This window comes from Megascapheus bottae, chromosome 9, assembly GCF_031878675.1.
Source record: "Megascapheus bottae isolate mThoBot1 chromosome 9, mThoBot2.hap1, whole genome shotgun sequence".
Classification (NCBI taxonomy): Eukaryota; Metazoa; Chordata; class Mammalia; order Rodentia; family Geomyidae; genus Megascapheus; species Megascapheus bottae.
In genome coordinates this window covers 18,096,698-18,240,876 of record NC_143517.1, presented here as the reverse complement: position 1 = coordinate 18,240,876, position 144,179 = coordinate 18,096,698, and the positions used below count along the sequence as shown (strand labels likewise).

The 144,179-nt window shown below is 35.8% G+C and overlaps 1 protein-coding gene across 1 annotated transcript; it reads right to left on the bottom strand.

Annotated features, from left to right (window-relative positions):
- Window positions 1–54,678: 54,678 nt before the first annotated feature.
- Window positions 54,679–137,949, bottom strand: LOC150058851 (uncharacterized protein C8orf34 homolog). Its single transcript, XM_090338762.1, has 6 exons — window positions 137,870–137,949; window positions 136,452–136,528; window positions 95,445–95,492; window positions 79,925–80,018; window positions 56,877–56,936; window positions 54,679–54,686 (listed from the first exon to the last, which is right to left on the bottom strand). Exons 2-6 carry the CDS (start codon window positions 136,497–136,499, stop codon window positions 54,679–54,681), a joined length of 258 nt encoding a protein of 85 aa, XP_090194888.1. The 5' UTR covers window positions 136,500–136,528; window positions 137,870–137,949.
- Between the last annotated feature and the right edge of the window lie 6,230 nt (window positions 137,950–144,179).

Genomic DNA, 144,179 nt, shown 5'->3' with positions numbered 1-144,179 from the left:
CTTAAAGTAATGTCACAATTGAGCAAAAGCAGCCCAGTGAGGATGCTGGTTTCTGTTTCCAACACTTCAACCTAATACGCAGAACAAAGTCTGTGTTCCACATGTAGAAGGAGTGCTCTATTACACCACATTGACATCTAATATACACTAAGTAAACACAGAACCATTTAACGCAATTTTTACATTCTAAATCTCCTTGGGACTGTAGATAATTCTCTTCAAGTTAACTGTCAAATGATTTCTTTTTATGAGAAAGACCAGTAAGAGATAACTGGGATCTTATTTAGATTCCACAACTGATAAAAGTACATTTGGCTTTTATTTCTAGAGATATTGGAAAATTCAGAAAGCTAAAACTAGAGAAGACTATACAACCCATTATTTTATTATAGCAATTAGCATCCTAATGGAAAGAAATACTTATAACCATTGACAAAGCTGAACATCATGCATGCACAATAGTTCAAATGCTGTGCATAGAATAAATCTCTAAGATAAAAATAAAATATATAAAAATTCAATTAAATAACCATTTATAACTTTTTTACAATCCATTAAAGACTTATAGGGTTTTACTTCATTGCAGAGTTTTATTGTTGGGGAAAGCTCTGATGACATGAGAAAGTATGAATGCAAGGACAACTTGAATGTTTGTGGGTCACTCTCTGTGGTTTCTAATGTAACAATAGATGTAGTATAATACTAGCCTGAATTCTCGGATGCTTAATTGAAATCTCCAATAGTTGGTATAGCCTAGGCTTTTAGTGATAGCACATAAAATTAAGATATTTAAATATTAAATAAAAACTATAGCTGGAATTGAAGCTATGGCTTACATACTTGAGTACTGTCCTTGAGTGAAAAAATATATATAAGAGAGCACATTTCTTATAGACCTCAAAATGTAAAGCAAGAAATCTTTGGTCATCAGCACTTGCTTTTACCCCAAGAAGTTATGGAAAAGACTTTCTGTTGAGAGGCATCTTACCCATATCATCACAAGAGTTCTGGTCCCAACTTCAGCTTTCATCATATAGCAGTGTCTGGAGAAAAGATAATGTTTGAGAACAGTAGATTATCCTCCTCCATTCTCTCGTATCTGTTCACTCATTAGCTTGGAAGTGGAATTTTAAAAAATATTTATTTTTCAGAAAAACAAGCTGGAACATCTTTGAAGTTTCTGCTGCACAAAGTTTGTGAAAATCAGCTTTCAGAAACTGCAGCTGTCTCATACTCCTGCAGCTATAGGATACATGATACATTATTCACATTTCTTTCACAACTAAATAAGAAATTCAGTCAGTACAATTTTTAACCATTTTCTCCTTCTGTTACTCTCTCTCAGTCTTTTCCTGCTTTTTCCACCCATAAGATATCCAGGTCATTTTCTACATAGTATATGGGGAATATCACTGCTGTATTTGTTCCAACCTTTATGTGCCTTTCCTCACAATCCCCAAAACAAGGTACCAAACAGTACAAAGGACAAAAGAATGAAAACAGCAACAGCAGCAACTAAAGAGTATCTTGTTTCCTTTGGCGGGGGGGGGGGGGGGGGGGGGGTTCTTTTCACAGAATTTACTTTGTATTGTCATCTGACCATATGTATTGAGCCTTGGCCCACTACTCATGCTTAGCCTCCTTTGGCCCCCATATGTTAATGATTCTGGTCCTATATAATTTATTATGTCCCAGTTTTATTTATTTATTTTTTTGCTCATTGAGTTTACTTGTTGACTTATAGGCACATTTTAGTTATCACCAATGCAGGAAATCATGCAGCTTATGTTTTTTTTGATCTGAATTATTTTGCTTAATATAGTATTTTCCAAATTTTTCCATTTCTTTACAAATGGTACAATATCATTCTTTCTGATGGATGAGTTGAATTCCATTTTATATGTATATCACATTTCTTGATCCATTCATTCTTGATTCATTCATCTAAGCAGATTCCGTATCTTGAACAGGTAAACAATACTGCAATGGACATGGTTATGCTGGTGGCTCTAGTGTGGCCTAGTTTGTGGTCCATTGGATAAATGCCAGGAGTGGAATTGCTGGGTCAAATGGGAGCTCTATATTGCTTTCCAGAGTGACTGGACAAGTTTACATTCCCACCAATAGTGCAACAGCGTTCCCTTTTGGCCACATACCTGCCAGCATTTATTATTGTTAGTTTTCTTGATCAAGGCCATTCCAACTGGTATAAGATGGAATTTCAATGTTGTTTTGATTTACATTCTCTTTGATGGTCAGAGATGTTGAACACTTCTTCATGTGTCTATTAGCCATTCCTTTTTCTTCTGAAAAGTCTATCTTTAGGTCTTTAGCCCATTTATTGATTGGGTTGTGTTTTTGAAGGTTTAGTTTTGGGACTTACTTTTTTAGCTCTAAGTATATTCTGGATATGGTATCCTTGCCTGGTGTTTAGTTAGTGAAGATTTTCTCCTGGGGGATTTCTACTTACCTTGCTAGCTTTGTCCTTTTCTAAGCCTTCCATTTGATATAATCACATGCATCCACCCTGTTTTTGATTTGTTGTGATTCTGAATCTTTGTTTATGAGGATTTACCCATGCCCAGAAGGTGTAGGTTTCCCCTACCTATTTCTGTAGTGTTTTTAGAGTATCTGGCCTTACACTGAGATCTTTGATATAATTAGAGTTGATTCTGGTACAAGGTGATATATAGGTATCTGACTTCAGTTTTCTGCATGTAGATAGCCAATTCTGCCAGCACCATTTGTGGAACAGTCTTTCTTCCAATTGGTATTTTTGGCTCCCTTATCAAATTGTTTTTGCTATTCTGGGTATTTTGTTATTCCATATGAATTTTTGATTGATTTCTCTATTTCTTTAAAGAAAGCTGTTGGGCTTTTATGGGTATTGAATTGAATTTGTCTATTGCTGTGGGCAGAATTACCATTTTTACTATGTTAATCTTCACAACCAAGAGCATGGGATGTTTTTCCATTTCCTTAGGCCTGCTTCAATTTCTTTTTTCAGAGTTAAAGTTTTCACCCTAGAAGCTCTTTACATCTTTAAGTTAATTCCTAGGGTTTTTTTTTTTAGACTATTACAAACGGAGAAAATGGAGGTATTTTCCTGATTTTCATTATCACTTTTTTCATTGTTGGTACATAGGAAGACAATTGATTCTTGTGGGTTGATATAAATGGCTTCACATTTTATGAACAGTTTCACCAGTTCCTTTGCTCTCTCCAGTTGTTCTCTCCTTTCCCCACTCACAAACTATATAGTTCATTTTGAACATAGTGTCTAGTAAGTATCACTGTTGTGTTTGTTCATCATTTCACCTACACATTCTGTGCCCCCTGCTTACCCTCCTAAGACAGATAAACTTACAAACAATACAAAATGTACAGAAAAGAAGAACTGCAATAAAGAAAAAAACCCTCTTGTTTCCATTTCTTGGAGTTTATATATATATATAAATACATACATATATATATGTACATGTATGTGTGCATATATATGTACATATACATAGAGAGAGTAGATATAGTATTACTTTCACGAAAGAGTAAAATTATACGAGCTTTCTTCTTTATTAATTTTTTTTTGTTTATTGCACATACAAGCACAATTTTGAAGTATGAAATTTCAGGGAAGGGGTATACTAGAGTTTAAACTTAGGGTTCTGTACTAGTTAGACAGGCATTCTGCCACCTAAAACCTGCCCCAGTTAGTTTAGCTTTAGTTAATTTTTTAATAGGGTCTTACATTTATGATTGGTCCAGCCAGGGCAGTTCTCTTGTTCACATTCCTGTATAACTAGGATGATTCATGTTTCTACACTTAACTTCTTCATTCCTCTATCACTAGGATGATCCATGTTTCTACACTTAGCTTCTCTCAGCTTTGCAAGATGGGATCTTGAAAACTGGACAAGCTGGCCTTAAACTGTGATTCTCGAAACCTGTCCCCTCCTGAGTAACTAGGATGCCATATTTTAAGTTACAATAGAATAGTTCTGCTATTCTACAAGAATATTCATATATACATAAAATTTAAGATTATAAGATGGTATTGTGAGATATAATTTGCATATATGCACATCTGTGTTCATATATATGTAAATATATAAATAAATATGTTATGCATTTATATATCATATACATGTAAACTATATGTATAATATTACACATAGAACATATGTATTATATATTCTATATATATGTAAGCATTTATATATATAAACATTATTGTTGAGTCCATGGTAGCACTCACAGAAATATTGAATACATTTATACTTACCTTTTTATGCAAAGAAATACATGTAACATTGTGTGTGTGTGTGTGTGCGTGTGTGTGTGTGTGTGTCTGTGTGCTTGTGCCTGTGTGTGCGTTTTAATTTGCAGGAAGTTTACATTTAACTTTTGTATATAACTGTATTAGTTTAGATGATTTAATTTGTTTAACAGACAAAAGTAGCTAATTTAGAATTTGCTATTTTATTTTTCTGTAGTTTATTATATCTGTGAATTTAGAATAAACTGTTAGGATCACTTTTGAATGGCAAAAATGCATAAATCAGTTAGTATATACAAATCAATTGATAAATATGCACTTCACCCACCTATATAAGTGAAATAAGAGCTAATCACCAATACATTATTCACTAGCTTCCTCCATTTATTTCTTCTGATAGTGATTATATACACAGCTGAAACCAACACCATGTTTAGGTTTCTCAATATACCTTTCAAATAAATTGCCTGAGTTATAGGACAGTTGGAGAACAGAATAGAATGAATGATTATAAGAGTCTATGAGTGACTAGAATTATGAATACAGAATCTTCTCTTCATTTTCAAATGGATATCATGAAAGCAATAGATTAGGGCTCTGTGAAATTTTGAGTATTGAGGTGAATTGTAGGATGCAAAGAATTAGAGTTTGCATTGCATTTTCTCTTTTTTTATTTTTTTATTGTAATTACTAAAAGGGTTACATGATATTTGCCAGATAGAAGGTGCATTAATTCACATACATTGATACCCTTTCACATGTCTTGGTACCCATTTCCCTCCCCCCCCCACACCCCTCACCCGTCTTGGTTTTCCCCCCTTCCCTATCAAATTTCAAATATCCAAATACAAATAAATTCAATATATCAGATAACAAAGTGAGATACTATACCAATATGAGATAACCAAGGGACAGCAAAGGAGATGAGAGACAACATAGTACATTAAGGACAACAATCATTCGTTATATGGCTTTTGTTTCCATATCCTGGAGGTCCTTTCAATTAGCTTCACATTATGTGGCCTTATGTATCAAGATTTTGCTCTATTGCAGATCTCTGCTAGTAGAGCCCAAGGTTTCTACTGATTATGACGAATGAGGGAAACCATTGAGCCTAAGTTCCTTTGAGTCTGGCTTACTTCACTTAATATGATCTTTTCTAAGTCTTTCCATTTCCTAACAAATGGGGCGATGTCATTCTTTCTGACAGCAGCATAGAATTCCATTGTGTACAAATACCACATCTTGTTGATCCACTCATCAACTGAGGGACATCTAGGCTGGTTCCATATCTTTGCTAGGGTGAATAGTGCTGCAATGAACATTGTTGTGCTAGTGGATTTAGTATGTCCTTGTTTCTGGATGGTTGGGTAAATGCCAAGTAGTGGAATTGCTGGGTCATAGGGGAGTTCTATGTTTAGCCTTTGAGGAACTGCCACACTGCTTTCCATAGTGGTTGATCGAGTTTGCACTCCCACCAACAGTGTAGTAGTGATCCCTTCTGGCCACATCCCCTCCAGCATCTGTTGTCATTCGTTTTCCTGATCCTGACCATTCTAACTGGAGTGAGGTGTAATCTTAGAGTTGTTTTGATTTGCAAAGCAGAGCTCACACCAATACTCCTCAAGCTCTTCAACGAAATTGAAAATGAAGGTTCCTTACCAAACTCATTCTATGAAACCACTATAACCCTCATCCCCAAACCAGACAGAGATTCATCAAAGAAAGAGAACTATAGACCTATATCTTTGATGAACATCGATGCAAAACTTCTCAACAAAATACTGGCCAACCGTCTACAACAACTCATCAAAAAAATTATACACTATGATCAAACTGGATTCATCACAGGGAGGCAAAGCTGGTTCAACATACGCAAATCAATTAATATAATTCAACACATCAACAGGAGCAAGGACAAAAATCACATGATTGTCTCAATAGACGCGGAAAAGGCATTTGACAAGATCCAACACCCCTTTATGTTAAAAGCTCTGGAGAAACTAGGAATCCATGCAACATTCCTCAATGTAATAAAGGCTGTGTATGAGAAACCTACTGCTAGTATTACACTTAATGGTGAAAATCTAAAGCCATTCCCTCTAAAATCAGGAACGAGACAAGGATGCCCACTCTCTCCACTCCTCTTTAGCATTTTCTCTTAAAAATAAAAAAGAAGTATGGATTAGATTATTTACAGACATTTCTGAAGTTATTATAAATGTTTTAGCCTGGAATTAAATAACTTGAAAAACGTGAAACTTTCAGTAAAGAATGTTGGGATATCAATGGGTATTACATTGAAATTTTAGATAGCTTTTTAGCAATATTGTCATTTTCACAAGGTAATCCTTCCAATCCAGGATTATAGGAGTTTTCTTCACTTTCTTAAATCTACTTTAATTTCTTTTTACAGGTTTTTAAAGTTTTCATCATAGAGGTCCTTCACAGCTTTGGTTAAAGTTAACTCGTAGGCATTTAAATGATGTAAGCCCAACCCAAAGAAGATCCATGGTTTCCCTCATTTGTAATCATTAATATATACCAAGGATAGTACTAGCAGTGGTTCACAATAGCCCAATAGCTATGTACATATGACCACATAAAATGATACTAATTGAAATAATTTCCATGATATGGAAACAAGAGAATATTTGTTTGTGGTTGTTGTTTGCAATTCTTTCTTTTTTTTCTATTTTCGTTCATTTGTTGGGCCACTCTTTCTGATTTAGTACCTTCTGTCTTGTATATATCTGATTTGGGGAAGTGAAGGGGAATCGTTGAAATGGCGGGATAAAGGGTGAATCAATTCAACAGCAATCCACATTAGACACTGTGTTGGAAAAAGTTTACAACTGGAGGGGAAGAGAAGGAGGGGCAGGGAAGGAAAATAGGGGAGAATGAGGGAGAGGTTAACAGTGCTTGAAAAGAAATGTACTTATTGACTTAGTATGTAACCCCTCTGCACATCACTCTTACAATTTAAAAACAAAGGGATTAAGAAGGCAACAATTTTTTTTAAATGACAAAATTTGAAACTGCAAACTTCCAAGTCTTTAAGTCAAGCACCAGTGGCTCATCTCTGTAACCACAGCTACTCATAAGTCTGAGATGCAAAGGATCATGGTTTGAAAACAGCACTAGTAGCAAAGTTCAGGAGACTCCATTTCCAAAATAACCAGCACCTCCCCACCAAAAAAAACCCTAGTCTGGCGCTGTGGCTCAAATGCTAGAATGCTAGCTGAATAAGAAAGCTGCATAAGTGTAAAGCTCTGAGTTCAAACAATACTGATAAAGTACAATATAAACTTCCAAACCCTAAAGAATTTATATCCCAGGTATTTTACAATTAAAGCCATTTAGTAGGTATGCTTCTCTTGGGTGACTTGCATGTACTTCAGACTTAGAGACATGATTGTCTATGAAATGCCAGGTTACAAAACATACCATTGTCGTGAAGTAAGCCAGACGCAAAGGAACATAGGCTAAATGGTTACCCTCATTAGTCATAATCAGTAGAAACCTTGGGCTCTCCTAGCAGAGATTTACAATAGAACAAAATCCAGATACATAAGGCCATATAGTATGACGCTAAATGAAAGACCTCCAGGATATAGAAACAAAAGCCATATAATGAGTGATTGTTGTCCTTAATGTACTATATTATCTCTCATCTCTTTTGTTGTCCATTGGCTATCTCATATTGTTACAATATTTCATGTTGTTATCTGATATATTGTAGATATGTGTTTTTGGTTATTTGAAATAGGATAGGGAAGGAGGGAAAACAAGATTGGGGGTGGGGGGGAGGGAAATGGGGACCAAGGTATGAGAAAGGGTATCAATGTTTGTGAAGTAATGCACCTTCTATCTGGTGAATATAATGTAACCCTTCTATCAATTACAATAAAATATATGGAAAAAACATACCATTGTCCTCCAAGAAAAAATTTTGTCCAAGTTATTCTATTGTACCTCAGATGAATACCAAGATGCTAATTCAAAATATGATAATGATAGAAAACAGACTCAGAAGTGCTGGAAGTCATTACAAAATAAGTAGGTATTATTACATACCAAAGAAAATAAGGACACATTAACAAGAATCCCAAATATTGCTATATTTTTATGAAGAAATAATAACCTATGCATTTTCTCTTCAGCTATGTTTTATGAGCAGCTGCCAAGGGCTAACATTACTTTTAAGAAATAATTTTTACTATAGAAACCTATGTCCAAGTATTTGTACTTGCTTAGATAATGGAAAGCAGAATACAAGTGCACATCTCAGATTTTTGCAACATTGACTATTTGTAGAAGCAGCCAAGGTGTCCTTGTTTGTTTTGTTCAATATCACTTATCCAAATTTACAAATCTGTCAATTTGTCTTCCCTACCATCAATTTGTTTTGTCTTGTAACACCTTTTTTTTCCTGATGAAAGATTACTCTGTTGCCTATACTTTTAATTTAATGCTCACAACATGATTTAAATTAGTATTGGTAAAATATGTCTAATAATTGTGATTTACTGGGGAAAATAGGAAGAAAAATAGCTTAACTGAGCATTTTTCTATTAGAGCTGGTTTAAAAAAATGTTCTTCAATAAATGAATAGGTGCAGTTTTGACGTGGTTAGGGACTTATGCTTTTTTACCCTGACAAGAGGCAGAATTGCACAAGACGTTGAAATCTGAAGACTCAAGTGTAGCATTTGGTATCTTGTTACCAAAAGGGAAGTGGCTGTTGATAAGTCAGCCCATTTGATTCCCACTAAGGCAGTATCTGTAATGTAGAAATTAAATGTGTTTATGCTTTCTGTCTTTGAAGCAATTACAAATGGCTTCAGCATTGCCCGCCCCGTGTCTCCTTTCAGCAGATAAAATATCAGAAGCATTTTTATACAGCAGCACATTTGAAAAATCAAGCAATTATATGTAGTCTTTAGATTTCAATGAAAATGTCCAGACTTTAAAATACTTCTTTATTTCCCCTTGAGTAAGCAGCAAATACAGAATCATTTTACCTGTTTGCCAATCAGTTAGTTGAATAATGTCTTAACCTGTGTTTACTGCAAAAAAAAAATCTTTTCATGGCCTGAAAGATTAGTTAAAAGGCTCTCTGGATTGTTTCCAGATATTTGGAAAATCACAACCAGTTTTTAATACAACTTGAAATAGTACTCCTATGAAAAATTCTACATGCTGGCAAATGTCTTGTAAGCTTTGTTTTTGGGGGTCTTGAAAATATAAATGTCATTAGAGAAATTCTTTAAGAGTTCCTGTGATAATAATGGTGGGAATTTTTAGAACATACTAATCATATTCCCATCTATGTATGTATGTTGCTCTAGCTATTAAATTATTATTATATATTATATACAATTAAATATGAAATTATATAGATTGCACCATCCTTCTTCCCTGGATTGAATTCTACATGATCATGATTTTTTTAATGTATGGTTGAATGTGGCTGGCAGTTAATGAAAATTTTTAATTTATGCTTATGGGTATGGATTAATAATTGTTTTGCATCACAGTCTAGTTTGGTAGTAGGGCAATGCTGGCCTTATAAAAAAATTTGGGAGAGTTCATTTCCATTTGATTATTTTTTTTGGCATAGCTGAAGTTGAATTGGAATTAGTTTTTCCTTATATATTCCAGCAATAAAAAGTCTGGGCCTATGAGTAGCGGAGGAGGAGGGTCTTGAGTTTAAAAACAGCTTGGACTATATAGAAGAACTTGCCCCCGAAAAAGAAAGTAAACAGCAATAAAGCTGTCAGGTCTTAGAAAATTACTGCTTCAATTTAGTGTGTCCTTGCTTATTTATTTATTATTTATAAATTTTTCCTGTGTGCATGTGTGTGCGTGCGTGTGTGCGTGCGCCTGCGCCTGCGTCCACACACATGAGAACTTGGAATCAGGACCTGACACTGTCACTGTGCTTTTTTGCTCAAAGTTAATGCTCTACTAGTTGAACCATAAATCCACTTCCAACTTTTGTCTGGGTAACTGGAGATAAGAGAAAGTCTTATGGACTTTTCTGCCAGGATAATTTCAAACCACAATCCTCATATCTCAACCTTTTGAGGATGTCGGATTATAGGCATGAGCCACAGGCATCCAGCTCTGTCTCTTCATTCAATATCAGTAGGTTGCATGCATTCACAGAAATGTGTTTTTTATTTTCCACTTTTTGTAACTTTTTTATAAACCACTTAATTGTTTACAGTTATTTATTATGATCTTTATGTTTCTCTGAAATGAGTTACAATATCTTCTTTTTCATCTCTGGTTTTATTTTGGTTTTCACAATTTTTATAGGTTAGATTATATAGATATAGATTATATTAATATAATTACTACATTATATTAATAAATATAAATAATATTATATAAAATGATAGAATATATATAATATAGAGAGATTTTATAGATTATAGGACAGACTTTGGTCTTTTCTTTTATATTTTTTATTTTTTTCATATTTTTATTGTAATTAATAGAAGGGTTACATGATATTTGCCAGATAGATGGTGCATTAATTCCCATACATTGATACCCTTTCACATGTCTTGGTCCCCATTTCCCTCCCCCGCACCCCTACCCCTCATCTTGTTTTCCCCCGCTCCCTATCCAATTTCAAATAACTAAATACAAATATGTCTGGTATATCACGTAACAAAGTGAGATACTGTAACAATATGAGATAACCAAGGGACAGCAAAAGAGATGAGAGATAACATAGTACCTTAAGAACAACAATCATTCATTTTAGGGCTTATGTTTCTATATCCTCAAGATCCTTTTTTTTTTTTTTTTTTTTTTTTTTTTTTTGCCAGTCCTGGGCTTGAGCTCAGGGCCTGAGCACTGTCTTTGGACTTTCTCAAGGCTAGAGCTTTACCACTTGAGCCTCAGCACCACTTCCAGCTTTTGTCTATGTATGTGGTACCGAGGAATCGAACCCGGGTCTTTGTGCATGCAGGGCAAGCACTCTACCATGAGGCCAAACTCCCGGCATCCTTGAGATCCTTTCATTCAGCGTCCTACTATACGGCCTTTTGTATCAAGGTTTTGCTCTATTGCAAATCTCTGCTAGGAGAGCCCAAGGTCTCTACTGATTATGACAAATGAGGGAAACCATTGAGTCTAAGTTCCTTTGAGTCTGGCTTACTTCACTTCATATGATCTTTTCTAAGTCTTTCCATTTCCTAACAAATGGGAATGTCATTCTTTCTGACAGCAGCATAGAATTCCATTGTGTACAAATACCACATCTTGTTGATCAACTCATCAACTGAGGGACATCTAGGTTGGTTCCATACCTTTGCTATGGTAAATAGTGCGGCAATGAACATTGTTGTGCTGGTGGATTTAGTATGTCCTTGTTTCTGGATGATTGGGTAAATGCCAAGTAGTGGAATTGCTGGGTCATAAGGGAGTTCTATGTTTAGTCTTTTGAGGAACTGCCATACTGCAGTTGATGGGAGTTTGCACTCCCATCAACAGTGTAGTAGTGATTCCTTCTGGCCACATCCCTTACAGCATCTGTTGTTATTAGTTTTCTTGATCTTGGCCATTCTAACTGGAGTGAGGTGTAATCTTAGAGTTGTTTTGATTTGCATTTCTTTTATGACCAGAGATGTTGAGCATTTCTTCATGTGTCTATAGGCCATTTTTGTTTCTTCTTCAGAGAAGACTCTCTTTAAGTCTTTGGTCTTAAAGATGGGACATTCCCATCTTTTAATGGGATAGTTGCTACTTTGGAGTTTAGTTTTGGATTGATTCAATTTTTTGAGCTGTTGATATATTTTAGATATGAGGCCTTTGTCTGTTGTATGGTTGGTGAAGATCTTCTCCCACTCTGTAGGCTTCCTAATTAGTTTACTAGCTATGTCCTTTGCCATACAAAAGCTCTGCAGTTTAATGCAGTCCCACTTATCCAGCCTTTCTCTGATTTGTTGTGATTCTTGGTCCTTATTAAGAAAGTTTCAACCTGTGCTAAGGAGGCCTAGTGGATCTCCTATTCCTTCTTGTAAAGTTTTCATTGTCGGCTTTTACCTCCAGGTCTTTGATCCATTTGTAGTTAATTCTAGTACAGGGTGACAAAGAAGGATCCAACTTTAGTTTTCTGCATGTACTTAACCAGTTCTGCCAGCACCACTGGTTGAAGAGACTATCTTTCTTCCATTCAGTTGTTTTGGCTCCCTTGTCAAAGATATGGTGGCCACAGGTTTGTGGTTTAATATCTGGATCCTCAGTTCTATTCCATTGGTCTTCAGGCCTGTTCTTGTGCCAGTACCAAGCTATTTTGATAATTATAGCTCTGCAATAGAGTCTAAAGTTTGGAATTGAAATTCCTCCTGTGCTGTTCTTTCTGCTAAGAAATGTTTTTGCTATATGGGGTCTTTTATTATTCCATATAAAATTTTGGATTGCCTCTTCTATTTCTTTAAAGAATGACATTGGGATATTGATGGGTATTGGGTTGAATTTGTAGAGGTTTTTCCATTTCCTCAGTTCTGCTTTAATTGTCTTTTCTTTTAATCCTCAAAAAATCAATTATTTCGTTGCTTGTATTTTTCCCTTTCAATTTATTTATTTCTGTTCTGAACTTTAATATTTCTTTTCTGCTAGTAATTTTGGGAATTCTTTAGGTACATAATTGGGTTGTATTATGATTTTTATTGATTATTGTACTTATTCTCATTACCTTCTCTCTTAATAATGGTTTTAATGTATTCCAAAGACTTTATTATGTTGTTCTTTTATTTTTATTTCCTCTAAAAAATGCTTTAACTTCTTTATTTAGTTACCAGATGATCATTTAGTAGAATTTATCCAATTTTCATGTCATGGAATTTATGTAGTTATCTTTCTTCATGGGAAGTTTTAATCTGTTGTGGTATGAGATGATAAATAAAATATCATGTCTTAGGCCAGGAGTTTTGCCTAGTGGTAATGTGCTTGACCGCAAGCATGAAGGCCCGGGTTCAATTCCTCTGTACCCCATACATAGGAAAAAAAGCCAGAAGTGGTGCTGAGGTTCAAATGGTAGAACTCTAGCCTTGGGCAAGTCCAAGGACAGTGCTCAGGCCCTGAGCTCAAGCCCAGGACTAGCAAAAAAAAATCATGTCTTAAAATTTATTAAGACTTAGGTTTTATCCTAACATGGCTTATCCTGAAATAGGTTCCATGCATTGATACAAAGAATATATATTCTGATATTGTCTGTTATACCCTTTGTGGTATACTATGGCTTAATTTTGATGTTTCCATTTTAATTTTTTTTAATAAGGTGTTTGTCTATTCAAAGAAAATGGTGTAGATAAGTCCTTACCTACTTTTGTATTGTTTGAGTATGAGATGACACCACAGACTCATGTAGTGAAAATTTGATACTCGAACACTGATGAGGTGCTAGAAACTTTACTTGGGCCTACCTGGAGGAAATTATTCAATGGAAGTGTGTCTTAAGGTCTTATTCTTTGTCCCTTGCCCCTTCCTGTCTCCCCCTATGCTTCTTGGTTATAGTGGAATGGAGAGATTTTTCTCTACCATGTGTCATCTTTTTTTTTTTTTTTAATGTCTCTGCTTCATCACGGGCTCAGAGAAAATGACCAATTTCACCATAGGATCTATGCACCCAGATAAAGCTTTCCTAATCTTGTTTCTCTCAGTCAATTGTTGCAGCAATGTAGAACTACCTAGGACTTTGCAGTGATAGGATGTAGAGGAAACTTTCCCTAGAAACTTCAGTTAGAGCAGAAGTAACATTTTGTGGTTTGTGGTTTGAGGATCTATGGTTCTGGAGCTGAGGGACATGGATGGGAATTTCTAAAAGTCAGGACAGTACCGGTGAGGCCCAGGCTATCTTTAGTCACAGTTCTGGAACCTTCCTGGTGTTCTCAGGGACGAGCTTCAATGATACCAGGATTTTGTACACCAGCAATTGTAGTCCCAAAAGCAAGTGCTGGAGAGAAGTCTTTTAGCAGTGGCTGCAAGGCAAATGTGGATAGGATGTGGCTCACAACCGCAGCTGTGATAGCCACCAGTTAAGACACCAAAGGATGCTGAGAATACTGTCCTTCTCTCATTGGAACAGCACATTTAAGGCTTCAGGAAGCATCTGTGGGCCCGTGGCCATCTAACAGTGGCTGTTGTAGCAGCTGGGGTTTGGTTGATGAGGGAAGTCTAAATTGAATTCTGCTTTTGAAGAAGAGGTGGGACTCTAAATCAGTCATCTTAGCAAACTGGATTTACAGCCTGCAAGGACTTTGGAATTGTACTATACTTCCGACTGTGGCTGACTGCTGTCATGGAGGATGCTGGCATTTCCCTTCTTATGCTCAGAAAATACCCATTTGAAATCGATATGCTAGTTTTGGACAATGAGCTCATAATCTGGAACTTAACAGCCTGACCAATGTTTATTCCATGGTAGAAACTGAATAAGGAGATGGTTACACAGAGGTGCTAGGTATTGTCAAAAGGAAACTCTAGTTTGTCCAGTAGTGCATCACTCCCAAGCCCAGGAGCTCACTTTGAACTTGAAATTTGATTTATCTCTCTAGATTGTCTCTCCATGATACTTAAGGTTGCTGCCACTTCCTTACTGATTTCCAGAATCACTCCACCTCGCTCCCTCTCCTCAAAATGGAATTTTTCTTTCTTCCCCTAGTTCATGTTTTTGATAATACCTACCACCTCTATGTAGCCAGCATGAATGCTTCATCTCCTTACTCACTTTCTGACATGTAATAATCACTTTCCAAGCTGTTCTCAAGTTTCAGGTTATGTGTTTTTTTTCCAAAACTAGTATATTAATTTCAAATGGGTATTTTTCTGAGCATAAAAAAACATCTAGGCTAGCAATATTACTAAGTCTTCCAGTTTGGGTTTCTGAATTCCGTATACACATGTTGACAATATCCATTCTATCTCACCTCCAGATTAGCATGCATTTGTGAAAAAAATAATAGATTATGTCTCCCTTTTTGATCTAATAGGTGTAGGTAGCTTGTGATTGTTCATGATTATCCTAACTTATGCTTCCCCTCTCTAATATGTGACTGTTGGTGACTATGATTAGATACTGATTGGAGTGGCTAAGTATAGCCTGATTAGAGAAGCAGCTCTAAATCTAGATAAGAAGTGTTTGTAACTTGCAGATTCAAGAAGTCCATTAAGGGGATTAAGAGAGTTCATAAACTTGAATTCAAACAATAAATTACAGCGCCATTGGCAAAGGTTTGTTATTATATTGTTGTTGTTTAAGCTTTGCTGATCTGTGGCAAGTGGAAATGATTTAGCCTGTCACTAGTTTTGTTATTTAATATGATAATGAAAACATAAATTACCATAATACAGAAAGTGTATTTTTAACACCTTAAAAACTATGTTTCTGTGTTCCTGGTTTATTTTAAGATCCTGAGTATTTAGAAATTTATTCTGAGAAGAATTTTATACAGTTAGTACTTGCCAAGTCTGTTCTTATTGTAATTTTATAAAACTTTCTGAGTTATACAGTACCTAAAAGAAAAATTGGGGAGACAGAGACCTTTGGATTTCTATTTGCTGGTGAAGGTACATGCAATTCAACAAATGTCAAATGAGCAGAGCACTGCACTTGACATTATGGAAATATAAAATGTTCTTAAGGAGCATTATTCCTGATTTCTGGCATCAGATATTCCTAAGGGCAGCTGATTCACTGTGGAGATTACATCAAGATACATAGATCCACATCAAGATCCAAGATCATGTACCCATCTAGAGAGACTTGTGCATAGCTGAAGATGTTAACAGAATACAGATGGAAGGGATGCTTAATCCCCACAGACTGATAGAAAATGGGTCCCTCTGCAAGATTATCTAAGGAATTCTAGCCTTTGAGATCCACACAACTCCGGTGATGTCTGAGGGGCATTATCCTTGTTTTAGGGAAATGCAATCATGTCTCAGAAGAGGGAAGTAAGCTACATCATGTCATGCATTCATTCAGTAAGTGGCATTAAGGGGGCATCTGATGAGAGAAGCTTAATGGGTTCTCTGCTCGTGGTCTTCTAGGCTCACTGTGTGTATTCTTCTCTCAAGGTATTGGGAAAGGACTTTCATCCAGGCTCACTGTGCGATAGCTCCATTTCTTTTCTTTCTCTCTTCCTTCCTTCCTTCCTTCCTTCCTTCCTTCCTTCCTTCCTTCCTTCCTTTTTCTCTCTCTCTTTTTTTGTGCTGGTCCTGGGGCTTGAAATCAGAGTGGATACTGTCCCTGAGCATTCTTGCTCAAAGCTAGTGTTTTAGTGAGCTAATGCTCACAGCTTCATTCTGTCTTTTTTGCTACTTGGTTGGAGATAAGTCTCATAATTTCCCTGCCCAGGCTGATTTTGGACTACAATCCTCTTATCTCTTGGCTAGAATTGTATGTGTGAGACACCAATGCTTGGCTAACATTAATTTATTTTAAGGATCATAGGGCCACTGTTCTTGATGTCTTTCAAGCAGTCATCCAGATAACATTCTCTGGTTCTAGAAGCCCCCTCAAGTCCTTGACAGCAACAGATGTCTCCCATTCCACCTTCCATTCCACTTAGGCTTCAAATTTCTCTCTTTTTTTGATTGGCAGGAGAAAGTTTCTACTTTTAGAGGAATCATGTGATTAGATCATATGCTTAATCTGTTTCTTTAGGTCACCTGTTCGGAACTTTGATGGAACTGCAATGAGATATGCAAAATCCTTTTGTAGCAGAAACTTGGTTAGCATATGATTTGATAGCTGGATGATGGAAACCTGGGGGGTTCTAGAATTCTATCTACCATAAGGTTCGGTATAATAAGTCTCTGCCTCCTCTGTGTGTGAGTGTGTGTGTGTGTGTATGTGTGTGTGTGCACGCGTGCGTGCATCTGTGTGTGTGTGTGTGTGTGTGTGTGTGTGTGTGTGTGTGTGTGTGACAGAAGAAGCAACTCCAATCTGATGGGTTTTCTTTGGGGGATAAGCTTTCCACATTTCACTACTGTACCCAGGGGAGACTAAACGCCTTTAGCTTGATTCTGATACTTGCTCATGTCTTTATAGCTTTGTCTGTCACTGTTTATTACTCTTAGGAATAGTTCTCAAAGTTTATCAAGTCATTCAAAATGTATTCCCAACAGATCTTTCAAACCTCTTTTGGAATTACTTTCCTTCTTGTTCTCTATTTTTCAGTTTCAAAAATGGTCCATTGTTTCCTGTCCCAAGGCCCTTGTATGCACTATTCTGTTGGCTCAGATACTTCACCCATGTGTAGTCATGAATTAAATTATATCAAATAGCATATAGGCTCTGAGAGTTTGCTGTCATGCCTTCTTCCATCAGTTTTACTTGCTTCAGACACCATTCCTTTTTAGGGTGAACTCAAGCAGAAAATTGAGATGGAAGTAGACAACTAACTTCAGTGTTTTCACCCATTACCACCCCTGATGATCACGGAGCAGGAAAGGCTGGGAAAGACTTGTGACCACTCTCAGTGGGACAAAGGTAAAGAAAGCATGGTTGAGCAAGGCTGTCCAAACCAGTAAGAGGGCAGAGATCAGAACACTAGACTTCCTTTGAAAATCACACTGTGACTTCCCCTTTTCAGGAAAAGTCTTGGACTCATTTTTCACTCTGTGGATATTATTATGGAATGCTGTTTGACATCTGAGCTGAGCTTATGAAATCCAGATAGCCAATTCTAACACTTACCTATAATTAAGGTTGTGTCAAAGGACAAAAGGCCATATGGTCAAGGTGGGAAGAATCTTCTATTCCAGTGTGAAAACCATCAGCATTTGTTTGGGTAGGAACTTTTTTCCTATGAGGTGGCTGGATAAGCGAAACAAATGCTTTATTATGCCTACATCCCAAATGCTAAAAGCCTCTTAGTTTTCTTCTCCAAGTCTCCATATTTTTATGCTCAATATTCTTCAGATATAAATCACTGTGTATTTCCATTCGCCTGTAAGACTGAAATTAAAAGAACAGCATGCTTTCATCAGTGACACAGAAGCAGGTGAAAAATGCTGATGTTGTCTCTCTCATTTCTAGCCATTCACTCAGCCTTCAGATCTGAGCTCAAATGTCCTTTCCTCACGGAACCCTGCTGTTATGATGTGAATCTATTTTATAGTCTCCTTGTGATATGCACCTTCTCTTCATCTTAAATTCATTTATTTGGCTATTTATTCAGCCAGTGTCTTTCATTACTTGGTAGGAAGTAAACACCATGTAGAGGGCGGTATAATGCTTTTATTTACAATTCAGACCCCATAGGAAGTAAAGTATATGACACAGCCTGATATATGTGTGTCTATGTATATATATATATCAAATATATATCAAAAAGATACCTTGCCCACAATATTCAATTAAAAATAATATTGGGGTTGGAACTCAATGCCTTGCATTTTACTAAGAAGACATTTGAGCCTTACCATCATCCTCTTACGCTTTTGTTAGTTTTTGAAAAGGTCAGCCAATACTGAGACTCTCCTATTTATGCTTCCCATATAACTAGGATGTCAGGCACATACTAACGTGGCCAGCTTTTTATTGTTTGAGATGGGGTCTCCCAAGTAGCTAGGATTACACACTTGATCCTTCAAGGCAGGTCTCACTATATGGCACAAGCTGACTTCAAACTCACAATCTTCCTGCCTCAGCTGCTTCATAGGTATGCATCCCTATTTGCAACTACAAATTACAATCAAGATCTTTTCCTTTAGTGATTTCTCTCACATGCATTACACTGAAATTATATAGTTTTCCTCATACAAAGCAATCAACTTTTTATTGGACTTGAACAACCAGAAAGTATTGGAAATTAAAGTATCAGAAAACCATTTGCTACAGAGTGAGCCAAAGATTCTACCTGTGAAAGAAAGAAGTGAAGAAAGTTAAGGGGAAAAGGACTTGGAAGAAATAAAGACTTTTCAAAAAGAGGTTCCAATATCCTCAAAGTTTCTCTCAAAGAGAGAATACCTAACTAAGATTTTGCTGTGGAGAAGTTACAGTCCAGTGTGGCAAGGAAAGTTGATTAAAGTGATGAAAAAGAGGATGAGGACTGGAGGCCCTGGATAGGTCATCCAGTAAAGACTAAAGTCACTCACCATGACCAAAACACTTGGCTGAGACAAAGGGAGGGGGGTCAAGGCATGGTTATGAAGAAGCGATGTCTTCAGAAGACAGAAAAATGAAGATCTTATTGTTTAAGAAACTACCTTCTGTTCAGAAAACTCAGAGAATGTAGATTTTGAAGGGAAGTGGAGAAGCATTGCTATTTTAAAAAGTTTTTAAATGTTTTAAAGGCCTAAGAAAGGCCAGACCAGGAAGATTTTTTTAATAAGCTGGGCTACCTGGATTCTGAAAGGACAGAGAGACAGCGAGTATGAGCAGTGCATAAAATGCTCTAACTTCTGGACAGACCAAACATATTAGAGTTACAAATGACAGTGTTTCTGCAGGGTAAAAACAAGAACAAAAACAGAGAAAAGTTTCTCATGTTGGGGCTGTGAGTTTGGCCTAATGGTAGGGTGCTTGCCTAGCACGCACTAAGACTCAGGTTCCACTCCTCAGTACTACATACATAGAAAAAAGCTGGAAGTAGTGCTGCGGCTCAAGTTGTAGAGCTCTAGCCTTGAGAAAGCCCAAGGACAATGTTCAGGCCCTGAGTTCCAGCCCCAGGACTGGCACCTAAATAAATAAATAAATAAATAAATAACAAAAAGTTTCTCATGTTTCCAAATCACGAGTGTTCAAGACACAATCACAGGATAACATTATGGCAAAGATATTTTTTTAAATTATCAGAAAAGTCATCCAAATTTAAAATTCCAGGTGTATCAGGAGGCAAAATTTAGAAGCTTTATCTATAATCCACTAAATATTGTATTTCCTGAGAGATCATCTTCATATAATATCCATGAAGGCAACAATCTTTCGAATGTTCTTTTCCTGAGTTGAAGGAACATGGTAGGTAATACATTTCACCACTAGCCATAAGGCACTTATGACATTCTTTGTCTTTTTTTGACATTCTTTGCCTTAAGAGGAAGTAATGAAGTAAATTTATGGCCCATATCTCTAGTTTAATCAGAGTGTTTGTATTCTTCACCTAAGAACTACTAAATGTGTGCAGCCTTCCTTCATTCTTCAGCCTAAAACACACTCTGGACACTCAACACCTTTGAAGGACCTTATGCTTTTAACAAACTTAAGGGAGTTGTATATTATTCCAATCACAAAAGATAATTCATAGCAAGAACCCTATCATGTCACTCTTTTGTAATTCCCTTGGCATGTAATTCAGTGCTAGAAACATACTCAGAACTCACTAACTAGTTAAAAGTTCCAAATCCTCAGGTTAGCAAAGCAGTACTCATACTTGCTTTATGCAGCCAGGATTCCCAGGCTTGCTCAGGGTACATTGGAGCTCCTGTTCTCTTGCAAGGACTGCCTATCAAAGCTATCCAAATGCACACAGTCACCCCATTATTTCCAGCAAGGTTTTCCATTGCCTAATTAATTCAACCCCAGTCTTTCAAGATTGCCCAGTGACTAGCACTATTGAGCTCAAATGACTTAAGAGGTTGGCTCTCTCTCACAGCAAGTCATTTTATGAACTGAGTGTGAACTAGAAACAGTGATAAAATATTACCTGTCCCTATTGCTCTATTTGTACTAAAGTTGTTATTGGGAAATTGGCAATCCCTGTCTGAATAGGCTTTAAATCAGGCAGATTTCCCATGAAGTCAGCAGACCTGTTTAGATTAGAAAAGGGTAGTGAAAAGATAAAACAGATGGTAGCTTTAAACTACCTACAATCTGTCTCTAAAATACACATGTACACACACACACACACACACACACACACACTCGCACACATTAAAATATAAGAGCTATTTCTTTTAGCTGTTTTGAGTTTAACTCTCCAAAGCAAACCAGTGAACTTTCCCATAACAAGTGTGTGAACGGGACTTCTCTCATGTGTAGATTGTGTTTGAGTCATTTCTAGGACCCAAAGCCCTAGAATACATGCTATCAGATTATTCATCCACCCCCGGAGAATAGCTAATAGTCATCATTGAAATGATAGAAATATCTTGATCCTCACTGTCTTCTCTATCTTATATGATAACTATTTTTCTTCTCCTTCTCAAATATGTAGATAATTATTTGTCCTTCCTTGTGGTATCTCTGTGCTAATATTGAAAAGAGGAAGACTAAGGTGACAGTTACTTACAGATCTGGATCTATCTGCTACTTTGTCAGGAAAAGGCACTTATGTAGAAAAGAAGTCAATGAGCAAAATAGAATAAATAGCCTCATTTTTTTCTTCATTAGGTGAAGGAGCAGGGACTGTGGCATATAGTTACACAGAAAGATATTTCAGAGGTAATGAAAAATCCTGTCTTAATTTAGAAGTTAAGTAAGATTTCTTATAGCTCCAGACTAAATCCTCTTCAATGAGCTTCAACAAGCTCTTTCATTTCTAAATTAGAGTCACTACATGTTCTGCCTTTGTAAGAAAGCAATTGTGGCATTTTCCTCTCTTAGTGCACCTATCAGGCATTTCGAAATCAATGTTATTGAAGGATACTTTTCCTATAGTAAAATAATCATCTTTTAAAGTTAATAATTTTTTTATTGATAAGATCACTGAAATGAAAACACAAATATTTCTAGCAATATACACAAGAAGGTTTTTTTCATGTCATTCCTACCTTTTTGCTACTTCTGGTCCTAGGTATCTTCTGATTTGCTTTTTTTAAAAATTCAAACCTAATTTTCCTTTGCAATGTTTTATATTAATGAAATTGTATAGAACACACATATTGATTACTGACTTCTTCCACCCCACTTAATCATGCAAAACTGACTTATGTTTGTATGTGTTTGCATTATATATAATGTGTTTATTTGCTATTTTTTATTATTTATTCATTCATTTATTTATTTCTGCCACTATGGGGCTTGAATTCAGAGCCTGAGTGTTGTCCTTGGACTTTCTCAAGGCTAGAACTCTACCACTTGAGCCACAGCACCACTTCCAGTTTTTTCTATGTATGTGGTACCAAGAATCAATCCCAAGTCTTTGTGCATTAAGCACTCTACCACTAGGCCAATCTCTCAGCCCTGTTTGCTCTTTTATGTCTGAGTAATATTTCCTGGCAAGGAAATATCACATCTTGCTTGTCCAGGGATTTGTTGATGCACACTGGGGTCATTTCCAGCTTCAAGGTTTGTATAGACATGGTTTTATTTTTCTTTGTTAAATTCTCAAAAGTTGGATTTCTGGCTCATAGATATGAGCACATTATTTACTTTTTGAAAATCTGCCAATGAGGTTTTCAATGTGGCTTTATAATTTTACGTACTCATCAGCGAAATGTGAGTTCCAGTTGTTTCAAATCTTCATCCTTTCTTGATATGTTTTCAATCTTCTAAATTTTTGTTATTCTAATAGGTGCAAAGAGACATTTTATGTGGCTTTAATTTGTATTGCCCGTTGAAGTACTGTGTGTCAGACATCTTTGCGTATGCTTATTTTCTGTTGATCTTTTGAGTTACACTTGTTCAAGTCTCTTATGCACGTTTCCATTGTGATGTTAGCCTTCTTATGAGTGAGTCATGAGTTCTTGTTTGTTTGCAGTATCAGTATTTTGTTAGAAATGTGTACTGAGAATATCATTAAAGTGGCTAACTTTTTAATTTCTTAATTGTGCTTCTGCAAGAACAAATTTGTTTATTTTCATAGTCTGATTATTATTGTTTTATGATTCTTATGTTCTGTCAAAGCATTCTTGGCTTTCTCCAGGGACATAAGGTTTTTCTGTTCTGTGCATGTACGCTTTTCTCTAAGTCTTATTCAAAGTAATCCCTTTGCAGAGTGATCTGCTTTTGATCATCCAAGAGTCCATTTATTCAATTTATAGATTTTGATGTGTGCATCTGCTAATGTCAAGGGTCCTCAGAATTCCCAAGGCCAATAAATGATCTGTAAAGAAATGCTGAGCAGAAAACTAGGCTTTGATACAATGTTATTTGTCTTTATCTCTGGACATTTTGGAAGCAAGCTAAGATTCACCCATAGAACAAAAGAACAAATATTCAGAGAGCGTCTATTCTAATACCCGTCATTTGGCTGGATAGGAAAGGAAGATTTCGAAAGATTGATTATTTGTTCTTTGTACAAATGTTTCTTCCTTCTCTGAACAATATGTATGTATGTATGTATGTATGTATGCATAATTTTGATGTTGCTGAGGTTTCAACTCAGAGTCTCCATTTGAGCTACATCTGCAGCGCTGTGACATTTTAGTTTGCTTTTCAGACAGAGTCTAGTTCTCTATGTGGGCCATCATGGATTACAACCTTCTATAGCCACCTCCAGAATAGCTTGAATTTCAGGCTTCTTAGTAATAACCTGAATTTTCATAAACACTTAGGATGTATTTCAAGTAATCCTTATTATGTCACTGAAAATGTGCCTTAGAGCTCCTTAAGTCTCTAATTGGAACTCGGTTTGAACAAAGGAAGAAAGGGATTATATCAATCAAGGTGCACTTCATTCATAACTTGACTTATGGAATTGAAACCTCCTTGTATAACTACTTAACAATTTTTTTAAACAAGGCAGTAAGAAATGATTAGAAGTGCCGGGTTGTGGTGTAATAGTAAACTGCTTGCCTTTCATTTGTGAGGTCCAATATTTGGTCTTTAGCATTGAGGGAAAAAAAGACTGCATAAAAATAAACTAGAACAATATCAATAAAATAAAAGAATTCAATTTGGTCAACTTTTCCATATTTTCCACAAATGATAGGATCTCAAAAAAAAATCAAAACAACAACAAAAAACTTCCCTTCTCCAAATATTTCCTTTAACCTGCTAGGTCAGTTTTCTAATGATATATTCCCAAATCATACTAGTAATGCCTATTTGTTATTTTGTAATCCCTGAAACAAGGAATCCAGACATGCCTTATCTGATTCTTCACAAAGCTGCAGACAAGGTTGTGGCCAAGACAATGAGTGATCTCAAGGCTTCTGGAACTCAACTGGCAGGCTATTTTGTGAGGCTCCTGGTTCCTTCTTGGCTGGTGAGTGGAGGCATCCCTCTTTGTCTGTGGTTCTATCTAGGAAAGCCACATCCCCAGGTAATTAATACTATAATTATTGTTGTTGTTGTTGGTGGTGGTGGTGGTGATTGTGGGGCTTGAACTCTAGACCTGGCCACCGTCCCTGAGCTCTCAAGCTCAAGGCTGGTGCATGATCACTGAGCAACAGTGCCACTTCTGGTTTTCCGGTGGTTAACTGGAGATAAGTGTCTCATAGTCTCTTGTACTTGGGCTGGCTTTGAACTGTGATCCTCAAATCCGAGCCTTCTGAGTAGTGAGGATTACAGGCATGAGCCACAAGTGCTCTTCGAGAATATCAAGATTTTATGAATTGATCTCAAACCCATTTCTCCTATCATTGTTATATTCTGTCTTGGTCCAAATTTTACACAAGAGGAAAAAAGATTGTATAATGAAGACTCCCCTATGTGGGTGCCCATCAAGAGGCATTTCAGCGGTTTCCTACCCATCCCTTAACTGTATCTTCATTTTCTTATGTTAAGCCCTAGGGTATTAAGAATTGACATTTCAAAACTGCTTTGATATCCAAAGGGACTCTGACATAGAAATAATATCTTATTTAATCATCTCTCATCCCTTCAACAGTGACTACTTTGTTAGATGATTAGCAATTTTGGATCAGATTCTGGTACATAGAGTGCTATAGATGTTGGCTCATTAGAAAGGAATAAAATCCCAGATCACTATTCCTAACTAGTAAGAAATCAAATGGCCAGGCAGCTTTATGGCATCTTGAAAAGTTAAGGGTATGCCTGTTACGTTGGGTGGAAAGACATAGTGAGATCACCATTTTATGGGAGATATTCAGAAATCCTTGTTTGTAAAATAAAAAAGGAATATATTTGTTCTCCTTAGTCCAGGCTGATAAACTTATGGAGCAAAGTTATCAAATTTTGTTATTTGCTTAATAACCACTCTCAGGTTCGATATGTAATTTCAAGAGTACTAATGCTAGTCTATTCTACAGTTCCTTTGATTGGAAAAGAAAGTGTAGTCTTTTGGAGAAACAGCTGGCTCTGGGCATACAGTTCTTGTGGCAGATGGCACATCTTGAGAAAAAAGTCATCTTTCCTTCCTTTTTCCTCTCTGTAGAGACAGTTTTTCTTGTAATACAAAACAGATTCATTTTTATCCATGAAAATGGGAACCAGGAAATAAGGGGGACTTTTAAATATCCAGCTTTGGGACCAACTGCCACGGAAGCTTTGCTCTGTTTTTCTTCAACATAAGTCACTTTACCAGACTCCGTAATGAGTTGTTCAGACAAGTTTCCCTGATTCTGTGCCCCCTAATCTCTTCTACCCCTTTTGACATTCCAAATAAGCTATGCTTCTTCTCTGTCTAGCCAGGAATTCCCCTGCAAACTTCAAGTGATGTCCACCCCTCCCTTTAAAAGCCGGGTAAATTCAGATCTCATAGGCTCTTGGTTACCACGTTTTTCATCTCCAGAGAAAACGAGCTGTTGTGGTACTTTTCCAGGTTGTCTTTGTCAGCACTCTTATGATCTAGGAAGGCAGATGATCCCCTTATATATTCTTAGATATTTTAGGGACCACTTTGCTTGCAACTTTGTCACTTCAACTAAATCTTCAAAGAACTTGAGGAAATTTGGCCTTCCTGTAGATTTTACAGGAAGTAATGTGCCATGAACAAATAAATATCATAAATACGTATATTGTAAGAGGCTGCTTCATTAATAGCAGCTATATTCTTTTCATAAATGGCATCCAGAAACTCATCATTCATCTTTTTGAATTCTAGCTGCAGACAAGTGCTATAATGAAAGGCCAATTGTCTAAATAGGTCCTTCAGCTCTACGTTATTTTTATTTGGTATTTATAATTCGTATGTTGTTGGAGTTGTAGAATTCATCTCAAAATAAACAACTTGAAAATAACCATTAAATAATAAAATAAAATTAGGCTTAAATATGCCTAGTGTTCAACTTTATCACAAGTACATATTTGGTATATAATATTTATCAAGTTGTTAGTATTATGAACATAATGTACTTAATACCTACAGCGTGCTAGAGAATTTCTATATTCTTAAATAAATGAAGAGCACAGGTTTTATATTATACTTTGTACCAGAATGTAGCCAAGCATATATTCTATGTCTCCATTTATATGTGATTTATTCGTTGGTTCCTCTCGCTTCCTTTTCTCCCTGAATTTTGTGATTAAAAAGTATATTTCTGAAAATGATATCTGAGCCTCTGTCTTAAGGAAGGCTGAGGGTTATCATTTTCAGACCTCTCTGAAAGATATCCATCTCTTAGATTTGTTTCTTGGAAGGTAATAATCACAAAAATAAATCATATAGAAATTTCGTATAAAATATAAGCAACTTGTTCAAAATGCACAGATATTGTGACCACTATTTTTCTTTGTTCTTTCATTTCCTCAAGTGATTTATCATCTTTACTTTTTTTATCCTTTGTAGTCATAGTTCTTTTTAGGTAGATCTCATTTCTGTGCTGTGGATTTTTTTATTCTCTTTTTGTTTCTCTTTCTTTCCTTCCTTCCCCCTCCCTTTCCTTCCTTCCCTCTCTCTCCTTTCTTTTTCCCTTCTTTCTGTTTTCCCTCTCTCCCTCCCTCCCTCCCTCCCTCCCTTTCTTTCTTCCTTTCTTCCTTCCTTCCTTTCTTCCTCCCTTCGTTCTTTCCTACTATTACCCAGGCTTGATTTAGGACTTTTTTCTACATATGGCTTGAGCTCTACCACCTGAGTCACACCTCAATCCATGATTGAGTGGTTGATTGTAGATGGAGTTTTACAGTCTTTTTTTTTTTTTTTTCTGGATTGGCTTCCAATTAACTTCCAGGTCTCAATCTCTTAAGTAGTTATTACTAGTAGCTATTAGTGCCCAGCTTGCTATGGATTCTTATGATGGCTTTGTCATAATTTAAGTTTTTTTCTGTTTTTAAAAGTATAGGAAGTAAAAAAGAAGAGTAGCTTGCATGATTTCCATCATTTGTAAAAACTAGAATATGTTCTAAGTATTATTAACAAGACATTATTAACCCAATTGTTCAGGGCATAGGACTATGTATACTGAAGTGTATCAAGACATAGGATGAACCAATGCAATATTGATATTCACTTGACTCTGTGTTGGATATGAACTGTACAGCTTGCAGGGGAGGGGATTGGGGAGGGGTTAGCGGGAGAAAATGAGAGATGGGCTTACAATGAACCATTATCTCAACTATGTAACTATAAACCCCCTGCTCACTACTTTTTCAAAAAATTAAATTTAAAAAGAAGTGCTTGTAACTCACTCTGCAGTTATAATTTTATCAAACTTAGTTTTTTATATGTATATCATCAACTGTTCTTCCACTACAAAGATATGAGAAATTAATACATCATTTTAGCTCTTTTCTTTATTCTTACTGCTGCCAATATGACAGTTTATCATACCATTTGTCTAGCCTTTTGTAGCTTTATGAAAGCAAACTTTATCTCTTATCTACTTTTAAACGTATGTAATAACTTAGCTGTATAGTGAGAAATCAATTTTATTTTTATTTAAAATTATTTTATGTCTGTGATAAATATAGATTGATCTATGTATATCTATATATCACCTATGTCTCTTGATAGTATGAATAATCTTTAAAAGATATAACAAAAATTTCTACCAGCTCAAAGCTAAAACTCTCTGTATTTCATATCCTTAAAATTGGAAATCCAATAAAATTTTATGTCTCTCTAGAAACAAATACATTTTAAGGACTAAAAATATTTTCTCATACTAAAGATAGAGTTTAAGAAGCTATTCAGACATATAAAAGCCTGTACAACATAGGAAATATAAATCCAGTGGTAGAAGAATAGTTCATAATTCAACCATTCTTGTAGTATAGAGTGAGGACATAAATTTAAACTATGTTATTGCAAGGGGCTATATATGCAATAACACTGCAGGAAAATATTCCAAGACAAAGACAATATTTGTGAAATGATATTAGCAGTCATTGCCTTCACTTGACCTGTCTAGCACCTTGTATAAACACATCTTGATTTGCTCACTACAAAGAATTAGTTAATCACACATTCTAAGGATAGTTTGATATGGAGTTCGGAGGTATAAATTGAATTACTGTCTAACCGGGCAAACTTTCCACTTCCACTGGGTTTGGTTTCCACCTGAGATTTTCTTCACATCTCACGCAACCTCAGATTTTTCAAACTGAAATTAGGAACATCACAATATAATTTGAGTTTTTATTGTTGTGCAGGGAAACCCTCAGCATCTATTGGGAACTTAGTTATCTCTGAAGCCCTTCCATCTCACTTACAAAAGAGGTTACATATGGATTAGTCTGGGATGGGTGGCCCAGGATGGGCTTTTGAAACTCTCATACAGTCGTTATATTGCCCCCTGGACTACATACAGCTCCTCAATATTAGTTGTGTTCTTTTTGAGTGTTCCAGCCACAGCTGTATCTTTATTTTTTTTTGCTAAATCATTCTTACATACATTTCCACAAGTAAAATTGCTACATGACTTATTTTGAAAGTTGGTCAGAAATAATTCTAGATATCTTAAAAATATTCTATTACACCAGGATACCTATAGCCTATAATTTACCCAGCACTTCACAAGCCTTATCTACCTCTGGTGAACTGTTATCAAGACTAATAATACATAGCCAATAACTCATCTAAGCCTCCATCCAACCTGTTGGAATTGAACTCATTGCTTCCAACGTAGAGATGGTTTTTAAGCAATATATCCATAGTGTTAGTGTAAATGCAGCTTGGCTCTCAGCCACTGCTGCACCTGAGACATCAGTCCTCTGTTCCCTGACTGAATTCAGCCTTTATTATGGGGTTCACGTGTTTAGTCATTTCATATCCACACAGTATCACCATGAGCCCGAGGAAACATTACCACACTGCTGTTTGTATTCTGTCACTCACTCCCAGCACTGGTTTGTTTTTAGAGCCCTTAGCCTTAAGGCTGTTTCCTTCACATGTGTTATACAGAAGTACATAGGAATTTTGCCAAGAGGCAATTTAATGAGTGCTGCAAACAGGACATGTTTTAGGGTCAGATAGACTTCTATTTGAGACCTGGCTCTATCACTCATTTGTTAAGAAGTTAGGAAGGTTTGCTTCTCAAGATGTAGATTTTTTTATATGCAACTGTACATAGTCTACTTGTAAAATTATTGTGAAATTTAAAAATAAGACTATCTATACAGTTAAAAAGTAAGTAGCTTTTTGTTTATTCACATATGTTTTAAGATAAAGGTTTTGCAGAAAAATATAACACATAATCTGTACTTCTAAAAGTCAAAAATGGATGATTGTAACTATAAGAAAATAAAACACCCCTACATATTTTTAGATTTAACATTCCAGCTTAATTTTTCCAATCAACATCTTCCACAAATTTTGAATTGCATCTGACTCAACCCAACCGTTACCATCCAGTAGCTGTGAGGACTGTTCTGAGAGTAAGAAGGCGCTGGTGGCTCATGCTTGTTATCCTAGCTACTGAGGAGGCTGAGATCTGGGGATCAAGGTTCAAAGCCAGCCCGAGCACAAAAGGACCTGAGACTCTTATCCCCAATTAACCTTTAGAAAATGGGAAGTGGGGCTTGGCTCAAGTGTAGGGTGAGAGCCTTGAGCTGAAGAGCTCAAGCCCCATGACCTGACCCACCAAAGAAAAAAAAAAGTCTCTCAGATTTGTCTATCTGGGCTGGCTTCAAACACCAGTCCTCAGATCTCAAATCTCCTGAACAGCTGAGCAGCTTGGATTACAAGTGTGAACCACTAACTTAAATATGGGAATCAGAATAGGTCAAGGATAAATTAAAGAGAAACAATTATCATTATACTGTTATGCAAGACTAGCAGAGGTTTATACCTTCTGAACTAATTTGAAAATATAAAATCTAAGAATTTTTGCTTATTAAATAAACTACTGGATTATTTTCTATCAAAATTGGGATATAGTCAAAGTTGGCTACTGAGTGATAAAGGATTTTGATTGATAACTGGTGCTTAGTTTCTAGAAGGAAGATTTGGCATTTCCCAAGAAATGTTTATAACTCATGGGGCTCTTGGTATCACACCTGAGATTATGCTAAGAGATGAAATGGCTTAAAACAAAGGTTGATCACCAAAATTATTTATGATTAGGGAATGTGTTCTATTATATGGCTAATGGTTCATAATGAAAGACCAATAAAAGCACTGAATAGTAAATTAGTAGCTCAGTGGGGGTTTCTGGTGGATGCGCTCATTGCTGTGGCAGGAGGGTGAAAACCCCTGATTCCATAAAAAGAGAGCACAAAAATTTTTGCACTTGGAATCCTTCTATCTTAGACTCTATGTGCTCTTTTATTTTGGTTAATCCTGATTCCACATCATTGATAATAAAAATATGATTGATGTGAGGAAAACTCTTTGAGTTCTCTCAACTACTCTAACAAATGAAACGAAATGATCTGTGGGGAACCCTAAACTTCTGACTAGTTGGAAAAAATGTGTATGGTCTGGAAATCCTTCAGTATGTCTTATGTTTTAAGTAGGATAGCCTTGTTGACATCCATGCCTATGAACCCCATTCCTTGGTATCTGCAAGGATTTGGCTCCTGTGCTCTCAGTGAATATCCTAAGCCATGGATGTGCAAGTATCTTATACAAAATGCCATAGTGTTTGCACAGAACCTACACACAGCTTCCTCCGTATGTTCAATCATCTCAAGACTGCTTAGAGTGTCTAATACAACATTAATACCACAGGAATAGACTGTATTCTTTATGGAATATTGACAAAGAAAAATGTCCAATAACATTCAGTAAATGTATTTTTTATTTTTCTAAGAAACATTTTCAATATGCAGTTAATTGAATCTGAGAATGTACAACACAGAGATACAGAGGACTGACTATATAAAGTTTCATTGGGTAAAAATAGGTGAAACATCAGTGATGAGATTCTGTGCTATAGGAATTTCACTCCTTGAAGTCCCAGAAATGTGCATACATGTACACATACACACACATACATGCACACATGCACCTTCTCTGACTGTCTGTCTGTCTGTCTGTCTGTTTGTGTCTCTCTCTGAATTTCTAGAATTAGAACTAGTGACCCTGCTTTTGGAAAGTTAGGTTCCAGTTCCATTCATTCCAGACAGCTGGCCTTGTTTAAAGGGCATATGAGGAGAATTATAATTTCTTTAACACCATCTGGTCCTAACTTTCCCACAAGTCTGATCATGGAGAGATTTCCCAAAGAGTTCTGCTCTAAGTATTTATATCCATCTGACTTCTAGGAAAATGCCAAAAGGTAGACAGAGAAATAGAATGCCCCGAAGACACTGAAGGATGTGTTGAACTGCACTATTGCACATATCTCATGACAACGTAATATATCAGAATAGAGAGTGGGCTTTCTTGGATAAGAGTCAGAAATGAGGGGAAATAATAGCTCTGTTAGCAGAGTCAACCTTTATCCTACCAAGAAGACTTGTTTTTCTTAGCACACGATGGATTTAGGTTATGGACTGAGTGGATATTCCCAGGTCGGTTGATTTCTCATGAGCCATATATATTCACATGCCCCAGACAAGATCATTTCCAGTTTTCAGCACTGTGGTTCTGGGAAGGGAAAGCTAAATTATGTGAGAGCACTCCCAGTGGGGGGACACATAGAGATAGTTGTTCTAGAAGCAATAAAACTAGGGCAATAAAGGGAATTGAAGGGTAGATGATTTGGAGGCCTCAGCCATTGTATTCAATTAATTATAACTGAAGGGCCTTAGCATCGATTCCAGCTGAAGCTCTAAGTATAGAATAGCAGCTTCGCTGTGGAGAGAACAATTATTTCTGGAGCTAATGAAGATGAACTCCAAAAAAGGAGTTCTTATTTTCTCTGAAAATATTTTTGTATCACTTCAACAGAGAATTTAATGAATACTTTGGACACTGGAAATACAAAAGTATATACAGAGATACTTCCATTAAAAAAAAATCCCAATCTTAATCCTAGCTCTCTCTCTATATATAATTTTTAAATTATATATATAATAAATATATATAACATCATACTGTATTGGTTTTAGTATGGTTTTTATAGCTGATTCTTTTATTTGTATTTTATATATTTTTATTATTTATACATATATATATATATATTTATATTTTCCAGTCCCAGGCTTAAACTCAGGGCAAGGACTCTATCACTTGGCCAAACTCCTGGCCTGCTGATTCTTTTAAAGAGCACTAAATAAGGATCTATGGAAATGGAGGTGTGGTCCACGTGGTAGTGTCAGCTTTGGGCAAAAAAGTCATGTGAAAGCTTGAGTTGAGGCCCTGAGTTCAAACCCCAGTACTGGAATACACACAAAAAGAAGAATCTATCTATCTATCTATCTATCTATCTATCTATCTATCTATCTATCTATCTATCTATCTATCATAATACATACATTTTCAGCTTTTCTGCTGTACTTTTCATTAATGCAAATCCTGATTTCTATCTGGAGTCTTTAGCCTTCTGCTAAGAACTCCTTTTAGCCAGGCACCAATGGCTCATGCCTGTAATCCTAGCTACTCAGGTAGCTGAGATCTGAGGACTGTTGTTCAAAGCCAACATGGCCAAAAAAGTTAGGGAGACTTACCGGAAAACCAGAAGTAATGTTGTGGCTCAAGTGGTAGAATGCTAGCCTTGAGCTGAGTTGCTCAGGAACAGGGAGCAGGTCCAGAGTTCAAGCCCCATGACTGACAAATTTTTTTTTAAAACAACTCCTTTTAATACTCTAGGGTAAGTTTGTTTGAATTGAATTCTTTCAGCTTTTGATGAGTGTGAAAAAATTTTCTTTGTGTTCATTTTATAGAGCAAGTTTTGCTGGCTTTATAATGACAGACTAACAGAGTGGTATAGAGATCTTTGTTTTGTTCTGTTTTTCAGTAAGGTATTGCTACAGTTTTCTGGCTTGCATTATTTCTGCTTGCCCCTCTTCTATGTATGTGTTTTGCCCCCTGTGGTTTCTTTTATTGAAATTTTCTTTTTGTCACTTTTCAGCATTTGGGATATAACATGCCTTGGTGTGATTTTTCTTGTATAGTACATGAGTTCATTGAACTTCTTAGAGCTATGGATTTGTAGTTTTCATCCAACTTATAAATTTTCAATCAATGTTAATAAAATACCTTTCTTTCAATGTCTTTCTCTCTCTCTTTAGGACTCCAATCACACATATGTTAAGCTACTAAAGGATATCACAATTCAAAGATTCTTCTTTTATTTCCTTTTCTCCTCTCTCTCTCTTTTGTTGATCTTTCTATTTTATGATCTAATCTGAATTGTTCCTGTTGTTTTGTCCTCAGTTTTTACTAATCATCTCAATAATTTCTAAGTTGTTATTAATAATATCTAATGTGTCTTAAATTTTAGGACAGTATTGTTTTTTCATCCAGAAATGTGATTTGTTGAATTTTATAACTTCTGAGCCTTTATTTAATATTGTCTATCTGTTGCCTAACAAGATACAGAATACCAGTAACTGTTTCATGTCCTTCTCTACTAGTTTGATGAGTCCTTAAGTCAGTTTCTATTGATTGATTTCACTTTATAATGTGAGTGCCACATTTTCCAGCTTCTCTGAAATTCTGATAATTGTATGATAAGTACAATGATTATTATATTACTGTAATCCTGATATTTTTTGTATCCTATGTCCTGGGAAATAGGTAAGTTAAAAATAATTCAATCCTCTTAAAACTTGATGTTAAATATAAGCGAGGAAGACCATGAAAGTAGTTAGTTTCGCAACTATTTTCCCCACTATAAAGGCAATGTCCTTCTGACTTCTATGCCTATGACAGTGAATTATGAGGTTTGTCACTCTGACTAGAAGTAACAGGAAATATTCTGAGCCCTGCTAGAGTTTCAAATAGTGTTGTTCCAATGATCTTAAAGCATTCTTTCCTTGGTCTTAGGTTATTTTTTTGCTTTTTTTTGGTGCCATGCCTGGGGCTTGAGCTTGGTGCTGATTCTGTGTTCAAGGTTGGTGTTTTTACCTATGAGCCACAGTTTTCATTCCGATTTTTTGGAAGTGTTTTAAAATTAGAGACAAAAGTCTCATGGGCTTTCTTGCTTGGGTTGATTTTGAGCTGTGATCCTCAGATCTTGGCCTTCTGAGTAGCTAGGATAACAGGTGTGAGACACCAGCATTCAGCCTGAACTTTAGTATTTCTTCACATGCATATTTTGGTAAATACTAAGATGAAGACTTGATAATATTTTTTAACTCTGTAGTTCTATTTTTTCCTGTTGCTCTTGACTCCTTTGCTATGTAGTCTTGATATTATTGCCTTATCTAGAGAAAAGAGCAAACTCTGCCAGAATTTTTCCACCCTATCTTCTGTTTGAAAGCTAGAATTTTCTTTTCTTTCTTAATGAAGTAAGAGAATTATAGGGGTCCTTTTTGTTTCTGCCTCAATGATCATTACATTTCTGTGCCCAGAAGTGGGCACAGTGATTGGTTGTAGTTCTGTTTCCATTGTTTGTTCAAAAGTAATTTATAGACTAACACAATAGTAACCATGGGTTCCCAGCAGTTTTCACACACTTGAGCATCCTATCCTATGCTTTGAAGTACATTTCTCCTCAAGTGAACAGGTGATGAAGGTAGGTTACCATATGTTGAAATCGATCATTCTGCTTCTCTTCTGCTAGGTTACTGAATTTATTTAATTGATGCATGATTAGGATTAGCTTTGAATAGGACCTAGTATTTTTTTTTCCTGTTCCGGTTAGATTAGAGTTAGGGTTTGGGTTACATTTCTTATTACCTTTAGGGTTTGTGTTAGGATTAGGGTTATGTTTACCGTTTGGTTTCAAGTTCCATTTGGGTTCGGATTGGGGATCTGGTTAGGGTTAGGGTTAGGGTTTGGGTTCTGGTTAGAGCTAGAGTTAGGGTTCCAGTTAAGGTTAAGATTAGGTTTAGGGTTAGGGTTAGGGTTCGTTTGGGGTTAATATTATGATTAGGTTTAGGGTTAGAGTTAGGATTAGGGATATGATTAGGGTTCATGCTCATGTTAGGTTATGGGTTTAGGGTTTAGACTTAGGGTTAGCGTTAGGGTTTTGGGTTAGGATTTAGGGTTCAGGTTAGGGTCAGGGGTTAGGTTAGGTTTAGAGTTAGGGTCTAGGATTAGGTTTTAGAGTTAGGCTTCGACTTCGGCTTCGAGTCATGTTCCGGTTAGGTTAAAGTTACAGTTTGGGTTCCATTTCGGGTTACGGTTAGGGTGGTTAGGGTGAGAGTTTGAGTTTGGGTTAGGGTTATGTTTACCGTTAGGTTTCGAGTTCGAGTTGGATTCGGGTTGGGGATTGGGTTAAGGTTTGGTTTAGGATTTGGGTTCTGGTTAGGGTTAGGGTTCGAGTTAGGGGTAGGTTTGGGGTTAGGGTTTTGGATTTTGGGATTAGGGTTAGGGATTAGGGTTTAGGGCGAGGGTTAGGGTTTAGGGTTTAGGGTTAGGGTTAGGGTTTAGGGTTTAGGGTTAGGGTTAGGGTTCTGGTTAGGGTTAGGGTTCGGTTATGGTTAGTGTTAGTGTTAGGCCTAGGGATAGGGCTAGGATTAGGGCTGGGGTAAGACTAGTGTTAGGGCTAGGGCTAGGGCAGGGATTGGGTTAGGCTTAGGGTTATGGCTAAGTTTATGGCTAAGGCTAGTTCAAGGGCTGTGGTTAGGGCTAGGTTTTGGGCTAGGGGTAGGGCCAAGGTTAGGGTTAGGGTTAGGGCTAGGGCTATGGCTAGGGCAAGGGCTAGGGTTAGAGTTAGAGCTAGGGCTAGGGCTAGTACTAGTCTTAGACTTAAGCCTAGGGTTCGGGTTAGGGTTAGGGCTATGGTTATGTTTAGGGTTAGAGTTAGGGTTAGCATTAGGGTTTAGGGTTAGTTAGGGTTTGGGGTTAGGGTTTAGGGTTAGGTTTAGGGTTAGGGTTTATGGTTAGGGTTAGTATCAGGGTTTAGGGTTAAGTTTTAGGGTTATGGTTAGTGTTAGCATATAGGGTTAGGCTTCGAGTTCAGGTTCCTGTTCCTGTTAGGTTAGCATTTATGTTTAGGTTTCATTTCGGGTTTTGGTTAGGGTGAGCGTTTGGGTTATGTTTACGGTTTGGTTTAGGTTTTGGTTTAGGGTTAGGATTAAGGTTAGTCTTAGGGAGGACCTAGTATTTTTTTTTCTTTCTTCTTAGCTTTACGTTCAGATGAGTGTTCCCATTTAAGATCCTTGATTTAAAAGAAACCAACATCCCATGGGGACATTTATTGACTATCTCCACTCCCACTCACTTTAGTTTGAAAGAACGGTATACCTTACTCGACATGTAAATTCTGGCTTTCAGCACTCTCCCTCTGTTCATCTCAGTTTCAGAGTGTGTAACAAATATTCATAAATGATCATTTGTTTTGAAGAGATGTAATCCAATAATGAAAGTGTTGACATTGATTAAGATGAATTATATTCACTGACACATTAAACTGAAGGATAATAAAAATAATGGAATTAATAAAAAATTAAAATAACTGATAATTTAGAAAAGAAGCTGTCCCTCTTCTTCACAGAAACTAGAAATTTTCTTGTGTTTATTTTTGTTGTTGTTGTGTATGGTTCTTTAGGGCTGATTTCAACAAGTGCCTTGGATAGCACCAGTAAACTTATAATACTTACCTGCTAATGAAGCTACAAGTTGCTTATTTATACCACTTTTCTTGAATAAAATGAGCAGAGAGGAAAAATGATTCATGTAAATGTCAATTAATTTCAACTATTTTTCTTACATTAGTCTATCCTTATTGTCAGTCTAGTCTGGGCCTTTATCACTGCATGCTTTCTTCCTTTTATGCATTATGTACTAGTTTCTTCTTTTTAAAGAAGTGTTCATATTGATTTGCAATATGAGATACAGGTCCAAAGCTTGGATATCCTTTTTTTCTGTTAGACCTGCACTGACCAACATATTTAAAATTATAATCTAGTCTTCATTGCACTATATAAATCTTAATATTTGCTCTAAATTTTATTTTTTAATATAGAATTTATGGAAAAACTCCAGTAAAACCTAGAAGAAGATAATAGTTGCATGGTTTATAATTCAGATATACATGATATACAACTCTAGAATATACTTCTGATGTATGATATGGCCTCCTTCCTATTAGTTTATTTCCCATCTTTTAAAACCATCAACATATAAGCTCATGGAAGCAGAAAAACTTTCTTTGTTCTGCTATTATCCAAGAACAACTTTGACAGTTACTAGGGTTTAATATATATTTGTTCAATTAATTAGTAGTACTATTAAAAAGGGGGAAATGAAACTAATTGCTCCATTTGCTGAGACAAAATGTATCGAGTCATAAAGCTCACTTTTTCTATGAATTACAAATGATCTTTAACTTAGCCTCAAATTAAAAGAATTTAAATGCTGGTATCAAATCCACCTATCTTACTTTTATAGAAATGTTCTTATTAAAGTTCTGGTTTACTGCTGAACATTTCATTCCCTGTTTAAAAGCTTGAGATGGTATTCATATTTGCTACAGAATGAAGAACTATCTATTGGTAGCAAGTCATTTCCGACCTCTGATTTTTTTCTCTATTCTTGTCACTTTGATTTTCTAAACGTTCAACTCCTAATGCAATACACTTCAATACAATAGGGAGAGACAAACTTATCAAAAGAGTTTTGGTGAAATGCAATTTAATCTGCAATGTCTTTCAAGTAATTTCTCACTCTTTTTGAAAAAAATGGCACTAGTATATAAATGTAAGACATTACACTTGCAAGGCAGGTACTCTACCACTTGACTATGCTTTAGTTATTTTTTCTAATGGAGTTCCTAACATTTTTTTTGACCAGGTCCAGCCTTGTACCAAGATCCTCTTACCTATTCTTCCCATTATATAAAGGCATGTTTCAGCATTCTCAGCATTCTTCTTTTCAAAAACATGACTCATAATTAATTTTGTATTCCTCTAAATTCCTATGGGAATTGCCAGGGACATTCATTTAATTATAGCCTGCTGCCTGACATTTTAAATATTTATCATTATGTTGTTTAACATTTAAAGTATTTGTACTCTTTTGTTGTAACTAAATTACAGCACTTGATTACAGCAGCATACCTATCCAAACACTTAATATACATTTATTAAATCATGTTAATTTGCTTATCTTTCAAAGCTCTCAACAATTTTTAAAGTATTTGCATGTGTAATGACTAAATGTCATTAGATTAGCTTCCTGGTTAATATGGATCCCATTTTAAAGATGAAATGAAAACTCAGACAAGCTATGTATCTCCTCCTAAATAACACATCAGCACTAGCTGTTAATCTAAGCTCTGAAGTTGATTCCTTGTTTCCAAAAGGATTTCTTCAGTGTGTTTAGTGGAATGATTTTCCTTATCTGATTCTCCAGTGATACAGTCACAAAAATAATCTCTTCTTCCTACCCCAGGTGAACTGACCTCTCATAAATGTCAATCAAGCCAGTCAGTGATATAGCAGAAGTCATAGTCACCTTCCTTTACAGTATTAATGTCATCGAGTCATCACTCAGTATAACCTTAATACTCAATGTATTGCTCAATGTGTGCTCAAGTAGAGCCACAATCACTCCCAGAGCCTGAACCCTTCCCCTAGGGAGGATGACTGTACAGTAAGGGGTCAGTCACTGACACTGAGACCTGAACTTCCTTCTAACACAGAGCCTGCTTCTGGGTTGATTATGTCGCATCCTTGCATCACACATTGTGACAGCCTAAACCACAAAGAATGATCAATTTCAGGTGCTGACTTCTAGAAGTTGGGGAGAGGAAGAGGCCAAGGGAGAGGGGGCGGCAGAGGGAAGGGGAGAGATGGATGGAGAAAAAGAGGGAGAAGGAGGGGGGGACTTTCTTTTTTTTTGTCAGTCCTAGGGCTTGAACTCCGGGCCTAAGCATTGTCCTTGAACTTTCTCAAGGCTAGAGCTCTACCACTTGAGCCTCAGCACCACTTCCAGCTTTTTTCTATGTATGTGGTACCAAGGAATTGAACCTGGCTCTTCATCCATGCTAGGCAAGCATTCTACCACTAGGCTAAACTCTTGGCCCTGGAGGGGGGACTTTTGAGAGTTACTGGACTAGAACCCTTTGAGTTCTCCTCTAGATTTGGGAAGCTTCCAGAACCAAAGACCTTGTCATTTTTATTCCTGTCCCAGAATGTAGACTAAAGGAGCACTCTAGATGAGTAAATACATTAGCTTGAAACTTTTATGATTGCAAAGGCTTTTAACAGCCATTTGTGAACATGGTCCTATTCTGAGTAGTAGTGCAAACTTTGAAACTTATTTTTCTGGGTTCAGTTATATTTTATTTTATTTTTTTCTTTTTCATATATTTTTTGTTGTAATTAATAGAAGGGTTACATGATATTTGCCAGATAGATGGTGCATTAATTCCCATACATTGATACCCTTTCACATGTCTTGGTCCCCATTTCCCTCCTCCCCACCCCCATCCCTCATCTTGTTTTCCCCCATTCTCTATCCAATTTCAAATAACCAAATACAAATATATCTGATTACCTAGGAATTACCTTAACTAAGAATGTAAAGGACCTTTTTGATGAAAACTTCAAAACCCTGAAAAAGGAAATTAAAGCAGAACTGAGGAAATGGAAAAACCTCCCATACTCCTGGATTGGAAGAATCAACATTGTGAAAATGACAATCTTGCCAAGGGCTATCTACAAATTCAATGCAATACCCATCAACATCCTAATGTCATTCTTTAAAGAAATAGAAGAGGCAATCCAAAATTTCATAAGGAATAACAAAAGACCCCGTATAGCTAAAACACTTCTTAGCAGAAAGAACAGTGCAGGAGGAATTTCAATATCAAACTTTAGACTCTATTACAGAGCTATAATCATCAAAACAGCTTGGTACTGGCACGAAAACAGGCCTGAAGACCAATGGAATAGAACTGAGGACCCAGATATTAAACCACAGACCTTTGGCCACCTAATCTTTGACAAGGGAGCCAAAACAATAGAATGGAAGAAAGACAGCCTCTTCAACCAGTGGTGCTGGCAGAACTGGTTAAGCACATGCAGAAAACTAAAGCTGGATCCTTCTTTGTCACCTTGCACTAGAATTAACTCCAAATGGATCAAAGACCTGGAGGTAAAAAGTGACACACTGAAAACTTTTCAAGAAGGAATAGGAGATCCACTAGGCCTCCTTGGCACAGGTCGAAACTTTCTTAATAAGGACCAAGAATCACAACAAATCAGAGAAAGTCTGGATAAGTGGGACTGCATTAAACTGCAGAGCTTTTGTATGGCAAAGGACATAGCTAGGAAACTAATTAGGAAGCCTACAGAGTGGGAGAAGATCTTCACCAACCATACAACGGACAAAGGCCTCATATCTAAAATATATCAACAACTCAAAAAAATGAATCACTCCAAAACTAACCTCCAAAGTAACAACCATCCCATTAAAAGATGGGCCAAAGCCTCAGTTATATTTTAAAATGTGACAATCTTCACAATAAATTGTTGAAATATTTTTAGACATAAGATAGTACAATATTGCCCTAAAGAGAAGTATTTCCAAACCATTACTATGAAATTTATTGAAATTCTCCCTTTTACCATGAACAATTTCAGATGGTAGTATTACAGGCTTCTAGATAATAGGACTGAAATATCCTGTGAGACCTCAACATGTTTATCTTATGTTAATGATAAATGCTAATCAGACATACTTCCACCAAAATCCATGCATATAGCCCATTTGCAGGCATATGATTTTTTAAATCTCACCATCTAAAGATTAAAATTCCTCCCACCTTCGGGATCCCATTTTAACTTCAGTCTGCTTCCATTGCCGTAAACCAGATAATTTTACTACATTGTAAGTAATTCTCTGAAGAGAGAAGTAAACAGTTATCCTGACTGCTTTTAATTTTCCCAACACAGAATGAAACTTTACATGTGTACCCCGATGATTAAAATGTGAGTTACATGGAGTCACATGAGTTACATGGGAGTTACATGGGAGTCTTCCCATTCCTGGTTTCTCTCTAAATGCAGCTAGTAGGATGGATAAGGAACCTTCATAACTCTGCATCCACCATTCTAGACGGGATGTAAAATGAGTTAAGTTCTAAGAGCACTTTTCAGTACTGGGTAAGAACCCATTATGCACCTCACTTCTCATCTGGGCGTCCAGGATGATCTCTTGAATCAGGCACCCTGAGATCAGGTATACCACAGGAATGAGAATGTATCACCAGTTCTTACACTTGATACCTGTATTCCTACTCCTTTTAAACTAGCATCCTAAAAGAGTTTGACCAATACAGAATCTCAAATATGCATTGTGACTGAACTCTGATAATCATCTACAGAGGAAAGAACTTCTGTATTATTTCACACCTTCCACTGCTGTATCTTTTTGGTTGATTAGAAGTGTATTCATGCTGAAACATAGGCTAATCCAAAAAGTGAATGCCCCTGACAGATGTGTGAAATAAAGAGTACAAATTTGCAAAGGGTAATAATCAGGTGGTTCATGCATTATTCCAAATCGACATGGTCTGGCTATCAGGTTGGAAATGTCACAAACGTGGGTTATAACAAGGAGTTCAAATGTGTCTTGGGTTCGGCTCAGCCACAAGCTGAAGTTACTTTCTTCTGTGGTATTGCTTTTCTTCCGAATCCATGAGAACTATGCAGTGAAAAGATCAGACAAACAAAACAGAGCACATGGAAAAGGAAAACAGGAAGAAAATGTGACCAATGCCTTCACCGGTAGTGTGGATCTGGTTTGGTTTTCATGGCAAGTACTCTCGAGGAGTTTAGATCAACTCAAGCTTACCCAGTTCTTCTCATCTCTTCACATTCCACTCTGCAAGGTTTCAGCACAGAGATGAAGAGCTGGTGCCATGAATTTATTATTTCGGCTTATGGCAGCTCCCATGAGGAATGCTGGCAAGAGGCCATGAACCTGCATTTGGCACCAGTCAACTTAGCAGAGAAAGACCTTTATGCTGTAGAGAAAGTAAAGTTGATATGTTTCCATGCACATGTGATCAGAGCGTACAAGGCACTTTATTTGCTCCCTGAATATGTAACTGTTCTGTTGAAATGCAATTTGAAAACAAGTCAAAGGGCAGTCTGGTGAGCTCATTCTGTCTTTGCAGATGTCCATTGTGAAACAGGAGGTGCATACAACCAGGCAGAATGGCAGGAGCTGATGCAAACACAGGAAGTCACTTCTGTTCCTTCACTAACTAGCAAAGGTCCTTTCTAACACTCATGGAAAGAGAAACCCATGAGTATTTTACCACAATATTTGTTTTTAATCACGAGAAGTGTAACTGGATAGGGATGTCTAGGAATGTTAGGGAATGAGGTACCATGTTGGGAGATGTGCCAAGATTAGCTATAGTCTCCTTCTTCAGATCCATCAGTGCTCCAAGATGCTGAGTTGTGACACTACATGGGGACCCCTTTACTTTCATCTCACAGTCTCCAGGGGTATCTGTTTCAACTTTTATTCCCAGATTGTTTTTGAATATCTGTTATGTGTTCAACTTTGACCTGCTTGGATCTCTCTCCCTCCTCCCTTTCTCTCTCTCTCTCTCTCTCTCTCTCTCTCTCTCTCTCTCTCTCTCTCTCTCTCTCTCTCTCTCTCTCTCTCTCTGCATTCTGTATAATTAAATATGCTTTATATAATTATATAGATAGCATATGTAAATCTATATCTATGTCTAAAACATAGATATTCAAAGCTTGTTAAAAATTTGAATTAAAGAATTGGAGAGGACCTGTAAGTCTCTCTTTAAAGAAGAGTCGTAAATATTTACTTTGAATCCTATATTTTTCAGACTCCATCAAATGAGTGGGAGAAGTGATTTAATGGGCTCTTTAAGAGAGAAAGAGGGGAATGTGGGGTCACATCTTGGTTTGCTCATTTAATCTTTGTAGACCAGTGCATGGACATATATACTAAGGAAGAGACCATTCTATCGGTCACATCAGGGCTATACATGTCACACAGTTGTGCCTCCCTGGACTTCTTGGTCTGGGCAGTGACTTAGAGGGTGGGGGCCTATTCTGCTCACCCAACGAGGAGAGTAATAATGCACTGATTCACTGAGAGTGAGTCATCAGTGCACATGAGACACTCAAGAAATGTCTATTTCACAGTAAGCACTTTTACCTACCTCTGTTATCACTAAATAGCTCCAATGAGACCTTTCCCAATATAGTGTATAAGATAAAATGCCTCTAGGTTATAATGTTTACTGTTAACGGGAAGCCCTTGGCTTAGTGCCCAGGTAAAATTCTTAACATCACATTCTGCTTCTTCCTTGGCGCCCCATACTACTTCTCTCCACTGATAAACTGCAGTATCCTTTGGCATCGCCAGCAGTTCTGACCCTTTGGTTTAATGCTACTTGTTTGTAATTAGTACTCAGCATTCATAGTGCCATTAATATCATTTTATTTATTCCAGCTGCTCCTGGTTCTTCCAACAGTGATCAAGGTTGCTGGGTTTTCCAGGTGGGAGAATGTAGCAACTTCTCTTCTGGGAAAAAGAAATATTGGTTTGCTTCACAGGAAAGAGGCAAGCTTATGGGAATTCCCCTTGGGGATCACTGGGGCTGTTTACTGTACATTTGTGAAATTTCTTTGAGTCTTCCCTGGACCTAGGCCTAGGTTTCTCAGGACCAGATGGCAGAGACTCAGCTCATCACCATACACAATATAAGGAAAAGGGAGTCAGAGCTTAGAGTATTGCTGGCCAAAAGGACACACAGCACACTCTCTGGAATCATTGTTCTGAATCTCCATGTTTTCAGGACCAAACTTCATGATATTGTTACTCAGGTTAGATTGGCCTAGAAACCTTGCTAATCCATCAGGTGGAAACACAGGACAGAGTCCTGACCTCTCAGGACTCTTGGTTTATCTTGGCAACTTAATCCACATAAATTCACTCATGTTTCTCTTTTAGTCACTGAGTTACCTCTTAGGGCCACTGTAAAAATTACATGAGGTAGCATCTATATATATATATAATCCTAACTACTCAAAAGGCTGAGGTCTGAGGATCTCAGTTTCAAATCAGCCTTGGAAGGCAAATCTGGGAGATTCTTACCTCCAATTAACCTGAAAGGAAAAAAAAAGAAGCAGCAGAAATGAGAGGTAGCCCAAGTGGCATAGTGACAACTGTTAGCAGAAGAAGCTAAGTGAGAGGGCAAAGCCATGAGTTTAAGCCCACTGTACAAGCACACACACAAAAATAGAAGATATAATGAATACACAGAACCCCAAAGAGAGACCTGATATGAGAGAAGCCCTTGGTGATACATATTACTGAAAAATAGTAATTTTACAAAAGGTCTGAAACATACATAGCTCACATGGTAGAACACTTAAGCAGCAAGTCCAGAACCTTGTCTTCAAAACACCAATACCATGCACACACACACACACACACACACACACACACACACACACACACACACACAGAGTCTTGACTGTGTACACTAATCATTCATGCTTGCTATCCCAGATACTGAGGAGATAGATTATTGTTTCAGGCCAGTCTAGGAAAGAAATCTAGCGAGAGATCTATCTCAAAAATAAGCCATGTATAGTGGCACAAAGTTGTGGTCCTAGGTATGTAGGAGACCATAGGTCAATCACTGGCCAATTCTGGACAAAACTATAAGATTCTGTAAAAATTAAATAAACAAACAATAAGTAAGCTAAAAGAAAAACAGGCCAGAAGCATAGCTACAGTATTAGACTAAGTCCCTGAGTTCAACTCCCAGGACCACCAATAAAACACTTATATTTACAGGTCCATTTATTCAAATAAAATGATTAGACCTAGTCATCTTGTGCCTTAAAGTCAGATGGACCCTTCACATTTCTGTGATATGCTACTTCATTCATAGTATTTCAGGTTTTGTTTTTCATGTTAGCTACGTGCAAGGATCTGCTGAGGTAACTTATAAGTACCCAGGCCTGGGCTTTACCTCTCGATCTTCTGATCAATTACTTTGGAATTGGAAATAATCATAGCTATTTCTGAGAATCTCTCCCTATGCTGAGATAGTACCGTTAGTTTTGAGAACATTATGACATGATCAAATCAATCTTTGTTGAGATGTATTGGGCTCAGTTGCCTCAGCGTTCTGCTATATCTGATAGTTTAGTTGCTGTGGATGATATGGAATGTCACAGTCAAGTAGGTCTTTGGCAAAATGTGGTATTGAAACCAAATTCCTATTTTCTGGTGTAGGCATGTTACAAGGGTCAGGTAGAATTGCTCCACTCTCAGAGAGTACAAAACACCCAAGTTTCCAGAGAAGGTTTCTACATATTCATATTCAAATCTTAGGAAGGTAAATACTAATACCAACACCATCACAAAGGTAATGGCTAACTTACTTGGCACTACTATATGTTATACACTACAAGACTGTTACATAATGATTTCTTGCAACTCCCCAGAGATATATTGAGGCATTGATTCCCAATGTGACAGTGGTTGAGGTAGCACCCCTAATCAGACAGGGTGATAAAGCCCAGATTTAGTGCTTTTAGAAAATGAGAGAGGCCATTGGTAGCCCCAAAAAAAAGTGGTCTCCCCAGAAACTGATCATAGTGGTACCTTGATCGTAGACCTCTAGCATCCCCAATTATGAGAAATAATCATCTTTTTAGGCCACTCAATATACGGTATATTGTGATGAAGGTCCAAAGACTTATCTAAACTTACTCAAAACATTAGCTCATTTAATTCATTAACCTTTTATAAGTACCTCTTTTTTTTTTTTTTTGTGGGTCATGGGGCTTGAAGGTTTGAACTCAGCCTGGGCACTGTTTCTGAGCTTTTAGCTCAAGGCTACTGCCCTCCCCTGGAGCCAAGCCCCACTTCCCATTTTCTAGAGGTTATTTGGAGATAAGAGTCTCAGGTCCTTTTGTGCCCAGGCTGGCTTTGACCTTGATCCTCAGATTTCAGCCTGCTAAATAGTGTGAGCCATCAGGCCCGGCTTATCAGCACCTCTTTTAAATGTGGATGTGGCAAAGTAATTAGTAGCAATGTATTAAAACATATTGGGCTTGTACTTGTGTCTATTCTGTGTGCGAGAACTGGAAGCATTGTCTACCAGGCACAGGGAAATCCCAACTGAGCAGATGCTTTAGCAACAATAACAACAACTACAACATTATCTGGCTGAGACTGAGAGGGTTAGTTACATTACCTAAATTTACCTATCTATGTGGAACAAATCACAAGGTGTTATTATAATAAAATACTATCTCTTTCTTCCCTTTAAGAGAGCACTGTTTGGCCAATAGTATGGCTTCTAAAGGGGCTATCTGTTGAAAACTGGCTATCATAGGCAAAGATCATCTATGTAGAATTTTTTTCTCCATGACTTTCAGAACTTAAGAGTCTCCCGAGGCATGCATTTCTGGCTTTAGAACATGATAAACTAACAGTATTTCTCTGACATATTGCATATATGTAATTTGGTTATTTGAAATTGGATAGGAAAGGGGGAAAACAAGATGAGGGGCGGGGATGGGAGGAGGGAAATGGGGACCAAGACATGAGAAAGGGTATCAATGTTTGTGAAGTAATACACCTTTTATCTGGTGAATATACTGTAACCCTTCTAATAATTATAATAAAAAAGAACATGATAAACTAAAGACAGAAAATAATATGTGAAAATATGTCAATGCACCTACAAAATAATCTGAAATATAACTAATTTCATGAGCCCCTTGCTCTGCAGCTTGGGCCTGTCTACAGACACATGCCCTTTATTATACTTGGCAAGTCTTATTGCGATATGCCACCTCTTCACATTTTCCATCTGAAATCTCATTTCCTAAATCCAATCACTGAAAGGCTAATGTGATATATTTCTAAATGGAACACTATGGTCACCATTCCTAGCAGATAAATACACGTGCTAATTTCTTTAAGATTATCAATAAAATACCTGGACTCTGTGAAGGTAAGATTGATTTAAAACAGACATTCTATTGCAATTGATCTTTCTCAATACACAGATGATCCGTTTCTTGAAAAAAATCATCATAAATGGTACTTTCTCAAAATGTGTGGCTGGTTTTTATTGGTGCTATCAATTTTAGCAAAAGTAGAATCTGATCACAATGTTTCTTAAAAAAAGCCAGATTGTGTCTCAAAAACAAATAAGCTCTAAACTCAGTGGATGAACAGATTTATGATTCATATTTTTCTTCTTCCATTCCAACCAAGGGAACTTTCTTTCATGCATCTATAAATGTAACATTATTTTATGTATCTGCCTGTACCAGAGCTTGAACTCAGAGTTTCATGTTCTTACTCAGATTGCTTGTTCATGGTTGGTACTTTATCACTTGAATCAAGCTGAAGATGGAATCTCACAGACCTTTCTGCTTTGGCTGGCTTCAGAAACTCAAGTCTTCCAGGTCTCAGCTTCCTGAGTAACTAACTAGAATTATAGGTATGATCATTGGTAGTTCTAAACATCTTTATTGATTGCCATCTTTAGGTAGAGTATCCAGACCTCTGTAGTTATATGTCACTGACAAATGCTGGCTGCTTTGAAATCTTTCGTATGTGATCTAAAGAGGACAACATGACAGGAAGAAACAATAGCACTACCATAGACCCAAAAATATTTCTCAGTGAATTCAAATAATTTGTATATAAGAAATGTTCAAAATCCTTGACTTATACCTTATTAATATAGATATGTTTGTTTGTCATATTGAAATACAAATTATCAGCTCTAATCCCTGATAAGGAGGAGGTAAAAAAAAATAGGAAGACTATGGTTCAAGGCTAATTTGGGCTAAAAAATGTAGTTAGACCTCAACAAACTGGGTGTGGAGGTTGACGCTTGTAATCCTAGACATTCTAGAGGCATGGTCAGAAGACTACAGTCCAAGTCCAGTCTACACAAAAAATTGTGAGACCTTACCTGAAAAATAAAGTTAATAAAGAAGGGCTGAGATGTGACTCACTAGAGTAATTTACTAGCAAGTCAGTTAGTTCAAACTCCAGTACCACTAAAACAGTAATACAACCCATTGGTAATGTGATTCTGATCATGCTCTAAGAACATTTGCCTATGTACATACTTTTGCATTTAAAAAATTGTAAGATCTGGTAGTTAAAAAATGCCACCAGCAGCATAACTCCCCTTTCACAAAGAGTCCATGCAATGAGGTAACCATAAGCATCCAATCAACCATTCAATCCCACATCTGCTATCAGACCCAGCTGGCATGCTTGTGTTGCAAAATGCAAACATACCAGGTTAGTTGCAAGTGCTTTCAAAGCCTCTATTTTGAAAGCACAGACATTGGCCCTTGTCCCTAAGAAGCCATCTGCCTTGTAAACAACTTCAAGGGTGCATATCCCATTCTGCCTTGTGCTAGGTTATTTCTGGGAGAAAATTGCTTGTGTGGCTCCTGGATGGTTCAGATACTGGTTCATACTCCTGCAGAGTTTCAGGTAGCGCTCAGGATTCTCACCACGGAGAGAACAGAAGCCAAAGCACGGGTCTCCAATTCACCTCTGTTGGCTTTCTTGAGTAGGGTTCTGTAAATATATATGACAGAATGGGCAAGAAACCTTCATAGAAATGAAAGAAGAAGAACAACAGCAAAAACCAGGACAATGAAATCCAAACTGAAAAGTTAACAAATATTTACAGTATGACAAGCTGCAGTCAGCATACAGGAAAACATCCAAGCATGGAGAATGGTGGTAAATGCTCCTGCCTCCTCTTCAAAGACTCACCTCAGCAGCTAATAAGGGTTACTTTCCTTATAACTGATAGAACTTTTATGCTTAAAGTTGTAAAGTTAAAGATGGATAGAAATATTCAAATAAAAAAGACTACACTAAGCCTTCTGAAGGCTATTAACCAAAGTAATAACACTTTTAAACTAGATGTCACCATACATTGAAAGGACCTCAGATTTGTAGTTCCTTATTTACAAAATAAAGAAGGGCCCTTCTAAGTTCCTTGTTGCCCCACCTATTCCCATGTAGTTGTGTTTATTACATCCAACCACAGGAAATTTCTACTGAAGATTGTTCAGCAAATGAGCTCATCCTTGTCTCCCCTGAAGTCCAGCTGTGCAGTGTCCAGGGACCTTGGACTACAAGGGTTTTGACTTTCTGCTTCCTTGAAACTCTGTGGGCCACCCACATGGTCAAGTATTCATAAACTCTTAGAAACAGGTTTTCAGACTCTTATGCTCTGAGACTTCTTTCCTTGCTCCACAGCTCCCATTCTCCTTGGAAAGTGTCATCTATTGCTTTGATTTCCATTAGGCTCTGTTTGATCATCTGTACATTCATGCTGTTCAGGACCGTGGCTGTGTCCCCAAGTGAACTGAACATCTGTACATCATCTTACACAGATTTTTCCCAACCAAGTGTCCTGGCAAGAAATCTGACCATTCCTTGCTAACCCCTCCCTTCCATCTTTAATAAATTAGCTGTCTGAATTCCTCCCCTACCTATTCTGTTCTCTGTCTCCAGTGTTAATGATTGCACATGTATCTTGATCGCTCTCCCAGCCTCTTGTCTTGTCCCTCTAAATTCATTCTACCAAAAATTGCCTTCCTTAAATGAAAATCTCACTATGTACTCAGAACCTTCCAGTGTTTGTCCCACCCTCTGGATATAACAGAGCTCACACCTACCTTAATGGTATGGCTGCTACTAACTTCTTGTCTGCATTGCTCAGCAAAGCTGCACATCCTGTGTTTCAGCTACACACATATCCCTGGCAGCTGGCAAGTCACACCTGGCCTGGCCTCTGCATCTTCACACACACTAGGCTCACAAAAACAATCCCCAGTTACCATTTTCAATAATGTCCATAACTCCCCTCAACCTGTTCCTATTTTACCTAACTCGAGATTTCTTAAGGCTGGTCCTCAGGCATGGTGCTGTATGCAGTTCTAATTTGTCCTAGGACCCACTTTAAGTAACTGCTTGTGAATATTAAACACTCCCTAGTCGCCTGGCTCCATGAATACAAGGCCCGTGTATGTCCTTCTACTTCTGGGTCCCCCGGAGACAAATGTGTTAGACACACAAGCAATGCTCAATAAATAGTTGTGAAAGGAAGTAGGAAGTATATTGTTCTCAGAGTTCAGTGGAAGATATAACCACTTTTTCTTTTTCTTTTATAATTTCAAGGTTCTGTAATTTCTATGTGGGTGTTCTGTCATTTAAGCCATGTTCCCGGACAAATCTTCCCACCATTTTTTTTCTGCTTTGATTATTTTCCAGATAAGTTCATGACTTTTGGTTGAGAATCAGACTTTTCCTACCTGTGCCTCCCACATAGCTGGGCTCATGCTCCACATCACCACATCTACTTAATCAATGAAGTCTTTCTTACTTTCTGATCAGGTTGACACTGAATCCCTGAATAGCTGGGATTACAGGATAAAACCACTTTTTCTTCTACAGTCATAACATCTCTTCAGTGTCCATCTCTTTTATGTCTAGGAACAAGCCCTCGCTTCTTCCGGTGTCCAATCTGTAATCCTGGGCCCAAGCTGTAGACCTGGGAGTTCTTCGGTTTGCCTGGGAGAATAGCCCCTTCCTGTCACCCTCTTCATGAAGGACAGCCTATTGCCTTACCAGAAATCACCTGCCTGAAACCAGTAATCACCTGATTTTCAATCCGCTGATTGTGTGTGAGCAAAAGGCCCCCAGCCTCTGAGGTTACCCCCTTATCCTCTGAGGTCATTTCTGTACCTGCTGTGGCCACATCTTCTATATGATCTCTATATAATCTCTCTCTACCATCAACTCTCTGCTTTGCACACAGACATCTGGTCCAGGCTGGCAGTTTGGTTCTCCCAGTAAACTCTCATCTGTCTGATCTGTGTGTTAGCTTGCTTTTGGCAACTCTTACAGGAGGCATAGTACATCATGAAGTTACTCTCACCTTGGGTGTGTGAACATCCCACAAGAGCACACAAGTGTTGTTTCTATCCATTCCCCAGCTCTGTCATATTTCAATTATGCATATACCTTCATCCTCTTTTGCTTAAATAAACTTACATAGAACCTTGCCATTTTATTTCAGTTTCTGATATAGCCTTCTAATTGTTTTCCTTATTTTCACACCTATACCAACTTGCTTTTTCTCTGTGCCTACCAATTCCACATAGAACTTAGACTGACCTAATCTGCTGAAAATGATAAGTGGCTTTCTTCAGCAAGGACTGCCATCCTTAGCTGTTCATTAGAACCAAGTCAGAAACATCCCCCATGTTAAAAAATTTGAGCTAAGGGCTGGGGGCATAGCCTAGTGGTAGAGTGCTTGCCTGGTATGCATGAAGCCCTGGGCTTGATTCCTCAGTACCATATATAATGAAAAGAAAGCCAGAAGTGGAACTGTGGCTCAAGTGGTAGAATGCTAGCTCTTGAGGAAATGCCTAAGGACAGTGCTCAGGCCCTGAGTCTAAGCCCCAGGACTGGCAAAGAAAAATAAAATTTGAGCTAATATGTAGGTTCAGCATACAGCTCTATAGATTTGAATTGAATTCTAATATGTCCCAAAGAGAGGGTACATGTCTGACCAACGAACACTCTGAGTTTCGGATCACAGGGAAGTGTGTAGTTTTCCCCAGTCCAATCCCTGTCCACTTGTGCATCCCACCAACAATCACAGCATCTCATACTCTCTATCTGCTCCAGTGATAAACATCTCCATGACCTTGCTGAACTCATTCCCACACACACTGTCCACTCAGACTTCACTCAGGGTTCATTCTGTGCTCCAACTTAAACCATCACTCCTACCATCAACACACACTGGGGTTCACCTCATCATTAGAGAACTAGCTGAAGCACCACCTGTTCCAAGGAACCTTATTTCACTTCCCACCTACTTCCCAACTCACTCTCTTGAAGGCCAGAACCCACATGTAGTCACATATGTAGGCACATTTGTGGATGTTTAGACTGCCAATCACTGCACATGAATACGTTTGAATCTAAAATCCTTTGTTGAAAGGTAATCTCCTCTAGATTGTAATGCCCTTGAGAATAAGGGTCTGCTCTGCAAGTCCAGAGGGTCAGAGACTACAGCCCACAGAAGCTATGGCATGAGCATGACATAGGGCCCAAAGGTATTTATCTTCACTAGTGCTTTAGGAGGGGCATCTGAGGAACTTCTCAAGAAGCTGTTGGTGTTGTGTTTTCAAGCTTTTTCACTGCAATAATTTAAGATGGCATCCCAAAAGAGGCCAAAGGAGCAATGGAAGTGAAGATGCATGCAAAGAGACTCGGTTTTTCTGTGTGGCATTCAGGATCCTATGAGCCCTCTTCTTAAGCTAAGCTTCAGCCCCCAAAATTTTCATCACAAACCACTTCCCTTTCCCCCATGAAAAGGCACTTCAACCAATACTTAGTTTCTAACAGCACACAGCTGTATACACTGGACAACAATTCCAAGTTTCTGCATGGGAAAGCAGGACGCTGCCAAAAGAATTTATTTTGGTAATTGGAAATAAAAAGTCTCATGGGATTTAAATTGTGTTTCTCAGATCTAAGTTTCCAGAGTATATATGATTACAGGTGTGAGCCACCAGCAGAAGGCCTAAAATAAGGAATATTCAGATCCCATAAATTTATTCTCTTGCTGTTTCATCAAGCTACTCAAGAACTGGCTGTTTTCTAAACTGTTGTGCATGGATGTGAATTCCCCTCCCCCTCCACACTGGAGACTGTCTCCAATGCCATGTTGGGACTTGGTGGGACAACATTGACCTGCTCGTGGATGAACTCACTGCTGGATACATAACTGAATGGATTATGCAGAGTTGGTGGAAGGTGGGGTATGATTGGATGAGGTAGATTCATTGAGGGTGTGCCTTCGAATGGTTTATCCTGACCAGAACCTTTTTTCTTATTTCCTGATGCCAAACCACCATGAAGTAAATAAACCATCTCCTTTGTCACCTGATCCTTCACTCATGACATTTGCCACAGACCCATTACAAAGAAGCCAGGGAACCAGAGGGAAAACCTCTGAAATTGCCAGCCAAAATAAATCATTCCTCCTTACATTTATTTGCTCAGGTATTTTGTCACAGAGATGGAAGGTGACAAGTCTTTAATTTATTTCAGACCATGAAAAAACAATAACTTACATAAGTCTCATGAGTTTTTGTTCACAAGAAAATGGCACTGTAAGAGATTTTTATCGTATTATTTGTAACATATATATATATTTGGAAATATGACAATTTGTAAAATAGAATTTGCTTATTCTTTATCCATGGTTTGACCTTTAATGTTTGTTTCATTCATAGCTATACAGGTAATTTTTCTAGTTTAATGTTAATACCTTAAGGGTCCAAAAAGACCTAAGATTTAGATTAAGACAAATAAAATGAGACAGTAGATACAGTTAACTGATGTACTTAGATCCATTCACTTAACATATGCATAGCACATTTCAAAAGCTAGTACATATCACATTTAAAATGGATACTCTTAATTGGGTTTGATAGTTGCACAAGTAGTCAAACAATTTTTATTAAATGTATCTGGGGCATGCATTTCATTCCCTATTGCTTGGCTTTATTGAGTTAACATATCAGTCCGTTTTTCTAATAGAAAAGGGGCTACGGTCAAGGAGGGAAATACACTTTTCACAGCTGCACACTGCATGGATGGTGGGTGAAGACCGCATACAGCTCAGTCCCTCTGAGCTCTAAATGGCACATGTTGGCATATATGGGTAAGTATGTTCCATAAGCTAAAAAATGAGAAAATATTATAAAAAATAGAAGTAGAAAACCCTAGACAAGTTAAAATACTGAAAATTTTTCAGCAAAGTTATTTGAATCAGGCAATATTTAATGTATCAAATGTTAATAACTCTGTACAAAGTAACATCAACCGAGGGCATTAACTCTGACAAAAGGCAGCAGGCATCATTATCACCCCGACTCCTTCATCAATGCCAGTGTCCTCTGGTTATACATGGGGGAATATCCCTGGTTATTAAAGTACTTGCTTATTACTAACATTATAAAAATAACCATCTACATAATCTAATGAGTATATATACTAATAGATAAGGATTATATATGAGGATTTGATTAACTGCAATTACTTTAAGGACCACTTGGAACTTCTTCTGTATGTTTCAAAGACCTGTGGAGGAGAAACAGAAAAAGAGAAAATGTATTCAAAAATAAGTCTACAGAGCAGTATATCAAAGTATATATATTTTATAAGAGATTTTAAAGTACTACTTGTAGTACCCATATTTTTCTTACAATGTATCAGTTTCTGATATCTACAAAAATGTTTATTAAGATTGGGATCACAAGGGAAACCATTTATGTTTCTAAAATACTTTGTGTGTTTTTTTTCCTCTTACTTTGAACCATCATCACATTTAATACTTCTGAAGCACAAGTTAGATCACAACCATTTTGGAAGAATACTGCCAATCTCTTTTCAACATGTGGTTATTTGCTTAGTAAATATTTATTTGATATAAGAGGAATAAAGGATGAAGGGGAAGGAGAATATGAAGAAAGAAATCCCACTGATTTGCAGGTAATTTCTCCTTATTTGGATTCTCTACTCCCAACCAACTCCAGCTAACTGTTTTATCTGATGAATTCCTCAACCTTAGGTTATAGACTTAAATATTATTTTCTGGATCCCTAATTACCAGGAAAGTTAGTATTTTCTGTTGCATCTATTTATCTCCTTTCTAATAACTTCTAGCATTAACCATCAGTGTTTTAACTAAATGCTTTTTTTTTTTACTATATAACCTCTTCATTTAATGAGTTCCATCAAGAAAAGAGCCACTGTAGTTACTGGGTTATGTTAGTGATGTAATAGTGACAGGTTTTTCTCCACCAAATTTCCAAACCCACTGTAGGCTTTTACTAAATATAAATCACATGAACAATGGGTGTAGTTAAAGCTCTTGGCCTGAAGAACAGCATGCCCCTGTGTCATACAAAAAACATTTAGAAAACTACAACAGAGAAATATTTGATAGTTGTCTACCTCTGCTGGTAGAGTTATCAGGCAGGTATAAGACAGATAAAATCTATGGCCTTAAGAGATCATGGATTTCTGTGACAAAGAGAATCCATGTTTTCACATTTTGGAGAAAAATAAGGGAGTAAATATATCAAAACCATTTTAAGTATAGTAATGGGTTTTTGCATGTTTCACTATGGATGTATTATAGATAATAAAACACTATTAGCACAACGTAGTGAGACAGCAATGCCATTTTTCTTTGTAACCAGAGTATTTTGTAAGTGTAAATGTATGACTGTTTCTGTCTATTCACTATGTAACAAAATTATATTTAGTATTCATCTTGATAATTACTGTTTTGTAAATATGAGGAGGTTTATACCAATTAGTATCAGAATATAGATGTGGTTTACTATATCTCTTACATCTTCATTCTTCCGTGGATACGCACCGTTTTGCCATATAGATTACTATAGTGTTTAATCCTCTTTTGTTTAGTTATTAGATTCTTTTATTGTAGATACTTTCTATAGTTTATTGGAAAAAATGTTCATGTTATTTTAATAAAACATTTACCATGTTTCATGAAAAAATGCATAGCAATGCACATACCATTTTAATAGGTACATAGTGGTGCATTAAAGAAAGTATTTCTTTAGGTGTCATCCTGAGATAGAATTATTAGGTAAATGAGTGTCTAGAGTAGAACAGAACTGAATGAGCAGACATGGAAGAAAGTGAACTCTCAAATACTCAAGGAGCTTACATGAGTCTGGATGACTGTTTGATAGGGGTACTGAGAGAAAAGAGGAATAGATGGTTCCGAAGAATTTTCTCAGTGTATTACTCTGATTCTGGTAGTGCTAATGACAAAGTCAACATGCTTGCTTTTCTCTGTGATATATGGAGAGAATATTGTGCTGAATTCTCATGAGTTTCTATAATTCCAAGAAATCATAAGATATGAGATTGAAGCTGGGGTGTATACCTATGGGGAGCATGGCAGGCAATGCTGGAAGACTTGGTTACAGTGTTAAAATACACCCCCAAGGGAAAGCCATGGAGGCAGCCTGGTCCTACACAGTAGAGACTTCATAATTATTGAAAAGTCCTTTGTCCTGCTGAGGAAAAGGGGTCTCACCAACCTAACATGTCATCATGGGGACATGCCACCCAGAGAATATATTAAAAGAAATGTAACTCAGGGTACTTGGCTCAAAATGTTTTTTCATTTGGTTATGAATAATGCATACTTTAAAATGTTTAACCTTGAGTAGTTGGAAATGGTACCCATAATTACCTGATATTGATATTAATTGCCCTGAGCCAACCTACCAGAGTGGACCAAGGCAGGACAAGAAGGGCACGGAACACAAAGAAGAAAATCAGCAGAACCTGTGCAATGAAAGAAAAAGAGGTAACATGATGGACAGGACAGGATACCTAGTAAATGTAACTCCTTCTTGGTTGAATCCATTTCTGAGAGACTAATTGGAATTAGTACCCAACTGCATTTGTAGTTGATGAATTGCCATTGAGTCTGAGATACTTAACTCAGTGAGTGTTCTCTCATTTCATACCTCAGTTGCTTTCAATGTAAACTTCTGTTGTTTTCTTTTCAAATAGGATAGGATAGAATAGAATAGAATAGAATAGAATAGAATAGAAAGTGTGCAGATGCGTCTGTAGGAAGCCCCTGGCCTACATTGCAGTTGGGATTCTTATTTTCAGCATGGAATAAGCAAGAAAGTCAGGCGCCCTATCCCAGGTCATTCAGCATCACCAGGAGGCGATGAGATTTACATTAGGTAGATCATATAAAAACAAATTATATGCATATGCCAGGCATGTAAAATTACTTGTTAAATGTAGTTCTTCTAAGCATAACTCTGAGGTAAAAGAAAATGTGAGACTATCTCAGACGACTGAGAAAATAGCATTTGGTAGGATAATGAGCTGTGCACATTCAGGTTCAAAAACAGTAGCAAAGAGATAAAGGTAGAGGAAATAAAAAGAAACCTAAGAGATGTCAGCAGTTTCAGATGTCTTAAAGAGAAAGAAAATAAGCCCCACTTTCAACAAACAGCTCTAGAAATACTATTCCTACAAGGTATGAATAAGACAGACACGCATAAGCAAATAATTCACTAGTGAGTAAATTTGAAGCAGTACCATTCCTTATCTATGCTTTTTTCTAGGAGTAGGGGCATTCAGTCAAACTACATGACATGCTTCAAAAGCTCATAGAAGTCCTATAATAAATAAAGTTAACATGATACTAGAATATTTGTTAATAGATTTTCATGCAATTCATTTGGTCATATTTTTGGTTAAGTACCTACTTATTACTGTGCCTAGGCATATTGACTTATGTGTTATTCTACATGATTCATCAGCAAATTAGGAAAAGCATGGGTTCAATAGTCAGCTAGACTTCAAACCTTGTCCTGTGTGAGAGTTAACATCTTTCTACCTCTTTCACAGAGGATGGTGATAATCAGGATGTCTTTGGAAACATATTAGTGATTTTACAGTATCCAAATTTCATGACAAAGAACTATAAACACATTTGGATTGGTGGTGGTGTGCATACCTATGTAGTGTATGACAGGTAAAGCTGAAAGACTTAGTTATAGTGTTAAAATATCCTACAAAGGAAAGCCAAAATAACATTATGGCCATAGTTGACTATTTATCACCATCCAAAGGTATTAAAAGTGCGGGAGAATGGCTTAGTGATAAAGTGCTTGCTAGCATGCAAGAAACTCTAGGTTCAATTCCTTGGTACCACATACACAGAAAAAGTCAGAAGTGGTGCTGTGGCTCAAACGGTAGAGCTCTAGCCTTGAGAAGACTCAAGGACAGTGCCCTGGCCCTGAGTTCAAACCCCAGGACTGTCCAAAAAATTCAAGGAAGGGAGCAGTTGAATTATCTTCTATATTAGTATCTCTTGAATTTTAGAGTACATTAGAATCACCTAGCTGGACTGTGAAGATAGTTTTCTGGCCTATATCATCAGCTTCTAATTCCAAATGATCTAAGGTACAGTCCAAGGAAATTACATTTCTTACAAATTCCAAGGGCTGCTGATATTGACTTAGGGGCCATACTTAAAATATCACTGTTTTATATAGTATGGATTTCAGTATGAAATATGACACCAGCTATGATCTGAGAAATACAGAGACAAATGTTAGAAGTTATTTGGTAACAAAATAAGATAAAATGTAAGCTTACTAGGAATAGAGAATATTAAGGCAATTTAGGACAAAAAGTATATTTCACATAGTAATATAAAATAGTCTTGAAAGAGTACTTAAAATGTGAGAGCCAAAGAATTATGAAGGGGAAGTCATTCAAGAGGGGGATAAAATTTCTTGGTGAACTAGGGGAAAAGAGTGAGGCAGATGTGAACATTTCTGACAAGGAAAGGAAGTGCTTGCAAAGAGCAAGAAACAAGGCAGCATGACACAATGACACATTCCTATAAAAGATGAATTACAGGTGGCATGCCAGGCTTGGCCTGGTGGCTATTGTCAAGTGGCAATTGGAGAAGAGCTTCTTCCCCTGCAGAGGCTATAGGATGCAGTATCCTCTAGGAAGAGCTATATGAATCAATAGGAAAAGGTCTGCAGAGTATTTTTTGGAATATCAATGAAAGACAATCCATTAAAAATCAAATTTCAGTCTCAGAGGGCACAGTGAAAAGGTTCAAGAAACATATCAGCATGGTGAGGAATAGTGCAAATATAGGAAATAATTTTCGTTCATAGGGGTAGTTGGACAGGGACAGAGCAGCCACGGGTAACAAGGAGTAAAAAAAAGAAAAGCAGAAATAACCTGTATCACATATCACATTTCTGAACTAAACTTTGGTGTAATGTTCTTGTCCATAAAATGACTCGGGCTCCAGTTTTTTATCTTGTTCATTTGTTTTGAAGTAGGACAATGAGAATAAGTCATTATTGCAATGTTCATGGGAATATAAAAAGTGATGCTGATTGGAGAGGAGAAACAACAAAGTAAGTGTAGCTGTCAAGTTTAGAAATAAAGGTGGATAGATGATGGATAGACAGATACATAGATGATAGATATATAGATGTATAATATGTAGATATACATATACATTATTAAGTATGTAATAGGTTCGGATGCTATGTATTATAGCATTATGTATGGTTGTAATTTGTATGGATATTAACACTTGGATATGCAACTAATGCATATATGTTGAAATATATGTGTCTATACAGACATACATGTGTATTTATGTGTACATATTCAATATAGAACACTCATTTTTCTTGAGTATAATGTTAATGGGATTGGTTTCAGCCGGTTTTCAGTAAAATAACAGCAACACAAATCACCAGACACAATGCATTACAAATGCATGCATAGGGACAGAAGGAAATTTTCATTAATGCACCATGTTCATTGTAACACTCATGACTACAGAAAAACAGCACATTGAACATATGGCATGTCATTGAATATATCCTGTTTGGTACCATATGCCAGTAAACCACTTACATGCATGTTTGTGTCTCCTTAAATAATCAGAGGACTGAGACGGAACTTCAAGCTTGACAATTTCTAGAACTGTCTTTAAAAGTGGATAAACTAATTTGTACTAAATTTACTCACTCCTCCACTAGCTAAAGTCAATTATTAAATATTTATTTAAAATACTCCATACATGCATATCTATTAAATTAATACCTACCAAACATTTAAAATGTAAAATAGGACTATCAAGGCTAAATTTTTTCTATAGGTTAAGCTTTCAAATAAATAGATGGAAGCAATGTATCAACTTATATAAGTGGGAGAAACTTTTTAAAAGTCATTTTAAATGTAAACAAATGTATAATTCTCTGTGTCCTAATGTGAAGAGTTATATATAATTTACATTTCAGAACACAACAAAACTGCCTTTGGTTTGAAGAATGTTTAATTATACTAAAGATGATATACAGCTTGAAGATATTTAGTCAATATTTCAAAACAAGTCATTTGGAAGGAATTTGGCAGCCTACTTTGAACAGTTGTTCTACTTTTAATAGCTTACAACAGGACCGAAAACAAACTTAATGTAATTACTAAATGCTATTTATTTTATTCTGTCAAAATTTTAATTTTTATGTTTATCATATATGTCTCCCTTAATTTTCTGGATGACTTTGCTTGTAGATAATAATTTGGAACAGGGTAAATTTAGCTAAATCAAGATGAAGTTTCTATTAAAAGCAGATTTCCTACCCAAATGTATTACTACTTCAGTTTCTTTATACAGTGCTTTGCCTTATTTTCTTGTTTCAGAAGTTTCTTTATAATACAAACCTTTTCAGGGCTCAGTGAAACAAACCGTGTCTTGTTACTATCTGTACACATAACTTTTCCACCCATCATTTCCAGTGAAATTTCTTAAGTAGAACATATGGCATTAGATTATGTGAAGATATACATTTAACTTATTGATTGTGTGTTCTTGGAAAAAGAATATCACAAAACTTGGTTTTTAAAATCAGAGCCAGAATATACACACATTAAATTGTCACAGAAAACAGACCTTGCACAGCATAGAAAACAAAGGCCTAATGTGTGTCAATTTTGTTCCAAGTTTTCTCCTTTGATGATGTATATGCTTCTCTGTAAGCCTTAAAATGGCTCATCATGGGCTTTTACAATAAATGGACTGCTATACTTCTAAATGCATCTTCCAAATATATTTTGTGGTTTTGACAATTCTTTTAAATATCAGTGTAGAGATCCCTCACAGCATATACTAATTCTTTTACTGAGAAATATGCATACACCATACTTTTAGTATTTTGTGATTTTAACTCTTATTCTACCTTCACATACCCTTTCTGTTACAACTACACAGGCAGTTTCATTCACCACAATGTCTACTTAAAGTCACAATCTCTTATAAGACCTTAGAGCAAATATTCTCCCACTTCTTCTGACACAATGACAGAGCTTTTTACTAGCTCAATAATGGAAATATGGCATTTCCAGAGGATAATAGTTTATTCTTTGATTTTTTAATTTAGTCTGAGAAAAGTTATACATAAGTCTAGATCAAAGGGAAAAAGAATAAGTTATTTTGGGATTAATGACAATTGGAGTGTAGGTGTGCCAGCTGAAAGTTCACATGACGAAACACTTGAGATCTTCCATCCTAGAGCTTAGCTAAGTGCATTTCATAAAGATGAACAAAACACTAATGAGAAAAATGAAAAGCAATATTAGTAGTGAATGGACGAGAAACTAAAAATAAGCCAATAAACATGTCAAAATAAAAAGAAATACAATATTTTACATTCTTAAATTTGAATATTAATTAGCACTTTGATAGGATTAAAAAAGAAACGAGCCAGGTACCAGTGGCAGAAGTCTGTAATCTAGCTACTTAAGATGCTGAGCCAGCCTGAGCAGGAAAGTCTGTGATGCTCTTATATCCAATTAACCACTAAGCGCTGGAAGTGTGATGTGATAGAGCAGTAGTTTTGACTAATAAAGATCAGCCCAGGCTGTGAGTTCAAGTCCTAGGACCAACACCCAAAAAGAAAGAAAGAAAGAAAGAGTGAACGAACTAGAGAGAAAGATGAATAAATAATAAATGATTTAAATCACAATGAACTAATTATGATGCTTAGAATGAATGGATGAAAAATTTGAAGTGGGGGCAAAAAACTTAGTAACTATTTTGAATACAATCAACATATATTTATCTGTAGGACATGAGTATTAAAACGTAACTCAACAATTTTTCCTCTTTTTTATGTTGTACACTTTGTCCATTGATCTGTGATTCTGTGATGAACAGAAATGGCAGAGATGCAAATACGATTTTCTGGAAAATGGATATTTACTACTTCCTATCTTTGGAGACAAACATTCTTGTAATCCAACTCCAATAAATGAGAAAACCCTAACCTTCCATGAGGAAATGGGTGAAGAATAGTTTGCATACGCAGAAATCATATACTGGCTTCCAGCCCCAAGTGAACCTTCAGCCAATAGTGATGACCAGCTTGCTAGTTGTGTGAACTGTCTCCCACTACAGCTAATAATGCATAGGAAAATGTATACACCTTCCTTGATCCTGACTCAACTGCAAATTTGGGACAGATGAATGATTTTTACATTAAACTTCTAAATTTTGGGTGCCATGCTATGCAGCATTAGCTAAATGGAAGCAAAGCCACAGAAAGAGGAAGAAGGAAGTAGAGAGGAAGAGAAGGAAATAACTCTGAGATTCCACCTCACTCCAGTTAGATTGGCCACGATCAAGAAATCTAATGACAACAGATGCTGGAGGGGATGTGGCCAGGAGGGATCACTACTACACTGTTGTTGGGAGTGCAAACTCATTCAACCACTCTGGAAAGCAGTATGGCAGTTCCTCAAAAGACTAAACATAGAGCTCCCCTATGACCCAGCAATTCCACTACTTGGCATTTACCCAATTGTCCAGAAATAAGGACATACTAAATCCACTAGCACAACGATGTTCATTTCAGCACTATTTACCATAGCAAAGATATGGAGCAAACCCAGATGCCCCTCAAGAGATGACTGAATTAAGAAGATGTGGTACTTATACATAATGGAATTCTATATTTCCATCAAAAGAATGTCATTGCCCCATTTGTAAAGAAATAGAAAGACTTGTAAAGAATCATATTAAGTGATGTAAGCCAGACCCAAAGAAACACAGGCTCAGTGGTTGCCCTCATTTGTAATAATTAGTACACATCTAGGACTCTCCTAGCAGAGATTTACAATAGAACAAAACCTAGATACATAAGGACATATAGTATGATGCTAAATGAAAGGATCTCCAGGATATGGAAACAAGAACTATATCTTGAGTGATTGTTGTTCTTTTTTTTTTTTTTTTGCCAGTCCTGGGCTTGAGCTCAGGGCCTGAGCACTGTCCTTGGACTTTCTCAAGGCTTGAGCTCTACCCCTGGAGCCTCAGCACCACTTCTGGCTTTTTTCTATGTATGTGGTACCAAGGAATTGAACCCAGGTCTTCATGCATGCTAGGCAAGCACTTTAACCACTAGGCCAAACTCCCAGCCCTGATTTGTTGTTCTTAATACACTATTTCTCTCCTCTTTTTTTGCCCTTTGGTTAATCTCATATTGTTACCATATCTGACTTTGTTACCTGGTATATATATATATATATATATATATATATATATATATATATGTGTGTGTGTGTGTGTGTGTGTGTGTGTATGTGTGTGTGTGTGTGTGTGTGTGTGTGTATTTGTATAGTTGAAATAGGAAAGGGAAGGGGGAGAAACAAGATGATTGGAAGGGGGTATGAGGAGGAAAATGGAGACAAAAACATGAGACGTGGTATCAATGTGTGAGAAGTAATACACCTACTACCTGGTGAATGTAACTGTAAGCCCTCTATACATTACCCCAATAATAAAAAAATAAAGTAAAATAAAAATTCCAGTTCAAAAAATGTATGCATTACCTTATTTATGTAACTATTAACCCTCGGTACAATACCTTTACAATAAAATTTTTAAAGAAGTCCCAATTCAGACCTAATGCCTCTAGTCTTAGGTACTCAGGAAACTAAGATCCGGGGAATCATAGCCTGAGGTCATGTAGCATAAGCAGAAAAGTTCACTAAACTCCATCTCCAAAATAACCAGCAAAAGAAGAGGTAGAGATGGGACTGAAGTGGTAGAATACCTGCTTAAACAACATGAAACCCTAAGTTTAAACCCCAGTACCATTTCCTCAAAATTAAAAAGTTTCAATTCACCTGGAAGATATACTTCTAACTTCGCATAAACTGAACAACATCAACATAAATGATATTAAATATCTGGACAAAACTCAACTCTACAATCACCCCCACACAGAATATATTTATTATTTTGTTGGTATTATTATTATTAACCATATATTGGTAATTTTAAACATTTTTCTAAAATTGGTTAGACACTGGGTCAATTGGTCAGACAGTGGATCAACAAGTAAGAAATCTTAAATCATTTCATATGACTTAACTTTCCAGATAGAGACTATTCTCTGAAAAAAAAACTTAATATAAGCTGAAAATAAAGCTAGACTCAGAAGAAACATTCAAACTTTGAATCCACATTTCTGAAATGAAGGAAGGCTGAAAATCAGGGAGGCCACTTCCCTCTTTTGTCAAATGTGACCTGTTTTTCTGCCAGATGGACTCTGACTTCAGAACCCAGCTTTCTGTCACAGGAGGATAAGATGATGGTCCATTTATCAAAATAGCTCTCAAACTCTCTGCTTATATGTAGGTTTTGCTGATAAGGAGTCTTGTCCAAGATTGAAAGAAGGAAAGATGATACATTTATTTATTCTAGGAGGCATATTCTCTCATCTTAATTTGAGTTGTATCTCATTTGAAGGTGACTGTTGAAAGTTTGTTGAACAAATCGCCTGTATTCCACAGTACTGTTTTTCCTTAAATCTATGTGCAAGTAATGAAAGGGGAAACTTAGTTTGAATATATTGGCTGATGAAATACTAGTATACTTTTCAAAAATAGTTCACAAATGCTTATATCTGATTTGACCCTAAGATTATATTATATAATACTTAGGTATTGAATTTCTAGCTATGATAGTGCGTATAAAAATACACACTAAGTAAGATCTGATATCAGTCTTCAAGAATATATTATTTTAATTGAAGAGACCACTGGAAAGGTTTAAAGAGGAAAAGTTTCATTCTTATGTATGAAATTTCACTACATATGGTTTTAAGTGAGAAAAGGATGTGCTAAAGCTGGGGAAAATTGATTTGCAATGGAAAATGTTTTGGTTAGATTGCAATTGTTTCTAAAACTAGATTCAGATACACTGAAGATGTTATCAGTGATTTTCAAGAAAACAATTGTAAGTTGACAGCATGAACCTTTTGTGAACTATCAAGCAAAACTTTCTGCATAGAAATGTTTTAATCTACACTTAGAAGCAATGCAAAAAAAAACCTATTGTTAAACCATTGGGAAATCAAGAACATTTCATCACTGTTTTTATTAAATTGTGAAGTGTAATGTATGTGGAGAAAAGTATAAAAAAATGTCGACAGCAATGATACAGTAAACACCCATTATTAACCACCATCCAGGTTGAAGACAGAACTTTGCCAGCCCCAATGGTTTCTCCCAGATACTCATCCCTACACAACACGACCACCATGGAACAGAAAACATTTCCTGCTCTTCTTAAAATCAGCACAAGGCTTACTATACATTGTAATTTAGATTCACCTGGTAATAGTAGAAACTTTAGTCTCATTCCCGATCTTAAAGGGGAAATTTCAATATTACATCCAGTATGACATTTGCAGAATTGTTTTGCAAATTAACATTTTTTAGATTAAGAGACCGTACAAACCCAATACATTTCTAATCCATTGACGCTTTTATAAAAATAATAGTCTTAATGATCAAAATTTGTATACATTGTTGGCATTATTATTTTTCATATTTATTATGTTACAGTGGTTAGTTCCACAGATTGATTTTTCAAAAGTTAATCTGCTTTTGCACTTTTGTGAGGAAAAAAAGTCAGTTTTAGAGAACCATCACATACATATGGTAGGTTTTGGACTGGTACCAATTTGCTTAGGGCTTTTGTTTAAATCTGTGCTTCAAAGAGGTTTCTATTTTTTGAACACCTCTTTTACGTTTTGTCATCAAGATTAGTTACTTAATTAAATTGTTAAGAAAATTTCCTCTTTGATTCTCAGAAAAAAAAGCTTTGTAATTTTGGAGTTTGGGAGAATTCAATGGTGTTTGGCCTGAACATTTTTCCATGTGGAGATATTTTACAGAGTTTAATTTTTTAAATAGTCTAGTACTCAAATTTTCTATTTCTTTTTTTGTCATCTTTGGTAAAACTATTCTTTCTAGAGATTTCTATATTTCATTTAATTTTTCAATTTACTTAAGCTTAAAAATTAATAATTAAAAGTTATAACTCACAAAGACTTTGCTGCAATCATTTAAAATAACTTTATATATTAGATATGAACCACAGAAATCTGATGACAAATCTATAAAATATATATCTATAAAATATCTATAGATATCATATATGTCTATATGTCTATAAAATACATCTATGTTTATAAAATATATCTATATCTATAAGAGTAAAATACAATACACTCATTTTTAAGTAAACCTATAAGTGAATACTGACAATATAGAAAATATTTAAGATATGAAGTTATTATGTAATTATAAGTAACATTATAAAACTGACATATATCATATGTAATTTTACAGATGATTTTATAGGTATGTACATGTGTGCACATACATATGAAAGCATATGGGACTTTTTAACATCTGGGGGGAAAACAGAATAATCACAGAAAATATTTTGGAATGGTAAGATTATAGATCATTTTTGTCTTAGTTATTATTCTTCTAATTCTTATAACATGTATTGTCAAAACAAAAATATTATATATCTTTTCCCCTTAGATTGTGTTTGTATATTAAGCAAATACTATCAGAAGATTAATTAACGCTGAGTTCTAACTGTGAATTATATACATTATATGTCTAATATATAGTGTAGAACATATATATGAGATTGCATATCAGCAAAAAAACATTCAGAAATTGGCAACATTTTTCTTTCAGGCAGTATGACAATGTGAATTGAAAAAAATTGGTTAGCAAGAATAAGGTAATTTTGGCCAACAAAAGAGACCTAGAGTCTATGACTTTGATCAGAAAACAAACAAACAAAAAAAGGAGATAGAGACCTTAAATCCCTGTCAGGCCACAAAAAAGATGGAAATGAGTGAAGTAATGAGTAGAAGACATTAATAAATGACAGTTGCTATGACAACCTGGGTAGAGTGTTATCATCTGATGTTCTTCCTCCAAACAAGTGTTACTGTGAGGAAATTACTGCTTTACCTTGTCTTATTTCTGCTTCTCATCTAGAAAAATATCTCATTTTTTTCCATTGGATCTCCTAAATCTTGCATGTGAAAGTTATTTTTGTCTAAAATATTTATCTGACCGAAGCAAGAATAGGTATAGAAGACTCCAGCCAGTAGATTGCAAATTCAAATTGCCTCTTGCCTTTGATTATTAATATATATGCAGTTCCCAAGTGTTCCTCAAAAATGCAGCCTTAGTTATGGAGGTAAACATATATAAGGGCTTTGAGAAAAGTAGAAAGCAATTCTAAAATTGCAGAGTTGCTTTTCCCCACTAAAGAATTATATCTAAATTCAGAAAGAAATCTAAACAAGGAGAATGTGTAAACATTGTCCTATATCTAAGAATTTTCTTATTTTCTCCTCTGTGTACATGTTTATTTTTCAGCAAATGAAGCTCAATTTGAATTCTTTCTCTGGATGCAGAATAAATATGAAGACTACACCAAAAGCAAAAATCAATCCGAGTAAAAAGTAGTGTGTGTGTGTGTGTGTGTGTGTGTGTGTGTGTGTGTGTGTGCGCGCGCGAACTTCTACAGAGCACATTCTAAACTCTGATCCACCAACTAGCTGAAGAATTGTGATGGGTCACTGGCATTCCACTGGCCTTCAGTCTTCTCACTTATACAATGAAGAAGTTACCATTCTGGAAATTTTATGAATCTATGGGATTCCCTATATATGGAGAGACAAGTTACACATAATTTTAACCCCTTCATGGGAAATAGTTCTGTGGCAGCAGGGAGAGAGGGAGACTTTAGGTAAGAGTTCCTTCAAAAATTGTGTATGTTTTATAGAGTGAAAGATACAAAAGCATGTGCATATGCATACTAATATTGGTAATGGATTAACTACTCAATAACAAAAGTTTTAGAAAGCACTCCACCCTCATTTATTTGAAACTTTCTGTGTGAGGCAGGCTACAGCACTGGCTGACATTTACTCTCTTCGTCTTGTAAAGAAGAAAATAGTTATTTGGATATTATAGCACTGTATTAGAGAAACAATTTCTGTCTTAGATAACACTACTGCTGTGAATTAATGGCACTTCCAAAATTAATTTTGAAAGTTAGTTGCTACGGGGACCCTTTAATTGCTGGGATGGTTAGATGAGAGGGGCTGTTGTTATGAGTGGAAAAGTGCTGTTCTTACAGAAAGTGTTTGGTATCTGGAAATACTTTTGCCATAAAAGTGAGCTCTACATTTCACTCTCGCTCATTTGTTCATCTGCCAAGGTGGACAGCCTGGAGACTCTCACCAAAAGATAACATTATGAATATCATAGGTCCCAGAATTAGGAGACATGAGCTTCTTATTTTGTAACTTACTTCTGTCATCCTGAAATAGCAGGGGATAAAAAAGACAAAGAAAACTAGTACAGATAGAATTTGAACATATTTTTTATCTCATTAATTAAAGACACATACAAATGGCCAAATACTCTTTTTGAATCCTTACTTTATAAAGCCAAAGTTTCAGATAAAAGTGCTCTTACCAGAGTTCCTTCTTATGCAAAATTCTTCACTATCTAATTATCAGCTTATGTTTTATATTCTTATAACCTGGACCCTCTCTGGTCTTACAATTTATCCTCCAGATTTATTTCACTTTAATCAGTATCAGCTCCATATAATTGCTACATTTCATGGGTTGTCACTTTGATATTCACAATAGCCAAACTGTGGGATCAGACAAGGTGCTCAAAAGCAGATAAACTGATAAAGAAAATACGGTGCAAATATATCACAGAATGATACACAGCCATAAAGAAAAATGAAACCACGTCATTTGTAGAAAAAGAGTAGAACTGGAGCACATCACGTTGATCAAGATAATTGATGACATAAAGCTAAATAGCAACCGCATTGTTTTTGCTCATGTATGAAACTTAGACCTAAAGAAAATGCATATTCATGTACATAATGAATATACCTACATTTATTATATACATGCATACATGCATGTATATATGCATGTATGCATACATAGAATATGACTATTTAAGAAGATGAAGATGAGGGGAGCAAGGAAAGAAAGAGAGTGAATAATTTCAAAACAGATTGAAACTATTTATAAAGATGGATAGGGAATCTCAATGAGAACTGTTGATTAAATGGGGGCTACAGCAGCCCCAAAGGAAAGAGCATTAAAAACTATTATTCTTAAAATATAATATATGCCTGTCTAAAATAACGTTGGAAAGCCCCAATTAATGCATCCAAGAAAAGAATGACAGGGGCTGGGAGTTTGGCCTAGTGGTAGAGTGCTTGCCTAGCATGCATGACCCAGGTTTGATTCCTTGGTACCACATGCATAGGAAAAAGCTGGAACTGGTGCTAAGGCTCAAGTGGTAGAGCGCTATCCTTGAGAAAGTCCAAGGACAATGCTCAAGCCCTGAGCTCAAGCTCAGGACAGGAAAAAAAAAAAGAATGCCAGGAAAGCACACCAAGCTCTATTAAGGAGCAGGGGTAGGTATCAATCAGAAGGAGGAGGGTAAACAGACAGTGAATGAAGGTGACTGAATTTGGTTGAAGTAGTTTATTTACATATAGTAAAACAGAACAATGAAACTTGTTGACTTAATATTGGAATGGGGAAGGTGTTATGGGAAAGTGAAGGGATGGTGAGATCAATCTGAATATTTTATGCATGTATGAATATGTTGCCATGAATCTTCCCCTTGTGCTTAATGTATAATAAAAATTCATATAATTCATACTTATTAGTAAAAGGAAAAAGAACAAGAATCTTCACTTCCTGCCTTGGAGCCCTTGCTCGTGCTATTATTCTTGCTGGTGTGACCTTTGTGCTCAGTTTTTACCCATTTACCAATGAAAATACCATCTGTCTTGTGATGGTGTCAACTGTGATGTTCTACTGGTGGCTCCCAATGATATTTCCCTCATTTGCTGTCCCTAGCAGGTTATTTATCTCCTAAGAAATACTGAAGTTAATGCTACTAATGCCTATATAGTTCCTTGAAATGTAGTAGAAAACTGACCTAATAAATATCCTATTTATCTACGCATCACCCAGGCCGTACAGTCCAACGCATCAACCATAAATGTGTTGCCTTTCCACAGACATGGTTGTCCTAAGAAAATCTGGTCTTTTGAGCAAGGGAATTTGTGTCAGAGAATCTTAAGTAAATTTATGATTTGTGACCAAGGAATGTCAGACTCTGTTTAAACTGTGAAAGTGAAGCAGGTTACTGGTGGAAAAAAAAGAGCCAAGGAAAATCATAACACAGTTCAGCTGTTGTGAACATGCTCAAGATTGTGCCGTTATTGAAAATACACCAAAAATTCCATAGAGATAAAAAAGACAAGGCTGTTCTTGAAGACACCAATCTCTGCATTTATATAAGATATATTCCATCTAATACATAGCTGACCCAAACCTGTGTTCATCAAGATTAACGAATGTTCTTAACTTTCTTATTTTCTTTTCACTATTTTGTATTGCTGCTCCAGGCCACACATAGAACAAATGTAAAAATTGTTCCAAGACACAAAAAAATGGCAGAAAGAGTTTAGTGAAAGGTTTCAAACAATGTGATACTCATTTACAATTTGGATTTCTTAAAACACACTCTCTCTCTCTCTCTCTCTCTCTCTCTCTCTCTCTCTCTCTCTCTCTCTCTCGCTCACACACACACACACACACACACAAACACACACACAGAAAATTAGACCATGTATCTCTTAGTTATTAAAGATTTCAAGTCCATTTAATAACTGGTCCAAAGAATTTGGCACTGCAAAATAACATTTCATTTGTCTTGTTTGAATATTGCCTTTCTGGATACTTGCTACGAAATTTTCTGAGGACTAGTTGCATGAGACAGCCAAGTTTTAGTGCCGAAGTGGGAAGTCTGAAGCATGTATGTTGCTGAGCTATTTAACTCTTTCCCAATATACTTACTAATTATTTGGTGAAATTAAGTTTTATGTTATTAAAGGGTACCCTTTACATCCTTTTTCTAGGGCTGTAGGAATCAATTAGGCCTTACATAATACCAGAGATTCACCACAGATGGAGGAAATATTTCAACATAAGAATACCACACAAAGGATTCACAATTATTCATTGTCTGCAAACCAATTATAGCCAAAATAATTTCAAGCAATTGATATCATAATAGAAAACTGCAACTTAGCATTAAAATAACCTACTCTTAACAGATAACTGGCACCAATTATTTTGCCTCACTTTTGTATTTATTGTATTAAAGATCAAGTCTAAAATATTTACAACTATTGATATCACACAAATGTCTTATATGTCAAATTAAAAGATGGATTTTTATATGCTTTAAATACTCTAAATTATTAGAAGCAGTGGGAATTTTGTAAAGATAATAGAAAATTAAAATGTAGAATATTAAAATGTTAGCAAAATTTTGACCTGGTAACATAGTAGTTCTCACCCATAATCCCAGCACTTCAGAGAATGAGGAAGGAGGTAAGTGAATTTTGAGGCTAGCCTGGAGTACTTAATAAGACACTGCATCAGAAAGAAGCTAAAGAAATATATGTGTGTGTGTGAATTTCTTTAGTAAATATGTAAGTATATGCACGCATGTAGGTATTTCTTTAATGTATATCTGTCTGTCTATCTATCTATCTATCTATCTATATCTTTTTATCTTCAAAAAGCACCTACTACAGTCCATTATAAGGTTGTCTTTTTCACTTTGAAAGCTCATCCATCTTCCTGAGCATGTCCATGCTATTTTTATTATGCTATTATTCTTCTCTTGTTAGTTATTTCCAGTGTAATAGTCTTCTCATTACAAATATTCTTGTTCTGAGGATAACCCAGCTGACCCTGTAATAATTACAAAGCACCACTTCCCTACTTCATTTAGCTCCTGAGGCATATATAGCCTAGTTCCTAGTCTCTATGCTTGCTGCCACAATCCCAATATTATTAAAAATCCTGACAGCTCCAAAGCTAAAGAAATTCTTACACCCATCTAACCGAATTATTCACTAACCCATTTTTGTTTTCGGATTCTGTGCAGTCTACTGCTTCTCTACCTCTGCTTTAATTTTAGATCAGTGCATTAGTGCCTTGTGTTGGACAGTGATGTAAGCAGATAAATTCATATACAACTATCTCACTTTTTTTTGTAGGTTGTGGGGCCTGAAGTCAGGGCCTAGGCCCTGTCTCTGGGCCTCGTTGTGCTCAAAGTTAATGCTCTACCAATTGAGCCACAGCTCCACTTCCAGATTTTTGGGTGTCTTATTGAAGATAAGAGTCTCAGGGGGATTTTTCTGCCCCAGTTGGCTTTATAACTCTGATTCTCAGATCTCAGCCTCCTGAGTGGTAGCTAGGATTACAGGTGTGAGCCACTGGTGCCCAGACTCACTGATTTTTAAATATAAATCTTGAGAAACTACTTATAAAGATGTAAGTTGGGGGTATTTAAAGAAAAGAAAGGTTCTCCTTCAGAGTGGAAAGCCCAACTATATTTTAGGTGGACTGTGGAAATATGAGTCCCACTTGATTATAACATAGCTGGGTATGATGGTACATGTCTATAATCATAGCTACTTGGAAGGCAGAGATAGAAGGACCACAACTCAAGGCCAGCCTAGACAAAAAGTTGGCATGGCCCTACCTCCAAAAAAAATCAGCGTAGTTGGGCACACTTGAAATCCTGGTCACTTGGGACGCAGAAGTTGATGGATCTCAGTCAAAGGGCAGCCTAGGAAAAATAAGACTCTATCTGAAAAAAGAATTCAAGAATGGCTTGAGGTACTCAGCTCAATACAGCTAGTACAGGCAGACCATGAGTAAAAGCTGGTATGTCAGAAAGAAGGGAAAAAGATATAGCCTAAACTGGGCATTACTCTTACACTAGGAATGAGGGAGGCCATGAGGTCTAATCAGAAGGCTTTGGTTCTACTCCTTGCTCTAACAGGAACTAGGTGATATCAACAAGATAATCATTTGGAACTTTAATTTTCCCATCACTTAAAAATTGAAAGAATTCAGAATGAATGGAGTCCGTTAATGGCCTAGTCAAAAACCAGACGATTTGGTCTTCTAGAGCAATGCACATTCTGAATTTATAGGGATTCTGTAATAGAATTTGACAGGTATTCTCCCCCAAACAACTTAAATATATATATGCAAAACCACTGTTTAATTTAAAAAATAAAACAAACACTTCTAAATACTATAAATAGATCTCATTACTATTTGACTACTACGAACTATTCAACTACTGCTATTCAATTTTGTTCTGGAAATATTTTAGAAGACTCTCAGCAACATTTCCTTAAGCCTAAGAGTAGACAATATTTTTCCCTCATTTTAGCCATCATGGTAATAAGACTTGATCAGTTTAATTAAACTTATGTTGTCTGGTTCTTATTGACAATCTGTTATTATATCTAAAATAATATAACTGAAAGTCTCAAATCCAATATTTGCATATATGCAATATTTGCATAATTAACCAAAACGTGTTTTATCTCAGATTGTTTTTAATAGTTTCTCATCAAACTAGAGTCCAGAAAAGTAGATATTATCTGGTTCTACATTGCCATGTGAAACTTTTTACCCTTCATTCTCAACCAAAGGGAAAACTAGACTAATAAAAAAGGAAAATGGAACAGAAGAAACACTTTGAGGATCATAGTCCAAGAACCAACTTGTGCATAAAGGCAAATAGAATAGTGTATAAAAATCATCAAAATTATTTTTCCACAGTGCTAAAAAATAATCAAAGTCTTGTTTCAAGCCATAAAATATAAAGTCAAGAAAAGCAGTTAGATCTCAAGAAAAGCACTAAATCAGTGGGGTTTTTACCTTGCTCTAGGTAGATAGACTTCCCTCCAGTTCTTCTATGTCTTTGGGCTTTCATTCATTTAATTAATGCTAACTGAATAAGAAAATCTACTTTTCAAAAAAAAACAATTATGGAGGCCAGGAGTTTGGTCTAGTGGTAGAGTGCTTGCCTCGCATGCACAAAGACCCAGGTCAATTCCTTGGTACCACATACGTAGAAAAAAAGCCAGAAGTGGTGCAGCCCAGGATTGGCAAAACAAACAAACAAACAACCAGACCTATGTGAAGTAGTTTTTCAGAGGAAATGCCTGATAGCAATAATGCTATTTGAAGCAAATAAAAGGCTTACAAAACAAAAAATTAGAAGTAAATCTGGTGAATAAAATGGCCCTTGGAAGTACCACAGCTATGCATCTGCTAGGCAAGACCTGCTAAGACTCTCTCTCTCACCTCTGCTTGACCTTCAGAGAGCAGAATTGAAAACTGAAGGCAGGCTCATGGCATGTCTCAGCAACTTGTTCACTAATGCTGACTGCTAGCCACTTCAAATATAGCAAATAACACATTAACAACTAGCAAGTGACATACCAAGAGACAAGCAGTTACAGCCAATCAACAGGAGAAAGTAGCGAATAGACCATTGCACATGAGGTTGCCTAATGATAGGCTGGCTAGACTTTTAATCCACCATCATAAAAATATCCAAATAATAAAGGGAAACCATGTCACACAAAAAAAGCTAAAGGAATCTTTGATATTGCTTTTTACCAAATGGAAATTATCAAGAAAGAGATTTTTTATGACAATAAAACAAAATGAAAGTTCTAGAATAGGAAGAGTGTAACAGCTGATCTACACTTCAATAAGAAAAAAATTTAAAATTAAAGATAATGTCATTTAGTTGAAGTGATCAACTCTGAGCAATGGAAAGAAGAAAGAATATCAGTGAGCTGGGGAACTTGTGGGAACATTCAAGTACCTCTCTCCCCTCTCTCTCTCTCTCTCTCTCTCTCTCTCTCTCTATATATATATATATATATATATATATATATATGTGTGTGTGTGTGTGTGTGTGTGTGTGTGTGTGTGTGTGTGTGAGCATCCCATAAGGAGGCATATAAGAGGGAAAATGGCAGAATTAATATTTAAAGAAATAATAGCTGAAAATGTTTGAAAAAAATAGCTATATATCCAAGAAATTCAAGAATGCCAAATAGGTGTTTTCATGTACATTTTACTCTAGAAGGACAAGGAAAAAATTGAAGCCAATGAAAGAAAAACTGCTTATTATAAACAAAAGTCCTGCAGATGATCAATACCTGACTTCTAATTAGAAACCTCAAGGGTCAGAAAGAAAAGGAATTTCTTTCATGCAGGCTAGAATTTTTGACTTAGAACCAGGGGGTAGATTATAGAAACATAGTTAATAAGAATAAGAAACTATGACAGAGGAATTAGTGCTTAAAGATAGGAAGATGAATGGAGAAAAGACCGGTGGATTGTTGTAATCATGTTGGGATAGGTTAGTGTGGGAGAGAATGATAAAATGGGTGCCATTTATCAAAATGCATTGTACTCATGACTTGAGCTGAACAGCTCAGGGACACTGCCGAGGCCCAGAGTTCAAGCCCCACAACTGATGAAAAAAGAAAAAAATATATATGCATATATAATTATAAACAATAAAACATAGTAAGGAAAAGATATTGAGATGATGTTTTCTAGAAAACAGAATAATCTAACTCAGAATAATCTGCTAACTCTAATGTGGCTGTCACTTTTCAGATAGCAAAACTTGGCTAAGTGTTCATTTTATTTTCCAGTCCTGAGGCTTGAACTCAGGGCCTCTGCACTGTCCTTGAGCCACAGCACAGCTTTCAGCTTTTTGTATGTGTATGTGATACCAAGGAATGAACCCCAGAGCTTTGCGCATGCTAGGAGGGCACTCTATCATGCTCTTGGCCCCAGATGTGTTCATTTATAACAAGGATTGATTTTCAAAGTTTTACAAGTTGTAAGTGCCCCCATTTTTGTACTTAGTAAAAATACCATATTAGTTTTAATGTTATTGTTACTAAATGTTATTACTTGTTATTAAAATTTATAGCTCCTAACAATTTAAGAAGCTAACATTTAAATCCACCCATAAAGTAGAAGCCTGACTGTATTATCTAGCCTGACTTTTTTCACAGCTAGAGAGTACCAATGTTTTGTTTCCTTTGAATCAAGAGGCAGCTTCTCCGAGCTTTTAAAGTGTGAGATCACCTTGAGCAGTGCCAGGGTCAAACCATCCCATATGTTAATAATTAGGCCATAGGCCTTAGTTGTGGATTTAAGCTATGGGCTTGGGCTCTGTTCTGGAGTTATGTACTTAAGTTATCACTCGTTCACTAACTTTCCTGACTGGGCTGATCAGGACCTGCAATCCTCAGATTCTGAATAGCTAGGTAAGCTACCAGCACCCAACAGGACAGTGTCTTTAAGGAGTCCAGGTTGGCTTTGAACAACCAGTGAAGTCAAGGCTGTTTTCAAAATTGTGCTCTTTCTGCCTTGGCCTCCTGGGACTAGAGGCATATACCGCTGCTCCCGCTGACTTCCTCTTTCTTTATTTTGGGTATTATGCTGCTTGTTGGCTTGATTAGACATTTTGTCTGTTCTCTTGCTTTTATCTTGGTTACTCATATTGTTAAGTTCAAAGTATAGTTGAAGATGCTGGCTGGTTTGACTCTGATTTCTTTGTGACTTTGTGTACAATGAACCCACAGACTGCAGGAACTGTTTTCCCTTTTTCACCACATTTATCCCTTCAAGTTTCAATATTATTCTTCTCCAATTTCATATTTTATACTTAGACTTAATTTATGTATTGGGTAAAGGCCCAAAGAAAGTTTATCAGCACTGGGGAGTAAAATTTTAAAACCATAATTTTCTGATTCAATGACTTTTTTTCTTTCTAGAAGTCTTCAATCTTGAAAATAAGCAAAGATCTCCTGAGAAATTATTAAAAATGAAATTATAACTCAGCAGATATGAAGTCTAGCACAAGAAAATAAATTCTGGAAGTTCCAGATTTACTTAGCAACTTTGGAAACATTGAAATACACACTAGATATAAATTGGTTTATATTCATAATTTATACCTTTCCACTAGAACTAAGTTTAAGAAAAATATCTTCTTAAATGTTCTGTTCATAATAATTTTAATAAAGCTTTCTATCTAATCATTCAAAGACAGCTTTTCTTAAAAGGTGCTCACTTACAAAATTTATCTGAGCTCAGCTCTGGTTTTAAAATGTTATCAGCATCATGCACCACTGCAAAGATTCTGACATTATTTGGAAACTTTCTGCCATGATAATTTGTCTCAAGAGAAATCAAAGAATTCTATCAAACTACCAAGGTATTATTTATAGAAAGCAGAGTCGTGAAACAGGTGTTACGGTTGGAAAGACAAACTTGTCCTCTTCCTCACTCATAAATTTCTAGTATGAGTCTGCAAACTCTGGGTCAGATGGGACTTCATGTAGATTTATGTGATTTACTTCCTCTCACTGAGAAAATAGAAGTAGATGCTCTCTATGCATCTTGTGAGCTGTTCCAAAACCACATGCAAGGTTCCAGGGCTCCAGTGGTGCTACATCACACATGTCCCAGAACCTGGCAGGTGGAAGCCACTCCTAACAAATAATTGCATCTCTGTACTATGAACTTGACTACAATGCTAGCTAGCATTCCATTTCCAGATGGCTCTTATTACCACCTAATTATTTTAAACCATGATTTTATTTCAAACAATTGATCATTGTCCAGGGTATCTTTCCAGGACAGCATTGCTGACATTAAGTAGTTTGGGTTCTAGATCTATAGTCACAAGAGATCAAGCAAGACCTATGGATAAAACTGTGAGTTCAATATCAATATGCAATAAAACTATAAATACTTTTATGATGATTACAATTTGTTTTAATTCCAACTGTCCGAACAAATGGAAAAACCCCAAGGACATCAACTGATGTATCTACTTACTCACAGACTGATATTTATCAAAAATTTATTGAGTCTCAATATGACAAAGACAGAGCTAGCATCCTCAGATAATCTTCATATTAGCAGCAGAAGAGAAAATTCCAACTTAGTGTCAAAAACCTATGCAGATCTTATAAAAAAAAAAGGCTTTATGTACTTGATGACAAGGGTTAAGAAAAGTTCTGGAGGGGGTCTCTTTTTATATTATTAGGCTATGTTTTCAAGTCTTGATATTGATTTAAAACAAGGATTTGAGGGAAAAGTATGAATTTAGAATTACATGCAGCACTTTATTGGAATTGATTCTTTTCTTGAATTTGAAGTTTAGTCCCTTGTAAATTATACTACACATAAAATTAACATCTTCATTCTGTTAGATGCTGCTCACCTGTGTTTGCCAATTTGGGAGGCCTGTTTGTTGGATCTGACAGAGTAAATCTAGAACAAATTATCCATATGTTCACACCATACAGATCTCCATAAGTCTCCTGAAGGGCTTGGGGCTTTTCCTCCACATACATACAAATATGAAAGGATCCAAAGAATTTCATGAAATAATTTAACACAAATTCTGTAATGAAAGTTTATATACATTTCAGTGAAATTTGTGGGGGGAGTTGCATTTTTTCCATACCACAGTCGTTCTGGACCAGTGTTAATTTTTTCTGATTTAGAGATTCATTGCATTCGGGGCTGCTTTCTAGCCCATCTTATTTAGGATTTCTTGTTTAAGGGCTTTCAAAATGTTCTTTGCTTTTGATACTGAAAGTGCACTTTCTGACTTTAGAAATGTGTGTTAGGCCTTCAAAATGTTTGTTATCTCTCTAAAATGGTCACCACCACGCTTCCTACGTAGTGTTAAATATGCCAATTAAATGACAATGGGGCCCTGCCTTCCTTAATCCAAGCATGCTGGCTCAGATTTGTCTCTTGTCTGAGTTCTTACTAGCCACATAAGCTTCAACTATGGCATTGGAATAAATGTTGCAATGTAATAAGCCATAGGATTCACAATGTCACACTAAATCCCTGGAAAGCCTAGCCTGATCTAAGTCATCATGTAATTATCTATACATTCTTTCTATGATAAACATTCAGTGACTTAAATCACTAAGGATATATTTTGTTTTAAGCTGTATGATAATATTAAGCTTTTAAAACTCAGGATAGTTTTTGTACCTATAAATTTATTCATTTAACTGAGGATAATTTATATGCATATCAATTAACTTGATCTGAATATAATTAGATATTTAATATAATTCCAAGCTATTACTGAAAGTATTCTGCAGTGTTTGTAGAAGGTTGACATTTCAACTGGACACTTCATGTTTGTCTTCTAGAATAATTCTCTTCTTTTAGTTCATGAGCCTCTGTACTACAATTAGAAAATCAGTGAATACAGATTTATAGACTGAGGTATGGCTTATTGGATAGGGTTCTTTCGAATCAAATCTAACTGTATTTTTTCCCCTTTGCGGTTGGTTAATGCTGTGAACAGGGACTACTTCATTGTGAAATCCTTCAGGCAGAAGCATTGGTCAGTAAACAGCAGCATCTACTCACGTTTGTCTTGATCAGCTTCCACTCCCTCACTTTCAGTGTCACTTGGCAAGAGCCACGGCTGATGAACTACCTGAAGTTGCTTTAAGGATTCATCCTGCCAGAGAAGAAATTGTTTTTCAATTAGCCTCTATGGTGAACTCCAGTGTGGGTGAGCACTTCAGCCTCCCCAAATCACATACATTACAACTAGAAGAAGAAATCCCTCCATAGCAAAGAGTTTTAACATTGCATTCACACGTGTGTGTGTGTGTGTGTGTGTGTGTGTGTGTGTGTGTGTGAGAGAGAGAGAGAGAGAGAGAGAGAGAGAGAGAGAGAGAGAGAGAGAGAGGGAGAGAGAGAGACAGAGAGACATGAACCTCAAAACTCTTAACTCAATTTGTTTCTACGTTCTCATTATAATCAGATTTAGAAACTTAATGGGAAATACTTAAACTATGCCCCTCTTTCACCGATTTTTTTAAAATGGAAATTCTGACACTGATTCTTGGATATATAATCCTCAGTCAATGTAAGATTGAATAAAGTGTACCTATTTTCCATCAAAGATTAAAAAAATCATTGAATGAGAAAAGATCAGTAGGGCTTACTGAACGGATTACTCATGTTCAAGTTGTAGTATTTCACTCTGCCCTTCCTTCTCTGTCTTCCTCTTTTCTTCTTTTACCTTCCGTTTTTCTTTCCCTCCTTCTTTCCTCCTTTCCTTCCTTCCACTTCTCTTTCTCTCTTCCATTCTGTCTCAAACTTCTGAGCTCAAGAGATCCTCCTGCCTTGGCCTTTTAAGTAGATGGGACGACAACAGGTACCATTTATCAAGTTCTTTAAAGACCAAAGTTTAGGTATTTCTAATTCTCCCCAGTAAGTATATCTTAGAGTGACTTTTTAAGTGTGTCATTTCCTCATTACCTTGCTCATAATCAGTTAGGGACTCTTCCATCATTTCCCAGATAAAGTCTAACTGAGGCACCTTCCTCACCCATTTTCATTAACCTGATCTTCCATATTACCATGTACACTCCATTTCCATCTCCTCAGCTCCTCAAATTTGCTATACCTTGACATCTGACAGACTATCTTACACTATATGCTCTTGTCTCTCAGTGACCACCCATTGCCAAGGCTCAGCTGTTACCTCTATGGAAGCCTTCCCTCACACTCCAAGACACATACTTCTTTGTAACATAGGTTTTCTGCACCAATATAAGCATTACTATGCACTACTTGCTTTGTCAAACTTTCTGTCTCATAATAATAGAGTCCAGGAGGACATAAGTGACTTTATTTACCTATGCATTCAAGGGGGTATTGAAATTTCTACCTCATCAAAAGGGACTCACTTCACAAGCACTTATATAGTAGAAAATATTAAGCAAAGAAAAGAAAGGATGAAAGATGAAAGAAAGGAGCTAAGAAAAACTGGGCCCCCTTTAGAACATAGAAGTAACAATTTTAAATTTATTGATTAATGGCTCAAAATTTTTTTTCAAATAATTTTAATTAAAGCACAGAAATCAATGGGACTTCTGAGTTCATTCATTTGACATCTCAAATTTATTATTTTTACAATGATCTTTTCATCTAACTTCAGATAATTTTATTTTGTCAGACGAATACCAGCAAGATAAAAACAAATGTTTGTAGTGCTGACCTCTAAGAAATGTAAAATTAAATATTAAATGTGTTTGGCTTAAAATAGCTCCCAGGTGAGATAGACAAGCTATCTGCTAAGTTTTGACTTTAAGGAAAATCTTCATTCCCAGTTTAGAGTTTCAAAAAGAGACAGTTTTCAAAGAGTGTGCTAATGAGAGATGTTTCATAGGTGACTCACATGTATGATGTAATAGTAGATATACATTTGTTGAAATTCATACAATATGTATTTCACATTTGACTTATAATGGATAAACTATAATGTATATAGTGTATAATGTATTCAATGGGGTCTCCTTAAGAAATAAGGTGATTCAAGAATGGAAGGAAAATACATAAAAAATATATTTCTGATACCATTGACCTCTTTCTCCAGGGCTTCTTCAATACCAATTAGCCGTAAATTAGGTTTCTTAATTGTATCTTGAACCACCTGAAGCATTCTCTCATATTTCCTAGATTTGGTTTGACTCATTTTCTGTTCTTTCTCTATAACAATTAGATTATCTTCAACCCCGGAGATTCTTTTTTCTGCATTGTCTAATCTTCTATCAATACTTTCTACTTTATTCTTCATCTCCCTTCCTTCCAATTGTTCATTTTTGATGCCTTGTATCTCTTATTTTAGATAGTGTATGGACTTCTTTAACTCCTTGATTTCCATTTGAGTGGTTAGCTCAGCAGCTTTATTCTCATTGGACATTTGTTGGAGTTCAGTCACCTTTTTGTTTGTGGATTCTATGAATTCATCCATTTTTCTTTGTATATCCTCTATTATGGTCTCCTTTATGGCTTCCTCACATTCACATCAGCGCCTTCTTTATGGTTTCATCTCGTTTAGATATGGCTTCCTCAGGAGTCTCTTTCTGTATGCTTTCAAACTTTTCATTAATCATGTTTATCAATTGGATTTGTATAGCATTTAGAGGACTCTCCTCTAGTTTTGCCATTGACTGCTCCATTTCCTGTTTATATTGGGAGGGAGATGCTATTCCTTGATTTGCCATTTTTCTTGAGTTTCTTGTTCTGCCCATTTGAAAATGGGAGCAAGATTAATACTGCACAAGATTATAACTTGTAAGATATAACCAACCTAGATTTCTTTAGCTGGCCAAACAATAGTTGTTCACAATTTTAGGTTGCTATTATCACTCTCTCTCTTCTTGTGCACTTACAGACAAATCTAATACCACCACCATCACCATTTTATGACCAACTCCCCCACCAATCCAAACTCTAATGTATTTAAGTCCCTCTAGACCTACAGTATATTTGAACACTTAGATATACAGTATTGCTCAACAACCATCAACTGTAGATCCATGAATTATAAAAGTTGAAGGATGAACAGAGGACCAGAGATAGAAAAATAGTATGAAAGACAAGAGGGGAGGTAAGAAAAGAGTAATATAGGAGTGTAACATTAATATAATAATGAAGAAAAGGGATAGTGAAAGGACAACTGACCTAAGGTGATAGAAAGGTAAAATAATTGAGTAAAAAATTTAGAAAAAATAAGATAAAACTTATGAAAATAAGAAGAGTAATAAGAAGAATATATAACAAAAAGAGGAAGGTATATATGTGGAACCAACCCGGATGCCCGTCAGTTGATGAGTGGATCAACAAGATATGGTATTTATACACAATGGAATTCTATGCTGTTGTCAGAAAGAACAACATTGCCCCATTTGTAAGGAAATGGAAAGATTTAGAAAAAATCCTATTATGTGAAATAAGCCAGACTCAAAGGAATATAGGCTCAATGGTTTCCCTCATTTGTCATAATCAATAGAAACCTTGGCCTCTCCTAGCAGAGATTTACAATAGAGCAAAACCCAGATGTATAAGGCCATGTAGTATGACGCTAAATGAAAGACCTCCAGGATATAGAAACAAAAGCCATATAATGAGTGTTGGCTTTAATGTACTATGTTATCTCTCATCTCTTTTGCTGTCCCATGGTTATCTCATATTGTTACAGTATTTTACCTTGTTATCTGATATATTGTATATATGCGTATATGTTTATTTAAAATTGGATAGGGAAGGGGGGTAAACAAGATGAGGGGTGGGGGTGAGGGGAGGGAAATGGGGACCAAGACATGAGAAAGGGAATCAATGTTTGTGAAGTAATGCACCTTCTATCTGGTGAATGTAATGTAACCCTTCTATTAATTACAATAAAAATATATGGAAAATATATATATGATTGAAAGTTAAATATTTAACTATTTTAAATATTCTTTTACAATATGTATATATATATGCATATGACTTATTGGAGGCATGAGAAGCAGGATACTGACCTAAGTAGTAGAGTCTGTAAAAAAAAAAGTCTGTAAAGGCAAAATCAACTGCATGTAAGACCTGTGCATTGCTTGATAAAGCTACTTCTGGAAGTACAGGGTTAAAATTCTGAAACCATCAATCATGGGTTCTGGAATTAAATAATGAAGTGAATGAATGGTAGATGGTAGGGCCATAACTGTCAATATTGGTATAGGAAGTGTATAGAAGAGCAAGGGAGCATGAGAGTGATGAAGAGCTTGGTTTCTAATGCCATTTTCCAATGAAAGGATAAGAGCTCTTGGAGAAATGACCTATTCTTGTGCTAAACCAGGAAATACAGAATTAAAATGGAGACTCTTGTGGTGTTAGGGAACATGGTGCTCAACTACTCCCCCCAGCGATAGGGTAAGTGAAACAATCAAAAAAGACAACTGGAACATTTCCCAGGAGCCAAAGCTAAACTCATTTGAGCAAAATTAATGTAGTATTAGGTTACTGTACCAAATACAAAATGATTATCTATGATCTCATACTGATAAAAATAATAAAAAATAAATGAATTGAGAGAGATAAACATGAACACACATTTAATGATTTATGTAGCCACTCTGCCTTGAAGGAGGTCAAAAATAACTTACTTTTTAATGGCAAATGATTCATCGTTACTTTATTTTTTTAAGCTTGACAAAGGAGAGATAGAGTGACTTTACAGCAAAGAAACATGACAAATACCTCCAGGTACACTCTTGTACATCAAGGTCAACATTAACAAGTCATAGGTGATATAAGTGGAAATTTATTTCTGTGAGTTCTCAATATTTTTCACAAGGTTATGCCAGGGTTTGACTGGAAGGTTTTGACTCGCTAAACAAGCTATCTAGCACTTGCCTCATGCTACCAATCCTTTCTAGCTTTTGTTCTATTTTTCAGATATGGTCTCACATTTTTCTTTCGGTGTGATCCACCTATTTCCTCTTATATAGCTGACATCACCCCATCATGCCCAGCTAATTTGTTGAAGCTGGGATCTCACTAACTTTTTGTCTAGAGGGCCTTGAACCACAGTCCTCCAGATTTTGCCTCCCAAATACCTGGGTTTAAAGGCATGAGCTACCAGTCTATATTCTTTTCATTTTTAATCATTTCTGAAGAAACAATTAAACAAATATCAATGGGGAAAAATATTTGACCTGTGGGACACAATGCTATTGTGGTCATGACATAAGGTAAGTTTCAGAAAGTGTCATGAATATGAGAACAAGAAGAACCTAAGGAGACAGAAGTGCTAAGTGTAGTGTGGCATTCTGGATAGGATTCTGGATGTAACCTTAGACTACAAGAAGACATTAGAAAAACAACTTGTGGAAAGCTGTAAACTGCAAATTTCATTACTAATAATGGATTGATTATGGCTTATTAATTATAACAAATGTCTCACCTTAGTGTAAATTATTGGTCATAGTTGAAATCAGATAGGAGCTTTATAGGAAAGCTCTGTTTTGTCTTTTCAATAACTCCCTAAATCAACAACTGTTCTAAAATGCTTTTAAAGGATTATTTTTAAATGTAAAGCAAAACAAAATTTTGAGCATAACCTTTATATTCAAAATAAAAACACTGATTTTTATTTTTTTAACACATGCTCTTCTTGAAAGCTGTAGTTTATTTGAAGTGGAACTTAAATTTCTACCCAGGAAGACATGGGCTCCTCATTGAAATGCCCTGGAGTCAAGGGTCAGGATGAACAAGTTATCCTGGTTTGTTTATGGCACATTGAGAGTGCTTGCCTAGCTTTCACAAAACCCTGGGTTCGATTTCTGGGTACCACATACACAGAAAAAGCTGGAAATGGTGCTGTGTCTCGAGTGGTAGAGCTCTAGCCTTGAGGGAAATAACCCAGGGACAGTTCCCAGGCCCTGATGTCAAGCCCCAGGACTGGCAGAAAGAAAGAAAACAAGAAAGAAAGCAAGAAAGAAAGCAAGAAAGAAAGAAAGAAAGAAAGAAAGAAAGAAAGAAAGAAAGAAAGAAAGAAACAAAGAAAGAAACAAAGAAAGAAACAAAGAAAGAAAGAATTTCTTAAATCTTAGAATATACTTCTCACACATGAATTTATGCTTTTCAAAGATTTAACTTAATTTTCCAAATGTTATTAACTATTAGATTTGGCCTTGTTAGGGGTATAGCCAAGAAGTAGTATTAATGTGATATTGCAGATTTAAAATTCCATTTCTGTATAGAAAATAGCATTAGAAAAAATGTCAAATTTTTTCAAATAGCTGGGTACTAGTTGCTCATGCCTGTAATTCTAGCTACTCGGGAGGCTATGGCTTGAAAGCTTTTTGATGTTGGAGGCCAGTCTAGACAGAAAAATCAGAGTGATCCCAACAGCAAAATAGCCAGCAAAAAGCTAGACTTGGAAATGTATGTCAAGTGTTATGGGACTAGATGTCATCAAGCCATACAAGCTTGAGATCCTGATCTAAACCCTATCATAAGGAAAAATATGTTGATATGTAATGAAGAAGAAAAATTATACTCCTATACTATTTCAAAAACAAAATATTATGCCATCTCTAATATTTAAAGAATTAAAAAATAATAATTGTCCAGGCATGGTAGTTCATGACTGAATTCTCAGTTATTTAGAAACTGGAGCTGGTTATAGAACAGCCTGGGAAAAGATCCTGAAATACTATCTCAATAGCTTTGAGATGCTATCTGAAAATTAAAACACACAAAAATAAATAAAAATAAAACACAATAAAAAAGACAGGGGGGCATGGCTCACATAGTATTAGGTTTGTATCTTGTTCATGAGACCTTGAGGTCAATCCCAGTTCTACAAAGGGAACAAGAAGAGGGGATTTGTTTTCCTAAGGTGAAATCAAATGACTAAGGTTCCTCATATAAAATAGAAAATTTGAAAACATTTTTTTAAATCTTTCTTTCTGTTATTATTCGTTTTCCTGATCCTGGCCATTCTAATTGGAGTGAGGTGGAATCTTAGAGTTGTTTTGATTTGCATTTCTTTTATGACCAGAGATGTTGAGCATTTCTTCATGTGTCTATAGGCCATTTTTGTTTCTTCTTCAGAGAAGATTCTCTTTAAGTCTTTGGCCCATTTTTTAATGGGATGGTTGTTACTTTTAGTTTTGGAGTGATTCAATTTTTTGAGTTGTTGATATATTTTAGATATGAGGCCTTTGTCCGTTGTTTGGTTGCTGAAGATCTTCTCCCACTCTGTAGGCTTCCTAATTAATTAACTAGCTATGTCCTTTGCCATACAAAAGCTCTGCAGTTTAATGCAGTCCCATTTATCCAGCCTTTCTCTGATTTGTTGTGATTCTTGGTCCTTATTAAGAAAGTTTCGACCTGTGCCAAGGAGGCCTAGTGTATCTCCTATTCCTTCTTGTAAAGTTTTCAGTGTGTCAGCTTTTACCTCCAGGTCTTTGATCCATTGGAGTTAATTCTAGTGCAGGGTGACAAAGAAGGATCCAACTTTAGTTTTCTGCAGGTGCTTAACCAGTTCTGCCAGCACAACTTGTTGAAGAGGCTGTCTTTCTTCCATTCTATTTTTTTGGCTCCCTTGTCAAAGATTAGGTGGCCATAGGTCTGTGGTTTAATGAGAGGATGTGGCCAGGAGGGATCACTACTACACTGTTGATGGGAGTGCAAACTCGTTCAACCACTATGGAAAGCAGTATGGCAGTGCCTCAAAAGGCTAAACATAGAACTCCCCTATGACCCAGCAATTCCACTACTTGGCATTTACCCAACCATCCAGAAACAAGGGCATACTAAATCCACTAGCACAACAATGTTCATTTCAGCACTATTCACCATAGCAAAAATTTGGAACCAACCTAGATGTCCCTCAGTTGATGAGTGGATCAACAAGTTGTGGTATTTGTACACAATGGAATTCTATGCTGCTGTCAGAAAGAATGACATTGCCCCATTTGTTAGGAAATGGAAAGACTTAGAAAAAATCATATTAAGTGAAGTAAGCTAGACTCAAAGGAACTTAGGCTCAATGGTTTCCCTCATTTGTCATAACCAGTAGAAACCTTGGGCTCTACTAGCAGAGATCTGCAATAGAGCAAAACCTTGATATATAAGGCCATATAGTATGAAGCTAATTGAAAGGACCTCCAGGATACTGAAACAAAAGCCATATAATGAATGATTGTTGTCCTTAATATACTATGTTATCTTTCATCTCCTTTGCTGTCTCTTGGGTATCTCATATTGTTACAGTATCTCACTTTGTTATCTGATATATTGAATTTATTTGTATTTGGTTATTTGAAATTTGATAGGGAAGGGGTGAAAAGCAAGACGGGGGGTGGGTGGGGGGTGGGAGGGGAGGGTGATGGGTACCAAGACATGTGAAAGGGTATCGATGTATGTGAATTAATGCACCTTCTATCTGGAAAATATCATGTAACCCTTTTATTAATTACAATAAAAATTATTTAAAAAATCTTTTTTCTTTCTTTCTTTCTTTCTTTCTTTCTTTCTTTCTTTCTTTCTTTCTTCTTTCTTTCTTTCTTTTGTTGGTAATGGGACTTGAACTTTGGGCCTGGACACTGTCTCTGAGCTCTTCAAGTCAAAGTTAGCAATTACTTGAGCCCCAATGCCACTTCCCATTTTCTGGTGGCTAATTGAGTCTCATGGACTTCCATGCCTGGGCTGGCTTTGAACCGGAATTTCTGGATCTCAGCCAACTGAGTAGCTAGGATTACAGACATGAGCCACCAAAGCCCAGCAATTTTTTTTAAATATAAAGAATGTTTTAGTTAAAGTAAAAGATTTGGCCTAGCTTTTTCCTCAAAACTAAAATTAATTATCCTAAACAAGGACTAACAAAAGTAGTCAATTTTATTATTTTTCTCCATACTTGCTCAGAATATTAAGCAATACGCCTGATGAGTTTCCAGTTCTAATTGCTTTGCTACTAAGTAGATAATCAGTATTCAACTATTTTTTGTTTGCTGTGAATGATATGAAATATAAATAGTAAACAACTTTGGTAAAATATGAATCTTGAGAAAATATAAAGCTTCAGTTGTTGAGCTATTAGAATCATAAAGAGAAAGCAAATATTCCTATTCACAGATTATTAATTTATTTATTACTTTGGATTCCCTGAAATAACACTCCTAACATAATATACTTACCTGCTTTACCCATGGCAGTGTCCAATGCTCAAGCCATCATCTTACTTATAATTCTTTTTGATGGAGGCAAGTTGCTAAACTCTTGAACATTTTTTAAAAAGAGAATGGTTGTGCTCTTTTTTGTTAAGTTCATTCAAAAACTTTCTACAGGAATATTAAAGTAGGCCTGAGAGTAATAGAAACTTTTATATATTCCCAAGAGCAAGGTCTCGGGGCTGGTTTTAGAAGAAATGCCATTCATCCCTTTTCTAAAACACTTAGGCTAAGTATAGTAAATGTCTAGGGACCTTGAGTGGTGGGAAGTAAGGATATTGATCATATGGAACAGTTAACCAGACCTGAATCAATATATTCTACTCTCTGCTAACAGAATAAGCTCTTTGTAAACATCAGTGTATTGTTGTTTCACATGAAGAGCTAACTTTCGGATACTCTAAATGGAGTCAAGCAATGTTTATGTCACGTGTGATCAGGGACGTTCACTCTAGTTAGATCAAAAAACAACTAAAAAGGTTTCTTTGCTCAGATTTTTACTATTGGCCACTTTAATTCTGAATTAACTATTTCTTTCACTTTGAGATAAATATGTAAATAATACGTCAAATTCTATTCTTCAGAAAAGATTAAACAAGGAGCCACAAAACAACCTGTATTTGAAACAAAATGACACTGTACTCTAGACATATTTCATAGATTGCTTCAACTAACAAGGAATTACTCATATTAAAATGAATCTCCCCAGATAAATTATATAGTTAGAGTTATATTTTGTAAGTTACATTCTTTTTGTGTTTGTTAATTAAATTTCTCACATGAACAGGCTGAAATCTAAAAATTATGCTTCCCTAGCCCACTTAATCCCAGAGTCCTAAGAGGGCTTGTAAATACAAGAAGAATTAGTAACTTCAAGTTTCTTTTTTGAAATTTATATTAAAACACAGGATGGTATATTTATTGTACTTTAACACTAGTGCCATATTTTACAAAGCTCCTTTAATTTCTATTATAGTACATATCAACAGATGTAGCCCACACTGACAAACTCCTCAGTAATTTTGAAGAGTATAAAGAAATCATAACATCAAAAATTTGGAGTTCATTTCAATATACATCATTTTGTATGGGACTATATGCCCATAGATATTGAGCTTTTGTGCTCCTCTCCTAAGAATAGTTTCCTTTGTTCTCAGTGTGTGAATGTCGAGAGTCCTATATAATTTATCATGTCCAAGTGCGTTCTTTTCTCTTTTTCTATCCAGGGTGTTTACTTGTAGATTTATAGGCATAAATCTAGTCACAACAAACGATGGAAACCATGCAAATAAGAGAAGAGGATATTGCTGACAGAAAAATGTACTCATTACCAGATGTGTGTAATTGTGACCCCGCAGGACATCATCACCTTTACAATAATAATTTAAAAAAACCATCTAATAAGAAAACTTGGACACCATTCAAATGAATCACCTCTGAATCATTGAGCTAATACCATTTTCATTTTTAATGACCAATTACTCATTCTCACCAAGAGTAGAGGAGCTGAAAGTTTATTTCAGAAAAAAAACCTTTTTTCTTTATTTGCATGCTTTGACATTAGAATTAGAAAACATATGTAACACTTCACAAATTTGCATGTCATTTCTACTCAGGAGCTAGCCCAATCTACCTGCTGCATTACAATTTTAGTAGGTGTGCTGACAAAGCAAGCCCGGGAACAATCACGATTTTAATTGATAGGTTTGAGATGAGAGTGTAATTGTAAAATTAGAAAAGTATGATAGAGTGTGAAAACATTAGAAAATTAATACAAATTACCTACTCAAATTTACACAGGAAATTTGCCATTCTACACTATGAATTGGAATTGCACTGTCTTGGGTTGGCTAACATGTTTCATTGGTAGCTTTTTTCTCCAAAGAAATGTCAGGGAAGTAACTCCTCTATACATTACCCCAGCAATTAAAAAAAAAGAAAGAAAGAAATGACAGGGGAAATTCAGGAGGATTTTTAAAATGATAAGGATTGCCACTTTTCTAGCATATACACCCCATCATCTTTCCTACAGAGATTTTCATTGACTTCAGCAATTTTACAACTATGCAATCTGGCTTAAGAAATGAAAGCATGCAAATGATTCTTATCTATATCAATGCAAAGTGTATGCATTGGAATGAAATTAATTGATATCCCAAGAATTGGGATTCAGTACTGCTAGTTTTTGTATCTATTAATAACTTTATTTCTGTTTTCCTTATTTGACTATGTATATGAGAATTTGAATTGTTCTATGAAAGAAAATAATATCTTACTTATTCCCTCATTATTTTTATCAATCTTCAACATAAGCTCATTTTATATTAGTGGGTTGCATTATAATTTTTAAGATTATTATTCAATGTTTATTTTTTATTTTTTATAATTTTTCATTAAATAATTTATTGACATTGATTTTTATATCATATTTCAAATGACATGTTTAACCAACAAGTATTCAAGAAGGGAATATCTATATACAATCACTGACACTTAGATTTTAGAACATAATTAAAATTAGTCTGAGGGTTTGTATGTCATAGATACATATTAATATCTGTAATAAAACATTGTCTATAGAGTTGTAAATTTTTATGTCTATGTAGTTGTGTTTATTTTTAATAACTATGACAAGATAGAGTTTTCCTCAATAATACTGCTGCCAGATTTCCTAATGGAATAAATCTATATTAATAAATTATACTTATTTCAATTTTTTAAAAAGTATTTATTTTAGTATAACAATATTAATGCCCAATCAAAAGCATACAAAAGTGAAAACAACTTACCAACTCCAATTATTTTCAAATCTTGACTATCATACCTTTTGTAAAGAAGCTAAACTATTGAGGCTATCATACAAGCCAGGTAACATGTAAATAGAAGTAAATGGTGATTGATGAAAAAATTATCTCTTACTTATAATAGTTAATAGTACCATGCACTCTGTCTGAAATTCACTTGGAAATTCATTCTAGCAGAGATCTCAGAATACAATACAGGAGAAACAAGATATCCAGAACTGTTTTAAGAAGTGATTCTAAGATTCTAAATCCTCTTTCCTGCTCAGATGTACATCTGGCAAAGCCAAGCTCAACAGATTCTCAAAGCAGTTTCCAGTGCTTCTTTTCCTGTCTGACACTCTTAGAGATTGTGAAGCTGCCACTTTACACCTGGAGTGAGTTCTCACTCCCATGTGTTTGGGTCTGTCCTTCATGCCTACTTCCTGAAGTCTCGAGAGACCATTTCACACTGTTGCTGAAAAAGTTTTAATACCTATTTGATGTGTATATATTTAAATTATATTTTATTTGTAATGGGATTTTTAGCTAATATATGCCTTCCCAATTAGTTTATCTGTGTTATGCAACATTATATTTAAATTATATTTTATTTGTAATGAGATTTTTAGCTAATATATGGCTTTCCAATTAGTTTATCTGGGATATGCAACATTTTAAATAGATCAGCTTTTTAAAATGAAAGATGACAATGAAAAGTTGGAAATACTCCAAGTTAACAGCTGTTTTTTACTTCTGTATATTTTTTAGTACACTTTAATACTATGATGTTAAAAAGACAAGCTTTCTGTATTTTGAAAAGTTTATTTTTATCTTGGGTAGACCAATGACTCATATAAAATGCATGTAAATTTAAAAAATTAATTGTCATTATAAAGGTGATATAGAGTTGTACATAAAAGACATGTAATTTTGACAATTTCTCTGTCTTTTAACTTATCTGAGCTAACTGAGAATCAAAAGAATAGTATCTCATTTTATCAAAAACGAAAATTTAAGCCTATAACACTAATATATGAAAATTTAAAACTATGAAACAAAATTTACATTTTAGCCTTATTTTAAAAACTATATTCTCTTCTCTGACTTGATTTTTGTCTAAACATAATTGTCTAGTATGTGGTTATGGTGCTATCTCATTACAAGGTTAGATGAGAGAACAACAGAAACTTTGATTTGGAAATAATTGCTCAAATTTTAATAAGAAATGTTGACTGTATGAAAAATGTAAACATTGTGGTTTGAGTTTAAGCATGTACTGAATAAAAGCAAATGTTTGTAATATTTGCAATCTCAGTTTTACTTTCAATGCTTTGGGCATTTACAAATATTTTCCTGTTTCCTGATTCTACCAACATAAAAAAGAACAAAAGTGAAAAAAAAGCATAAATGAGAAAAATAAAATAATGTTTTATAGCTAGCATCTTAAATGTGTTCACAGTAGAGAAGTGTTTGAGTATGTATTTTCTAAGGACCAAAAAGAAACTTTTGTACTATTAAGAAGTTAATAATCCACTTATTTGCTGGTGCCAGATCACATCTGAAATCCTAATTAGTCAGGAGGCTGAGATCCGACAATCACAGTTTATAGCAAGCTTAAACGGGAACATCTGTGAGAGACTCATTTCTAATAAACAATAAAAAATCCAGAAGTAGAATTCTTGTCCAAGTGGTACCACACTAGTCTTTAGCAAATGCCAAGGACAATGCCAAGGCCCGAAGTTCAAGCACCAATACCAGTACACACACAAAAAATTCACATATTGAGATCATGCTTGCATGTTCATGAAAGATCTTAACAAAATCTAAACATCAACCGATATTAGATGAAAATTCTTTGTGCTCCTAGACCACTAAGAGAGGCAAAGTTTATAATGAAAAGGTCACATACACTTGATAAACTCAAAGTCACTACTGAAATTTATAAACTAAAGAGATATAAATAATAAATTTAAATGGAGGGATTCGATGAGTCAATAGCTCAAAATTATTAAGAGAAGTTGTACTAGAAAAAACTGGGGATTTTCTGTGATGTGTACAGTTAATCTTCAGAGATAATATCAGAAAGACTGTTTTGAAGTGAGTGTTTATGACTCTCATCTTAAGATGATGATTTTGATTCTTAGGATCTTTGGTGAATTCCAAGATTTTTTTTTAAATTTCTTATAAGCTCCCAGGACTGTATCTTGAGGATCAGGCATCTCCAATGAGAAGGTAAAAATGATCAACCATCTTTTCATATCATACAATTATAAACAACACACACATTGATTGTGTATTGGTGATAAAAAATAATACTTATTCTAACATGTTTATCACTGGTATGCAAGCTATTTCCTATGACTGTTTGGTGGCCCCCTTCCTCATCTATTACCAGAAACACCAGACATCCTTCTTGAAGAACTGCTCTAGCATCACTTCCAGTCCCACCAATAGATGTAGATGCTAAGTCAAGCATTTAGGCTACCATAAAATTCCTAAAGCTAGTTTCTACTGTTGAATACCTGGAAAAGAATGCCTTTCTCCCCCCAGGCAATGCTAACAACTTTAATGCATTCTACTCTCTCTCTGCATCCTGTTCATTAACCGAAATTTAGTGTCTACGACTCAATCCTATGTCTTTTTCTATTGTCCCATATATTTTGCAGCTTATAACTTTCAATTTTACTGAATTACCTCCTTCCTATCCTTTAGTTACTCTTCCATCTGACTTAGATAAAGCTTCAATAACTTCTGAAGCCTATGAACCCAAAGGGATGATATTTGCAGGTAAATGGGACATTATGTGCTGAATAAATGGGGAGGAATGTAAAGTCTTTTTTTAGTGAATTCAGAGTTATCCATAACTACCTGGAGAAGCAGATATTTTGTTAAGGAATAATATTCAAACCAAATATTTGTTACTGCTAAGGCACTATCAAATTGCTCTACAATTCGCTTCCCTCACAGCAGATTTAAGGAGCTTATTTAGTGAACCCTGGGTTTGACTTCATATCAAGTCTGAGGAACTCTGGCCACCATTTCTTTCCAAGAATTTCCAAGTTTTTTTGTAATCAGTTCAAAATTCTGTGACAAAGAATACCCTTCAATAGATAAACCCAACAATCTAAAAGGATTTTCCAAGGGAATTCTACTATAGATTTTAGTTATCGGAGGCACTTGGTGTACAACTTACCAAGGAGTGCTTTGAGACATATTGTCACATAAGTGAAAATGAATGCTGACCTAGTATTAGTGTTTTCATTCAAGAAGATCACAACTTTTATTTCAGTTTCCTTTTATAATCATTCCTAATATAAAATGTGTTTTATATTTTCTCATTGGCAATGAAAACATACCAGCACTGGCTTCCATCATATTCAGGACAACTGGATCAACATGCTATATGTCTTTACCAATGAGGAATGAAAATGATTTTATTAACGTAATATTTATTATCTTGTTTTTGTGAACATGATTTGATGAACATAAATGGATTAGGAACTTGATGGAGGAAGGCCAAATATGTGCTTCAACCTACATGATAGGTTGATTCAGATTATTTTGCAAGGCCACCTTTACACTCACTTCTTCAGTGTAGTTTTTCAATGAGTGTCCTTCCTGGGAGGCTTCTTCCTAGAGGCAAAGAGGAAGGGAAAAACATCAAGGAAGAAAAAGAAGGGAAAGAATATTCATACTCTCAATCATGGACGTTAGTAAGACCAGACAGCAACATCAGACTTACCTCCTTTCTTCACCTTCTCAGCAAATGCTTGGTAGGTTATCATTTCAACACCTTCTTACATTGGTGAATATTTTCATAACAAACATCTTATAAAAAGGATTTTAGTTTAGAAAAACAAATGACTATCTATGTAACCATATTTTAGATCAGAATACTAAACAAGCTTATAAAGTGTCCCATTATTTATTTTATAAAATGCTGTGGACATTAGATGAAGAAGTAACCAATGCTATATGTTCTACAATCTGAAGATTTAACACCTAGCCTTAAAAATAGTTCTTGAAAAGAAAACACATCATTAAATGTTAAAGCCGATCTTTATATTTAGTTTTTCTCACTTTACTAGCATGCTATTACTAAATTATCCATTATTTATGTCTTTTGCTAACACTTCATTAAGCACTACTAACCAATGAGATTTAAATCATGGAAATTTCAAATAAATTACATAGATAAATTCCAAATCATCAAATAGTTATTGGTTTGGATAAGTTATAGTTTCATACTCCATAACCAGAAACATTTGGAAATAAATTTTGTGATATTATGAATAAATTCTAGGACCCTAAATGTATTTAAAAGATTGAAGCTTGCATTGGATTCCATAGAATATTCTTTTAACTCTTCAAGGATCTTCATGGGTATAGCTCATTGTTTTTTTTTTTCAGTGCATTTTGAGGACAAGACAATTTTAGGCTTACTTGAAGTCCAAAGGGATGAAGTAAAATTGCTCAAGTGAAGGAGCTATTGCTCGGACTGGGTGCTAACATGTCTATCATGGTGAAATGAGTGTGTGTGTGTGTGTGTGTGTGTGTGTGTGTGTGTGTGTGTGTGTGAATAACGTAGAAATCACAGATCAAACCACAGAGGTGGTAATATTTCTTGGAAAGTCCTGATTCCACTATCAGGGGCAAAAAATGTAGTATGTTACAATTTAAAAGTTTCTGGATAATTCCAATCTTGTGACAAAATATTGAAAGAGATATGAAAGTTCTATGTTCTTAAACAAAAGCATAAACCATGTGGGTAAAAAAACAAACTTTGAGAAATTTAACTTAAACTAAATGTGTTGTGCCAAGATTGTCCCATGTTCTGGTAATAACCCCCTTGCTCAGGGCCCATGTACTTGAACCCCAGGTAGCAACAGCTTGATGCTCAGTGGTTAGACACCTGAGCTCTGATTAATCTTAAAGCGACCAGTGGTTTGAGTTACCAAATAGCCAATCAGGTGATTTTAACTATGGAATTCCCCTATAAAAGCTGTGTAAAATCCTTGTTCAGGGCCTCTTAGCGTTGCCGGCTATGGGTACGTGGAGAGGTCCGAGTCTAGACTCGTAAATAAATGACCCTTGCTTTTTAGCTTTGACTGTGGCCTCTGGTGGTCTTTTCAGATTCTAGGAATTTGGGTACAACAAATGGAACTGAAAACTTACTTTAGATAAACAACTTAGATCTGAACTTGCTACCCAATCTCCCTACATTCCTCAAGGAATTTTCCAGTACAGATCCTCCATGGGCCAGTGCTAATAACTCCAATGCTCAGAATCCCTTCTGCCTTCCCACAATTGTCACTAGAAAGAGAACAGGTGAGCCAACTTCTTGGGATTATAGAATTGTTTTTCTGAATCCTAGAGAATATCTGTGAAGCACCAGAGACTAGTTCCTTCTTAATAACTCCTGATGAGAGAGATTTGTTTCCTTGGAACTATGAAGTCCTGGATTTCCCAATGTGTCTGGAAATTTACAGTATTTTACTAAGACCTTGTGAAAACAGGGTTTTCGTGATGGTCAAATATAAATCAAGAAGGCTTCTTGACAGCCTTGCTTCTTGCCACAGTGCCAAGTCTTTAGAATCTCTGCACCAGAGAAAGGGAGGGTAAAAGTTAATGATGCTAAGATGAAATCCTTCTTGTCAAACATAGACAAAATTAGAGCTGGGAAGTTATAAAGTGGGAGTACCCATGCTTGCCTGTTGAAGATAAGACCTTTCTTAAGGCCTAGAGATTGCCCAATATACACATTCTTATCTCCTTATGCACAGATTTGTGTTATGAAGTTTATCTTCAACATTCTTTAACACTGGCTATTAAGACAAGCTGATTTTGCTCAGCAATGGCAGTTCTACCAATGAGCTGATGCCAGCTCCTGCCTTGGGCCTCCCAACTCAGTGAACTTTGTATCTAAGTATCTTACATAAAGTTTTTCTTATTTGCTTTAAATTTTTCCTTTGCCTCGCCTTTCTTGAAGACACCCACAGTTTACTGTAGGACCCATATTTCCATTGCAATGTTCTGCATTCCCAGGTACATTATTGTTCATTGAAGCACATGTCCCTGATGATTGTTTAATTAACAGAATAACCCACAGAACACCATTCATTTTACAAAGTGGAATTTGGCTGCACCCATTATTCATGAATCATTGAGTAGTACCATTGAAGATGGAACATAAAATGAAAGCCTCTGGGAAGTAAATATGGAGAAAATGATCACTTTGTAGACACAAGCATAAATGTGGCACAAGGCCAAGTGGAAAGAGTTAAGTAAGAAGATACCAAGATCTCTGGTTCTTCCATCCACAGGACATGGACTCCATTTAAAGATCTATGATATCCACTAGGGACTTATGGGCCCATGTCCATGTCAGATTTTCCAGTCCAACATGAATTGGGCCACCAAAATGCTGGCATTCCACAATCCCCTTACTAGGGATGGTAATGAACCAAAATTTATTTCAAGTTATTGAACTGTCTAGCTTCATCTTAATTTTAAAAAAAATAGTGCTTTAAGTGCCAAGTAATTGTAACACATAATATTTTGGTAATGACCTGGAAATGGATAAAAATGCCCATAAAAAAGAAGGTAAAGGTGTTGGAAAAGAGGAACAAATTGACATGTGAAAGAGGAAAGGGGCAGCATACATGGAAACTGTGTCCCTCCCTCCACAAAAAGGTATTTCCTGAAATATGGTTTTACTTATCATAAATTACTAACACAATCACAGTTGAGATAAAAACATGTTTCAAATGTGAATCTGAAAATACATTGTAAACATTAGAGAAAGTTGAAGGGAGAAAGGCTGAAGTGATCAGTGCTTAATGCATCACAATGGGTTGCTGGCAACTATAGCTAGGGCTTTTGTCATCCCTATGGGTAATTTACTTGTTAAGAAACATTCTCAGTAAAATGGAATTCCAGGGACAGAGGGCTAGAGCTACACATGCCTCAACTACTTGCCATTTTTCACAAGCACATTCCTCTCGTTTCACTCAGTAAGAATTTTCCATTCATCTCTCCCTAATCCATAGACAACAATACAAAGAAATAGGCACATACATGTAAGGGACATGTATTTGTAACCAGCATATGTCTAAGTTATCTGGTACTCATTTTCTTCGAAGAAAATTCCATGAGAACCCTACTTTATGAAAATATTTCATCTTTCTTCTTTCCTCCAAACAAAACTAAACACTAACATTAACATGGATGAACTTTCTATGAAGTTGTTGAAGTATTTGTGACCTGTAGAAAGAAGAGAGCTCAATGTGATAGAATAAGGTATTTCTGAAACCAAGGGATCTTTAAAATATCACTCATCATTTATTTTACATGTATCAACCACCAGTTTAGTGCCAATATTTTTCTATGGCTAGGGACAAAAGCTAGATCATACTCTAAGAAGCTCACAGCTGTAATCCTAACTTGTTTGGAGGCTGAGATCTGAGAAGCACAGCTTGAGCCAGCCTGGGCAGAAATGTCTGCAAGACTTTTATCTCCAGTTACCTAGCAAACAATCACAAGTAGAGGTTGGGTGGGCTCAAGTGAAAGGAAGGCAGCCTTAAGCGTAAAAAGCTGAGCAAGAACGTGAAGATTCAAAGTTCAAGCCCTAACACCAGCATCTCCTTCTCCCCACAGAAAAAAGAATGAATGAGTGAGTGAGTGAATGAATGAAAGAAGCTTACCTTGAAAATATATACAAGTAATTAGAATCCAGAAAAAAGGTGACTTGATGTATGTAAGACAAAGAAGCCATGAGAAATTAAATCAGAACAAAAGGCATCCAGTCTTTTATTGACTTAACAATAAGTATTGAGAATCCTCAGGTCCTGAGAATTGTCTTAGTCACAAAGTATAGAAAATAATACTTGAGGAAATTTTTCTAAGATTCTTCTTATTAAGCTGATAAAATTGCTGCTGAATGAGGACAATAATTCTAACCAGAAAGAAGGGGAATTTTGTTCAAGAACAAGAATTACAAGAAAGAACACCATGCATTTTTAGATTTAGAGCTATCAAATACCAGTCTAATTTCACACTATAAGTTTTTGTAAGAATGCTGTAGAAACAGTGGTTTTCTGTTGGGCTTTTTCATTGCATCAGCTCACAGGGTTAATGAATTTAAGAAAGGTGATAAAGAAATTGAAATTGAGATCTCAGAATCTGACAAACACTACATTCAAAAGAACAAGAAGTGATCTTTCTATCTAATTAGTAGAAAAGTGAATGTCAGGTTGCAAAAGTTCAGTAATCTTTTTAATGTTTATAAGTCTGAAATCATTGATATAATCAATTTCTATTTGCTTTCAGACCTACATATATGAATATATGCTGCTTCTGTCTTTTCACATCAAGTTTAAAATTTGAGAGTGGTGACATGGACAACAGAAACAACAATATGAGGAGACACAGCTATCAAAGTGGAAGATTAGTGTTAATTTCTTAATTACTAAGCTAAAAAACAGATTATAGTGCATATTGATTAGATTTGAGTAATACTCTTACTATTGAGCTAGTTACTAGCTAGTTACTATGTTGGTTAAATTATGACATCAATCTTCATGTAATGTCACTGTTCTTATATACAAAATGTAGTGTCACTCTTTCTGAAAAAGTGTCATGTACCAACACAACAAATTTTCAGTCATGAAGTTTGAAGAGTCAGATCTTCCTTCAAAACTGAGTTTCCTCATCTATATAAGTCAGATACCAGAACCACAGGGCTCTATTTCCTATAGGATAATAAAAGTGAAAAGAAGTATTGAAAAAATGCCAGACTTACTCCCCTGTTATTATCTTTTCTGTGGATCTTTATGATCTTCCCGTTTATGATCTTGCCTCCTGTCTTACCAAATTATGAAGAGCTTTTTGAATTTGCCAGATTTCTTTCCTTTCCTTACTCTATTTGGCAGCTTCTTCATACTGCTACTCTGACTTTCATATCAGCCATCTCTAGCCTGTAATCTCAGCACTTAGGAAGATCAAAAGTTCAATGCCATCCTTTCTCAAAAGATGAAAAACACCACACAACAAAACAAAATTACCTAAGCTTCATGTGCTACTTCAACACTGTGCATTTCTCTATTAAATTAAAAATCACACTCTGTTTTTTGTTTTTGTTTTTGTTTTTTTTTTGCCAGTCCTGGGCTTGAGCTCAGGGCCTGAGCGCTGTCTTTGGACTTTCTCAAGGCCAGAGCTCTACCACTTGAGCCTCAGCCCCACTTCTAGCTTTTTTCTATGTATGTGTGGTACCAAGGAATCGAACCCAGGTCTTCACTCATTGTAGGCAAGCACTCTACCACTAGGCCAAACTCCCAGCCCCCACACTCTGTTTTAATCATGGATTACTTGGTGTGTTTTCTCCTGTATGTTGTTGGAGCACAAAATAGTTTTCATTAATCTTTGCTCCCCAAGTTGAGTACAGGGTCTGATAATACCTGTTGGAAAATACCAGTTTCAGAAGTGAATCAATGAATGAATGGAAGCAGACTGTAGGACTTAGCTGGCTTGAAATATACACAAAACCTATACAAACCATAAAGATGGTGAATAATAAGATAGAAGAACCAAGTCACCTTTAAACACTAGTGAGGAAAGTGGCACTGTGGCTCAAGGGGTAGAGCGGTATCCTTGAGCTGAAGAGCTCAGGAACAGTACCCAGGCCCAGAGGTTAAGTCGCATGAGCCATCAAAAAAAACCCAAAAAACCAATGAGTACTACAGATGAATGGATACCAAAAAATGTGATACATATATGCAATGAACTTCTACATAGCCATCAGACAAGATAAAATAATGGCATTTGCTGGCAAATGTATGAAACTAGAGCAAATCATGTTGAGTGAGATAAATCAAGACCAAAGGAATCTTGATATGTGGATATTAGATCCAAACAATGCAAGAGACTCAATATTCAGATACTCCAGGTCATTGACATGAATTTGGAGATACAAATATATCTAGAAAGACATATAGGTCTCTGATAGGATATATATTCTATAGACATATATTAGCATATTATATAGATCAGTATACATCTATGATATACAAAGACTCAGATTAAGTTTATTTTTGTATTTAAATTTATGTGTCAGTGATTTTATATAGAGATTTTTTTCTTGAATACTTTTTTGTAGAACATAACATTTGGAATATGATATAAAAACTCAGTTTTAATCAAAAGTTTTAAAAAATAGATAAAAAATAAAAACCAGTGAGTACAAAAAAAAGAGTGAATAGATATTGTTATTGTATGTTCAATAAGCCTGTAACAAAACTATTGGCTATGTAGAATTCTAGTACAGAAATTTTACCTTGAAATATGAAATATTTATTAATCTGTTTTTAATTGTTTGAAATTTTGGTGCTAATGACACTTTCATATTCTTGAGAAATGAAATACACAGAATTGGCCTTTTAATGCATAAGAATTCAAAGAAGAAAGTGAGATGCTTTCAAAATGTTCAGAAATGATGACTAAATTACAGGGAGTACAAGGAAAAACGGCAACCAATAGTGTCTTAAGAAAATGAGTAGTTCAACAAGCAGGAACAATGCAAAATTTAAAAATGGAATTAAGAGATTTCTTTAAAAATGAATTTTAGAGAACAGAGCAAATGTCAAAAACAGGCAAAGAAGGGGTTGGGAGTTTGGCTTAGTGGTAGAGTGCTTGCCTAGCATGCCTGAAGACCTGAATTCAATTCCTTGGTACCACATAAATAGAAAAATGCCAGAAATGGTGTCGTGGCTCAAATGGTAGAGCCTAGCCTTGAGAAAGCCCAAGGACAGTGCTCACACCATGAGCTTAAGCCCCAGACTAGCAAAAAAACAACTTAGGCAAAGAAAACCAAATATGTGAGGAACAGATGAATCTCAAGCAAAGAACCTGAATCAAACACAAGGGCAAAAGGAAAAAAATCAAATGAAAAGTGCACTAATGAGAATTTTTCTGTAAGGAAAAGCAACAGTAAAGCAAGAAATGGAAAATCCATAGAATAAAAGCAATTTAGGGATTTTATCTGACTTGCTAAATTTGACAAAGGATGCCTATTTAAGTGGGGATGCTGTTTTTCAAATGAAAGTAGTTAGTTACTAAAAATATTACGTTTGTTTTTATTTGTGGTATGAGGCACAGATTTTGATTAGGATGCTACACACTGAGGATACATCTTCATGTAACGAAGTGTTTTTCTTTTTTTTTCTTTTAATTTGTATTTTCTTTTTGAAATTTGTTGTGTACTATTTTAAGCAGTTGTACAAAGGGATTTCAATTCAACAAATCAGTTCATAAATACAATGCATCTTGAAAAATGTCTCCCAACCTCACTCATCCCCTAAAGTTACCTGGTTCCATTTTCATATGTGTACACTAAATATGACTGTAGGCACTTATCCTTCATCTTTTTATTCACTTGCTTCCTGCCTTTGACAAAAAAAATGTTTCAAGAATTCATTTCTTAAGTATAAATTGGTTGTTTAAGGGAGTAATACCATTGAAAACTCTAAGTATACCATGCTTCAATTTTTTTGTGTATGCAAAGTTCCATTTCTTAACCTAGATAGTATTCTCATTATTAACTAAGTTATGCATTTGATTCAAATGGTTTTATTTATGTTTAAGTTTTATAATAAATTAATGCATGAAAATAAACATATTCATTTCTAGTATTAAAGTCTAGTTTAGTTGTACTGTCAAATTAAAACTCAAGAAACTTACTGTGACATGATATAACATTCTATTTATTGGAGGCTTTTTCTCCATAGTCACGTAATGTCTCTTGATTCAAATCTTTGATCTATGTGAAGCAGTAATTATTCGCCACATATCATTACTGCATATTTATTGTTGTGATCTAATCTTCAGCTAATTTAGTTATAATTCCGACCTCATAAAAATTAGTTGGAAATTTTGATTTTTATCTTTTGAGGCAACTAAACCTTTTAACGTCCCTTCCATTAAGCTTTTCTTTAAAAAAAATGAATACATGTCACTTTGGGATCTGTAAAATATTCAGATAAATTCTCCAAGGCCAATTAGTAAAATATGAATGTGAGTCACATAATTTAAGCCAAACATATGATTTGTTCTTTTAAAACTGAATTAACCTGCGTCTTTGCAACATAATGAAAAAGCTACAGTGACCAATTTCCTCAAGTGTGACTGAGAAGAAACATGTAAGAAAACACGTATTTCCTCAACTTCAAAGAGCGATTGATTTTTCAGATTAGCAAGATTACTAGGAATGTCTCTGTCTTTAAGGAAATAATCTTCTCTAATCAGATAAATGAAAATTTTATGTTTGATACTTGTTTCGTTTCATTTCCACAACCAAAAATAACAGCTTCATTTTTCATTCTTAATTGAAACCGTACAGAATACTCAAAACATTTATTTTATCCACATGTAAAGAAATGCAGGCCATAGAATATAGGAGCACTTGCTCTTCACTCAGTCTCTCAAGTGCTGGGATTGTAGACACATCTCATTACACCTGATGTCAATACAGGAACACATTTAAACTTACAATGTATTATGTGTGTGTGTGTGGCGGGGGGGGGGGGTATATAAGTCCTAGAGCTTGAACTTGGGGCCTGGGCTCTATCCCTGAGCTTTTTTGTGCAAGGTTGGCTCTGTGCTGCTTGAGCTACAGCTCCATTTTTGGCCCTTTGGTGGTTCACAGGAGATTAATAGCCGCATGGACTTTTCTGCTCTACCTCGCCAGAAATACTAGCTAATATATATATTCAGGCTACCAAATAGACTTAAGGGAGCCAACTTCAAGTTTAAAATTACTATAACTACACTGTGACTTGACAGAAAAGACAGAGAAAGAGGGAGTCCTGACCTCTGACCTAGGTCCCTCACCCCTTTCCTAGCACCCCACAATGAGCCATGGGAATTTTGTGAGCAAGTGTGATATCCCTACTTGCCTGTGCCACAGTTCCACTATACCCCACCCCCAAAGTGCTGTCTCTTAGACCCTCCTATGGCCTAGAGTTGAGCTATAGAGAATAAAAAAATAAAATAGAGGTCCAGGCTGATTTTTGCATTATATATGCAAGGGTTTACTCTCCAGGTGAATAGCTTTTCATTACCCATAATACCTTGTGTTTGGAGAGAACTAGGGTCTTGGACTAGTCTATGGATAACACAGAAATTTCCAGTGATGAACATTTTTATGTACAAAGACATCAGAGTGCTATTCTACTTATCTGTTATCAGATTAGTGAGAATTATTACAAGAAGCACAATTTTCTACTTAATGATTACAATTATACTGGAAGGTATGACATGAGACCAGAAAGGCAAAGATTTTTAAGTTTTAAATATTTCAAAGTGACAGCATTTGGAAGATTGTAGAAGTAGAGTTCATAAACATCTGAGTCAGAAAAATCAAATTTCAAAAAATTAAATTTGAAGACAAAGTAGAGCAAGATATTGTAAAAATTGAAAATGTTTGGCCCAGTGTTGGTGGCTCAGGCCTGTAATCCTAGCTACTCAGGAGGCAGAGATCTGAGGATCATAATTAAAAAGCTAATCTTAGTAGGAAATCCCATGAGTCTCTTATCTTTAATTAAGCACACACATACAAAAACAAAACAAAACACACAAAAAAAACTAAAATAAAACAGTCCATAGTGAAGCTATGGCCCAAGTGTCAAGTGGTAGAGCACTAGCATTGATCAAAAAAGAAAAAGAAAATAGTTCTGGGACGGCAGCCACACTTGAGTTCAGGCCCCATGGTGGCTCATCCCTATAATCCTAACTAGTCAGGAGGCTGAGATTTAGTATTGTGGTTCAAAGCCAACCCAGGCGGGAAGTCTCTGATACTCTTATCTCCAATTAAGTATCAAAAAGCTAGAAATGATGCTTTGGTAAGGTGGAGCACCAGTCTTGGTCAAAAATGCTCAGGGACAATGTCCAGGCCTTGAGTTCAAGCCCCAGGATTGGCACACAAACACAGACACTCACACACCCCTTAGAAAGGAAACAAAATAAGAAAGGATGTGAAGCAAGATGCTATCTTGGTAAACATATTCTACTAACTCTAGGGTACCTCTTGTCTAAACCCTCTGGCCATGTCTTAAATTATTTTGTCTACAAATTTATTCATTGTGAGTTTAATCCAAAATAACCTGAAGAAATAAATCCCCCTCACTCCCGAGAGACTATACTTATGGAATCTGTGTCAGTGCACCTAAGAAAGACTCACAGACCAATCAGTAGAGTGAACATGTTAAGGACAAAACCACAAAGGGATGATGCCTGATCCAACAACCTAACAAACCACAATGTGAAGACGTCGTGACATCCAAGACAGGGCATGGCGTGCGGGCCTAATGATGACATTCCTGTCTCTTTGATGCAGGAGAAATTTTCCTTTGTGGTCTGAAACTCTTGACCCTTTGAGGTCTGGACCCAGAAATGTTCTATAGGAAGAATCTTTTTCTGCCAAGTTTAGGTTCAATAAGTGAATGTAATGTGCCATCCAGAACAAAGCTAACTTTAGGACCCTGAAAGGGGCCAAGCCACATCAAAGAAAGCAAGAAGATACCTCCCATTCTCATGAAGGTATGCCTGTCCTTAGAACCAAATTCAAAGCAAACATTTTTTGAGGTTTTACTGAACATGACTGAATACTGAGGTTTATTACAACGTTTTTGCATGTGTTTGCATTTTGTGAAAACAGCTTGGATCAGAAGCAGAGGAGCCAAAAAAAAAAAAAAAAGAATTTCTGCCAAGTCTGGGCATCTAAAAGTCAAAAATATCAAAAAAGAATAGTCCTGTGGGGGGGGAGGGAAATGGGGACCAAGACATGTGAAAGGGTATCAACGTATGTGAATTAATGCATCCTCTATCTGGCAAGTATCATGTAACCCTTTTATTATAAAATAAAAAACATATTAAAAAAAAGAATAGTCCTTATATAATGTATCGCCTAAATGTATGTGCTTTCAATGTTAATTTAGATTAGCACTTGGGTTTGGAGACAATTTTCGGCAATGAATTTCATAGCCAAATTACTAAGCCTTGTCTGAAACACATAACAATATTGCAGATTCTCTTCATTGTAAGATCACTACCAGTTAAACACAGTAATAGGATAAAGCCAAGTCAAGAAAAGACAGCCCTGATCTTTTTAAGGTTCACAAGTTCCCTGAGGACAAGTTCTTTTTTCCACTTCGAGGATAATCTTGAGATCCAAGAAATAACACAAATCAAACTTAAGATAACCTGCCACACACAGTTTTGCCTTAGAATATTGGAAGAATCTTTGACTGGCAATTTGGCCAAGCATCAAGCACATCGATAACAGCATGAAAAATGCACAATAATAAATTGTTATTCTTATTTAAATTAGTTAATTTCATTAACTTTAAGTAGATTACAAATTTATCAAGAAGCTGAAATTGATCCAAGGAAATTAATTATAAAGCACTTTTCTATGCTTTTTAATTTAAAAAATACATAAATAAGGCTGGATGTGGTAGTATATACCTATAATCTCTGATCTTTGGAGAATGAAGCAAAGGACCAGTTCTAGGCCAACAGAGCACATTCAGGCCAGCTGAATGACATGGTATTAGAACAATTTCATACACTGCAGCTTTGTTAAAATATATAAAAGGGGAATTCTAGATAACTATGTCAGTGTGAATGAACCACACATACAATGGAACTTATTAGAAATAAATTAATTGGTAGATATCCCTCAGTGAGAGTTACTGCACTGTGTAGACTGCTGATGGTTGAACTTCACTCTATGAAGCAGGTTAAGACATCAGGCTTCATTTTGATATGCTGGAGGGACAGATGTCTATAATGGAGAAATGATGGCCATATCACAGTGGATGATGAGTGTTTTGTTTCTCTTGAGCAGGCCAAAAGACTTAAGAAAATGTTATGATAATATAGGTTTGAATGATAGAGAAGAAACTGTAGTTCTTTCTTGTTTTAAAAGGGTCTAATTAAGGGATATAGAGGTACCTTTCTGAGTGACAGATTTTTCTCTCAAATTGAAGGGGCATGGCATTAGAACAGTAATAAAGTATGGGTAAAGGAAGATGTACCTGAGAAGGGCAAGATGAGGCAGAGGGCTGCCTTAGGGATCCCTCACAGTAGGAAGATGTTCTATATTCTAATGCTAAACTTCTGCTAAAATCCCCCTCTCAAGCAAGTGGTCAACCTTTCAAAGTTCCCAGCATAGGCTGTTAATGTGAGTCAGTGTGGGGCTGATGTGATGGAATTAGACTGGCTTTTACTTTCTTTCATTAATACCCAGGTGCACTTAATTTAGGAGTAAAAATGCCTTCAGATAATTAGCTTTGCTTGTGATTATGTTGCCCAAATAAAGAACAGGAAGCTGGCCTTTCTCCTGAACCTGCTACAGAGCCAGCAAATGTATTTCTGTATTTAACCTCACAATATTCCTGGGAACAATCATCTCTATTTTACAAAGGGAGAAATGGAAACTGAAGAACATTGGAGCAGAGGCCTATTGTCCTTGCAAAAGAAAAGTAATGAAATCAGCCATTGTTATCAGTCAAAGCAATGGTTCAATTTGGGACAGAGGCTGATCCAAGACCACATCTGGCCTCTTAATCCAGTTTTCTTTTCATTATCTTAGGATGCAATTTTCTACCTCTTAGTTTTGCTCCCCTAGGGCAAACTCAGCAAATTACTTATATTTAAATTTGTGGACAAATAAACATATGTATAAATATTGTAAATAGTATATGTATAAAGTTACTTCAAGAAATAAAACTATTGTTAGAATCTTAGAAACTAATAAATAACATTACAATATGTCATGCTCTGATAAACAAGGCTTATTTCTGCCAGAGGGAGGAAGAATCAGTATGCTCTCACCAAGCCTGTGGGACATAAATATGTCATTCAACATTTCTGGAAATCCAAGTCCTGAAATCAATGGAAAATGTATTGGTTTTTGAGATAGGACAGAGTTTGAATCATTTTCCTTTATCTTTGTCTCCTAAGTGTGTGGCTTTTGAGATAAGTCACATAAACTCGCTTATAATTATTTTAAAAATGGGGGTTGAGTGTGTTGCCTAGTGATAGAATGGCTGCCTAGCATGCATGAAGCCCTGGGTTCAATTCCTCACTATCACATACACAGAAAAAGTCAAAAGTGGTGCTGTGGCACAAGAGGAAGAGCACTAGCCTTGAGAAAGTCCAAGGACAATGCTCAGGCCCTGAATTCAAGACCAGGACTGGAAAAATAAAAAATAACGAAGAAAGAAAGAAAGAAAGAAAGAAAGAAAGAAAGAAAGAAAGAAAGAAAGAAAGAAAGAAAGAAAGAAAGAGAGAGAGTGCGAGAGAGCGAGAGAGAGAGAGAGAGAGAGAGAGAGAGAGAGAGAGAGAGAGAGAGAGAGAGAGAGGAAGGAAGGAAGGAAGGAAGGAAGGAAGGAAGGAAGGAAGGAAGGAAGGAAGAAAGAAAGAAAGGATGGAAGGAAGGAAGAAAGGGAAAAAGCAAACATGTATTCAATCTAAAGAACTATGAATAATTTTTGAAAATCACAGTGGAGGGCACAGAACAAATGGGTCCCATTTTGATTATGGTCTGTCACTTCAAAAGCATGACCTGTGCTACCTGTGACTCACAAAATGATGTTCAGTGCTCTGTCATGATCTTTCCTAACCATGTTCTCTTGTGGAGCTGTCTTTGGTCATTTTCCACCTCTGGGCTACACTGGGTGTCTGGTCCTCCCCTTGGGCCTACTGGGTATTCTTTGCCTTCATAGTATCTGTTCATACAACTGTTCTTCCCATGACACAATCAGCTCATTAATGGCAAGGAGTACTTCTTTTTGCTTTCAGATTGCCAGAAGCTTAGAGAGTCTATGTTGCTGTGGAAGATGTTCAACAGATGTTTGCTGCAAGAATACAATAAGCCTAGAAGGTCAATGTCATATGTTCTCTTTATGCTCTAGTAAATAACCCTGTAAGAAAAGTGTCTTATTTGATCAAAGTACCCCATATGCAAGATATGGAAAGATCACAATGAGACTGCTTTGTGTAATTAATTGACACTAATAAAAAGGAATGGTTACTTCTGTCAGTCCACTCAAAATCTTATTTAAGAATTCAACAGATTTCAAACACATTTAAATAAAATAATAATAACCTTAAAGGCATTCTATACAAACAGTTAACTTTATATTTTCCTAAACATTCAAACCAAGATAGCACTTACCCATTTTCGCATTTGTAGGTGTATTCGATAGGCCTATATACATGAGAACAGTGCTTCTCTACCTTCTTGAATTCTTTCCAGCTAAGGAATCTTTTGAGAATTCACTGATAAAAGAATCTTTTGAGAATTCACTGATAAAGGAGCGTTCAGTTTTTAGCACGCTGGTTGATTAAATTCCAAATCGAGGGAAAGTAAAACAAAGTGGGTGATCAGGTACGTGTGGAAAAGAAGAAAATTCAACATTATATTTTACTTATTTTTACTCCTTCAGCATAGAGGAAGACTAAACCCTCTACTGTTGTTTTCATTTGAATGTGGGTGAAATAAACACCATTTTGTGAAGTTACACATTAATTTTATACTGAGTCCATAGATTAGTATGGTGTCATCTTTTAACACACTTAATCCTATTTAGGAAGCTGAGATTTCAAGATCATGATTTGAAGCTAGCTAGAGAAAAACAGCCCATGAGACTTATCTCTAATAAATCACCAAAAAGACACTGCCATACTGCTAGTGCCAGTACTTGTTGCTGTTGTTGTTGGAATTTTCCTTCCTTCCTTCCTTCTTTTCTTCCTTCCTTCCTTCCTTCCTTCCTTCCTTCCTTCCTTCCTTCCTTCCTTCCTTCCTTCTGCCTGCCCCCCCCCCTCTTTCTTCTTTCTTTTTTGTGCCAGTCCTAGGGCTTGAACTTTGGACACTGTCCTTGAGCTTTTTTGCTCAATGATACACTATAGCTCCACTTCTGACTCTGGTGATTACTTGGAGATAAGACTCTCGTGGACTGTCCTGCCCAGCCTGGATTTGAACCATGATGCTCAGACCTCAGCTTCCTGAGTAGCTAGGGTTATAGGCATGAGTCACGGAATCTTGGAAAGCTCTCATTTTTAAAGCATGCTTTCTTTAAAAGCTTGGGCATATTTTTTGGGGGGGAATGAAAATAAAGTTAAACAAAATTAGTTTGTATTTCATCATAAGTGGAAGTAATCAGAGGTCTCAGCCCTGCCAGCATCTCTAAGAATAGTCAATTTAAGTCCAATTGCTGTTATTGTAGTGTCTACAACAACTTCCATTCATTGAGAAGGCAGGTCTACCTATTAGATAAATGATGAGCTACAAGAACAATAAAACAAATATGCAAATAACTTGCATGCTCTACACAATCTCTGCTTCTAGTGAAAATAAGTTTCATAGTTGTAAAAGACAATCAGAGTCCTATACAGACAACAAGCTGCCAATGTTCTTATAACTCTTTCTGCCAGGGGTGGGGATAAAATGAGCAGACTTGATAAGCCTAATTAAAGATAGTCTTTAATAATGGTGCGTGACTCTCTGATTTCTCAGAACTAATGTATGTTCTTATATCACTAGTTCTTGGAGAAGAAATTTTGGCTTAATATTCCCAGCCAAACCAACTGCTGACTAAGACATATGGCTTGAATTCAACTATATAAAAGAATCATCCCAGGTTCCTGTGCAACTCTAACTGAGCCTGGGAATTTGCTGTAATAAAACAATGGGCTAGATGACCAGAAACCACGGAGCCACAAGGGAAAAATAAACAAATTCTCATGGAATGGATGGGGTGTGGAATTCATTCTTGTTTGCACTTCAGAAAGAATTATTATATAGTCATCCTTGCCTCCCTTACTACTCCATTTCAGATGGGTCTTAAAATGGCCAAAAACACAACCAACTGGATATATACTTGAGTAAACTACTTCCATATAAGAGTTAAGGAGAACCTTGAATAACTATAAGTAAGTTAAAAAACTACCCTTCTTAACGCTTTCTACCTACAATTTTTCAGTTCTTCCTTCCTATAACCACATAGAGGTGAGATTAAAACATGGTAGGAATCCAAACAAACACCTCACAGGAACCTTTCCTCACCCAATAGTTCAAGGGTTAAAACCATATTGGACCTTGATTCTCTAGAACCTCGTTGTGCCTGCCACATTTGTGAAAGTGAGCTGGGTAATTTGTTCCTAACCTGCCATCCCCAGAGTGTCTTCCTTGGATGATGGAAGAAGGCCAAACCAATTAAATTGTCCCAGAGAAAGCCCAAGATGTAGTTTTCATCTCAAAAGTCAGCTTAGAATGATCTTTTACTATTTGTAAAGAAAAATGAAAAGTCTTGGAAAAAATAAGTTAAGTAAAGTAAGTCAGGCTTAGAGAGACAGAGGATCCATGTTTTCCCTCATAGGTGGATACTAGGTCTAGCTTATAAACTCACAAGTTAATACATTGGATCGTATGCAAGTGTAATACAAACGTATGAACTGAAATATCAAATAGTGTGATTCTTTCAAAAGCCAAAATTAAAGCTTAACAAAATAAAACTATTCAAAAGGGCAGAGTGGAGTCAAGGAGGAAGAGGTAGACAGTAAAGAGGAGAGGAAGGGAAATTGCAATGAAGAATACAATGTATATTCTCCAAAATTATGAAGTGTGAAGGAAGAAGTAGAAGAGGAAGAAGGGAAGGATGAGAGAATGTTGAAAGGAGTGGCATTGATCAAGGTATATTTATTCATACATTGCCCTGTCAAATGTCAATAATAAAATTAAATTTAAAAATGCTTGTTTACAGGATGATGCTTATGAGAAAGAAAGCAAATCAAATCACAAACAAATAACCAAAACATTTTGTTTTCTCTCTTGAAAATGGAATGGAGTTTATGTGCTTCCCAGCTTCTAAGTAGGAAATGCAAGTATGCTGATAAGATGCTTCTTTTATGTTGTGGAGGAGGAATGTTTCTATTCATGAATAGTATGCTTGGTACGCGTCTGATCATCTGATGTGTAAATCATTGATTAAACCTTCTGTCAACTGCTTTTATCCAAATGAGAGTTCTCTTTCATCTTTAGAAGGAATATCCATATGTGAAACCCTCAGATTCTTACAGAGAAATAAGCTAGTGCTGTTTAAAGTCATATCAATCAGCACCATCTCAGTTATTCAAGAGTCTGAGAAGGATATTTATTGATTGATACAATTTTTTGGAAAGTTTTGTTATATAGATTCCCTCCCACACCAGCACCACTTTGATGAAAATTCTTTAATGTCCAATTAATATGTCCATGAATATTAAAAACAATATGAAAGAGATATAAGGATACTAAACTCAGATGTTAAATAGCATCTCAGTTTTCCATCCTCTCTGAGCCTATATGATTTCTTTTCATCTTACTGGCTCAATTTAAAAGTAGGATTGTCCTGCCACATATAACTGTCACCTTAGAAGAAAGTCCAGCGCAGTTGTTTCACAAATATTAGCAGTGTGGAAAGAGAACGATTGAGTTACTAACATGAACATTCTTGAAAAAAAAAAACTAGAGTTAGATTTTTTGAAAAAGAATGCATTAGGTCTAAGTGAATGAAGTCAGTATAAGTTAGTCTATAGCATCAGAGTCCTTAGAGCTCCCTCAGGCAACTAAAGTAGGAACAAATAAAGCCTTGATATCTTTCCCATCCTTCCGCACACATTGATGTGTCATGGTACTGCACTGGATACAGAGCATTAGATGGCATGGTGAAAAGATTGAGATTGCTTCTGATCTCATATGTATTGCCTATCTACGAATAGTCACAGGTGATCACAGATGTACTTATACACAGAATGACTTCTCTAAGGATAAGTATTCTTATGATTAGTCAGGAATCCTGGGCAACTATGGATGATTGGATGTCCCCATAAAGACCAGAGTGAAGAATGCAGGCTGTCAGCCACTTGTCTAGGCTGGCTTGGCTCCTCTACCTGTATAATCCTGAATGACTAGTTACTCTTCCAGAAGATTCTGCAACTTCTAAATTTGAATAAAAATTCCTCCTGCATAAGATGGCTGTGAAGCTTTTTCAAGATATAATCTATGAAACACATGATATAGTAAAAGGAGAAAAATAAAAATTCAATACACAAAAGAAACTCTTAGGATACTTGCTTATTATATTGTATTTTTGTATTATTGATACTGCCATTGTGTGCTTGTTGTTGCTATTGTTGTAATTTTCAGAGAGGTATAGGAGACCTCATAGTTTCCATGTCAGGATGTCTATCAATGGGGCATCTCAAATAATCTGAAACACAACTTTTCTACAGTGAAACTGTGACAGCTGTTCCAAAGTTAAGCATGGAATCTATTTTGTATGCAGTGAACCTGAGTGATCTTGTCATCTTCTAGAATGAGCTCTTTATTACTGTGACAGAATATCTGAGATAAACACTTCCTTTTTTGTGGGTTATGGGGCTTGAACTAAGAGTGGACGTTGTCCCTGAGCTCTTCAGCTCAAGGCTACCATTCTACCCAGGAGTCAAGGCCCACTTCCCATTTTCTAGAGTTAATTGGAGATAAGAGTCTCAGGTTCTTTTCTGCCTGGGCTGGCTTTGAACCTTGATCCTCAGATCTCAGCCTCCTGAGTAGATAGGATTACAGGCATGAGCCACCAGGCCCGCCTGGCTGAGATAAAGTTTCTAAAAAGGAAAGATTTATTTTGGTTTACTGTTTCATAGGTTTCAATCCATTATTACCTGGTTCTGTTATGTTGGGCCCATGGTGTAAAAGATGGAGAGAGAGGGGAGGGGAGGGAGTGAGAAAGAGAGAGACACAGAGAGGGACAGAAAGACAGACACAGAGACAGAGACAGAGCAGGACAAGAAAAATTCAGAAACAAAAGATACCCTTCTAAATCCTACCCTAAGTGGACAACATATTTAGCTAGGCTTCTGAATAACCTATCCAGATAGATATCATTGAAAAGCTTATCTGTATCTGAGTAGCCCTTATAGCAATCATCTTCCCAAAGGATTGATCCATTAATGAGGTTAGCCCAATGACTCATCAAGGGCCTTACCTCTTAACACTGCTACCACTCATTCAGCATATGAGCCTCCAGGAATAATGCACATCCAAACCATGATAATGCCCATTAAAATATTTTTTGAGGACCAGGAGTATGGCCTAGCAGTAGAGTGCTTGTGCAGCATGCATGAAGCCCTGGGTTCAATTCCTCCATACCACATACATAGAAAAGGCCAGAAGTGGTGCTGTGGCTCAAACAGTAGTGCACTAGCCTTGAGAAAGCTGAAGGACAGGCCCTGTGTTCAAGCCCCAGGAGAGGAAAAAAAAGTATTTTATGATATTATGGAAATCTGAAGAAGGAATGAGAAAATATCAATATTTATAATGACATAAGACACATGAGCTCCTCAGAATCAGTAGCCAAAATACTGTGTCTGGTTGCATTATAAAACATTTGGTATTATAGAGAATAGGAATTTTCCTATGGGATGAAATATTTCTAAGATTTTAATGCAGAAAAGTATATTGATATATTATTTATTATTCAAAATTAAGTGATCTTAAAAATGTTTTCAGGCTGGCCCCTGGTGGCTCACAGCAGTAATCCCAGCTCCTCAGCAAGTTAGATATGAGGATAACAGTTTGAAGCCAGGCTGGGCAGAAAAGTCCATGAGATTCTTATCTCCAATTGACCAGCACAAAGCCAGAAGTAGAAATGTGGCGTAAGTGGTAGAGTACCACCTTTGAGAAAAAAAAAATCAAGTGAAAGCATGGGATCCTGAGTTTGAGCTTCAGGACAGGTACTCACACACACACACACACACACACACACACACACACACACACACACACACACCACACACGCTCACACAACACACACAACACAGACACACAAATGTTTAAGTCATCTTGTTATTTCACTGAGAAATGTGTTGCATCTTGGCTTTCAGAAATTATGTGAATATTTCTCAGGGTACTTTTTCCATGGTTAGGGTGTCTATGTCACTATAAATTTCAGTTAAGTAAGATTCCACGGATAGCATCTTTTAGAATAATCTTTGCATTTCTCTTTTCTTAAAACTCTCAGAAAGTCGAGATAATAACAAAGCTTCAGTTAAGCCAGCCACTAATTCCCTGTGGCCTGAAGAACACTCAGTGCACCCTGCCAGGCTCTAGATTTATTCAAGTCCCAGGGTAATTTGGGTGGTTAAGTTTACTTAATATCTTCTTTGACCTTGAGGTTTAACCTTCACCTGTTGTTTAACTTTCCTTCCCACATTCTGAAAGGAAATGTTTCTGTTTTAATACAAAGTAATTATAAAGAACACACTCCTCAACTTTACTCCTCAGAAGCAAGTTCTGGCTTCCTTATTTTGAACTAAGGTAGCAATGTAAGACAGCATTGGAAAAAAAAATAGTAGAAGTAACACTTTGAGGATATACTACTTTCATTTTTAAGGTCAACAGAATATTTTATTAGTTTGCAGTATGATTTATTAGTTTGGTTTTTCTCATACCATAATGTGATTCATGTAGCTCTGCATTTAAAAAAATCAGTTTGTTTAACTAAATTGTGGGTGGCATTTTTAAAGTAATTTTTTTCAGTGAACACATGAATACAATTGTTTGAAGGGGCATGATACCCAAATGAAATGCTAGACCTGTATCACAGCAAAGACAAGTTGTACAAATGGGGGCGTGGGGGGGTAATGATCTCGTTCCCAGGGCTTCCTTCTCCCGAGTAGAGCAAGAATTGACCTCCAGGAGCCACAGAAAGCTTTGGCACCACTGCCTTGCCTCTATTCCTGGCCAGGAATAGAACACACACCAAGAAATGTCATGTAAGGGCCATGCCTGACAGATCAAAGTTATTAGTCAATTTCTGCAATATGGAACACATTATTCACACATCAGAATCCTCTTTATCATGTTGGAAACCACATTCCTTTTAAGACAGAAATGTTTTTGAAAACATCATTTGTATGACAGGATCTATCTGAGTCATATGTAAACATCATCAAATTGCTCAAGGAGGGTCACATAAAATGTAACTGAGGCTGAAAGTTTTCTATCTTCCTGATGTTTTTACTTTGCAGAGCTAGACTATGTCAACCCGTAAAACAAATGACAAAATGACGTCTGTGGCCTAATGATCAAGTTTAATACCCCCTTGTACTCTTGTCTAACACTTTGAACCTATGTAAAGCTCTCCTATTTCTAAACCAGCTTTATACGTGCAGTACATCATGCAAGTTACTTAATGGTTCTAATTTTGATGCATTTAGTTATTACCCTAAAGAACTGGCATGTATTTATAGATGAAACTATTTCATTTTTTAAGTTGATATGCAGTGGATATATTATGGAATAGATATATTCATAAATTAAAAAGTACATTAGCTCAGTTGGGTAATAAAACAGTACATGCTCAAATTTTTTATTAAGTTTGATCTTCAGTATTTGCAGTCATGTGCATAAGATCCAGGTGTTTAGTGCTTAAAGAATAATAATATTCACTTTATCTAAGGAAGTATATTTTTAATATTGAAGTGTTATGGCTATAAAACATGTTATTTGTCATTTTTAAAACAGTCCATCAAGAACAAAATAATTTGCAGGAATACCATCATTTTAATTAAAAAAAAAAAACAGAAATCTCTGGTGAATTGGGAAGAAACTAGATCCATATTATTTACAAAGAGAACTACCTATGAATTTGTGGAGAAGTGATCACCACACCATGCTTCATAAAGTTACTATTTCACAAAGAGTTTTGCAGTTCAACTCGTTTCTTTCTGATTCACAAAGAATGGCATTTCACTCATCTTTTAGATACAAATGGCAGAAACATTTTCTGTTGTCATTGAATATAGACATACTATTCATGCCATTTATACACAATGGGGCAGGAAACTCTCCAAGGATATGAGTTCCTGGGAGGTGGGATGTGGTTTCTCAGTGGTGTCTCCACTACAGTTTGTCAGTGATATCCCTGAAGAAGTCATTCTCAGTGTTTACAATACCCATCCCATAGTTCCACATATAGATTCCTTTTTTTTGTTTGTTTTTCTGATTTAACTCTTTTTAAAAATTATTATTATCAGGGTAAAGCTCTTGTTTCCATATCCTAGAGATCCTTTCATTTAGTTTCATCCTATATAACCTTATATAGCTAGGTTTTGTGCAATTGTAATTCTCTGCTAGGAGAGTCCTAGATATGTACTAATTATTACAAATGAAGGAAACCATTGAGACTATGTTCTTTTGGGCCTTTGAGAATCGTAATAAGTTATATTTTATTAATCTAGATTGCAAGGAAAGGAATCAAATTTTAGCCATCAATATCTATACATAGGGTAAAAACATTATTCAGATGAAGTAATATACAAGTTTAAAATCTAGGCTTTCCAAACATTTTACATTATCATTTACATTGCAGTGTCTACCCTTATTGTGCATTGTGGATATTTTCAGGCTTTTTTTGTTTGTTTTATTTGGTTCTTTGCATCTTTATTTTTATATTCACATTCATTAATTTAATCTTTTTTACTGTATTTTGGTTAATTATTTACAATTTTGTAAAGAGGGAAAACAAAATTTCAGCCAAGATGAGAACCAGAGGAGAACCAGAGGTGATTGGGAGGAGGTGGACAGAGGGAAATGGGGACAAAATCATAAGAAGGGGTATCAATGTGTGAGAAGCAATGCACCCTCTATCTGGAGAATGCAATGACTTTAACACTTTCATCTTGTGATTACTATGAAGTTCATGGCATAGTAGTGTTAAATTTGGACAATGGACTTTGACATATTTATTTGCACTGTAATAATTTTTTTAATTCAAATATACACATATTTTATATTTAATGAGTAGTAATTCAATATAGTTTACCAATTATTTAAGGAATATTATAAGAAAATAATTCCTATATTTATTTTAATCCCTATAAGCTATTCATTCAAACTTGAAAATGGGATGCTTTATTTGTTCCTTCGATATGGCCAAAGTAATTTCCTGTTCTTTTTTTCTATCCATTCTTTGTAAATCTATACATGGAATCCCTAGCTTAGAGGCCCAATTGTAATTCAGATTTCTAGCACCTCAATACAATGGGGTATGTAAGAGCTTTAACATTCTGTTTGAGACCCTTTATAAGCTACTTTATACAACCTACATTTCTCTATTAAAACTCACCAAGTATTAAGTCCTTTAGCCTTGGCAATGTTTTGAAGCACAGGGGTAAGCTAGTCCACTTAGCCCTTAAAATAATCAAAAAACAATAATCCTTTCCTGAACCTTGTTGCTGTCCTGGCAATCGACGCTAATCCCTCCCTTCAATATTAAGACATGGTTTTACTTGAAATACCATGAAATTGAAATTACAAGCTCTGTGTTCTCCCTGATACTAAGCCAAAATATTTGAAATCAGCTCATAGCAAGCATACATTGGCCCCAAACTACCATAATACAATATGGGATAAATTATGGTCATTGTTCTTATATGCTCAAGGGTCCACTAGCATTAAACACTATGTGAGTGCCCTGAAGCATTGAGCTCTGCAAAATGAAGTCCTTTCCATGTTCTTCCACCTTACCAATACTGGTACTTTGTTTTAACATTCTTTTGTGTGCAATTTTTTTAAGCTAATCCATGCTCAAACACCAAAATATAGCATGAAATCATAACTATAAGAGTATAAGAGAATGTTTCTTGACTTTGTTCCTGCATCTGTTCCTGCTCCATAACTATGGCTATGTCAACCTCTTAGATTTTGTATTTCCTAATCCTAAGAAAATAGGTACAACAATACCTGCCTAGTTGGAATACTATGAGAATCAAAAATAATATTGTTAAGCTCCCAAAACAATGTCTAAATATAATAGGTACAGAATTCATGAGCTATAATGTAATGGGGATAACAAATTGATTCCAAAAGAGGATCATTTCCCTGGCCATCTGACTTTCCAAGAGCAATGTACCAAAACAAATCAATCTACTCTACTCATGTGTATTTTAGAATTGTTTTTCTGTAGATCACACATAGCTTTGATTTTTTTTTACAGTAATACAATGCAACATAATACTTGTTTATCCACCCTAAAGTGTACAATGAAATGAGACACATTGTAATATTGGGCAATTATCACCACTATCTGAAAACAAACATTTTCATCACCTCACAAAAAAGAAAAAACAACCCAAATCTATAAATAATCATTGGTCTTTTCTTTCATTCCAACATCTAGAAACACTCGATCTGCATTTTGTCTCTATGACTTTGCCTTTTCCCGTTTTTAATATAAATGGAATTATAAAATATATGCTCTTTTGTGCTTGCATTCTTTCATTTAGCTTAATACTTTCTATGTTGTTTCATGATATAGCATGTATCAGAAGATAATTTCCTATTCCTTAAAAACACCCAATTGTAAGGATATATTATACATTTCTTATCTATTTATTAAGTTATAGAATTTGTGTTGTTTCCACATTTTAGAAATTTTGAATAGTGTTGTTATAAGCAATCCTGTAAGGTTTTTTTTTTAAATAAAAAAACAGCCTGTTTTATTTCTCATCCTATGTTCATTTGTTTTGAGTATATACCTAGGAATGGAAATGGTGGATTATATGGTAATTCAATGTTTCATAGCCTTAATTTTGTGCTATTAAAAATCACAGAGAAGAAATTATAAAATTTAAGCATGAATTTACCACACAATCCAGCATTTCTACTCATAGGAATCTACCATGAAAAATAAAAGCACATGTGTGCAGAAAGACTTACATATGAATCTTTATAACATTATTATTCATAATGGTCCAGTATTAGAAACAGCCTAAATGTTCACCAGCTCATGAATAAATGTTGATCTAGCCAACATTAGAAGCTCATCAGTGAAAAGAAATAAACTACTAATCAAACTACAACATGGATAAAACTTTAAAATTCTAAGAACAACAAAAGCCAGAAACAAACAAACAAACACACATGCTGTATTATTTCAACTTTATGATATGTTTAGAACAGGCAAGTCTACAGAGACATAAAATAGAGATACATGATTTTCTGAAATTGGGAGTGGAAATGATAATAGCTGTAAATGGACAGCAGAACTCTTTTGGGGATGATGAAACTGTCTTAGAACTGGATGACAATGTTGGTTTTACAACTCAGAAAGTTTACCAATGACTTTAAATTATGAACCTGAAATAGGTGAATTTTATCATTTGTAAATTATGCCTGAGTAAAGTTTTAAAAATAGAAATACTGAAGGTAAAAAAACCCCAATAACCCATGTATTTCTTTATGTTATCCACACTACTCTGGTTCCATAAATTCAACATTCTCCTCACTGGTAAGTGGTGCCCTAGTCAGCTCTAGAGGTATTCTCCAGCAGTTTATGGGAATACTGTACCTTAGGATAATGTGACCTGTTGTTATCTGGCTTAGGAGTTGGATGTGAGAAAGTTACGAGTTCAAGACTACCTGAATGATTTAGGGAGACCCTGTTTCCAAAAACAAAAACAAAGAACAATGATTATTTATTCAATGTTTAGCTCTAGTGTCACCAAAATCATCACCAGGTAAATTATATGTTCTAACATTCCAAACAAATAGGGCCTATCCATAGGTACCCTGAAAATCCTTGCTGCCCTCAGTCTAGTAGTCAAGATGCATAATTTACTATTACTTATATAATTTAGTAACAATGCATATGGTTGTAGATTGACCTGAATATAGTCATACTGAGTTATAAACCACCACAGATTGTTCCAAAGCAATTGTAACTAGTTTTTCCTGTATAGTCTCTCAGTAAAATCATTAGATGTATGTAAAGCTTTTCAATGAGACCACAGTTGCATTGGACTGTTCAGTGTTATCTTAAGATAAACCAGATATATTCCAGACAGGATGAAGTCTCTTTTGTCCTAATCCAAAATATACCTGCCTCTCTGGCCTACGTCACTCAGGACTGTCCTAACAGCAGCTTCTCTTACTCCCTGATAAATCACAAATCCTGGATCTGTATGCCTCTCTTCTCTCTCATAGCATCTTGGGGCCAGTCATGTTTTAGTGCTGGGTTTCTTTTGAGCTCTACTTTGGTGATCCCCAGAGACTCTCCAAGGGAACAATGATTTTTGTGTACAGTGATTTCTTGGGACTATTGCAGTACCTGAAGAAGATATCTGTGTGCATTCTGGTTCCCTTTTGGAAAAATACTGGCTTTGGAGAAGATGTTTTTGATATCTTCTACCTGGTAAGAGGGGCAAGCTGATCATCATCTTCCTCATTAACCACTTTTTCCATCATGACTTTCTTTTATAAATGGTCCTATCATTTTATTAGTTAATCAGCAGATGATCTGGAAGTCAAACTGTCCACTACAACCATGGCAAGATTCTATGGCTCTTATAATAGGCCAAAATTCCACAGGATTCCTACTTGTTTTTTCTCACCTCTTTTTTTTTAGTACACTGACATCAAAGTAAAGACAAACAAAATAGCATTTCCTAAAATTTAGGATTATCCTCACATTCCTTTCATCTTCAGTGTTTTTTTGTTAGTTTGTTTTCAGGGAGAGAGAGATATACTATTTTTTTTTCACTCAGCCAAATGATTACTGGAAAAGCACTATAACAGATTTATGCTTCCAAAACTTTGAAGTTCTTTATTAATTTCAAGCCTATACTATTATCCTGTAGTAGTACTTGTCCTAGTCTTTCATTTATTTAATCATAAATAGTATTGGAGTTCTCTAGCTCATTCTTGTGTTTGAATTTTCAATGAAAACGATTTTGCAATTGTGTTTTTGAGAAAAATCTGATTAATTCATTAGTTACTTGCTCCTTAATAAAAACAAAAATAATGTTATTGGTTTGTTGTGAAAATTATATTTCATGCAAGATAATACTGAGCCCCATATAGTCACATTGAAAGAAAACCAATAAATATCAATTCCTCCTACAACTTGGATTCTTTTCCTACTTTGTAGTTTAATCTAACTGATGTCTAGTAAATGTCCTATTTTTGATGACTAGAATACAAACTTTGATAGGAAAAACTATGCTATCATAGCAAAATTGGATGTAATAGCAGAAAAAAATATTTTTCTTTCTTTCTTTCTCTCTCTCTTTCTTTCTCTCTCTCTTTCTTTCTCTCTCTCTTTCTTTCTCTCTCTCTTTCTTTCTTCCTTTTTTCTTTCGTGTTCAAGGCTATTGCTCTACTACTTTGAACTACAGCTGTACTTCTAGCTTATCAGTAGTTAATTGGAGGTAAGAGTCTCATGGCCTTTCCTGCCCAGGCTGGCTTCAAACCACATTGCTCATATCTCAGCCTCCTAAGTAGCTAGGATTATAGAGTGATCCACCAGCATGCAGCTTATTGATTGATTTATCCATCTGACTAATTAAAAAAAACTAAAGGATATAGTTTCTGTGCCTATACTATATATTACAGAATCGTTGGGCTCTTTTTCCAGTTCTTCTTAAAAGGCTATCTATCCTCTTGAGCTTGTTTGATCATGTACAACACCACAGTCAGAGACCTATCACAGTATGGATTTGCACAACATAATGACAGTAATATCATCAGCAAATGGAATAGATTGCTATTTTCATTCACTCATTCATTCCTCTATCTGAAGAACTTCAGTGAAAATATATGACAAGTTCCTAATTTGAAGGAATCAAACTGAGAGACAAAAAGTAGATTAAAATGTCATAGCAGAGCTGGGAGTTTGGCCTAGTGGTGGAATGCTTGCCTAGCATGCATGAAGACCCAGGTTCAATTCCTTGGTACCACATACATAGAAAAAGCACGAAGTGGTGCTGTCGCTCAAGTGGTAGAGCTCTAGCCTTGAGAAAGCCCAAGGACAGTGCTTAGGGCCCTAAATTCAAGGTTCAGGACTGGCACAAAAAATCTTTGGAAAAAAAAGTCATAGCATATGAGATTAAAGTAGATTTAGCATTTGCAACAGCAACTGGAAGGAGCAATTCATTTGCAAAGAAAATTAAGGAAGGATTTAAAAAGCTTAACACTAACAGAAAAAGGAATTTTCCAGAGGATAAAAGTCATTTTGGTGAAGTGGGATTACAGAATATGTAAGTACAGACATTTGGAATCAACAAGTATGATTCTAAAGATGGCAAACCATTTGCAAAGAAGCAAAGTTTATAGTCAAAAAATTACATTTCTATGTAATTTTTCAGATAAATTTTCTCTGAACTTCTTTCCCATCTTGGAAATGGAAGAGTGACAATACTTCTGTGTTTGCAGAAAAAGTACCCATGTGTTCTGAAAACTTAAATATACACATGAATGTGTTCATGTCCATCATCTCAAGCCTCAGAGATGTGGAAAGACAGACTTTGTCTACTAGTCTATTATATTGACTCAGAGAACACATGAAAAGCAACTGTTTATTTGACATTTGTGCAGCATGGTTGAGTGAAGGCTTTAAAACCACAGGTAAAATGCGTACACTGTGCATGAATTTCCAACATATAATTTATTAAGTATCTTTGCTCTCCTTTTATGTGTCAACAGCTAAAAGAAAAAGCCGCTGGTGTAAGAAATGGAGGACAATGATCTCTTGTTGCCCATTAAGAAAACAGTGGAATGAGCTCTTATGACAGAATTTCTGGGCAATTTCACAAGAACAGAGTAAGTGAAAACTTACAAATCGAGATGAAGAGTAATCATATTTAAAATTTAATGTCTACTAAATTGTCCATTAAATGTTCATTAAAAATATTTAATATTTTTGTTTTTGTGTTATTGCAGTACTGGGAATTAAACTCAGGGTCTCCACTTGCTATGCCCCAGTCCAATAAATTAAGTTTTATAAAAAAAATAAAATGATTGAGCTAACTGGCTGTTCCCCCGATATGAGATACTTTCCATGAATTTCTAACATTTAGCTTAATAATTTTTAAATCATCTCTTCTGATTTCTCACTTTTATGTAAGACTATCTTAAAGATGCAAACATTTAGGGCCAGGAGTTTGGCCTAGTGGTAGAGTGCTTGCCTAGCATGCAACGAAGACTCGTGTTTGATTCCTCGGTACCACAAACATAGAAAAAAGCCGGAAGTGGTGCTGAGGCGCAAGTGGTAGAGCTCTAGCCTTGAGAAAGTCCAAGGACAGTGCTCATGCCCTGAGCTCAAGCCCATGACTGGCAAAAAAAAAAAAAAGAAAAGAAAAAGGGACGAAGGAGAGTATAATGTACAAATAAAGAGAGTGGCTCTTTCTAGAAAATAATGCCAAAGCAGAATCAGACTATATCTGAACTTCATATTAGCCTGGGAAGAGTTAGATTCGTGAAGAAGAAAAGAAGGAATTATCTAACCTGCCTGTAATGGTATTGAGAACAAAAAGTCCAGGGGAGGGAGGGAGGAGAGCCCAGCAGGGGGAGGAGAAGGTCAAGGCCTCCAAACAGAAGAGGCCTTCACCTGCCCTGGGCTCTGTCTCTTGCCTCCACAATGACGCCCACCCAGACAGAGCAGAGGGTTTGTACAAGTGGAAGGAACCATACATAATCATCAGACTGCATTACATTTGAGATGGCTGGTTCTAGTCTCAGAAAGGCAATCACTCCTAAACAATTGTGCAGAGAAACAGAAAAACAACTTGGCCTGAAAGCATATTGAGGAATATAGCAGGTATTATCAGAATATGCTAGGCAGATAAGAATATCAAAAATAAAACATAAAAATGATGCAAACATTTATTTAAATACACAGGATTAAATTTATTATGTATATATACATTTGCAATTATTTTACAACTGTAACTTCCAATATCTAATTTTACTAGTCTTGGAAATTACTGGTCACCTTTTGTTTAGTATAATTGGATGTATTTCATTCTTAACTTGACCAAAATAAACATTCTTCTCTAAGCTTTAAATGTGTTCAAAATCTTCAAAGTAAATTTTCTGTAAAGAAAAATGTATGGTAGTTCTTTCAGTCACTGAACAGGATACAAAGTTGTACTATGTTAATATCCTACAAAAATATAAATACTAAAATTTCAGAATAATCTGAATGGTAATTTCAAAGTTTGTAATGAAGACAATTATTATTTTCAAAACATCATGAATACTAATCTTATGAATAAGATGAACAATATTGAAACTATCATAGAGTAGCAGGGAGTCAAGACAATGTTTCCAGTGGTACAGAAATATATTCATTGGCCTCTAAACACAGCTAGGAGAAAATTGATATGAACCCCAGCAAATCCATAGAGTGGGCCACTATAGCTTTAGTTTATGGCATATCAATCACCCCACCATTAGCTATGGTAACTTTCTCTAAGATTAATTTCTCCATCCAAAACGTGACGATTGGAAAACAAATGCCTCATCATTATGCAAGTTCATACAAAGAAAGCTAATAAAGTATACATGCTTGTAGCAAGTTTCTAGCATGTCTAAAGTATGTCTAAGAAATAATAGCCTATTTTAAATTAATTTCTCCTCTGGTATATGTATCAATATCTACCCCCGGGGGATATTAACACAGTCCTGGCCCCCTGGAAGATGTGTATTCATTATCTACCATGGACAGTCATGTAGACAAATAAGTTCCAGTGGCATGTGCAGAGATGTACAGATGGCAGAAATGACTGCCTTGACTCAGGCCTGAAGCAGGAGGAGAGATCTAAGATGGACCCAGGAATAATAAGAGTGGTATTTTGTAGGAAGATGTTTCAGTACTGATTTGGAGAGAGTCCTCCCACAGCGGAAAGGGATGGAAAAAGACAATGACTCTTATTTGGAACTTACATTGGGCATAGAAAAAGAGTGAGAAAAAGTAAGTCTGCTAGAGCATTTTGCACATGCTGATCATTGACTTGAATGGTAGAGCTACAGGAAGGAAGAGGTGTAAAGAACTGACACATCCATTCTCATAGATACCTATGGCTGCACTCCAAAGTCTGTGTATTGTCTGATCTCCTCTTAGTATCCTTTGCCTGCAGATCCATCAGGTTGAGGTGCTTCTGTCTTTTCCATCATGAAGGAAAGATGCTACATGCCTCTTTCTCTATGTTTATGGCCTCTAACACAAGTGTCTACTAAATCTTGGTTTATTTTTTCCCACATAATTTGGTGTTTATCTCTTTATGCAATAAGGTTTTAGCTTTCATCTTTTAATAAATTCATTTTCCAAAAAACTCTCAGTTCAGAGATTCCCAATTTCATCTACTCAGATGTAAATCCTGTCTTAATAAACATTTACAATACATCTGTAAAACTTAAAGAGGAAATGAGGACATTCCAGAAATTCACATGTAAGAGAAATAAAAACAGACATCTGATTCACACTTATGAGATAGGATTTATTTTTTTTCTAGTTGGGACATCATGAAGAGATATTTGCTTATGAATTACTTAGCTTTCTTTACCCCCAGGAAGTTTATGTTAATTCTCAGTCAAGCATTCTAAGAGATTATACAAATAGCTAGAAGTTAGGATTTTAATTCTGCTTCTAATTTTTGAGATTCCTGCAAATGCTATTTAAGCTGTCTTTCTGAAACTGCAAAGATGTCACTAGATAAAATAATTCTATCCAAGCCCAAAGCAAATTATCTTCTAAAAATGATGAATATTTTCTTGCATTTTGTCAAAAACTACACCAAGCTTCTCTTGAAAATTCAAAATACTTAACAAATACATGCATACACAAAATATATATAACATACATTACTATATAATAATATATACGACTATATATTTGCTTATTTGTCCTTTTCACTCTTTTTATTTCCCAGATGTCATTATGTGTACATACTGTGATATACTGTGTTCCCATGGACTGGGAAAACTAGCCTCTACAACCAGAACTAAGTAAACCAAACCCTACCTCCTTAAAGCTTCTCTTTCTCACAAGGACAAAAATTTGTTACAGTAACAGAAATCTCACTAACACAGATGCATTCTCAAAAACAGGTGGCAGAAACAACTTGTATTGTTAAACATGATGCTAGATCTTTGTCTCATAATAACCACTGCCATCAACTCAAAATTCACTGAAGAAGTCAAATAACATGAAAGTAATTACTATGTAAGTATTTAATTATGAGAGGGAAAACTATGTATAAAACAATGAAAAAAATCATGAGAGCTAGAGGTATGGCTCAAGTGGTTGAGTAATTGCCAAACAAGATGAGAAATCATAAGAGAAAAAGAAAAGAATGCATCTTCTATGTAACAAAATAATTACGAACAGCATTAAGAATCAAAAGGAAAACTAAAAACACTTGCAACACATATGAGATGGAATACATTACCAATTGTAAAGTAATGAATAGTAGCAAAGTCAGGAGGAAAACAAACCCTACAAGAAATGTAACCCAATTGCACCAAAAATATTAACAAAAAAATTCACTTCTAACAAATATATGCAAAAGCTGTTTCATCATTAATCAAAGAAATATACTAGTAAACCAACAAATACAATTTCAAGGACAAAAAATAGTCTATTTTTTACTTATCAATATGACTATTTCATGTTTTTGTTATTGTTTCCATTTCATCCTTGGAACAGCTTGGTATAGCTTATAAACATACCAAAGATTTTTATGGAGTGCATCAAGAATCTTATGCACTTTGACACTTTTTAAGCTGACCCTGAGACACCATGGGTAATTTCATGCATAGTTGGTCTCCAAAGAATTACATTTGAGCCCCCAGACTCAACTGACTTAACCAGGGTTTTTTGTTGTTGTTGTTGTTTGATTTTTGTTTTGTTTTGTTTTTCATTTCTCACATGTAAATAAACATAGGAAATGAATAATATTTGTATAATATATCATGTTGTTTGTATACTGAAGAAGACCTGAAGCTGTCCGTATTGGATTGAGACTACATGTAAAGCTAGGTACTGACGACTTCCATATCTCATTACCAATTCCTGATCACCAAAAGTCCAGAACAAAATAGTTGAGAATAGCAAACCTAAAAACCTAACATTACAGTATCTTATGGTCTGACACTAAAGAACAAGTCTTAGACTTTGAAAAAAAATGACCAATAAGAAGATATTAGTTTAAGGGCTGGGAGTTTGGCCTAGTGGTAGAGTGCTTGCCTAGCTATGAAGACCTGGGTTCGATTCGTTGGTACCACATACATAGGAAAAGCCTGAAGTGGTGCTATGGCTCAAATGATAGAGCTCTAGCTTTGAGATTGCCCAAGGACAATGCTCAGGCCTTGAGTTCAAGCTCCAGGAGTGGCAAAATAAGAGAGAAGATATTAGATTAACATTAAAAGAGTTGAAACTTCTAAATGCATAGACATTAAAATTAAGATCATAAAATTATGTAAAAACATGCTAATTATGTCATAAAATAAAAAGTAGAGTATAAAGTGTAAGTGAATTTTAAAGAGTTTAATATCTTAAAAGGGGTGATCATTTAGTACCAAAAATGTGCATATTTCAAAACTTTTTTCCTGTGTGTGTGTGTGTGTGTGTGTGTGTGTGTGTGTGTGTACTGGTTCTGGTGCTTAAACTTAACACTTAGGTCCTGTCTCTGAGTGTTTGTGCTCAAGGCTGATACTCTATCACTTGAGTCACAACTCTATTTCTGGCTTTTTTTTTATTAGTTAATTGGAAATAAGAGTCCTATGAACTCTTGTCCAGCTGGCTTTAAACTGTGATTCTCAGATCTCAGCCTCCTCAGTATTATAGATATCAGCCACCAGCCCCTGGCTCAAGTATACTTTTAATATATGCCAGGCTAGGTTACTATAATAGGATACATAGTCTTGTCAGTTTGGACAAGCACTTTCCTGAGATTATTACAACTTCCTAAAATAAGTAAAAAACAGGCATGGCTAGATACATGTGGGTGAGTTGTGAAGAAGAGGCCCATGGATGTATAGGCTTCAGTAAGAAAATACCCTGTATCTATCCATTGTGATCTATCCATTGTGTATGCTCTAAGTAGTTTGCTGAGCTAAAGAAGATGAATATAAAAGGGAAGGCCTAGTTGGAAACTGTTTTTCCATCTCTAGTAAAGAACTACATGGTCAGTGAGTGCATTTCTCAGTTCCCACCCACTGCAACTGATACTATACCAATGGGTTCCACGATACAACTGTGATCCATCCTACTTTCTCTCCAGCCTACTATACACCAATCAAAAAGCATTGTTCTGCAGCTGGCTATCATTTTCATAAAGAATTAGCAAGAATTTCAAAATAGTGAAGATGTCAAAGTATATTTCCTTTATGGGCTGTCATATTCACAAGAATTAAAAGAATAGTGATTGGGATGTCATACCATGAGTAGAATGTTGTCCCATATCTTCTTGGGTGTCATGTGCCTAGAAATCAATTGTACCTGGTCTTCTAGGTCACCTTTAAATTCTATTTTCTGAAAAATTAAATGTAAGATTCGACTGATCTTAAGAAATATTATTATTATACTTTTACTAATGAAAAAACTGTAATTGTGAAAAGGGAACAAATTAAATAGCAAAGCAACAACTAATGTTTAAACTTTATCATGTCATACTTTAGGATAGAAGCCATTTTTTTCCTGTGGAAATGTGACATTTAGAAGTTACAGTTTTCAAAACTAACAGGGTTTTAAAAATTGTATTTTCATATGTTTGAGCTAATATTGTCATCCACAAAGTGTTAGAAATCAACAGACCCAAAGGTCAATAGGAAAAATTTCAAGAGTTTAAAATTTTGTTAGATAATTTGTCTATTATAGCTAGTTTCAAGAAATTTTATAGGCACCTTCAAATATAAGTCATAAAAGCCAAGCAAAATTCCATGGGCATGAAGTAAAAAAAAAATGTCTGTGTGAAATGGATTCTAATCACTGTTCTTTAGCAGAAAATTCATTGCTACAAAAACATGCCAGCAATGTGTCAGCACTACCAAGAGAAATGAATCACTATAATTTACTACTTCTATTTGGTGAGCTGATAATGAGAATATATTTATTTTTCCATTTCACAAGAGTACAGGTTGAAGTATGTCTGGGTTTTTTTCCCATGCTTCTTGTATACTACAACAAGAAGAAACTGCTTTTGCTAAGCTAGAACCATTATTTAAATTGCTCAACAATTTAAATCAATTATTTTTAAGTATGAAAAAGAATTTGGGAGGTGCTTTATTGGAAACATAAAATATCAAGTTGTAAAGATGACACAATAGACAAAATTTTTATTTATGGGCATCGATTTACAATATTAGCAAGGCAAAGGAGAAACCTGAGCTATCAAACTCCTGGTTGAATAAATAGTCTAATGGGCCCCTATTTCTCACTATGTTTTATACTGTGTTTTACATCGCCATCAACTCTAAGTGAGCATTTTATTATTTTCTTTCAAATGTTATGGATATTTCTATGAATAACTTTCGAGGAAAGAGTTTCAAATAAAAGTAGGAAGAAAGATATGTGAAACCTAGATACATAAGGCCATATAGTATAACGCTAAATGAAAGGACCTCTAGGATATAGAAACAAAAGCCATATAATGAGTGATTGTTGCCCTTAAGGAACTATGTTATCTCTCATCTCTTTTGTTGTCCCTTGGTTATCTCATATTGTTACAGTATCTCACTTTGTTATCTGATATATTGAATATATTTGTATTTGGTTATTTGAAATTGGATAGGGAAAGGGGAAAACAAGGTGAGGGGTGGGGGTGGGGGGAGGGAAATGGGGACCAAGACATGAGAAAGAGTATCAATGTATGTGAATTAATGCACCTTATACCTGGAGAATATAATGCAACTCTTTTATTAATTACAATAAGAAATATATGAAAAAAAACCAGAAGTGGTGCTGTGACTCAAGTGGTAGAGCACTAGCCTTGAGTACAAAGAGGCTCAGGGAAAGCACTCAGGCCCTGAGTTCAAGCACCACAGCATACAAAAATGAAAAAGAAGAAAAGAAACTCATTGACATCCTTCTAGCACAAAGAAACATTTAGGAGCTATGACGTTGCTGTCAAAACTCTTATGAGGCAGTTGTATGTGTTATAGAAGAGGTGAACACAAATGTTTACTGTCAGGTCTTGCAATTATGTCAATTAACAAAGATAACTGTTATAGTTATCTTCATACTATAGTTATATTATTATAGTCATAATCTTTATATTAGTTACATATAGTTACAACTATTACAGTTACCTTATAGAAACTATTATAGAACTAGAACTATTATAGTTATATCCTATTCAAATTCATTCATTTGAAAGTCCACATTCTTGATATCTTATAAAAAAAATAGGGGAAATTCTGACAATCATGTTGAAAACTCACTACTTCTGAGTTCAAAAAATCAGGGCAGAGTGAGAAAGAAAAATCATTCATTTGTCCCTCAAGTACCAATAAACAGAATGCTTAATCTGCACAAAGTAAAAGATATGGCAAATCTAAAATGATCAAAATTCACCTCCAATCTAGCTAAGTAAACAGGTCATCAACACATTGTAGAATCATAGAAAGTGTTATCATTTGGATCACATTTGCCACAGGAAATATATTCTAGGCATATTATTGTTTTCCTTTATTTTCCTTCTCACAGAATCCCCTGCATGTCAGGCTGCTCTGGTTTCTCAGGCCTTTCCATTTGTGAAAGACCCAAGCAAAATGATTATGTGCCAGACTTAGTGATCTTTTTTTCTCCAAAAATTTCTCTTTAAATACCAAATCGTTTGAGCTCCAGGTTTTTTTTTTCCTCAAATGCATGCTAGATAAGTGATGTACCACTTAAGTCACGCTCTCTGTCCTTTACATTGAATTTTCCATCTTGAGATAGGATCTACTTACCCATTTTGAGGCTGGTCTAGGACTTTTGATTCTCTTTCCTTATTTCCCAGAAGCTGAGATTACAGGCATACACTATTACACCAGATTAAAATAACCTTTTAAATCAGTGTTTTCTCATTTATTCATTTATTATTTTTAGCTGCTCATTACCAAGGAATATATTTAACTGGATAAGATGATCAAATGCATATGAAAAATTTTCAAGAATTCAAAATCTAATAAATTATAAATAAAATCAAACAAAGCTGGCCTATGACAAGATTTCACATGATTATTGTGGAAATAAACTCAGATAATTGGAAATTACAAAAATTTGATAAAGCTTTTTCCTCCTTTCAGACATCAGGGATTTGAAGCAAGCCCAAATCACATGAACAGGACACATCATCTTTGAGAAAGTGATTACGAAGAGATTTACATTGCACCTTTTCAGAGGAAGAAACATGGACTTTGGTAGAAGTCACAGCTGATAAAACAAACTTTTATAAAAAGTGATGAGTGATAGATCATCAGAACCTGGATGATTGGGTGGTTTTGTTTTATTACCATGAGATTCTGGACACATGCAAAAGCTTATAAATGAGAAAAGGTATATGCTTTTAAAAAATTAATGAAACCCAATGTTATATTCCAAAAATAATATTTGTTCCAAATGCATATCCCATTTTGCTCTTTGGGAACATTATTCAAAACCCTGGATATGGTTGTGGCATATTTTACAAGGGATTTAACAAATAACAAAACATTCAGAGAAGGTATGAAAAGGACATGTATCTTTGAAAATTCTACTATGATATGTAAATAATGAATGAATGAATTGCTTGTTGGCTGAACAATTTAAGTCTCAGATAGATCTTGCTTTTGGCTTAGAATGTTTGCTGGTCACTTAAGTGGAAGGATTAGATTTGATATAGGGACAAGTTCTATAAGCATTTGTAAGAAATAAAATATCAATCAAATAAGAATAAATTGTGAAGGATGTAGAGGAGGAATAATAGGATGAGGAGACAAAGAATGAGAAAGAAGAGGAGAGGAGGAGGAAGAAGAAGGCAATATTTTTCATCTCTTAGTGACGAATTATTACCAAACTCTATTAATCATTCAGCAGATATATATTATGAGTCTTGTATGTATAGACGTTCTTATAAGGTTACAGAAATGAAAAAAGCTAGCCAAAAATTCTTACCCTCACAGATCTTTTCTTATAGTGGAAGGAAACATTAAAAAAAGAATCAGTAAATTATGTAGGATAGTGGAGGCAAGTAGTAGTATCAGGTGAATATAATATAACTCTGCTATTAATTACAATAAAAATTATATGAAAAAAGAAAACTCATCAGCACATTGTGGCTTCTAGGCTGACGGGATTTTGTTCTTGTCAGGCACTTACAGAAAAGCCTTGCATTTCTGGTTTCATAGAAGGGGCATGAGATACCTTGTCTCATGGCTCTTAAGAAGGCTGGTTCACTAACCATCCCTTGCTGGGTATGCTATATTTCCTCTGTAATTAGTTCTCTCCATGTAATTTCTTACAGTGAAATTTCATGGTTTAGAATAAAATTAATCTAGAGAAAAGGTTGGTTCATACAGAAGTCAAGCTCCCATTAGTAGAAGCAACTGTTTGTAGCCAGACTTTATAAATACTACGTAAAAAGGAGCAGTGTTGCTATAGTTTGAATTACAGATGTCCCCAGGTTAAAGGCTTGTACCCCAGAGCTATGCTGTTATGAGGTGGGATCTAGTAGGAAATCTTCTGGTCATGGTTATAGGAATGTCTTTGAAGAGGATAGTGGACCACCAGCCTCTTCTTCCACTCTTCTGTGTCCTGGCCATGAATTGAGCAGTTTTGTTGCACCACATATTCTGCCTAGACACAGACCTCCTGATAGCAGTAGGGCCAACAAGACCATGGACTGGAACCTCTGAAACTGTTAGCCAAAATGAGCCTTTCTTCTTCATAAGTTTATAACCTCAGGCAATTTTTTTAGGGTAATACAAAATTGTCTAAAATAAATATATGTCTATACTCCAAAAAAAAAGAAATTCAAAATTTAATAAGAATCAGGGAAGCTGCAACAAGAAAGCAAGAAAGCAACAAATGAACACAAATACATTAATTTCATCAGTAATTTTAGAATTCCATTAATATGACCAACGGACATCTTTAATCACTTACAATCTTATAATCTTTTATTATAAATTAGTAGAGCCAAGCACAGTGACTCCATCTTGTCATCCTAGATACTTTGGAGGTAAAGATTTGGGGCATTAAAGAAAAGCAAGACTCTAATTGAAATAATGTTTCAAATAATGAAATTTTGCCACAAAGTTATAGGTGGAGTTATGTACCTTTTAAATATGTATACTGAATTCCTAGTCCCAGTATTTCACAATATGTTGGAAGACAGTCTTTAAAGAGGCAATTAATTTCCTGGTTCTGTGGCCTATACCTTTAATACTAGCTACTCAGGAGGCTGAGATCTGAGGATTTCAGTTCAAGCCAGAATAGGCAGGGAAGTCCAGGAGACTCTTATCTCCAAATAATCACCAAAAAGCTGGAAGTTGAGTTGTGAATCAAGAGGTCAAGCACTATCCATGTGCCCGTGGTTCATGCCTATAATCCTAACTACTCAGAAAGATGAGATCTGAGGATCACAGTTCAAAGCCAGCCCAGGCACCGAAAGTCCATGAGACTCTTATCCAATTAACTACCAGAAAATGAGAAGTAGCCCTGTGGCTCAAAGTAGTGGAGCACTATAGTACCTGGGCCCTCAGTTCAAACCCCAGGACTGGCAGAAAAGGAAAAATCAAGGCAGAAGTGATAGTGAGGCTCAATGAAGTTGTGAGAGAGGCCCTAATACCCGATCACTGGTGATACTGGGGGTATATCGTAGGTGACCAGAAGAGATTAGAACATAGGCATGTACAAAGAGAAGAACATGATCATCTACAAAGTAAAAAAAAAAATTAAGTCTACAAGAAGCCTTCAGAAAATAATCAACTCTGCCTACACTTTGTCTTAGACCTCTGACTCCAGAACTGTCTGAAAAATAATTCTCATTATTTAAGACAAACACTATGCAAACTACTGAGCAAACTACCACAGAGAACACAGAAGTACTATATGAACACAGATTAAACATTATGTGCAAGATAAGATTTCATTAGCCTGAGTTTCACAGCAACTCAACATCTTTAATAGACTTGAAATGTAGAATGTAGATGTTGTAGTTTTTGTTCATTGTTTTAACTTTTTTTTAATTAAAAGTCAGAAATTGAACAGTTTCCTCCCAGTATACTCTATTGAAGAGATATAGTTCAAAACAAAGTCTCATAATGACTTCAAAACTAAAAATAGTATGTTTAAGTAATAGGTAAATTTTCAAGAACTGCAAAACATTTATCTATTAAGATATGTGTAGCTGAACTTACCGAGGTTTAAGACGACAGCTAATAGGCACTTAGAAAGTTTCTATGCACAAGTAAATGGCTAACTATACCAGAATTTAACCAAGTCTTCTTCCTCAGTTGCTAGAGAGCTTATTATGCTCTTGCTATTTTCCCATAATAAGATGGGCCACTTGCAGATATGGCACAGTGTGTTACTAAGGCAGGATTGTATGCACAATTCATAGTAGTCTTTAAATAAGAATATGGCTTTCCATTCCATTTACCTTTTTGATTTTTTTTTAGAGATTAAAGGAACAAAGATGCAACAAAGAGTAATAAAGTAATAAAAAGTAGCTGTATTAGAGGCATGTACTCACTGGTGTTGAGAATGTAGATGCTTTCTCAAAATCTTCACACTCCTCCATCGCAGCTTCTTCAGTCCCAGGTAAGGAATCTTTAAATTGTTAAAAAAAATATATGTATATTTATATATATTAGTCACATATTACCTATGCATCTTCTGATTTATAAGGGTGTTGATAAGACATTGAAGTGGTTATTTGTTTAAAAACCATAGTGTTGAAATTGGAGTACAGAATGACATTTATTTAGCTTACATAACATATACCTAATAAATAGAAACATAAAAAACACACATACTAACAGAGAACCGTGGGACGTTTATATTCATGTATTTTATTGTGTAACATGGACATCAGGTTAAAAATATCTGTTTTCTAAAACATATGTCATTTCTTCCTATTAAAATATTGAAATTCCTTTCTACTGGTCTTTTGAAATATATGACATATTAAGGTTTCATTGTATCTTCTATGGTTAGGAAGTTTTGTTATATTGTTTAAGATTCATTCTCAGCCAAGGTAGGAGGAAAAGATCTTCCTATTACATGTCTCAAACTGGGCAGATTGGATGTATTGATGGAATCCTGCTAGAATACACTCAGGATATCACAGGAGTAATATTACACATACTTATCTGATTATTGGGCAAACATTCTGAAGTGCTCTGGTATTGTTATATGCTCGTATCTGGAATTAGAATTTTTTCTATAGAAAACTTATACATAGTTAGCAACCTTATTTTTATAGAAAGCGAAGGAACCAATCTGGCACATGACTGGAATTTTAGTTCTTTGGAAGGCTTAGACTGGGAGGATTGTAGTTCAAACTAGTTCAGCGAAAAAGTTCACGACACCACATCTCAACCAATGAAAGCTGAACACGGTGACACACACTTCTAACCTCATCTTTGAAGGAAAACATAAATTGGAGGATCACTGTCCATACCCACCTAAGCAAAAGACAAAACCCTATCTCAAAAATAAACAAAGCAAACCTGGGCACTAATCCTACCTACTTAGGAGGCTGAGATCTGAGGATCATGGTTCAGACTCAGCCTGGGCGAGAAAGTCTGTGAGACTCTTATGTCCAGTTAATCACCAGAAGGAAGCCAGAAGTGGAGTTTCTGACTCAAGCCTCTAGCCTTGAGCACAAAAATCTCAGGGTCAGTACTCAGGCCCAGAGTTCAAGCCCCAGGACCAGTAAAAAATAGAATAGAACTGGTGGTGATGGGAAGAGAAGAGGAGGAGGAGCGAGACAAGGAGGAAGGGTAAAACAGCATGGGGTGAAATGGTACACAAGAAGACAGAAAAGGGCTTTTATATGAGACAGAAAAAGAAGAGGAAAATATAGACACAGCATTATCAATAACAGAAAAAGGAATGGGGAGCTGAGTCAGAGAGGAGCATCTAAAGTGACATTGTCTGGGTGAGTACCAATTTAGTAGCAAGCTGAAACAGAGGGTGCATGGTATTTTCACTTAGGAAACTGACAGTACTCCTCCAGAGAAAGAATGCATCACTGGTGCAAGAATGACAATTCAATCAGGAGTTCCATTTTCTAAAGAGCCAGCAGCAGAGTTCTAAGAAGTCAGAACTAGTGACATCATTTTGGGATGACTTGTGCTCCTTAAGTGTGCCTCCTGCTTTCTTGTTGCGCTCCTTTGTCCTTTGACCTCGTGACTCACATCACCAGTGTCTGTGCTGGTCATGGACGTGTGATCATAGCCACCATGATTCACTGCAGAGGAAGATGTTAAGTGTTGTTTTTTCTGTTTTTAATCATTAACTGCCACGAAACCACCATAGACATTATCAGATTTAAAACTCACCCAATGAATCTGGAATTATTTCATCAGGAGACTGAAGTATTTGCAATGTCTCTTCAGTTCGCTCTACTAGGTTGTCTCCTTGAAGCCTAAAAAATTGAAAACTGGTCACTGAAGAATCTAGCAACGTTAAAATGCAAGATATGAACTACGCAGAATGGGGAATAAGACTATCAAATTCTAGATGGTAGAATTCAGTAACTCTGTCTTGAGTTTTGTAGCCTTTAAGAGAAAGTTTTCTTTCCTCTTGGTATGATTGGTGTAGGGTCAATAGATTTTTATTTCTTTCCTTGACCACAGAAAAATTTACGAGCAAATATTTTCACTGAAACTATGAAAGGGGATTGAGTGAATGAAAAATAATTTCACATAACTCATAGTACATCTCTTTGTAGAGGTCTGAGATTTTTAAGTGATTTTACAGAGTAATCCTGAAGTATGTTAGCAAATATTAACCCACCTAAGCTAAAAGATGTGTGGGTCATGATGTGTCACAGGGGGTGGGAGGGAAGGGTCCCGTGTGGAATGGCTGGGATCCTTACTGGTATTGGATCTTCCTCAGGAGAGAAAAAAAAAATGTCTAGTTGTTGTCATGGCCATATACTTCTGAACGTCTGTATTTCCTATCCCATAGTGAGAAAAGTAGACTGGCAATTATCTCTTCCAACTCTGAATTTAAATCACAGTCTGGAGATGCATTAGAAAGGAAGATGAAGCTTAGGAATACACTTGAGAACTTTGCCCTAAATGCACAGGTCTTTTAATGCTGGAGGGTAATCACACAAGCATCTCCGACTAGAAGTTACTACCAGAATTCTACCTTTTCTTGAACTTGGGGGCAAGTGTCCTTAAAGATAGTATTAAAATGGCATTATATAGGACATAAATTTTTTTAACATACAAGTATAGTTCATAGCTCTATTGGATTCAAGTACTATCAGTTTCAGCTATTGTGTAACTTTGACTTATATAACATAGTAGAATTGCACAATAATTAGCTTTTGACTTAGAAATTGACATAAGTATATATCTTTTTCTTCAATTTGTGTAAGGATAAAAAATATAATTCTATTTTTATTTTTATCATATTAAAATTCTGTTTCCTTCTATATATACTATACATTCATATGGTAAATTACTACCTATACATAAAAGCATATTTGCTGTATATTTATTGTATTACTTATGATAATTTAGGCATTCTCAGAGGAATTTCCTGATACATTGTAATAGCTTTTTAATCATGCACATCTTTTTATAGCTTAATTTGCTTTAAGAATGTTTACTCTGAAGAAAATACTTTTTTAATAAACTATTTCTCAAATCTTCCATACTGTCTTTCACTATTTTAACTCCCTCCAAGTAATTAAGAAAATTATTTCAGTAGCCAACAATATAATGTACTATTTCTTGAGCTTTTGTTTTCTAGGACTATTCTATCATAATTACCAAAGAAAGAAAGTATGTATGTACATGACTTATTGAGAGTAGTCATAATTTAAAAATTCACAAGCAGGAATACAGTCATGATAGAATACATGCATATAAACCTAGCTTTGGGGAAACTAAGGCAGGAGAATCCTGAATTTATGGACAGCCTAAGCAAAACAGCCAGACTTGCATCAAAAAAAAAACAAACATAAATAAAACAAAAAAAACCCAACTTAAAAAAAACCCATTAACACATATGAGTATTTAATGTTAGGTTTAAAAAAACTCAAAGGAAAAATAAACTCATAACAAAGAGCAAAATGAAGCAAGACTCTTAATTTTTTCTGCTTAATGAATGCATCAATAGAACAACATGTTTAAGTCTTATTAAAATGCTCAGTCACTAGCCAAATGTAGAGATGCAATGGAATGATAAGTGTCCTTGGTTTCAGAGATCTCAATCGGGCTGAACAGAAAAGACAAAAGGCTTTGAATGAAAACCCTAAAATTGAATGACCTGAAAGCAGCTCATGTCTGTTCAATGCTACCCTCTAGATACCAGAAAGATTGGATTTACTATGACTAGTGGCCTTTTATGTTGGTCATCACTACCCCAGAGTACTCTGCCAGTATTTCTTACTCTGGAATCCACACAGAACTACTTTTGTAAGAGGTTAATAGGTGCTGAGCAAATAAGGGTTGTGCAGGCAAATCCGGGAAATGTCTTTAAAAAGTTAAATTGTTTTTACTTTTTTTTGCCACAGACTTTTATGCATAATCCAACCCTTTTCTATTTGCTTTTTAAAACCACTCATCCATATTAAACAAACTCCCTTACATTTTCAACTCCAAAAATGGTTATTTTCTGTTTTTTTGCCATATTGAAACTCATTTCTTCTCCAAATATATTTCACTACTGGGGCTGAGGCTACAACTCAGTGGTAGTGTGAATGTTGTGTGCTAATGGAGGCCACTGGTTGTTATGCATCAGCAAGCAGAATTAAAACTGAATATTAGCTGGGTGTCAGTGCTCACAACCTGTGATCTTAGCTACTCAAGTGGCTAAGTTATGAGAATTGCAGTTTGAAGCCAGCCTAAGCATGAAAGAGACTCTCATCTCTAGTTAACAGCCCAAATTACCCCAAATGAAGCTGTGCCTCAACTGACAGAATGCCGGTTTTGAGCAAACAAAGCAAAGTGACAAATCCCAGGCTCGGAGTTCAAATGCTAGTATAAGCACAAAAACAAAACAATAACAAGATATTACAGAACCTCTCCAAAGAAAGCTGACCTCGCCCTCATATAACACAGGACTGTATTATTAAATTTTTTCCCTCTGTCTCCAAAGATTTGCCAGACTGCAAGTTTTCTTTCTCCACTATTACTCTGTTTTGGTGTTCACATGTACAGGTTCTATCCATTAATTTCAAAAAGTCCCCTGGAGGTTTCCTTACCTCTGGAGATACTCCCTTTGTTGTCACTATCCCTATTCAAGGACAGAAAGCTCAGAAACATCCCACACCAAAAATCCAGAGCTCTGATGGACATTCTTGGCATACAATCTTACCTCCTCTAGGCTTTTTCTTAATCCTACTCTTCTTTTTTCCATTTTTTTTCTTTTTTTCATATATTTTTATTGTAATTAATAGAAGGGTTACATTATATTCACCAGATAGAAGGTGCATTATTTCACATACATTGATACCCTTTCTTATGTCTTGGTCCCCATTTCCCTTCTCCCCACCCCCACCCCTCATCTTGATTTCCCCCCTTCCCTATCTAATTTCAAATAACCAAATGCGCATTTATCCAATATATCAGATAACAAAGTGAAATACTGTAACAATATGAGATAACCAAGTGGACAGCAAAAGAGATGAGAGATAACATAGTACATTAAGAGGGGTTACAGTTACATTTGCCAGATAGTAAGTGTATTACTTCTCACACATTGATACCCCTTCTTAAGTTTTTGTACCCATATCCCACCCCCACTCCCACACAATCATCTTCTTTTCCCCCTTCCCTTTCCTATTTTAAATAAACAAATAAATGTACATCTAATATATCAGATAACAAATATATCAGATACAATAACAATATGAGATTAACCAAAGGGCAACAAAGGAGAAGAGAAATAACATGGTACATTAAGAATATCAATCACTCAAAATAAAGCTTGTTCCCATATTCTAGAGAGCCTTTTATTTAGTTTCATCCTATATGATCTTATATGTACCTAGGTTTTGCGCTATTATAATCCTCTGCTAGGAGAGTCCTAGATGTGTACTAATTATTACAAATGAGGGAAAGCATTGAGCTTATGTTCTTTAGGGTCTGGTTTACTTCACTTAATATGATTTTTTTCCAAGTCTTTCCATTTCCTTACAAATGGGGAGATGTGATTTTTTCTGATGGTGGCATGGAATTCCATTGTGTATAAGTACCACATCTTCTTGATCCAATCATATACTGAGGGGCATCTGGGTTGGCTCCATATCTTTGCTATGGAAAATGGTGCTGTAATGTACACCGTTGTGCTAGTGGTTTTAGTATGTCCTTGTTTCTGGACAATTAGGTAAATGTCAAGGAGTGGGATTTCTGGGTCATAGGGGAGCTCTATGTTTAGTCTTTTGAGGAACTGCCATACTGCTTTCCATAGTGGTTGAATGAGTTTGCACTCCCACCAACAGTGTAGTAGTGATCCCTCCTGGCCGCATCCCCTCCAGCATCTGTTGTTATTAGATTTCTTGATCATGGCCATTCTAACTGGAGTGAGGATACCCTCCAGTTGAAACTTTCTTAATAAAGACCCAGAAACACAGCAAATTAAAGAAAGTTTTGACAAATGGACTGCATTAAACTGCAGAGTTTCTGTATGACAAATGACACAGCTAGCAAGTTAAACAGAGATCCCACAGAGTGGGAGAAGATCTTCACTAACCATACAACAAAGGCCTCATATCTAAAAAAATATCTACAGCTAAAAAAATTGAGTATCTCCAAAACAAATCTTCAAAAAAACCACAACCATCCCATTAAAAGATGGGCCAAACACTTAGAATTCTCTGAAGAGGAAATAAGAATGGCCTATAGATACATGAAGAAATGCTGGACATCTCTGGCCATAAAGGAAATGCAAATTAACTCCACTCTTATTAGTGCACTGCCTTCAGCCAATTATAGACCCTTGTTTCCCTCTGTTCTCCTCTAGGAAAATCCAGCCTTGCTGGATTCTCATTCTTTCTTACTCAGTTCAGAATTCCTGTTGGCTCAGCTCATTACACTCTGTCCTGTCTTTCCTCCCCTCGGATCCCAACCCTGTGCTAGTTTACCATTTTCCTGAGAACATGCAACTGCAGTATTGAAGAAATTTCTCTAGGATCATTGAGGAATCAGTGGTCTCAGATTTCAAACTTGTCCTTCTCAGTTCTTTCTTTTAATCCTATCAAAGTCTTCTAAAAAGACTTCTCGCTCCTGTAATTCAGAGAATGTAATTATTCAAGTAAAGACTAATTCATCTTTACGCACTGGTCTTACTATCTTCACCTGGATTCCCTTCCAATGCACAGTGTCTGAAAGGCCTTTTCCCTTGTGATGCTTCAATGATCTATTAGGCTGGTGATTTCCCAGATTTCTCTTGGTCTTCAATCCATTTCATCTACTTCCTTCCCACCAGTATTACTCATCTTGTGCATCTCCACTGTGACTCTCATAGCAAATAAACAAACTTGCTACTCTTTTCACCTTAACAACACACACACACGTACACACACACACACAATTACAATCATAATTAAAACATCTAGCCGCTATTTTTCTTGTCTTTATGAATCAAACTTCTGAAACGTTTCAGTCTCTAATACTTTTACTTACACAGTTTTTATTGCGTCCCTAATCTGTTTTCATTTGGTTTGTGCCCGCAGACACATTAGAAAATTGTTTACATTAAGATTGTCTAACCTCCTACTATCACCTGCTGTGAAAGTTTTAAGAGCTTGTCTTTGGTTTGGTTTTGATTTGGGGGCTTGAAATCAGGGCCTAGGCACTGTCTTTGAGCTCTCTTGCTCAAGCCTAGCACTCTCTGCTTTGAGCCACATCTCCACTCTGGTTTTCTGGTGGTTAATTGGAGATAAGAGCCATGGACTTTCCTGCCTCTACTGGCTTTGAACCAATATCCTCAGAGTAGCTTGGATTATAGGCGTGAGGCACAAGCACCCATCAAGACCTTGTCTCTATTTGACTGTGGATGAGCACCCATTTACTCCCTCTTGAATCTATCACTGTGTGTTTGCTTGGTCCCTCTCCTGTCTACCAGGCTGACTATGCACGTTATCTTTTCAGTCTTCTTAAAATTTCCCCTTTATTTGCATTCTGTTAAATCAGAGTGTTTCTCTCAGCTTTGCCAGTGGCCTTCCTAACTCTTCACCATCCCCCTGAATCATTTCATTCACTCTGTTTTAATCACACACAGGCTGAGGTTTTTC

Coding starts and splice junctions, on each gene's coding strand:
- LOC150058851 (XM_090338762.1), bottom strand. CDS start 136,499: ATGGAGGAGTGTGAAGATTTTGAGAAAGCATCTACATTCTCAACACCA. Junction 95,493..136,451: donor CATCTACATTCTCAACACCA/GTGAGTACATGC, acceptor CTTTGCCTCTAG/GAAGAAGCCTCCCAGGAAGG. Junction 56,937..79,924: donor GGAAGCTGATCAAGACAAAC/GTGAGTAGATGC, acceptor TTCATTGCACAG/GTTCTGCTGATTTTCTTCTT.